This window comes from Amblyomma mixtum, chromosome 1 (genome assembly GCF_055824585.1).
Source record: "Amblyomma mixtum isolate Tamu chromosome 1, ASM5582458v1, whole genome shotgun sequence".
Classification (NCBI taxonomy): domain Eukaryota; kingdom Metazoa; phylum Arthropoda; class Arachnida; order Ixodida; family Ixodidae; genus Amblyomma; species Amblyomma mixtum.
Genome location: NC_143012.1, coordinates 162131849 through 162241225, shown reverse-complemented (window position 1 = coordinate 162241225; position 109377 = coordinate 162131849). Strand labels below are relative to the sequence as shown.

The following is a 109377-nucleotide window of genomic DNA, read 5'->3' as shown; positions in this document are numbered from 1 at the left end:
TTACTTTAGAGTTGGAATTTTAGATATCGCCAATAACTTCTTGAAAGAGCATGCCTTACGCATGTAGAGAAATGTTTCACGATGTAAAGCTGCTTCGGTAGTTATTCGGAGGTTTGAAAATTTATCTGCCGTCTGCCAGATTCACATTTCTGCTCCGAAATCTCGTGCGCGCTAACGAAGAGCAGGCTATGGAAATGAAAATGATGGGCGTAACGTTGAGAGACAGGAAGAGGACAGAGTGGGTCAGGAAACAAACATGATTTAATGACGTCCTGGTCGAAATCAAGAGGAAGAAATGGGCTTGGACAGGACGTGCAATGCGAAGGCAAGGTAACAGCGGAGTAGATTCCAAGAGAAGGCAAGCGTAGCAGGAGGCGGCAGAAAGGCAGGGATAGGCTGCTCGCAGCAGCTACAGGGCAGGGTTAATTGCACAGATATGAGAGAGGCACTTTCATTGCACTGGGCGTAGTCAGGCTCATGATGATGATGACGCTAACATGTCTGCCCTGCAATCCCATACGAACGCCGCACTTCATAGTGCGATGTGTGCAGAATGCCTGAAAAAACATAGCTAGTTCGGAAATACAACAGAGTTCGCCTGCTGCGCGAAAGCCAGATGAAGTGCATCTAGGCTAGCCGTCCGCTCCCCTGCTCCACCCGCTGACTCACCAGGCGGTAGTTTTCTGCTAGCTCTGGCTCACAAGGCCTAGCATGATTTGCATCAAAGCCTCAAGAGAACATGCATGGAAGCTAGCTGCCATATATATCGTAAATGGCTCCTAATCTCGTACCCAGTTTGCCAGCAACACGGTAACTTCCCGCGAAAATTATGCTACGGTTGATTTCCTCTACACTTACGGCAACGAAGCGAGCGGAAGAGCGGGCCAAGTGAGAGTCGCCTCGCACCGACGGCCACGGAATTAATTAATTAATTAATGGATGAATTAATGAATGAAAACTTCATTGGGTTTCTGGAATTGCGTGGGTGGTTGTCCTTAGTCAGGATCCCAGTGACTCGAGCTGCGTCTCTGACTCTGGTGAGCAGTTAAGCGTAGAGACAAATAGATAAACATGATCAAGAATCTAGACAGGCAAAGCAAAATCGTGGGTTTAAAAATTAGGTGAAGAGAACTAAAGTATTGGTCAGCAGTCTCGGAAGAGGACAGCAGTTACGATATGTAGCGAGGCGCTGAAAGTGAGAAAGGAATGCGTCTACCTGGGCAGGTAGTGACAGCAGATCAGGGTCACAAAAAGAGTGAAGTATCAAGAAGAATAAGAATGGGGTGGAATGCATTTGGCATGTAATATCAGATCATGAATGGCAGTTTACCAATGTCCCCCAAGAGAAAAATATACAACAGCTGTACATTACCGGTACTCACCTATGGGGCAGAAACGTGGAGGCTAACAAAGAGGGTTCAACTTAAGCTAAGATTGCTAAAGTTATGATTGCCTAGAAAGAGACATGAACAGAACTCTCAAGGACTTAAGTTTATGGAGCACGTTAAATTCATTACAACTAAACGGGAAAAAAAAGGCAGTAATTTCCACCCCAAGACAGTCTACATTTACAAAAAGTATCAATTTATCTATTGGTCACACAGCAATAGAACTTGTCGATACAGTTAAAACTCTTGGTGTATATTTTCATAAACATATGCTCTGGGATGTGCATGTAAATAACGTCGTTTCTCGAATTTCAAGGACCGTGGGTATACTAGCTAAATTCAAAAATTTCTTACCTCCTGCTGTTAAACTTCATTTGTTTAATGCGTTATTTATGTCTAATGTGAACTACTGTTTTCTTGTTTGGGGTAACACTATATTTACAAACTTAAATCAAATTCAAATTCTACAAAAGAAAGCCGTTCGACTAATCGCAGGTGCAGAGGCAAATACACACACCAGAAGCCTTTTCACGAAATTCCAAATACTTTCCATACATAGCCTTTATTATTTCACCTTGGCCAGAAGATATAAGCAAGATCTTCATAGCGAGGAGGCTCTTATTCCATCCATAGCAAACTTAAAATTAAGAGAAGGCAGGTTGACGTCTCGGTCTCCAGAAATTTGGAAGGTTCCTTTTTTGCGTACAAATTTTAGCCGTCAAATGTTAGAGTATTCCCTTCCATCGTTACTTAACTATCTTCACAGTCATAACATCCATTTAGAAAATATTAGCATGTCAATGTTGAAGACTTTTTTTTCGTCATAATAGAGATGGTACCTTCACTAAGAATTGTATAATGATGATGTTTTTTTTCCTGCTCTTTATATATGTATTGTGCCTATGCTATCTTCCCTCATGAAAATGCAATATTCTTATTTTGTTATTTTGCTTCAGTTCGTGCAGTGGCTTTGCACATTCATTTTTTTTGTGTGTAAAGTGTGTCCGGAAAATTAATCACTACGTTGCGCAACCGTTGTATGCCTTGTAAAGAGGGGCTTGAACCTCGTCAAGTGAACTATTTTTCACTTTTGTTCAAGCCCCTACCGCTTTGACGGAAATAAATCATATCATATCAAAAACACAGCGAACTATGGAAAGGAAAATGATAGGTGTAAAGTTAAGAGATCGGAAGCGGGCGGAGTGGGTGAGGAAACAAACGCGGGTTAATGATATCCTAGTTGAAATCAAGAGGAAGAAATGGGCTTGGGCAGGGCATGTAATGCGAAGGCAAGATAACCGGTGGTCCTTAAGGGTAGCGGAGTGGATTCCAGGAGAAGGCAAGCGTAGCAGGGGACGGCAGAAAGTTAATGTTGGCAGATGGGATAAAGAAGTTTGCGGGGATACGGTGGCCGCAGCTGGCAAAGGACAGGGTTAACTATGGATATGGGAGAGGCCTTTGCTCTGCAGAAGGTGTGGGCAGAGTGATGAGGATGATGCAAACGTGCACACCATAAACTTGTCGCAGTATGGCTACAAAACAGATAGAAACAAAGGCGCTCCCGCAGTCGCTGGCGGGGACAGTGCGTCATGGTGGCACTGGCTTTCAGGATTTGTGCACTTGGTATCGTCACATGGGAGGGTGCATTTCCTTAGTAATATATACTTTTAGAGTAGGGGGCCCATGTTGATTTGGGGCATACGGTCTGGGCGAGACTTCAAGGCTCGACCGACTGTTCATGACGTCATCGGGGTGGGGGACTCGGTGGTGGGGTGTCGCCCTAATCGGTTGCGAGCTTTTGCGAACAGCAATTTTGAATTTTTTTTTTCTAAATTACGGGGTGAATGCAGAGTTTTCAAATTTGTCTCGAATACGCACAAGGGCCACCTCTGGAGATCTATTGCACTACAGTATGACCATCGAAATAATTTCAGGGTCACTTTAAGCATCTCGTCACTAAGACCGCTTACTGGACAGAGGTTCTGAAGCGCGTAGAAGCTTCTGAGCGCAGCCTAGCGTTTAGGGGCAGTGAACAGTCTAGGTGTTTGGTTCTTCTAGAAATGGCAATTTCATGGGAATGCTCGAAGCCACTGCCCAGTGTTATAACTCGAGTAGCAGCATCCCACCGCTGGCATCAGTTATCATATCTCGAGTAGCAGCATCCCACCGCTGCCATCAGTTATCATATCTCGAGTAGCAGCATCCCACCGCTGCCACCAGTTGTTACGGCTCGTGTAGCAGCATCCCACCGCAGCCACCAGTTATCATAGCTAGGGTAGCGTGACCAGTTGTTGCGTCTCCCTGGGGCTCGTCCGGGATGAGGGAATGTCTGAAGCTTCGTTATTTACATACTGAAGAAAAGAGTAAACGGAAAAGAATAAAAAATTAATAGTTCATAACGACGAGCGACTGGATGAGCCTTTTCGACAAGGCCCAGAGCGTCCGCTCTCACTTATGGTGCTCGTTAAATACCCTAAGGCTCCGCCCCTTCACCAGGCGGTGACAAATTCGACACGACGCACAGATCGGCACAGCACAGCAATCGAAGGCACCTGTTGCAGAGTCCACGCGTGGGAACTGGCGAGGAGGAAACGCAAGTCCGCAACTCCTTCTCACTGCGGTGCAACATCACTGCAAGCAGCACGTGTCTATCGAACACAGGTGTGGCGTAGGCATGCTGGTGCCGCGGCCACATCTGCTCCGGCTTCCTCCGATTCGTTCCGGTTCCTCTCAGACGTGGTGAATCCCTTCTTCCCTGTCGTCTGTCCATCGACGGTCGCTTCTTGCGGGGTACCGAAGGGAAGGCCGTTCGCACCGAGCCGAGCGTGGGAAGAGCTCCATCGGCCACTTCCCAGCTAGTCATCCTTTTTTTGGTGGGGTCATCGTGGGGTCAAACGACCTTTCGAAATTTCCGCTGCTGTTGCCGCCACCGTAATCATCGCGGGTCTCAAGCTGAGTCGTAACACCAGTCTGATCCCTTCCCATAGGGGCACATCAAACGCTAAGGGGTCATTCCATGCCAAACGCGCCAGAGTTAGCACTCGACCCTCTCCGATAACATTGCTGCAACTTACATAACATTTTTATAACATCATTCTAATGTTCGATGCTACCTGGACTATGTGGGGAGATTCGGTCGGAAACTGAATATTGTCTCAAGAATCTTCTCGCTTCGAAATGCGAGTGGAGCCGAGCTATAGTACGTTGTGTTCGAGTAGTACTCCGATACACGAAGTGAGCGAGATTGCCCGGTGCATGAGTGCCGAGTAAAAGAGGTCTGCCAGGTTTGGGAATGAACGTAGTTTCAGCGTGCTTCCACTTTTGAAGGGCCCCGCCGCGGTGGCTCAGTGGTTACGGTGCTCGACTGCTGACCCGAAAGACGCGGGTTCGATCCCGGCCGTGGCGGCTGAATTTCGATCAAGGCGAAATTCTAGAGGCCCGTGTGCTGTGCGACGTCATTGCAGAACCCCAGGTGGTCCAAATTTCAGGAGCCCTTCACTACGGCGTCCCTCACAGCCTTGGTTGCTTCGGGACTTTAAACCCCAACAAACCAAACCAATCCACTTTTGAAGGAGCGGGGGCTCTCGTCTTCCAGGATTATTTTAGCATTCATTCAGGTTTCTTAGTACCTTGGATGCTATGTCCTTCCAGGAAGGTCGCAAAGAATATGGCACCAGGCCTGGCGCCACGTTCTTTGTGACCTTTTGCACAACTGAATTCGGCTTCTGTCATGTCGGCATCGAGTGGCTATACTCTCGCCCTCGTGGGGGTACCCCCTGTAATGGGGGCGCAGGCCGGAGCTTACGTAGCGTTGTTCCAATTGGACGAGAATAGCGGCGTCGTCCCCTCTTTGTGCATGGCGGATCACCTTAATCGTCTCGGTTGGCCTGTTTGGGGTTTCAATAAAATGCGGAGCAGTGAACACGTGTGAGCCATGCCGAGCGTGCATTCGGTCGCAGAAGCGGTGCCAGTTGGTATCTGCTAGTTGGGCATGCAGGTTTCTGCCTAGGCAGTGATTTGGATTGGTTTATTGGTTTATTAGAGTCGAACGTCCCGAAGCAACTCAGGCTATGAGGGACGCCGTAGTGAAGGGCTCCGGAAAATTTCGACCACCTGGGGTTCTTCAACGTGCACTGACATCGCACAGCACACACGGGCCTCTAGAATTTCGCCTTCATCGAAATTCGGGCGCCGCGGCCGAGATCGAACCCGCGTCTTTCGGGTCAGCAGCCGAGCGCCGTATCCACTGAGCCACCGCGGCGGGGCAGTGATCTGGATTATTATTTGCTTTATATAGCTTCCTGAATCATGCGGGGCAGTGATTACTTCTTGAATCATGTTTTTTGCCGTTTTTGCCTCATAACGAGCTCCCGGCGGGCAGAGGAGGTGGTTACATGTCTACGTGGGGTGAAGTCGCCGTGACTGCGGCCGCGGGCACGGCTCGGTGGTGGTCTTGATTTTTTGCTCGGGGAGCATCGCTGGGTGCATAGGGTGCGCGTGCTGGCGGCCATGCAGGTAGAGTGTACTTCTGCCTGTGCTTATGAACCTGAAGGATTCCCGCTGGATAAGGTGGTGCGTTAACGACTGTCAGAGACGGAGCTGTGTAGGTACAGGCAGCGGCCAAGAACGGAGGTTCGACGCACCCCAGACAACACCAAACGTCCTGAAGACGTCCTCAAATGATCAGAACGTCCTCATCCCGAAAATGACATTTTGAGTACCTTTTGATCCAGTGCATCGACGGTTAATATGTCTTTTGAGTTTCTTTATTTCTACCGCAGACAAAATTTTACATCATAAAAACATACGAGAAAAAACGCTGTACAGCAAACTGTGATAAGGAAGGCGAGAAAAAAGCCACGGTTTTGTGGCTTGACAGTCCCCCACCTCCCATACAACAAAACATCTACATCGGCAGCGGCAGCAGGGAAAAGAGTATCATCAACAGCAAAACATCACCAAACAGAAATCACCAACAGAATATCATGTAGAGTGGCAGAAAATAAATGAAAAAAAAAATTAAACTTGACATATGAGTAGAAAAATGATACAGTCAAAGAAACGTCATTCGCAGTTGCCTGATGTGATCACAGCGAACAACTTTTTTTTTTTTGTAATGTAAGCAGGTTTTCTGCAGTGAGGTGCGGTTTATTTAGTGCTTGTGGAAGACTGAAACAAATCATCTGCATGCCGTAATTTGTGCGAGGTGTCGGTACGAACCAAATTGCTGGATATCGAGTTGGGCGAGACGAAGTATTTTCTCTTAATTTTGCTATTTTATGCAGGGTTTTGCGCCTTTTATGCATTCCTGATTTGAGAGTTAACACAAGCTTGTACACATAGAGCACACTGACTTAAATTACTTGATATTTTGCGAAAATTGAATGAGTGTGGGCATGACTAGGCTGATTTGCTACTGGGCGTAGGGCATTCTTCTGCATAATGAACAGCTTTAGAAGAGCACTTTATGTGCTATTTTCCCAGACCAGATGTCAATAACGCAGCTGTGAGTCAAAAAGTGCATTGTATGTAAGCGCATGAGATGTGTTGGAAGCAAATGTCGACATTTTCTTAGCATATCCAAAAACCCGAGAAAGTTTAGTGCGCAGGCAATCAGTATGATGGTTCCACGGCGTGAATTCATAGAAAAAATCAAATGATTTAACAGTGGAAGAAAATTCCTCATAAGGATGTCCTCAGTTTGTTCTGTGCTGGATGACTCGAGGATGAAAATCCCTCAAATGGCTTACAGTCGTCCTATCGCAGAACAAATATAGTGGAATTGAGCTAAGATCGATCAAACCAGCTTCATCTCTCGCACTCGGCTCTCATTAATTAAAAATGCAGGTGTATTAAATGATATGTGTATAAGTGATGTAATGAAGGAAACCAGTGTGACCCCAACAATTATATGTCTTGAGCGAACAGCTTAAGATATTCTTGCGTTTATACCTGGTATTATGTATCTCATGCTTCTGATGGGGTTGGACTGTTTAGACTTTTCGGTCAGGGCAGCAGAATTCAACTCCATAGAGAGCTATAGCTCTCGCGTCCCTGGGCATGGCAAACCCGTGCTGTGCCTCGTCTTTTGTGCTTATTCTGGTTGGCTAACCTTACATTTCATTTCAACATGGCACTCCCATGAAAAAAAGAGCTCTTGATACAAATCCTGAAGTAGTACTGAAAACGTCCTCAAACATGATCCTCAAGACATCCTGAGTATGTGCACAATGGACGGACAAATGGATCCCAGTAGGACTGCTTGAGGCATAGGCGCCGACTGCGGGGAGCTGAAAAGCTCGAACCCCCCCCCCCTTCCCCCCACCCCCCCGGAGACTGGGCGATGGGACCGGGGACACCATAACTTCCCCATAGATACAAAGAGTCGCGCCCACAATATAAATTTCAGTGACATCGTGGACGACTTTTTTCGGAGGTCTACTGTGCGGAGAAACACAATCTGGATTGTGCGGTAGCCTTTGTATAATGTGAAGGACATTGAAGTTCATCACAGTAAAATACGCCAGTTTTCAAGCTGCTGCTGTTCATGAGATCAAATTAGTCCCTCCCATAAAATCGGCCCTCAATTCCCGCTGTTGCCGCTTCGCCATTACAACTTCTGCTCTTTGACTCCCGTTTGTCTCTTCATTTATATTTTTCAAAGATGCATGAAGAGTTCATATCCCTTCCCCAAAAAACACAAAACCTCCTCAAAATATCCCAAAAATAACCCATCGGGACATTTGGAATCTCCCCAGGAGGTGCTCAATTTTCCCGAACACATCCAAAAACGTCCTCACAACTAGCGATGTCCAAAAAGTTGTGCGTCCCATGGAAAGCCCCAAAAGGTTAATGCTCGATTTCTCGGCTCTGGTTCAATAAAATTATTCCTCCTTTTTCATGCAGCCTGCAGGCATCCAAGCGCACATATTTGCCAAATTTCAGGCGCATACTTACTTTACAGGTGATGTAATTCACCTGTCCACTTGTGTGAATGCGTGCTGGCTCGGCCGTTCAGCACTGTGAAATGTCCTAGCATTTTACGCACAAAGGAAATATTAATTCAAAAGTCACTCCATCTTGCCCATATAAGAACAAATAGCAGCACCGCACAGAAGTCATTTCAGTTTACTAGCCGTATTCTTAGCACGACTTGTCAAGGGCGTCCGCAGAACTTTTTCCAGGGGGGGGGGGGGGGGGGGGGTGCACCTGAAGTCCGGAGATGGGGGCGGCGGTAGGTTAGCACCAAAAAGAAACTAGTGCATAAATAATATCCGTAATTCCAGGGAGGGGGGGGGCGACCGCCCCCCCTTGCCCCCCCCCCCTTCCGGACGCCCATGCGACTTGTAGCCTATTGTTCATACCGGCGACAGCATTATACACCACCACAATCGAAATGCAAGTCAAAGAAAAACAATACAGACGAATTGAAAGTCCGTGCTGAACAAAACTTCCGGTCAACGGCGCGAATTTGAATGAATACAAACAGCAGACGCAAACGTAGGCACCTTTTAATACACAATTTGTACATAGCACTAAGGCGCCATGCATATAATGATGACCACTTTTTTCTCCAGCCCCGAGAAATCTGCAAAATGAAGAAAGTAAAACAGAACATGGGCTGGAAGTTGATGTACCTTAAACAAGTATTTTAAGGGCTACAAAAGCAGATATGCACACGCAAAAGCAAACGTACGTAAAGAGCAACTTGGATGACAAAACAAAAGGCGAGATGAGCGTACGCTGCAGACACGCAGTTTCAGGGCATGAATTTTCTTCAAGTTGAAACCCCCCTCTCTCGGAACAAGCTTCAGCGACATGTTATCAAAATAGAAAAAAAATAGTTCTACCAGGCGAAAATAAAAAAAAAGTGCGAAAGGGCCCTGCAGTATGTTTAAATAAATAAATAAAATAAACCAACATACCTTGACAACTTTGCCTACGGAAACCCAGGGATGAAATAGGCTGCAACAGTTGAAACCATGAATTAAACGCAGCCTTCCGTCCTGCGCCTTCTCACAGCACAGCGAACGCTCAAACATACGCGTTACACCCTCGTAACGATCCTGGGAGTTTTATTTTCTTGTGACTAAGTGTGGGGATAAGACTGCTTGAAGCTAGGCGGGAGGGGGGACGTCTTGAGCCAGGTGCGGTGACGCGCTGCATCCATGGTGCGGCAGACCGCGCATGCGGCACAGTCCGGCGTGGGAGTCGAGATCAAGGCACGATTAATCCTATGCGGGAGAGTCAATATAACCACGCGAACACTGCACAACTATACCGCTGCGGCAGGACGGCTGCGCGGTGGCGAAGTAGGTAGAGCAGGCTAATCCATGGGCACTCGCAGAAAGAGAGTGGTGGGTCTCCGAAGGTCCTTCCCGCCTATGACCGTAGTTGAGGGCCACGCTTCCACCACCGACGCGCTGCAGTCGTCGGAGGCGCTGAGGAATGCAGGTGCGTATGAGGAGTCGTAGGGCTGTGAAGCTGCGCAAAGGACTTGCGATGCGCCGCCGCTGCATCAGTTCCAAAAGGAATGGTATGGGCACGCCGAGATGCGCGGGAAAACTGCCGTGAATCCGTAGCTACGAAGTCCACGACAGCCCAGTTGGTGTAGTGATAAGAGCAAGAACTGCCGCGCGCTGGGGCTTGTGCTCGAACGGCTGAGGCAGCGCGAATAACAGCGTGCAAAATGGCTTCCGTCCAGCGAGGAAGCGGGGCGAGCGACGGGAGGCCATTACTGCACTTCTGCTAGACAGCGGCGCAACTAGGAGCGCCGATAGCCGGAGATATGCCTGGAGGGGCCACCACACAATGTTGCAGTTGGACGGCAGCAGGGGAAACGCTAGAAGACGGGAAAGTTGGTGACCGCGGCGGCGCGATGAAAATGGAGACCGCCGTCACCTGCCTGCAGCATGGAGCAGACGGCCCACGTGCAAGAAACGCATGCGCCGAGAGAGATGCGGGACTAACCGCTTCCTTCGGCTGTTCGAATGAAACTGCCGTTTCATCTCTCAAAACGACGCGTGCAAGAGCAAAACCTCCTCTCGCCGCAGCTTGTGGCGCGAGGGAGAGAGAAAAGAACGCGAGCAGTCGATTTTTGTTTCTTGTTGAAAATCATTGGTCCCGAAAACGTTATGCCCAGTTACCTTTCTGGGACCAAAATCCATTAACTCGCTTTTGTTGCTGCTTAAAACTCCAGAAAAAAACGTTTCTAGACCTTTAGTGGGAGCACTGCCTTTTTGCTTGTGTTTCTATGTCTTGCCTCTATGGTCTCGAAACGTTTGAGAAACGTCGTACTGGGACTGGGACATTCCATCCTTTCTGGGCACACATGGGGAGGTCTTGTGCTTGTTGGGTCTTTCAATTTTAAATTGTTAGCTTGTTTTGAGAATGTTTGTATGGTCCATTGTGTTTCTTAAACATGAAGAGTTTAATGTTTATATTGAAACTGTGATGTTGTCGTCCAATGCTGTGTCCTTGCAAAGAGCTTTTTGGGAATCCGGAATAAACCGGTGTTTTTAGAAGCCTGGATTTGTCACTCGTCGGGCGAGATCGACCATGGCTCGCGGACCCGTTCTTTAGGAAGCGGGGCCTATAGCCTTTCAGCCTATCTAATCTTATACTAACGTCATCAGATACCACGTCAAACGTATTACATATACCAGGCCTGAGCGATCACGATATCTTGCACTTGACGTTCTATTCATCGCATGCACCATAGCCAAACGCTCCAAGACCGTTAACGACTATAACAAAGCTTATTTTTCTGGGCTCCTTTTTAGATATTTTCTTACCAGCTTATATCGAGCGCTCAGTAGAAAACTGGTGCATGTACCGAAATAACGTGTCTTAACTGGTTCATCGCCTTATTCCTCTTCGGCGTGTGTACTCCAATAGCCATGCTCCATGGTACAGTTATTTAAAACGATTATTCATTAAAACCTGTCCATTGGACAGCATACAAGACAGCTGCTTCAGCATATTAATGAGCACTGAAGTCTACTAAATCCACGTTCTTTAAAGTAACCCTCCTGAATATTCTGAAGACTATCCAAAACGCTTCTGGAACATAACAAAACCTGGAAACACGCACAAAAAAAAAATGTAGTTATTGCACCCACCGGCGAACCGGCTCCCGACCACCTCTGTGCTACTGTACTGAATGATACTTGCATTAAGTCGTTTCCTTCTTCATCCAAAGTTATCCAGCCATGGGTGTCCGGAATGGGGGCAAGGGGGGGGGGGGGCGGTTGCCCCCCCCCCCCCTGGAATTACGGATATTATTTATGCACTAGTACAACTACACAGCTTGATTATCACGCTTAGGTGACATTAAGTTATCGGATTTTGCTAATTGAGTTCAATTCTTTGTTCATTAATAAATTCTAATGTTTGTTCTCCAAGCCTAGCACTAATTTGCTGCTTCTAATCTTTGTTTCATGTGCGCAGTTTAGACCACAAATAGTTCCTGTTTGGTGCTAACCTACCTCCTCCCCCATACCCGGACATCCGGTGCACCCCCCTGGAAAAAGTTCTGCGGACGCCCTTGTATCCAGCATCCCGATCTCCAACTTTGCGATCATTTCGTGTTGGATCCCACCATGATCAACTTGCAAGGCATCATACCCATTATCAATCTGAAACTAACATCTTCCAGCGGAATTGATGGTATAAAGGGCAAATTTATACGGAATGCTATAGTTCTATCATCATGAAATGCATATTCGAACAATCTTAGCATCATATGGTGTACTGGCTGGAAGACTGTTGTGGTCATACCAGTACATAAAGCCGGAGATAAACAGAATCCATCTAACCATATGATCAATATATTTGAGATCAATAGCATGCAAGATAATGGTACATATATTTTCACGTCTGTTAATTTTCTGGAAGATAACAATTTCTGCTAAAGTTTTTCTCTTGTGACGTTCAACTACTTTCCTTCACTTACGACTTGCACTTCTATCCGCTTTTTCATCTGACTGCATATTTCTTGACTTTGAAAAGCATTCGATAAAGTTAATGACTGACTTCTATTGCATAAACTAAGTGTGCTGAACATTGACACTGCAGTTCTTAACTGGATCCGCGGATTTCATCATCATCATCATCCTTCCTTTTTCTCGTGTTGAATTTTTCAGCAGTAATAACGCTCATTCCTCTACTGTACCACTTGGTTCTGAGGTTCCTCAATGATCAGTACGCTATGTATTGCCGTTCCCCTCTGTAATGTACTCTGTACCCTGAGAGTAAAATAAATAAATAAATGTCTCTTGCCAAGGAGCATGCCCGGAGGAGGGGGGAGGGCAAATGGAAAAAGAGGGAACTGGGCCCCAGTCCGCCCCGGCAGATTGAAAACTCGGCGCCTATGGCTTGGGGACCAGTTAGAGACAACCTGAGAAGGTCTAAACATCCCGACGCGGGCATTCTGAGATCGTACTCAGGACGCGTCCTCGCGCTGCAGCTCCTTTGGAGGCTCGTGAGAATGTGCCACGCACGAGGAAATGGAAAGCGCGAATCAGCGGCATAAACAGTGTATCTATTGTGTGTGGTGTGTAGACATGAGGCGGACTGTAGAAGACAACAGAACATGTAGCTGTCGCTCGTCGACTGCTTCGGCCATGTTACTAGGGTCCCTAGAAATACTTGCAAGTATTTCTAGGGACCCTAATGTTACCGTCACTGTAGCCATGTCGACCGAGTGGGATCACCCCGGGGCACAGGCACAAGCCCTTGGATTCGCACTAGGACAGCCGGCAGGGAGCGATGCGGCTGACAGTGAGGTAAAGCGCGAAGGAGATGAAATCACCAAAGTCAAGGAGGTTAAAAATACAAAACGGCGCCTTATAATTTTAAAATATAGCATATGCAGGAGGTTTTTTTTGCGGTTAACAAGGCAGCAAAGACTCAACTCAACCGCAGCCGGTTGCATCCATAAACGGATGGCTCAAATCCAATTCAATCCAACGGCATCTGTTCGCTTTTTTCCCGCGCCTTCGTCTGTTTCGTCTGTGCGTTCGTGACAGCAATTCTCTAAAGTAAGTCTTCAGCGAGCTTAAGTCCTGTCTCGCTGTTGCCCTGCTTTTGTGAACTACATTCAAGTACGGCTTCACCGTCTATTATTTGTAATTGTCGTTACAGTGAGCGGCCACGTTAGCTGCTGGCTTTAGAAACTGCCACTGTTCGTCCGCAGCTTGCATCAACCACAACCTCCAGATATAAAGGGTGTCGTATTCACGTGGTGTTTGCCAGCGTTCTTTTTCTCCTTGAAGGTGGCGAATAATTTCGAAGTTTCTTTTTCTTTCAGTAGCTTTGCTTGTTAAGCTAGTAGATAAACAAAAGGGGCTGATAGTGCACTGACAGCGGCGGCGGTAACAGCCGGTACACATTGAACACGTCGGCAACTGACGCGCCTGTGTCGCACAATCTAAACAAAATATAACTCCTGTCGTTGCCCCAGAAACGCGAGACATTTTGATGCAGTCTGAGGACATGGAATGTGCTGCGCGCTCGTGTTGTGTTCCGACGTGTGCAGTTTATGTTAGGTTCGGTTTTGGTTTCGCATTTAGTTTTCGGACAAGGAGGTGACTGTGACAGGGCCCTTGTCTCGATGTAGCGAAATTTAAGCCCCGCCATCCTGGGGAATGGCCTGGACACCCTACGTTGCATTGCGCACGCTGAATGTGTGTCCGATAGTATGGTCAAATGTCTGTCTCCTTTTGTGTGTGTGTGTGTGTGTGTGTGGGAGCTGGGAGGGAAACTGGTCAGAATAACAAAGGAATGAATTAAGGTGTGTCCTCCAGTGTACAGTGATAAGTGCAAAAGGATGGCGTAATGAATGTATGTTGTAATAAAATTAAAATACAAAGTTAAGTAGTGGTAACTACTACGAAAAGTGACAAATTATTTGTGACAGCTATTGTGAATATAAAGCTTCAGCCATTCTTTTATCCTCACGATGTTTCCTAGCTGGGGTCACTTCCCCACATTCACAATAGCTGTCACAAATAATTTGTCACAGCTGTCACAAATGTGTTTTTTTTTTACTGACCTTCTGGTATGTCTCACTGAGGCGGAGTCAAAACCTCTAAGCTGGTTCATGATGAAGTTAGCGCCAAAAACGAGGACCAAAGTTGGAGAGAAGACTCAACAAAAGCGTTTGTGTTGTGTCTTCTCTCCAACTTGGGTCCTCGTTTTTGGCGCTAACTTCATCACAAATACGATTCAACTCGCCCAACTTTCACCTTACTCTGAACTGGCCCTTGGGGCGTTTCTTTCTTGGGCAGGGTGCGGCAGTGAGGAAGCCATGGCCCGCAGCCGGAAAGTCACCAAGCAGGTGAACATTGGGCCGCTGCTCGTGCGCACGGCCAATGAGTCGGCCGACCCCCTGCAGGCTGCCATCACTGAGCCAGCCGTCTACAGCCGGGATGACCTCAGGGTGTGTCCCTTTCTCATTCCTGATGTCGTTCCCTGCAGAACATGGCTCACTCGGTCTCTCGGTGTGCGCACAAGAGAGAGATGTGCCTTTGTGGAATGACCCAGACCTGAACTGCAGTTTTTTGCACGGGGTCAGATCCATCAGTCGTAGATGTCATGCGTTTCTATAACTCATGGAGTCGTACTGCTGTATCCACTACATTGAACCACAGACTGCGACATATTACTAGTGTTAAAATAGATACAGAGGAGAGAGAGCAGAATCAAAAGCACCAACTAGCCGAACTTTATTCTTTAATCACTACACTGAAGAGCTGGGGGAGCATGATGGTTTATGGTACATGGGGGTTTAACATCCCAATTCAACTCAGGCTTTGAGGGACGCCGTAGTGGAGGGCTCTGGAAATTTCGACCATGTCAGTGCATGTCAGTGCATTAACATGCACTGACATCGCACAGCACACAGGCCTCTAGAATTTTGCCATCATCGAAATTCAGCCGCCGCGGCCGGGATCGAACCCGCATCTTTCGGGTCAGCAGCCGAGAGCCGTAACCACTGAGCCACCGCGGCGGCTTAGGGGTAGCGTGAGGAGGCAGAGTGAAGAACCAGCTTTCTTTGCTTGTTACTGCAGGGGACTGGTGCTTTTGAAAGGAGAGGTGCAGTACAGGATGGAGTGGCAAGCAGTGGAACACAAGAATTAAATACATTCAGGATACATAAACAAAAAAGAATGTCATGGAATGACTTGTACCACGTTCACTATCATGCTTTGTGCAATTGATGCTCGCAGGGGTTCTTTGGCTGCTTTACTAACTACAATAACAATGCACCTGAACTGGCTTTTGCTTCACACTCAGCCATTATTTTTTTCTGCCGATACTGTTTTGCTCTGAGCGTGAATAAGCAGTTCATTCTGTACGTATAGTTTTGCCATCCCTGGAGCCTGGTGAGGCTAATTGGAGATCAGGGGGGACAGGCCTATTCCTGCAGTGGGTACCCATTGCCTGCTGGTGATGAACATTGATAAGTGCTTGCCTCTCCAGAGTGATTAGTGCAGAGAGACCAAAATACAGTGCTTAGAGTATCATGTGCACAGGGAGTACAAATTTACGAGGCAGGGTACATGTGTTATGCTAGTGCCAAGTATCATTTTAGTCCTCTTAATGCTTTGACACTTTCTTGTAATTCTTTGTACTGGCCCTGCTAGCTGTTAAGTTTCCTTTGATACTAACTGTTGAGGTAGTCGCAAAGTAGCACATTAGCAATGCACAGCACCTCTAAGCTCTGCCTCTTGAGTTGCAGTGCAACACTTTGCATGATCAACTGGTGCCGTGGGACAAAAATGTGACACTTGTTGCATTTAAATAGTTCTTGCCACTCTTTATAATGATGTTAAAGGCATTGACTGAGTATGCATTGGAAATGGAGTTGAGAATCTGTTATGGTTACATACAACACACCACAACAAAAATTCAGGGGGCACTGACTGTCTAAAGTGCATAGAGGACCACTTTGACTGCCTCTGTGGCACTGGTGACGCCACCACTGGATGACATCACACATAAGTAAGTACTAATTAGCAAGTGATGGAAATTTAATAATTAATGGCTAATTAATGATTAATGACTTAATAGTGATTAACTGCTAATTAATTATGCTTGAGCTTCGCCTTTAGGAGTGGAACTTTAGGAGTGGAAAAAGTCAGAGTGAAAGAAGAAGGAAAGAGGGGCCCTAGCCAAGAAAATGAAAATTGTATTTGAGGAAAGGAAATTAAGGAAATGAAAATTGTATTTGAGGAAAGAAAATTACGAGGTAACTGTCTCACATATCTGTCAAAAGCATGACACCTCTGCTGACAAGCTTCTGCTGACAGCCTTCTGTCGACAAGGATGAGTCATTAAAGGCTTTCGCCTTAAAAGGTGCACACATGTAAATGTGGCTTTATTGTCAGCCCGGTGGAACCCACAGAGGGGCCTCTTCTTGATAGCCTCCAGTTGACAACTTCTGCATGTCAGGTTCACTGCGGATTCTCAAAATTACGTGGAGGAAAAATAGTGATTGCTTCATCATGAGTAGAAGCAGGAATGTTGGTAAGTGGACACTTCATATTTGGCTTAGCTCTTGATGGGGAGAAAACGAGTTGATTCGTAGCCACATTCTGACAGTACAACTTTTTCTCAATAGAAGCCATCAAAAAATACTTTCGTAGTTGCCACGCAGGCCAAGTACCAGGGGTTCCTAAACTAGGTTTCACGGAACTCTTCGAGTCCTCGGAAGTGTTTTTTGGGTACCCTAAGCAGCTCATGCCATCCATGCCTCAAACCCCAACCTTTCCTTCGCCCACTTTATTTTGGGAAACAGTACTGTAATTGCTAATAGCAGACTGTTTCACTTTAAAGCCAGTCATTAATTGAATTTAGGCATATTTTGTATATCTGCATGTAGTTTTTGGATGCATGTCAGGCAAGATGGAACAGAAGCCTTTGGGCTTGCTAGAGGCTAAAAACATTCAGCACTCATGCTAATACCAGACGTTCAGTTGTATTAAATCTAATAAAGACGTGAAAAGTGCGCTGTAAGAGCAGTTTAATCTGCACACAGTGGAGAGTATACACGTTTGAGCTCATGATACCAGGAAAGCTATATATGGCGTGTGGCACTCCCACAGTGGATGAAGTGCTCCTTAGGGTGCTCACATGGACAGCGGTGCCTGTTTTCTCTCTGAGTAATTTTAAAAGACTCTGCGGGCTTCTTCAGTAAGATGTTTTCAAATTAAAAGTCTCGCTCACAGATGGTGCCTTTCACACTCATGAAAAGGGGGGATGTGCCCTCTTAAAGGAGCATGGACACTAAATTTTGGTCATGTATTTTTCTTCTTTGTTAATGATGCGCAACATGTCAGCATACATGGATCACCTCGTGGTATTCCCCTGCAACCACTGTATAATTTATAATTTATAATTGATTTTCTTCTCTTGAGCTGTTTCGGTTTTGACAGCCGAGTGATGACTGTGATGCCAGTGTTCATAATAGGTCACATAAGGCATGAAAAAACTACAATACAATTGCTGCTTCTTCATTCACTGTCATTCTGGTTATTGATGCAGGCTGGATTTAGCATTGTAGTGAATTAAAACGACTAAGCAGTGATTAAACCACAGTTTTCTCATGCCTTCAGCTATATTGAATGTTAACATCGCACCCATCGTTCGGCTGTTAAAACTGAAACAGCACGAAAGAAGAAATTCAATTGTATAGTGGCCACAGGCGAATACCATGCGGTGATTCATGTATGCTAATGCCTTGCTCATCATTCAAAGAAGAAAACACGCACCCAGAAATTTAGCATCTGTACTCATTTAATCTGTGCGAACTTCAAATCTTCGCCATCTGCCGTCAGGATCAGGTATAAAAGTCAGGCGTCACAAAGAGCACAGTAGCTTTCCATCCCCTGATGCGACCACCACTTGTCTGTAGTTTGTTTCGAAAGAAAGTAAAGTTAGAGATTGTTCTCTGCATGAGCTTCAGAGAGACTGTGACGAGGGGCAGTGACACACTGCTTCTGTCCTCATTTGTGTGCAAAGCAGGAATGCAAACAGAGCCCATGGTCAAACCTTTTGGTTCTAAAAATCAGTGCGCTGCAACTAAGCGAGCAATTTCGTCTTCCTTATGCCTCTGTCAGAAAGCTTTCTAACACCATTGCTCCACCTGACTATATCCATGCTGCGATAAATGTTCTGCACATGCCCATTTTCTCTTCTTGATTTCACTTAGGATATCAATAGCTTTGTTTTGTTCTTCTGATCAACCCTGCTCCTGTCCCTTGATGTTACCGTTATCATTTTTCTTCTTTCCATAGCTCGCTGTGTTGTCCTCAGTTTTGTTTGAAGCCTTTTCGTTTGCCTCCAGGTTTCGGCCCCATAGGTGAGCACTGTCAAGATACAGCTGCTTTGTACTGTCCTCTTTAGGGATAGTACTGGTAGACTGCCATTCCTGAGTCCCCCTTGCGGTCCAGATCTGCAGTTTCTGCCTGACCTAGATTCACGTACTCCTTTTCAAATTCCAATACTTCACTCTTCCCAGACTCTTGAATGTTGGCCTGAATTATCTTCTTGTTAATTTCGATGCTAGCCATTGTACGTGTCATGCTGAGGTCATCCCCAATGGTGCACTGCAGTAATTCCCCTGCGTTAGTTAGCAGGTCTGTTTCATAAGGCTTTAGGAGGTTACTGAAGCATCCTCTGTTAAATCTTATGCCTAGCTGCTCCCTACCTAGTCTGCTGACCACCATCTCTTATACACACACCCAGAATAGCAGCAGAGAAATTGTCACCTTGGCTGATGCCCGGCCCAATTGGCATTCCGTAGCTTTTCATGTGGTCGACTGTAGCCATCATGTGTCTCCTGTAGATAGTGTATTTTGTAGCATGTGTACGTATCCTTCCTCTGTGACCTCATTATGCAATGCCTGCATGAGTGCAGCTTCAAGTTTATCAAGTGCTTCCTCTTACTGTGTTCTCATGACAGTGAAGCTGTTTTTGTTGAAAACAGCATTTTTTTTTTTTTTCAGGGACGCTGCTGTTATGGAAAGCAGCTTTCTTTTTCTTTTTTAGCTTGAAAAGGTCAGAAAATGCATTACAGTTGTTGCCACCACACTGCCGTTCCTTTTCAGTGGTGATCACGAAGGACTTTTCGATCTTGACATCATGAATTTGAATCGAGGGTGGGAAAAAAGTTTTCTATTGTTAAATTCCTCTTTTGCTGCCAAGCAAATGAGGGAACCTATGAGGTGTATACTTAGGGGCTTTTTGTATTCTACATATTTCTCCATAATCTGACTGATGGCATGAATGTGCTCTATTGCTGAGTACCCTCTTTGAAACCCACCTTTTTCTTTGTTATTGACGTCCAGCATTGCTATGATTCTTTTCTGGTAAAGATGGCTATTTAAAATATACAAAGATCATAAGTGTACAGACGAGGGTCCCAAAGTCAAAGACTGTACCGGGACCCTCGATAGATCAACAATACAAGAAATAATTACAGCATAGTTAACGGGTAACTATAAAATATAGAAAATAACAGATCAATACTTCACCACGAAAACAGTCAAAAAGCACAATAACGCAGGTAATATGTATAAAGAGAGAATAACACATCAGCACTCCAACAAAAATGCCTTGAGCTTATTTTTGAATCCAGGCAAGGAAATTGGTGTTTTTAGAGTGGGTGTCAATGTATTCCAAAATGAAATTGCTTGAAAAGACGACGTCGATTTACCATAATTGGTATGGATTTTGGGGAGCAGAAAATTGTTTCTTGCTGCAAATCTGGTAGGGTTGTGATTGATCAGCACGATGGGGTCTACAAACTGAAAATGTAGGGTGCCATGTAATAACCTAAAGAACATGATTCCAAGTTGATACTGGAAAAGCTGGTGGACTGGTAAAATATTGTGCTGGTGCAATAATAAAGAACGAGCATTAGTAGAGAAAGGGCTGCGGGTAATAATGCGGATGGCCTGTTTTTGTAAGTGCTGCAGAGATGATAAATGGCAATAATAGGCATTTCCCCATGCTGTAATCCCATATGTGATGTGACTATGTATGTAGGCATAATAGTACAAAGATAGGAGTAGGTTGCATGGAAAATATGGACGCGCCTTAATTAGCGCTCTGATGCCAAACATTTTACCAATTAACTTGTTCAAAACTTGCCATCCGATTCGCCCCCAAACAAGTTGCCTGCTGTAGCATGTACTCCCCGCTAAGCAGGCCCATTGCAGATAACATGATCGACAAGGGATGAAAGCAACTGTATCACGCCTGCAGTGTTCCCCAAATGGCCACTCCAAGAAACACTGAATGGGGACAGGAAGTATGCCGCATCATTTTGATGTTAATAGCTCACCAAAGTAATCTAGGTGCAGTTAGTGACTTAGAAATTCTTTTTTATTGGATTGCGATAAGACTGGGCTTTGTGAAGAGATTGAGCATGGCTTCCAAGGTGTACACCTTTTCCTTCCTTATGAGGGTTGAAAGGGCAGACACTCCTTGAAAATTTTTGCTTTCAAAACTGTCAACAATGAACCTTGAGGAGGAGCCCTTGAATAGCAATGTGCTTTAATGTATTGTTGGCAGTGGGCAGTAACTGCTAATCAGTTGGTATAGTTTTCCAGGTCTTCGAAATTGTCTTCCTTGTGGATTAGTGGTATGCCGAGCATTGTTTGTGTCTCCGTGGGAGCATACGTGATGCAAGGACTCGGAAGACAGTCCTCGAAATGCTTTGATTATGTGTCCACTGATACCACAGGTGTGTTTTTAATTACATGTTTATGTTTACCCATCACATTTCATGTGCAGGAGCACTGGACAATCTGGTGCTCTCTCATTTTGTCTCATGGTGCCACTGTTTTCTTTGCATTTTCATTGCCTTGTGACCGTCCCACAAAATTATTTTTGCCACCCTCCATGGTGTTTGGTGTGCTTGTTTGGCTCTCAGACACCACTGGATGGAGGCATGATCTGCTTCTGCTGTACCCAGTGCACCTCTGTTCTGGTGCAACCACTGTTAACGACTGTTAACCACTGTTAACGCGAAGTGTGTACGGTGCAGGTGCGGGTGAGTTGTGTGCGTGCGGCAGCAGCCCCCGACGACCTGCGCGAGTGGGCATTCAACCTGGTGTCGCGCAACATGCGCACGCTCTACGAGGACAGTCAGTGGGGCTGGAGCGAGAACGCCAAGCGCAAGGAGCTGGGCCACCGCGACGCCTGGTACCTGGTTGCGCGCATGGAGGACGACAACGACGGCAACAGCTCGCCCGTCGGGTTCGTCCACTTTCGGTGAGTGGCTCTGCAGCTGGAATCGCATTGTGTGATGGAGACTAGTGGGATTTGCTGCTGACTTCCTGTGAGGTTTTGGTCATTTTGGCCACCAGATTACCATTTGTTTCTCAGGATCTCCCTTTATACCCCTGTCAAGCGCTCAAGTGAAGTGCACTTATGGGGAGTGCGCTTCGGCATCACGAGTGACACTTTGGGCTAGGCGGTGCTAAATGGGAAAGCAAAGTGCATTCGAAGTTGAAAAAAATGGCGACACGAAATGGAAGAAATTTTTGAAGAGGTCAACAAAAACGAAAAAAGAAAGCTTAAAATTTGACTGTTTGATGTGACAGCCAAATGAAACAAACTTGAACAGTTTCTAACAATGAAAAAAAATAATAGAAATACAAGAAAAGCCAAGACTAACCAAGACTATCGAGAATTTTGACAACAAACAAGATAGTGGCATGCAGCGAAGTTGTATCTGATCGCGTTTCTTTGTTGTGCTTTGCCTGTAGCTATAACAGAGAAATATTTTTAAAAGCAGTGTTATAGCAGCTACATAAACTTGTGAGTACTTTTCACGCACTGTACATATTGTGCCTTTGAAGTCGCTGCTGTCGAGGTTACGCACTCGGCCCTCAAAGTGTGTTCCGTGAACGCACTCCAACTTGAGTGCACTCTTCTGCAAGTGACACTCCACTTGCGACGTTTAGATTGTACAAAGTGTACTTATAGCGAGTGACACTCTCTGTAAGTGCACTTAACTTACTCCTTTTGGCAGGGGTATTATTACCTTGGCTCTGCTGGCAAGTTGTGGAGCATGGGTAGGCTGGCAAGGTATGTGCAGTGGGTGCAGTAATAATTGGCCCACTGCGCATCAGTGTGTTTGGTTGTTCATCTTTCTTTTTTTCTTTTTGCTGGCCCGCCACGATGACGTACTAGCTTTGGCTACTGAGCCAAAGGTCACGGGTTGAAATCCAGGCCACCAGCAAGGTGCGTTTTGATGCAGATGAAATGCAGAAATGCCCGTGTGCACAGTGTGGTGTCAGTGCTTGGCAAAGAATTGCAGGTTGTCGAAATTAATCCGGAGTCCTCCTCTGTGACGCTCCTCACAGCCTGCATGCAGTGATGTTAAGCTCTGCATAGCATATCTTTCCGGCCGCGGCAGTTGAATTTCTTTGGAGGAGAAATTCGAGGCACGTGTACTGTGCGATGTCGGTGCACGTTAAAGAACCCCAGGTGGTCGAAATTATCCGGAGCCCTCCACTACGGCGTCTCTCATAGCCTCAGTCGCTTTGGGACGTTAAACCCCATAAACCAAACCAAACCTTTTTTGGTGATGTGCTCGTATCTATGCCTCCTTCGCCAGCTAACGAGAGAAGAAATTTTTGTTTGTTTGTGCAACAGCAGAGACACAAAACATGGCAGGAAGCTGGAAGGAGCACATGAATTTACGTGGAAGAGTGTTTAAAGGTTCTGTTGAATATGAGTATGACTACGTGTGGGCAGAGTACTGATGCCGTTGTTTGAATGCATTGAAAATTGCTGCAAAACCTGCTTGCACCTACCTGACGGGTCTCAGTCGAGAGTTGGTGGAACTCATTCTTGCAGCCGTCATGTGGCAACAATCTGATGTGATTCACCATGGTTTGGTAGGCCAAGCTCTGAAGTAGTACTGTATTTGCTTGCGTAATTTGCGCACTTCTTTTTTTTCCTAAAATTAGGCTTCAAAAAGGGGGTGCGGAGGCTTCGTGAACACATCCTAAAAAATTTTACAGCGATCATAATGCGGAATTTTTGCAGTATATTGCTGTGTATATGTCAAGCCCCCAACTCTCGCTTTTGCTGGCAAAAAAAAAAAAAAGTTGATGCATACCCCCCCCCCCCCCCCCCCCCCCCCCCCTCAGTCAGAGGCATGATTCTGGTGCGACACGCTTCCGAGGTTACCACAAGTTTGCTCTCGCAGCCATTTGTACGGGAACGTGACCGCTGGTGCAAGAGGGCTTTTCCTTACCAGAACCAATTTAAAACGAATTACCGACTTTTTTTTTTTTTTAGAGGCCCGTGTACTGTGCGATGTCAGTGCACGTTAAAGAACCCCAGGTGGTCGAAATTTCCGGAGCCCTCCACTACGGCGTCTCTCATAGCCTTAGTCGCTTTGGGACGTTAAACCCCATAAAACCAAACCAAACCAAACCTTTTTTTTTTTTTACACCACACACTCACCTTTTGCAGCCGTGCATGACGACACGGCTGCTCCGATCTTCTAAAGCCTGCCCTGCATGTACCCTCCTGCATGTTGGTGTGCTTGGTAGCAGGGAGCGCAAAATGTGCGAGTAAAAGTATCTTTTAAAATTTTTTTTGCAAAATCCGGCTGCAAAGTTGGGGTGCGCAAATTATGCGAGTAAATACAATATTCAGTGCCTTCTCTGTGTAATTTAGCGCATCAGCTAGCCTGTTTGAAGTTGAACCTGGAGTGGAAGTGTAGCGATTTGATGCCCCACTAAGTTGCCCACTGGAAACACTTTGTGGCCTACAGCTGCTTTCATTGTCAGAATAGAGAGGCACTTTGTTGTCTGGCTGTGCTTTTATTATGCTCGTGATTTAAAGCTGCCTTGCTATATCTTTGCCGCGTCAATGCTCTTGGCGTGTTTGTTGAGGATCAGGTGTAGCTTATTGCCACAAGGCACCATTCTTGGACAGTCAGGTCAGGTGTACAAGTGTGCAGCAAATTTCTGTGGTTCCCCTGCTGGAAGCACTAATTGGCAACAATATGTAGGAAGGTTCGTTAGCCTTTCATTGCTTGATCACAACGTTATGTGAGATTTAGAGACAGAGGTGACATCCCAAGCTAGAGCCATGTGTATGCATCTATTGTGCTTGCAGTGTACCACCATCGTTGTGTCTTGTCTGGTGATTACTGCTAAGCAGTTCAGTTCTGACCAGCCTGACGGACTCCTCTCCCTCTGTTGCAGCTTCGACATGGACGGGGGCGTGTCGGTGCTCTACTGCTACGAGCTGCAGCTGGAGTCTCGTGTGCAGCGGCGGGGCCTGGGCTCGCACCTCATGCGGCAGCTGGATGTGCTGGCTGCCCACTTCCGCATGTGCAAGACCGTGCTCACCGTCTTCAAGAGCAACACTGGCGCACTGGCCTTCTACCAGAAGGCACTCGGCTACCGCATCGACGAGACCAGCCCGGCGGGTGACGCGGCCGACTACGTCATCCTCAGCCGACGCACGGGGGTGCCTTCCAAGCGCTGACCGTGCGCATCTTCCTGTGCACCCATTGTTTTGTTTGTTTCGTATCATCAGCATCATCACCCTGTCCGTGGGAGACAGGAGCCATTTCTCTCCTGCCTGCGTCGACATCTGTTAATGGATGCAACTGATTGTGTTCGTGAGGTTCTGCCTGTGCTTCTTCTTGCCTGTGCGCATGATAGCCTTAGTCGCTTATGCACCATTAAACCCAACACAATCTTCTTAGGGCGCCGTCTCCTACCAATAATCACTGGACAATCTGCATCAAAGCTTCGCAATGTAGACACGCTTCCCGGTTGAGTGAAGAACGATGTGTGTATGCATTTCCATTTCTGTGCCTGTAACAGCACGCCCAAAAAAAGTTCGGTGGCAGCTCCTGTTTTCCCATAAAGCCCTTGGATTCAGTGCTGGTCTAGCTGAACTGCTTGGTGATACGCGCATTCACCTCTCCAGTCCTCGCCAAACATTTTCTGCATGTCAGGTCTCCAATACGGGTGTATTTTATTCCATTTGCATGACATCTGTGGCCACGGTCATTGTGTGGCCAAAAATGTGTCTGCCTTCCAACATTGTGCACAAGACTGAGAAGTCCGTTGTGAATCTATAGACTCTTATTTTGCTACTCTCTGTCATTCTTTTGTTTAGCTGCTGCACCTAGTGGTTTGAGAGGCATGGGGCCATTGCCTCTGGGTACCCATTGGTTTTCCATTAGCTGTCAGCTTTTCCCTGGCTTGGTGCTTGTCTTCTGTGGGATGAATTGCTTGCAAATGGGTCAAATTCTTTTGAAGTTCAATAACACGTTAGCTGTGGCCCCTTTTTTTGGCCAACTGCCCTTGCACCACTTTAAGGGACCGACCACTGGTCAAAACATGTCACGAGATTATGGCGGAAATTGTGCCTCATATTTTAAGAATTCAGCACTGCAATATTGAAGAAACAAGGATTTATAATTTTAATTTTGGCATTGGAAATTGCATAAATACCATCTTGCGTGAAACCCGCCGTTAGCGGTGTATCCCACAGCGTGACCACATTTCGGTAAAGTATTCCTGATTTGTTTTCTGTGCACAGTGCTTTTTCGTTCAGGAGTGTTTGTCGTGTTTTATTATAGATTACGCTCTGAAGTGCGCCCTTCGATTCTCGGTACACAGGAAGCCAACCCACACAGGACGGTACCTACATTTCGATTCGAACCATCCCATCCCGCACAAAGCATCTGCCGTTACATCATTACTGAAGAGAGCAGACTCCATATGTTCCTCACGTGAAGAAAAAAGGAAGGAGAAGAACCGAGTCATTTATGACCTCCAAAAGAACGGCTACCCAAGCTCATTCATCCGGCGCATTATCAGGAAACAAGAAAGGCAAAACAAAATCCGATCTATTATTTCCTCAGGCGCATGCCAGAAGCGAAAACGTGTTTGCATCCCCTACGTGAGAGGCGTGAGCGAGACGCTGGCTCGCATTCTCGGAAAAGGAGGGGTGCTGGCAACGCACAAACCGACCAGCACTATCGGTCGCCTTCTCCCCCGCCCAAAAAACCGGCAACCCAGAGAAAAGGCCCAGGGCGTCGTGTACAAAATTCCGTGTTCCGTCTGCCCGGCGTCGTACATAGGGGAAACGAAGAACTTCGCGGAAAGGATGAGCCAACACAAAGCAGACGTCCGTCACATGAATCGTCAACGCAGCGCCGTGGCCGAGCACTGTGAAGGGTGTGACCACCCAATTGACTTCGACAGCACCATTGTATTGGAAATGGAAGCTAACCCACGGAGGAGGCTTCTACTCGAGTCGTGGCACATTCAGCAAACACGAGAGAATGTTAATCGTTCCCTGGGGACGCTCCCCTCATCTTACGTCCATGGGCTGCGGCCATTGACCTGGAGGTCCTCCACGCAGAGGCTTAAGAAGCCAAGCTGCGCTCGCCCGTAGTCACACCGTGAAGAAGGGGCCGAGCCGGTCCCGAAACGTCGTTTTTCCTGTATTTTACTTGGTTGGCGTCACTTACCTTCTCCTAACATTATATTTCCCAACCAGACAGACTTCTATCGAATGTTTTCTTTTGAACATTCCCTTTGCATCATCGATCATGTGCTTTTAGCGTTTCTCACTAGATGGCGCCACAGCCCACTAAAACTTTCATCGAGGAGGAGTTACATCACTTTGTCGCAACAGCTTTGGGTGTGAAAACTTAAATGGGCGTTACTTTGTTCTAAAAATTTCTGCTAGGTGAGATTTACTCATACCAGTTTTTGGTAAAGCACTTTCTCCGACGTACAAACATCATCGCATTTGCTGATCATGATTTCCAGCATTGGGATACATAGAAATGGTCACATGCACTGATTGAAAAATTCTCTGTAAAAATCTTCTACAGCGTTTCCAACAAAACCAATGCAGAACCACGCACCTTAGACAGCAAGCTTTTGGTTGTGGTGAAAAAAATTGGGTGCTTAAAATTCAATGTTCGGTACCTTTAAAATGTAATTTTTTTTTCTGTATGCGCATTCTTCATAGACCTGCCTCCCTTTCCATTGCATTTGTATCGAATGACACAAAGCAGTTGCCACATTGGGGTGACATACTGCGCGTACACCATGATGTGTTTTTAAGTGATGTTTTCCTTACAATTTATGATTGCAGGTGTCTCTGTTGAACATTGGCATGAAATAAAACTATTTCTTTAATGCTGTTGCACATGTAATGTACATACACTCAGAGTATATGTGTTTGTTTTTCACAGTCAGACAGCACTCAGCTAGTCACACATGTTCTCTTTTTGTGGTGTGGTGTGGCTACTTACCTTGACAAGTACTCACTGCTGGGTGTTGCGAAAAGTGACGTACATACCTGCATTGTTTTTTTCCTCTCAGGAGAGATGTTGCTTTAGTGTCTGCCCTTTTTGCAGATACAAATGAAAGACTAAAAATTGGAAATTGGTTCTTTTGGGAACGGAAATGGCACACTATCTGTTTCACATTTTCAGTGGACACCTGAACCACGCCGTAAGGAAAGGGATAAAGGAGGGAGGGAGAGAACGAAGGAAGAAAGAAGTGCCATGGTGGAGGTCTCCAGAATAATTTCGACCACCAGGAGATCTTTCACGTGCATGCACTGACATCGCACAGCACATGGGCACCTTGTGTGTTCCGCCTCCATCGAAACGCGGCCGCTGCGATTGGGTTCGAACCCGGGCACTCCGGCTCAGTAGCTGCGTGCTCTAACTATTGAGCCACTGCGGCGGGTATCTGAAAAACTTATAGGTGGAATTTTGCAAGTGGGACCACTTAAAGTGGGTCATTGGACAGGGACGACTTGGTAAAGTGGGACCACTTGACAAATTCCTGAATTTAGTGACAGAGAGAATTGGATAAACAATGCTGAATGCTCAGCAGTTTGCTCGAATGTGCCAAGGCCTTCACAGAGAGCTAAAACGAATGACGCCAATGCAAGAGCGGGGGCTAGTTGGTGCTTCATTCTGATCAATTCGCGCTACAAGGAACATACACACGGAAACACACACGAAGCGCATTATGCGCTTCGTCCGTGTGTGTTTCCGTGTGTATGTTCCTTGTAGCGCGAATTGATCAGAATGACGCCAAGCACCGAGCTTATCAATAGAGTGCCAACTTGGGGCTGTTGGTGCTTGATATACTAAGCAGTCAGTGATGGGATGCGTGCCACTTTTCATTTATTCTTCCTGTCATCTTGCTGTTTCACTGTTGGTGTTGCAGGCATAGGGTGCACAAGCAAGCACTGTGGTGTCATGAATAGCATTGGCACTGGTAATAGGTTGAAGTTGTTTTGTAAAACTGGAACCTGGAGTGCAAGCTGAGGGATGCAATCGTTGGTTCACACTATGTCCGCTGCTTATGCTCATTCTGTAAGCTGTATAACAAGCAAACACAGCTGAGCAACAGATTCCTTGGGGGTGTCAGTTGACATGCCACACTCAACAGTTGCATGAAGGCAAAAGGATCATTGAGCTGCTTTGAATTAGGCTATCAATAATGAAGTGAACAATACTTTCACTAATGTCTTGTAACTCTCAAAACAAGGCTCTGGCTTCTGTAGGGGCCCTGCCAGCATATGGCATACGGCCAAACAAGTTCACACGCCAGCACATCGTGTTCTCAACAGTGTTGTACCACCGAGTCGGCTCATCACACTCATCTGGGTTCCTGCGCATTGCGGACACCCGGGGAATACGGCTGCACACAATCACGCCCGAGGACTCGTCAACCGGGCGGTGGACGGCCTCCCCTCGTTCGGCAGTGCTAAGGAGCGCATGATGACGTACCATGAAGGCACGCTTCACTACCGGGGTTCCCGACTAGTTTACTCCCCTCCCCATAAATCGCTAAATAAGGCCGAGCAAGTCGTTTGACGACGGATTCAGACGGACACTTTTCCGAACCCTTACCTGTATTCCCTCATGCACCCAGGGGACTATCATCCGTCCTGCAAATTATGCCAACACCCTAAGGCGGATGTTCATCACATACTTAGGGCTTGCCCCAATACTCCAACTCCCCCTTTTCTGAGACTCGACGACCAGGAGAGATGGGAGGCCGTGCTGCACAGCTCACAGCCGGAGCTTCAGCTCCGGATGGTGACCTGGGCCACAGAGGTCGCCAGGGCTCCTGGCCACCTAGCGCGACCGCGAGGGCCCACCTGTTCCTGCAACCCCCTTATCCTTATCCCCACCCTCACTGGCTTCCTTTCAAGGGTTGCTTAATAAAAGTTTTTTCCTCCTCCTCCTCCTCCTGCCCTCATGCGGCACTGACATGCTAGCCAAATCTTACATACAGGGAGCCCATTTGCCCTGTTTTCATAACACTATTACATGATAACATGTGCGCCGCACTTACTTTATTAGTTAACGTCTTCCAGGATTACCTTGCAACCAACTTGCCTGCTACTGAGCTCACTCTGGACAGGAAGTGTGGGTGTAGTAGGATACTACTTAAAAAGACTGTTAGCACTGGGCCATGGTTCAAGTCGCCTGTATTACTCCATTGGCAAATTGCAACAATAAATGAAATAAGCTTTTTAATGTTTCACTAAACATGCCAGGTGTCAAAATTCTAGATTTTATAATTTTTTCTTGTGGTTAGCTTCTTGTTTACATATGAAAATTTACCAACAGTCTACTTTTTTTTTTGTCGTGGAGGAATTCTGTGCGGCACTCCTGAATGTAGGCAAAGTGTCAGTGCTGACTTAGGATGTACATACCCAACTATAGTGCAGTGGTAGCAGGCTTCTTGTAGATGTAGTTTCAGGTTTTGTAGCAGGTGTTTCTGCTTTTGCAGCAGGAAAGGGTTGCATTTTGTTGCAAAATTTCATATCTTGCTAACTGTAAAACATGGTAGGTGGCAGAATTCTTGCTTTTGGAGCAGATAACTGTTCCAATGTTCATTATAGTCTTGCTAAAACCCAAAGGCCTCAAATCAAATGCTGGGTTTATGGTGCTATTGTTTGCTTTAATAAGACCCAAAATGAAGAACTGGGAAGCTATATGTTGCTGACCAAAATGTATTTTTTATTTTTGATGAAAAAATATGAAGTGATGTGACGAAACTACACAAGCTGCAAAAATTGATCTATACTCAAGACTCAAACCTGTAGACTTCCTTCTTTCTTTAAAATGATCATAGCTCAGACAATGCAACTGCAAACAGTGCCACTGCTCGAATGGAGCAGCACACAGATGGCAAACTAGCAAAACTTGTCAAGAAAGCGGCAAAGGGCAGCACTTGGGCCACAGCGCGAGTGGGACCATGCCTATTAGTCACCTGGATACAAGTGCTGGCATGGAATTCCGCCCTGAATGTGGCATCTTGGGCAGATATTACAGCCAGTGAGTTGGCTCTGCTGCACGGGCCTTTAATGCTGCTGCATTTCAATGAAAATCAGATGTAGTGTCATGACCTTGGCAGCCAATTCACCTTCTCAGCGCACCAAGAACGTTTGACAGGTTTGAGTATCTAGCTTTGGCGTTTGGTTAAAATTTTGAATACAAATTTTTGTGCCTCCCTATATGGTTCACAAGATGTTCACAAGAGGCGGCCATATATGAAGGCACTCTAGCGCAATTTCAGAAAAGCACCGGCCAGCTTCATTTCCAGAAACGTTCTAAGTGCATAACCATTGCATGACGTTCCGTGGGCTTGCGGGCAGCGTGAATTTTGCTGCGGCTGATGATAAAGACACAAAAACTAAACTACGTCGCGGGGCAGGCATGGCTACCGCGATCCGCTTATTCTTGTCCCATATGACTTGAGAGCGGCAGATTCTAGGTTCCAATGGACAAATACCGCGTAGGGCGAAAACAGTCGCCGCGCGCTGCAGAGCACGCAGAGCTCAGCTTAATTTGCACAAGCGTCAAACGAGCGCATGCACCATCAGCATGGACTGCAAATAGTTCTATGATGTTCATGCTGAAATTCCACGCCACGACTGTGTTGAAAACGGCAGTAAACTTTTTGTTGGTGAAGATTTCTATCACATGTCAAGTAGGAGAGTGCTCAGAGCGATGTCATTTTCTGAAGAAAAAAAAAAGAGAGAGATAAGAAAATAACTAGTTCTCCATGGCATGCAAGAAACATGGTTTTCTGTCACTCGGCTGCGGGCAGTATAGACGCTGCATATAAATTGGTCTCATAGAGAGGAAACTTCAAATCAGTTGTGTCTTGTCAAAAAGGCCCTTAGAAAATAATGCCCTTGTCTTGGCAGCAGTGTGTGTTGGTGTGCTAACTGTGCTATCTTCTTGCAGGATGTTCTGTATTGTTGCATTTAGCAGTGGGGACGGAGTCGCTGCCGTTCCCAAACTCTGGGTGCAGAATGGCGAAACTTTTTGGCCACCATACAGAAATCCATCTCGTTGCCGGAATGCAATAAAAAACTCTGAGCAGCCTGGGGACGACTGGACGACACATAAATGCCGAATCTTGGGCGAGGCCAGTAAGTCTTTTTTTTTAATTTTTGTGTCACAAAGTGTTGTGATTATAGCGCACTGTTGGAGGTTCGGGTTGTGGCCAGAGTAGAAAACCTTTGACCGAAAATGGCAAAATATTCAGATACCTCCTTGATACATTGACTCTCATCAGTAATCATATGTTGGCTATTATCTGGCTTGAGATTCATGTTATGGTGATACTATTGTTATGCTCGTATTTCAAATTATTACTGTTGCTAGGTGGTTGTAAACATTGGTTTCAAAAGTTTACTTGCTATTTTCATACAGTTCTCCTTTGGCTGCGTCATTAAATTTTTCTATATCGAATTCTTTGCTTGCAGCAACATATGCTGAGGCAAAACGAAGGGAAAAAAAAGCAGAAGAGGTCTCAGATTTGACCACCGATGAAGAACGACGAATGAAGAGGCCGAGAAAGCCTACAAAGAAGGCACTTTACGGAAGTATGATTCCAGTTTTCCTGTTGAAATGGTCACACATTTTGTATTAATCATGCATATTCCAAAAACTTAGCTGCTAATTTGTAAATATTTCTTCACCAAGCCACTTTAATGCTGAAGTCATTGCATTGAAACAATTTTTAACTATGCAGCGTCGGATGAAGACAGCTTTGAAGCACCAAAGAAAAAAAGAAAAGAAAGGGCTGTTTCCGGGGGAAGTGAGGACAGCGAGGAAAGCTGCGAAGATTGTCGCCCACCATCTGCAGTTCCTGCAAAGCCACTCCAGCAGCTACCATTTGTTGGCCGTCCTGCGCCGAGGCCAGCGCAAGTACGTGCGAGCCCACTGCTACAAGCAGAAAGCGGAATCCAAGGTAAAAACTTCGTGCCTCTACCGGGCTAGTTGTAAGCAGCATTTTATTGTGCTGTGTGGACTTAGCTTTATATAGATGTGCTCATTTTGGCACAAATAAAAGTTTGGCTAGTTTTGAAATTCTGGCCAGCAGTCTATTTGTGCTGTGGTATGTTTTTTTTTCTTCTAATTCCTTGCTTTTGCTCATTCTAGAGCTTCTAAAGAACCTTGCACAAACGGTGGCAAAGGTAGATGAAAAAATTGATGTTCTGACAGAAAAGGTCAACAGAATAGCACATGCTCGGGAAAGTGCAGTGGATCCTCCAGCAAAAGTAGATGAGGTCCTTCAGTATTTGCCTCTTAAAAATGCAGAAGGAGTGGCCAGTATGGAACGCATACTGGATGATGAAGAGAACAAAAGAACCTTGGCAAGTGCATTTTTATCTCATGCCAGTTCTGCTAGTTGGCTTTTTTTTTCCACATTGCAGAGCTATACTATTATTTTCAATTGCTGTCACTTGTGAGAAAAGCAATTTACTCATTGTGGTGATCTAATAGTTGTATGGCTTAGCTGCAAAGCCCAAATGCAGAATAAAATCCCTAGCTGCCATAGCCTCATTCGGAGGAGCAAAAAAATGCTGTGCAATGTTAGCGTGCAGTGAAGTATCCAAGATCTTTTAAATAATCAAGATCTGTACTACGATTCTTTCAGCCTGTGCTCTGCTTTGGGCCATTAAAACAGCTCATAAAAATGCGTAATGCTAGCATTTTGGAGTATATACTTGTGAGTCAAGGACTTATTATTAGCTATTGATGCATTATTCACTAGGGACCCAATTTTAGTTGCGTTTAGCTCAATATCTAAAAGTTTCTTGCATTTTTTTCTGTTTAGATTTCGCACCTTGCCCTAATTGGAGGTTCATGCCAGAAGGACATAGTGCGCCAAATAATGAAGCGCTGCATCAACGACGGGTTGGCCAAGGAATATTGCCTGACTGGCCGAAAGGGCAAGAAGCAATTTGCAAACCTAAACATCATGAGCGTAATCATGGGTGTGTACCAATTTTCTTTTCACTGCAGAGAAAATTCATTTTTTCAGGAATCTTTATTTGTCATTTTAATTCACCACGGAAAAAAAGACTGTCAGTTTGCATGTCACAATATCGATCAAGTCAAGGGCAAGCAGCCTTGTATATATTATTTTGGAGTGATGGATCCATACTCAAGTAGGTTACTTTAGATACCAATTTGAAAGTGGATTTTCTGAGTCATATAGTAGAATGAGGTGCACAGTTCAACGTATGCATGTTCAGAGTTCATAGAAGGTGTAAGGGGGGGGGGGGGGTTGATATATTTGTAGCAAATATCCGTTTCTAGGTTTACTGCTGTAAGTCAGTGATATTGGTTTGTTTTTGCAGTGGCCCTGCGGCGGTCTTGCCCGTTGGGCAAAGAAGTCGACTTCAGGCGTGATATTGGCGACCATTTTCGTCATGCGCCAGCACGCTGCAAGAAACGGCAAGTCTATTATACTTGTGTAGGGAATCTGGACTACCATATAGTCAGCTCGTGTGTCGAGCTGTGCAAAAACTGTTCACTTGTCACAGCCACTTAGCTTTTCCAGCGTGAAGCACGTCATATGGGACAGCAGAGGCAAAACCTATGCGAAATGCAAGTAAAAATTAAGGTTACAGTGTAAAGCTGTCAGTGTTGCATGAGTGGCAATTTTGATGGTTTTAAAAGCAGAAATTCAGAAGGGGTTAGTCTTCTTGGTTTCCGCATTATCTCTCTAATAAATATTGGCGCATTTCATACACAATTCTGACCCTGCAAATTATTTAGATATCTGATTACTTTGTAAGTACTCTCTTGAACTTTGGCTGAATAACGGTAATTTTTGTGTTTTTGTTCTTTTAATCCAGTGACTCCAGCGGAGTGGATGACCCAGCGATGTCCAATCTCATTCACAGAATGGATGACGATGTATGATGCAAAATAAATGATATAAAGGGCTCTCACATGTGCACCTGGTGTAAATTTTGCACTGTAGTGCCTGTCATTCAATGTGACAGGTGAGCAGTGCTGGAGTAATTTTATTGTAGACCACAATTACTGTGTAACCACCTTTTTGTGTGTGTCTCGACTACGTATAAGCTCATATACATTAGCCACTTCTGGAAGGCAGCAGGGACACGTACAATTTATCAGCACTTGCCGCACCTTCCCTAGTATGAATGGATGGTGCTGGTTATATAGTTTTTACCCATATGTTCCTCAAGGAGCTAGTGCATGCATTGCATCGGATTACATTCTACTAACGTTCAGGCAACGTAACTTTTAGCATGATTTGTCAGTATAACGTCATAATAACATCACGTCAACGTCCCCTGAATGCAGCATAAACGTTATTCTGCGACGTTATCTGGTGATCAAAAATAGTGACATTAGCAACAATCGGGCAACGTTACTCTCCGACATTTGTGACCATTCAGATAACGTTCAAGCAACATTTTGCGTTACCTGGGCAGGCACCCGTTTGCCTTCTTCGCGCTTTCAAGGCCAGTAGTCGAGCGTGTCGTGACATAGCGAGGTGACATGCCGTGTGGTGCGCTGCACTTCGATTTCCGATCCGTGAGAGCGGGTCGACCACGCCAGCAGTCAACGTCCATATACCACGTACGACGCGTCAACGCTTTTATTGATGCGAGAGCATTAACTGGCTCCTTGAAAATCCCGCCGTCATCAGAAACCCGTGGCCCAACCACGGCACCCAAATGACGTCATCACCGCTCCCCACCGACACATACTTCTAGACCCAGCTAGGGAGCCAGTTATATATACACGGTGTCCCAGCTCCCTGTGTCCCTCCCTTCCATTGTCTGCGCCATTTCCTCTCCTGAAAAACCAATTTTATTTTAGTGTAAACCTTCCCGCTAGTTTCGAGAAGAGGAAAGGCGCATGACTGTCTCAATTATTAGTAGGTGGACGCCACCGCCTACTCACAGCGCGGTTGAGGTGTCTGACCCAGTGATCGAATTGTGCCCGCGGTCGACTTTCGATGGAGGCGAAATTCTAGAGGCCCGTGTACTGTGCGATGACGGTGCACGTTAGAGAACCCCAGGTGGCCGAAATTTCCGGAGCCCTCCACTTCGGCGTCCCTCATAGCCTCAGTCGCTTTAGGACGTTAAACTCCCATAAACCATGCAAACCAAACGATGTATATATATATTTTTTTTTTTGCGAGGCCTGGTTGTATCACGTGCAATCTTTTGCACGTACTGGCGTTTCTGGCCATACCGACGACTCCGACTCGATGGCTAAAAGGATGTCCGATGGCTCAAGGGTGAACTTTCCTCTAATGTCTAACAGTCATCTTATCGCAGAATAGTATTAAGGTGGAAGCATTTAATGCCTCATCGTTGTAAGCAGGAAATTTCAGTAGAAATGTCACGCTTTTCAATTGGTCGAAATGATCGTGGCGTCACAGTGCGCGAAATTCAAATGGGGCCAATTGTACTTGGGCTAGTAACCAGAACCACATAAATCTCTGCGTAAAACACAACAAGTCAGTGGCGGCAGCTCCAAACAGACACTTTCTTTAATCCGTACATGTACTCCATACGGTTCCCGGAGCAGTACAGCCCCGTCTGTTCTCTCTGTGGGCACCAAAAGGCAGACACACCGCACATCCTATACTCATGTACTCAAGACAAGCCATCGCACAGTCTGCAGCTCTCTACCCAATCTCAGTGGGAGGCCGCGCTGATCAGCTCGGACCCGGAGGTTCAACTTCGAGTCACAGAGCGAGCCGAAGAGGTCGCCGAACGACATCGTCGGTCGGCCACCTGGCGTCCGGCCTAGAAGAGGAGCCCACCGCGGGGAGGGGAACATCACCCCAATCCGCGCCTAAGACCTCTTCTTTAATAAAGTTTACCTCCTCCTCCTCCTATAGTAGGATACAACTTAAAAAAAAACAGCAGTTGCTAACACTGGGCCGCAGTCCGCGGCGTCCTGTATTACTCCGCTGGCCATTCGCAACTGTAAACGAAATCAGCTTTTTAATGCTTTACTATATCAAACAATCCACGTGCCAAAATCGTAGAGCTTATCATCTTTTTCTTGTGGTAAGCTTCTTGTTTACGTAACAAGAAACATTTCAGCAGCGGACTACTTTTTCGTCGTGGAGGAATTCTAGTCACACCAGATAAATAAGTCAATTGCTTAATTTACCTATTAATTAACTTTTCTAGTAACACGAGATAAATAAATAAAACCGAGCAGTAAATTAGTCGAGTTGGGGAATCGAACCCCGGTCTCCGGTGTGCGAAACAAGCACGCTGACCACTCCGTCATGCTAGCTCGATGGTATGGAATGAACAAAGGCGCGTCTAGTGAATAAGGTGTCTCCTTCTCTCGCTCTCTATCTCCTTCGTTCACTCTCATCTTCCTCCCTTCCGTGACGGGAAATAAAAAAGAAGTAAAAAGAAAAAAGTAATAATAAATGGAAATAAAATGAAAGGAACAAAAATTTAAAAAAAAACTGAAAAATAAAAAAAAACAAAATCAAAGCAAACCACTGCGCAAGAAAAGGCTTTCACCTTGCAGCACTTTAGAGAGTCAAATGTGCCCCCTGAATTTTTGTGGAAAGCTGAGGTTTAGGCATTCATGGTATGTGAACAGCACGTAGCAAAGGTGGGACAAAGAACTGAGTTCAAGCCAGCTTTATCTCTCGCACTCGGCTCTCATTAAATAAAAACTGCAGTTTTAATGAAGCGAAAGCTTCACTACGGGACCTCGGGCTTTCTTCGTGGTGCTTGCAGTTTTCACCTTCATTTGAACTTTAGATAAAGGAAAGTGCATAACTGGGACAATGCTGTCCCCCTGGGACAGCGGACACCTTAGTCGGGCTTTAATCTACATAACTGATGAAGAGCAGGAGCTTTGAAAGCAAAGGAAATTTGTGACTGGCCGCCTGGGACAGTGGACACCTTAGTCGTGCTTTAAGCTGCGAAACCAATGGAGCAATGGAGTGGGAGCTTCGAAAGCAAAGGAAAGGCGCATAACTGGCCCCCTGGCAAACGGCAATTAGGCAAACTAATGAAGCATGTCATCCTCAAGGCTCCAAAACTATGCGGAGGACATGAACCTCCTACCTAAAACAATGTTAGGATTCAGGGCCCAACTATCTACCCAGCACATACTCTTGCAGCTTAACAAGGTCATAATTGAAGCTGGCGAGGGAACAGGAACAAAAGCAATATTGGGTTTTGGAATTCCGCCCTAAATGTGGGCACCTTAGTTGCGCTTTAAGCTACGAAAACGATGGAGAATTTACCAATTTACGGCAGCTTCGAAATCAAAGGCGCATAATTGGCCCCCCTGGGACAGCGGGCACCTCAGTCGTGCTTTAAGCTACGTGGCGGTAGTGACAGATGAGCGCTGCCTGCATTGGCATTGAGAACATTGTGGCATAATCGCGGCACTGAAGCCATAGGCCATCGGCGTTCATTCTGTTCATTGGCGTTAACGTTTAGACTCCAGTCATTTTAAGGAAAGGAAGTGTGCATAACTGGCTTACTGGGTCAGTGGACGCCTGAATCTCGCTTTGAGGTCGTGGGGTGGCAAGAGAGAGATGTGGGCTGCATGTGTTAGCGCTGACAATGTTGTGGCATGCGGCACAGCAGAATAGGCCGCAGCGTTCATTGGAAGAGCAAACACCCACCTGCCAGGGTGGCCGTGCTGCCTATCCAGGGTCCAAAACACACTCCAAGTCGCGTACAGTTGCCCGATATGCAATATAGATTTCGTTCTCTGCCAGGTTCAGCAGTAGTTAAACTGCAGCTAATGTTTAAATGATGTGTGTACAATAATGATCTAACGTAGGAAACCATTGTGACCCCAGAAATTATATGCCTTGAGGTGTTCTTATTCAACTGCAGCTAATGTTTAAATGATATGTGTACAATAATGATCTAATGTAGGAAACCATTGTGACCCCAGAAATTATATGCCTTGAGGTGTTCTTATTCATCGCATGCTTCTGATGGGGTTGTGTCTATATTTTTGGGCCACTCTTCTTTTCTTTTTTCCTTTCAGGCAGCAGAATTCAACTCCAGATACCCTCTGCGGCCCTTGGCAAACCCATTCTTTTTGCTTATTCTGGTTACCTTCGCTTATACATTGGATTTGAATATGGCACTCCCATGAAAAAGAAAAGCTATACTAATCTTGTAGTACTGAAAACGTCCCCAAACATTATCCTCAAGACATCCTGAGTTTGTGCAACGGATGGACAAATGGGTACCAGTTGGACTGCTTGAAGACCAGTTAGAGACAATTAACCTGAGGACGTCAGAACATAGTGACGGGGATACCCTGAGGTCGTACTCAGGACGTCTTTGCGTTGTCTGGGGAAGCACTCAAAAGGAAGGTACTTGAATGATCTGTTCGGGATGAGGACGTCCTCGGGATGTTTGGTGTCATCTGGGAATGAAGAGAAGACTATACATGCAAGGGCGGCCGCCGCACGAAATTGCTTAGCTCCGTACATGGGTATTGCAGCTGGCGCTATCCATGGGCACTCCTTGTTAAAAGGCTTTCCTTTCTAAATTTCTTGTGGCGTTGAAAAACACGCCCCGAGTAAGGGGATTAATTAGGACCTCTCCTTACTATCACTCACGACTCTGGAACATTGAAAATGTGCAGCTGTGCTAGAAACGTGCCCTAAATAGTACGTCGTGCCCCGTTAATACTGAAAAATTGGGTTTTTGAGGAAAGGAAATGGTGCAGTAAATGTCTCACGACCCCCCCCCCCCCCCCCCCCCGAACTGTGCCATAAGGGAAGGGATAAAGGGGGAGTGAAAGAAAGGAGGAAAGAGGTGCCATGTAGTGGAGGGCTCCAGAATAATTTCGACCACCTGGGGATCTTTAACGTGCATTGACATCGCAGCACACGAGCACCTTTACATCTCGCTTCCATTGAAATGCGACAGTTTGAAACCGGAAGCTCCAGCTCAGTACCATGGGTGCTCCAACCAATGAGGACGACTCGAATTACGAGTTTTTCAGGGAACCAATCTTTTTCAGTGCATTTACATCTCATTAATTGGAAACACGCTGACCGGACAACGAACAGGGGGAAAATGCACGGAGCCGGTCGGGATCAATCCCCGAGTGCCTCTGCCAGATATGTCTCACCTCTTGTATTCAGAGTGCAAAACACTGGTGAAAGACAGTGCGAAAACACAAATGCCGTAGTAATGGCCTTTGCCGCAATGCATGAATGGCTGCTAACAAAATTATTTGTGCGCTCCGTTGAAAACCACATTCATTAGCTGTCGGCCGAGTGAACGCAGAGTTCTTGGGATGTGAACAGTCGCAGTAGAAGTCATATTGCACTAAGAGGCACCATCACGTCTCATGGACCACCAGGCGCTCCAAACCTGCTCTGCATGATTTTAAAGGTAATGGTGACCTGCACAATGCACCAGAAACTAAAGATTGCCCGACTTCCACTTCACTGCCTCTCACTATGCATATTTTTCTTCCAGAAATTTTTCTTGATAATTCATTATAAAGTGTCCATATTAACGAGACACCAGTTTTCACCAATATACTGTTTTAGGGCGAAACTACAAAATGCAATCAGAGACCATGTTTCCAGCCATTTGCAAACCTTCTCGAAATATAAAAGTTAGGGTTCATTGCATTGTTCGGGGGGGTCAAATTCTGGAGTGCAGCTACCTGCAAATACATTCTTGCCATTACAAAGCAGTTTTTTTTGCCACAGTTATGTGGTCAGACCAGGCAATCACAGATTGGTCTTGCGTTACCAGGTCTTCTCATGCCACAAGTCTTGTATTTGCAGCATTAAGTTCCTGTACGTGCTCACTGGCAGGCATAATTCTTAAAGGGTTTAACGGTACAGAAGCCCTGAACTACTGCTGCTGCCAGCCAATTATGTGGCCATCCAGCCTAGAAACCGGACACAGGCCCAGGTATCTGTGATGCTGGCTGCTTCTGCACTGCAGGAATTACACATCTCACCTGTTGGAGTGCGACGCATCCCACATAAAATTAATTAAATCTGCTGCTTTCAACTGGGACTCGCAAGCAGCTAGGATTCAATTTCTACACTTCGCGATGCCTTGATTCCATTATATGCTGCACGATTTGTTGACATGGATACCTAAATGCACCTTTTGTGAAAGAAACTGAGTGAACAAGGGCCGGTAGCCAAGTCTGGGCAGTTTATTTCCAATCATCCTGATCGAGGTGGCATCCAAGATGAGATGAATGGGGGTTGCACACGATGAAGGGTTCGGGCAGCCAACGACCCCCGGCTTGGCCCGGCCATGATGCTCCCCTTACAGCTTGAGCTTGGTGCGGCGCCAGTGACGCCTCTTGGCATTGTAGCTGCGAGAAGGCAAGGCACCACATCAGAGGACAGCACAGGGCAACTTGGAACTCGCACATACTGGGTATTTGGCTTTTCACCTGATACGACAAGTCCCAAGGGCAGAGGATGCCACAACATGACCTCCAAGCAATTTAAAAAGAATGACCAAATCAAGACCCTGTCCAGCACCAGACACCCCATTCACACAGACTTCCTGACGTCATCAGCTCACTTGCTTCTATTGCATTCTCTTGTAATCCAATCACTCACCCTAAGGGATATCATCACCAGCCTGACTACGCCCACTGCAGGGCAAGGGCCTCTCCCATGTCTCTCCAATTAACCCTGTCCTGTGCCAGTTGCAGCCACTGTATCCCTGCAAACTTCGTAATCACATCCGCCCACCTAACTTTCTGCTGCCCCCTGCTACTCTTGCCTTTTCCTCTTGGAATCCACTCCGTTACCCTTAGGGAGAGCAAACCCCCCTACTCACACCGAAGTGTTTGTACTGGCTTTACTAAACGTAAAATGTCCAGCTAATAAGAGAGCCTTTCTGAAGGCACAAAATAACGACGTAATGTCAAAAGCGTGTTCCATGATAGTGAGCAGCAGTGAACAGCAAAAATCTGCATCTCACGTGCCTTGTAAAAAAAAACAGTGCTAATCTCCACGGGGACACTATTCACACAACCAACATCACATGGCACACTGCATATAAAGCATGTTGAAGGCTGGAATACCGAGAACCCTTTGTGCCATTGGCTGGAAAAGCAAATGAACGACGAGAGTGGCGTTAAAGGGCTATAGACACCTAATATCGGTTGCATGCTTTCTTTGCTATGATGCGTAACATGGCTCACAACGTGGTATTCACCTACAGCGACTAAATAATTTATCATAGAATTTCTCATGTTATTTCAGTTTGAACAGAATTATGACATCAAAAGTCAGTATAGGCCACATGAGGCACGGAGGGGAAAAAAAAACAATTCAATCGCTACTTTTTCATTCATCGCTGTTCTTGGTCTTGAAGGCTGGTTTTAGGAATGTGAAATTAAATGATAAAGCAGCGATTATATAGCCGTTGTTTCATGCCTTAACAAAATCCAAAGCTGACCTTTGACTTCACAGCCACCGGTCGGCTGTTCAGACCGAAACAGCACACGAGGAATTCAACTAAAAAACCAGTGCTTCTTTCTGGAGCAGAGAGTGAAGCGTCTCCTAACAGCTGTGTCTCCCTTTTCTAAGAAAATAATGCGAGCCAAAAAGCATAAACAATACAATCAAATAATAAATATCGGACACATGGAATGACAACAAAACTTTTACCAGGTGCAGCTGTCAAAAACGCATGCCTTAAAAGGAGACAGACACCTAGTACTGATGGGAAGTGCAGTAAGCTTCATGCTAGCTGCTTCCTGTGTAGCAGCATGAATGGCAGTGACCAGTGGTCTCAGTCTGTCATCGGGGGAGACTCACAAGGCACAGTGCTTCGGAAGCTACGTTCTCGTACACTACATGCACTTCCTTTTTTTATTTGACAAGTGTGTCACTAGGCATAGATTTAAAGGGGGTGATCATAGAAGATATGATTGCCAAGTGGCTTGTTGAGTCTGACTATGGCATTCCGAAAAAGGAAAAGAAAGGTCCTTCTTGTGCTTGACAACCGTGCGGCACACCACACGCTACCTTTCCTCACTGCGGTGACCACTCTCTTCTACCACTGAATGCGATGAGCAAGTGTAACCACTTGACTTAGGCAATTCACGTCTTTTAGGCCACCAGTACCAACTGACAGCAATTGACCAACCAGGTGACACGATGTCCCAATGTCTCTTGCTCCTAGCCATAGAATGATAAGATCTCATGGATGGAACAGACTGCCGAGTGCATGAACTGCTTCCGCAAGGCAGCATTTCAGGACGAAGGAACGATGGAGGACACTGCTGAACGCCACATCACTGGACGCACGTGGATTTACGGCGATGCATCGCCAATGCACAGCCGGCCCAACCTGATGTCGCACGGTGTTAGTTCATTTGTGCGGATAACACAGGCACTGGAATGCCATACACCGACGAAAAGTATGCGAAGTACTAGACTTTCCATTGCCAGCAATCTTGATTAGGACAATGAAGAGGCCAACCTACTCCCCTGCTACTGTGAGCACTTCTACCGTGATTAGTTACACTGCGCCCATAAACCAGCTTGGCAGCAAGGATACCGGTGAGGAGCACGTGACTGCGTTTGGGAGCTTGGAAAGCGCCTTAACAGGGACTCCCCTGAATAAGCAGATGTGCACAGAGGACTTACACTGTCACAGTATTTTTGGCTGCAACATAGCAAGTCCACTTACTGTGAACCTCGGATACAACGAACTCATTCTGCGTGACCGGCAGGTTTGTAACAAGTGGGCTTGACTGGAATTGCATAAGCGATGCTAAGTTCTGTTCTTAAAAGCAAAGCTTAAGCACCCTCTAATTTTCTTAGTCCCCTGTGGCTTAAGAGGTGAAGTTTCTGGATTCTAATAGATAAGAATTGGGTAGAAATAGAGTGGTCACAGTGAAAACAGCGCTCTGTCTCGTCTTTCTTTCTTCTCCTGTGTGTGTGTGTGTGTGTGTATGGTTTGGAGCCTTTGATTTTAATGATGAATAACTACCAACTAGCCCAACAACAAGTTCTTCTAAAACAGTGCAGCTTTGTCCGCTCAAGCGGTCTGGCACAAGCAAAGCCATCACAACACCTTCAACGCGCGCAGAACGACTGAGTGCCGACTGCCAGTGATGATTACAAAAGCCACAAATGCTTGAGAGTAATTATGCTAGCAGGGAATATAAAAAAAAAAACAATGGCACACAGCTTCTTCACGCAGTGAGATTTGAACAACTTCCACCGAGTCTATAATCGTGATTAGTGTAGCAGTTCTTTCCTTCCTGTGCAGTCTTTCTGCGCTAAAAAAACGAATTCCAAGGGCTGCTATTTTTTTGCACTGTTTTACCAGTATGAATTTTTGCCGACTCGACCAACTCAATGTTTTGCTTGACCAAGCCGATTCACAATTTGTGAAACCCTATGAGCAACTCCACACTCCAGCAATCCCTTACCATTGCTTAACATGCCAAAAAGGCAACTAAGAATGGAGACACAAAAATTTATTCTCTTTTAACGCCCGTGATTTAAGAAGGGTTTAGGGAGCGAAAAGCAAGAGTTCCAAATAGACAGCACCACAGGCAGAGCTCGAGGTAAGGCTCAGGTGTACGCAAGACAAAATGTCACAATTGAAAGGCTAAGCGGCTTCCCACGGAGTTGGACGGTTTCTACGCGTGAGGTACAAGCACATGGTGTTCGGCGATATAAGTCAGGGGGGCTTAAGGCGGCGGTACCACGCTAGCGGCGGTCAGCAGCCGTTTTTCGTCATGTTTGTGTGAGCGGTGTGGCTCATCCGTTTGCGCTAGAGAAATGATATTGAGCGCATTGTAAAGATAATTGTATCTTCTTTGCGATGGTATGTGTCGCTAAAAGCTATTCACGTTAGTATGATAGCAGTGAGCAAAAGAGCGAGGGGCATAAAACGATATTTTTGCTCGACTTGCCTGCGTTGGATTTGCTGTTGACGAAAACTACTGCTCCGAAAAGAAAACTGCTTCTGCAGCTTTTAGATTAAGTGTGACTCGAGGACCTTACAGGCAATTTATTGAGTTATATTGGGTGGTTATTTAGAACTGGCGCCATAAAAAAGTGTGAAATTTAAAAGAATGGCGCATTAATAACTCCTAGTCCAGTTCATAAATCACAAACATATTTAGCAGGATTGTAGATAGTACCCATGTTGTTAATTCTTGAAAATTTCATTGAGCTACATGTCATAATTTTTTAGTTTTCATTGTTCAAAGTTGGTCGTAACCTAGAAACTGCGCTTTTTTGATCTGAGTTTTAGAAGCAAGTAAACGTCGTATAGGGAACAAATTTTGCACGCGAAATATTTAGGAAATATTCAAGAATCTGCTCAAGGCCGAATTTCGCTATGACAAACAGAACGGTATTACTGCGCCATTCAATTGCGCTATTTTTTGGTGCGCCGTAACCTCCGCAAAATACATCCAGCGCGAAAGATCACTGTTATATTCCAGGCTTTTTTGACAGGAACTGAAGTCGCTGGTCTTAAACTACCAGTGATGTAAATTTGGGTATGATAAACGACTCATGTTAGCTCGCACTCGCCCCGTTTGTTGGTCGACGGGGCTGCTGCATTTGAATCTCGCGGGCGTTTTGACTCAACAATGGAGTTCCGCCGGTCAACGACAGTGGCGCTGTCAAACATTTTGAAGCAAGACGTACGAGACAGTAACTATTGGGGTTTACTGAAACGTGTGCGCAGCGCCTCCCCTGTGTGTGTGACGCCCGCAACTCTCGCCGCGGTACTCTGTACCGGTACGGACGACTGACTACGCTGAAGCCTGTCCTGCCTTTCGGTCGCTTCTTCGGCTGCTCCGCAGGCTGTCATCGGCGTATCGTGCTGTTTTGCTTGTTGGTGTTTTTTTTTACTGTGCTTTTGTATTTATGTGCAGCGCCGTTTTTTATCACGTTATCTTGCCAGTTTTTTTTGTGTGTAAAAGTGTCAAATGGGGAATCGGCGGCGATACCTTCAGCGCAAAAGGTCGACGATGACAAAGCTTCGTACGCGCATGGCTGATGTCAGGGCCAAACGCAGGTGAGCCATTCGGACCGCAATTTTGTTATTAGAATCTGCATTGAAGTCCCAACTGTACCTGTGTCGCGTGCGTGAGCTACCTCGTAGTGTGTGTTATCGAGTGCGGTTTTTCATGAACGCGTGTGCAAGATTACCAGTGTCACGGCACTGTGACATTTCGTAAGGCGCCTAGTCGTTTGCTCTTTTGCAACAATATAGTTTTTCTTTCCGCCCTCCTGTTATGGCCTCGTAGGTGAGTATATGTGAGGTAAAATCATTATAGAGGGTATTTTTGCTATAGACTTATCACTTGTTTCATACAAATGCTTGAAAGCTACACAGCCCTCCTTGAGTTGGGTGTTTTCCTTAGCTGAAAAGGCGCTGAAGCACATTTGTGGATGAATGCACTCTAAATATGCTTGTAATTGATTTTCAAATGTAACCGTTGAGATCCCTGCTATATGAAACATGAAACAGTGTGTTTTCATTTCTTTCCGCTTTATATTTTCAAAAATGTGGGGCTTTTATATGTCCGTTGCAACAGCACTGTTGAGTTGTTTCTTTTTCCCAAGTATAGCTTAGTTGGACATGCTGTACTTCTTATGCCTGCTCCTTTCTTCTGTTCTATAGCTGCGTCTTTTCTTTTGCTACTAGCCCGCTTGTGGCGTTCACTTTCCTTGGAAGCACAGTATCAATATACACTTTCAAGGGATATTCAACCTCACAGCTCACATTTTTCTGCTTGTGTGTAATGGATACAGCCTTCTGCTGGTAAGCTTTTTCTTCGTGAACTGCTGGTGACATCAAAACAAGCAGTGTATCATTGTTCCAGCAGCTTTGTATCACCCTGTATGGCGTAAGCAGAATATGTTTCTATCGTGCTCAGCAGGCTTTTATCCTAACATATCTGCTCTCATTGTTACAGTGGCAGCAAATTACTTAGATGTATGTAAGGACTTTTCAGTCCACTTGCTATGTTTATGCACATATTTTCTTTCCTTTTCCGTTACTGCCCTCACATTTTTGTATGACGGGAGGTAAGCATATGTGTTTGTGTGTTACTGAAACACTAAGTCAATGGAAAGTAACTGCAGTAAAGAACAAGCTAATACCCACTTTTGAGCACTGACATTTCCTGTCACTTCCTGAAAATAGACTCACATATGACATTGGTATGGTCTTGTTTGCTTGCAGGCTGCCACCATGATGTGTGGGGGAGTTGTGCAAGGCATCTGAACGTGCTTAGCAGATGGTGCAATAAAATGGTCCTGTTTTTATAAGGAACATGCGTTTGTCTTTTGAAAATGCACATCAATGGAAGTGAATGAAGCCTTCTGCTTCTGCCTCTACCAGTGGCGAAGTGCATGTGTGGACAGTGCGATTTCACTAGCATTGTAGTGGCAAAGCATGCCCCCAAAATTATATGTCAATCACACACTGCAAGAAAAAAAGAATGCACGGATAACATTCTTGAAAGGTATATGGGAGCGTAGCTGGTGATATGCATGCGCGCAATGCAGCAAAAACAATGCCAGCATCTCTTGCCATTGTTTGCACTGCATGAAATACCAGTATTTTCCCTCAGCGGTGTGCAAACCACGGATACCGAAATCGTTAGGAATGCAATCAGTTGTCAGTCTCGGCTACAGGGTATTATGATTCAAAACTAGCTCTTGTAAATGGCGGTTTCCGGAAGAGCTGCTCCACAATAGTACAGCGACATTTGCTGCGCATGGCGCTGCACGATTGCGCGTGTAGTGTCTAGATAGGAGTAGGTGAGTTGCATAAATATGGAAGTCTGCTATGGTGGGCTTGCTGCTCGCACCGCTGGCACTTGCCACGTGCCAGCGCAAGTGCCAATCTGCTCGCGGGTGCTCAAAAGCGGTGGTGTCCCTCATTGTTAGTCGTGGCTGGAATTCCGCTCCGGTCAAGAATGGAGAAAATTGTGCTGCGGGCGTGCGGGGCAGCTTGGTGTATGCGAGTGAGAGGGGAGCTTGCGGAGCGGGCGAGCGTAGTGTATGTGAGAGAGAGAGAGCGCGGTCGCCCTCTCCCGAAGTGCGCGCCTCACGTGTCAGGTCGCCGGCAACTTTCGCGGTCCTTCCCACTGGCTGTATCGCCTCGCGTAATGGAAATACAAGCAGGAGGGAAGGTTTTCCCTCTCTCTCTACCTTTTGTTTTCCCCTTCACTGTCATCTCGCTTTCCATTTCCATCCCCCAGCCCCAGCTCAGGTGCTTCTAGACATGATAGCAGATGCCGGCGCTGGCAAGAATCCTTTTACCTTCTTTTTCATTTACAATAAAAGCCACTTACTACTACTACTCAGGATAGTTCCGTGAACACGAGGGGCCGAGAGCTTCTGGTGAAATTTATTGGAAACCGGTATGAAGTCCTTTGGCTGGGTGGTCTGTGGATGACATTGGTGAAAACATTTTGTCTAAGAGCTATTTTTCAGCAGATTTCGAAGCCCTCTCAGCAAAACCATCAAGGACTTCAGGATAATTCAGCAAGGTTATGTGGGAAGCAGGTTTTACATCGCGAATTGTTTTTTGACCTGGTTTACAAAGCGGGGAACATAATATGACGTTAGTGTCGATCCGTATTCACAAATTAGAAGAAAGACCATAAATATTTTCAAAATGGTGCTCGTCTACCTGATAAACATTTACGACCAGATTTTCATTAGCGTGGTTATGAAAAAACCCTAATTGGAAGGGTCCGGAACTATACATTTTACCAGATCTGACGAACGCTTCAGCCTCTTGCTCAGGACGGTTCCTCATGCTTGTTTACAAAAAAGCATACAGCAGCAGCATGCTTGCATTGTCTTCGCATTCCGGCCTTGAAATAGCATTTGCCACAGCGGTTGCTTTTGTGTGCATGGTCATGAAACGTGAAAAAAATCTGCCATCATTTACACACACATCTATTTTCCTCAATATTTCATGACATTCTAAGATATTACGGGAGTAGGCATTGCTCTGGCTGAATGTAACTTCTAAGTCAAAATGTTTGCTTGCACATGAATGAGCACATATAGCGATGGCTCTGCAAATAAAGTGTTCCCGCATGCGCGGTAATCTCTTCAGCTTCGCATATCTGTTTAGAGGCACTTTATGTTCGCATAAAGATTGTGTTTATTATTATTAGCGCAAAACGTAACAAAACCCCATTGTATTGGCCTCGAATTTCAAGTTGATTCACTTAGGACACACACTTTCTTTCACTTCCCCATGGAGGTAGTTTTCATTGACAATCTGCTCCACTGAGTGCACGTGATCAATTAGCAATTTTCGCTCCTTCAAGTTGACAGAAAAAAAAATGTTTTCACTATTTTCTGGGACACACATCTTAGGCTCTACATTTTTCTCACCTGAAAAAGAAAAAAAACGCGACTGCGCATACAGATTTGCAGGCAGGCCAACACGTGCAAAGAAAACTAGCTTCCTTCAAGACACACGTCATCAACGCACGTGCTTCTGGTCCGAAGGGCAAAACATGCGCCGTACCGAGAAGGCTCACACTGGGAGAAGAAGGCTGCCAGGCGTTTCGAATCAGGGAACAAAGCTGGTGGGGGAGTGCTCGGCACCTGAAAAACCGGTTCAGAACCGAAATTCGACGATTTTGCCCATCGGGGCACACCTTTTTGACGTCACACTGTTTACATCAGGGAGAGGTCTATTATGAGGCACCGGCCGGATTCACTGGCGCCCGGAGCGCGCTCCTGCCACCCGGCCTAAGTCATTCAGCGCAAGCGTTTCCCCTCTTCTATCCTGTGAGGGCCGGCGAGGCGTCTCGAATCGGGGTAAAAAGGCGGCGAAGGAGCCCTCGGGACCAACAACACCGGCTCAGAACCAAAAGTTGTCAGTTCTGCCAACCGGGCCACAACTTTTTGACGTCACGCTGTTTACAATAGGGAGGGGGTTTCACAGTTCTGCGAAGCTGATGTTTTGCGAAGGCGATTGACATGCGGCCGTTCCAATCCAAGGTTCTTCTGCAGCCAAGGCCAGGCTAGAAAGAGGAGACAGACCTGTGTGCCTCTGCTGCGGGGAGTGGGTACAACTTGTCAGGGCGCACCCGCCCTGGGCGCAGTGGGGTTTATAATAAAAATCTTTAGCGCGGCACCCAACCCTTGCTCTCACCGTCGTGGTGAAGCGGTGCGTTGCGCGTTTCTTTCCAGGAACGACGCTTGCTCCGTCAACAACTGCGGGGGGTGGGGGGAACGTACATTGCCAGTAGCCTTTATGCGCTCGCAGTTACATGCGTGGTCCTGACAGTCAACAGACTCGAGCGACAAGACGCGGTCAGGTTCGCCAGCGTAGCCTTGTAAAGTGCACCGGGGAAGGCGTGTCCACAGATGACTCACCCCTTTCATTTCTGCCTATTGAAGCCAGCACTGCCCGTTACTGCTCTGGAGACCACCTGCACCCACAATTATAAATGCATTTTCGCAGAAAACATTCAAGGGCGTTCAGGCAACCCTGCAAACGCGTTTCTGAAGAACGGCAGATTGGGCTACTTGGAGTTGATACATAGGGATTGAGTGGACAACAGCCCTGCCAGACACTGACACAGAATAAGATGAGACACACAGGAGCCTCCTTGTACGTCGTCTTTTTCTCTGTGAGTGTCTGGTATCGCTGTTGGACCACTAACATAAAACGTGCTCCGCCTGGCGGCCGCTAGGAGGGTACGCTAATCGAAAACTTGGCATAATGCAATACAGTAAGCCGTTAGTACTGGCTCGAGTATCCGAACTGCTGACATGATAGTACCAACACAGCAGCTTTTTTTTTTCTCTGCCTGCTCATGGATACAGCTGCGGACATATAACAAGACGAAAATAGCTACACACACACAAATACGCGAGGCCTTGCGCGAGTGCGTTTGTTGAGTCCATGTGGAGAAAGAAAACAAAGCAGTGTGCAGGGGCGTTATTGTTCATTTCCCCTATCCCCCTAGCTGACAGAGTCCCATTATCTAAAAGCGACCGTCCACCCGGAAAGACGTGTAGTCGATTTTTTTTTTTTTTCGGCAGCAGTGAAGAGAAATCAGGGCTGAGAGCCTACACGTTGCGCCGCCGGGGTGGGGGGTCTGTATGCGCTGCAGGAAATCCAGAAATCTGAGTTTACCGTAGGAACTTCGTCCAGCGTACTTGTATACACGTGACGATAAAAAGTTATAATTTCTGAAAATGAAGTGGCATCATGTTTGAGTTGTAACTGCTACATTTTGATAGTTTTCAAACGCAATTTAGTGACTTTTCAAAAATGGTTTACCGTGTATGATCGTACACGGCAAAGATATTTTTGAAACCGTACCATTTTCCGTGTTTGAATGTGTTTGTGCGCGTGCGTGGGGGGATTTATACCCCTGTCACACGGCAACTTTAGTGATACTTTCACGAAGCGCACTCCCCATGAACGAATGGCACTTTCATTGCGTTGTCACATGGCAAAAAGAGGTGCTATTTGGAAATGATGATAGTGACGATGGGTGTTGCAGGTAGTGACGATCGGTGCTGCAGCACATTGTGAAAATTAGTTTGTTTTCGCAAATACTTGCAAAATATGTCATAGCAGATGTAATTGCTTTTCGCGTCTGATCGCATGCTGTTATCTAAGAAAGCATCACGAGCCTGAGATTAGCAATATCTCTGCTACACGGGCGTTTCAAATACCTTCCAACCGAGTGTCATTCGAGTCGGATGTCGCCTTGTGCAGCTGCACGAACTATTCAATGGCATTTGGCTGACATACTATCAAGTCAATGGAGCTCCGCGAAGGCATTCGAGATTTTGGAATGCCTTCGAGTCACGAACACGGCCCGCACTGACGTCGCCATCCCTTCGCTCCGCCAATAACACAGGGCGACTGCACACCAGTACTCCTTTTTACAGCGCTGTATGCAAACAGCTATGTTTGTTCGCGTGAGGTAAAACGAGAGCTACGCTTTTGTTTTATTAATCCTATTTGTGTACCTGTTGTTCCTTTGCTTGTTTATGCAGCGCGACAACTTTGTAGAAACCACCGATGTGATCGCGCGCCTCGGAAACATTCGGTGGCCGGATTGCTGACATCGCGTAGGACCGACGCTTCTAATTGTCCCTGCTTTCTCCGACGTGATATTCAATTTTGAATCGCTTTATCCTGAAGTACGTTCGATGGCGAAATAAAACGTCCTTATTCCTAATCCACAAGCGACGCCGGTGACTGCTGCTGGCTGCCCAAGAGCGCGGCAGTCTGGGTCCGACCAGAGCTTTCCTTTCATTGTATGTGCATCCTGCACTGTGAAAATAGTCGATATTAGGTCACCGTTGTGAAAACTTCATTTGTTGGCCAATTGCATTCCCCAAAACGTGAATTCGCGTTCGACGGTTGCGGAAATTGCACACACGAAACCTGCGGAATCGTTAGACCTATCGCGGAAAGGGGTCGTCGTCACTGGCAGAGCGAGAGTAGCTCTATTCAGGTATGTACATTATATTTAGTTGCTCATTACCAAAAAAAAGTTCGCACTAAGAACCAGAATAAAAATAAAACTTTATTTACAGCGGAGCACGGCTGCTGAGACTACAAACTCGCCGATATCACAAAACGATATCACAAAAGCAGGAACGTTGCCTCGTGTGGCAACAAAATGCAGTTCCAATGAATGGATGGAAATGCTATGCTAAGGCCACAGTAGGGAGAAACCCGACGCGATTGTAATGAGTACTTATTAGCTCTTGCCAGCTATGTCCCGCAGTCTCCAGTGGAAGTTTCGCAGCCAGTGTTTCCTTTTCGTTTTTCGAACCTTGGTGGTGGTAGTAGTTTATTTGACAATAAAAAGTGAACGAAAAGAATGTTGCCGGCTGCGGCCCTAAGCGCTTTCGGGATTTTTGTTATCATACACGGATGCGCGGGCGGAAAAAAAGAAAATCAGCATTACTTGCAACGTATCTCAACGTCACAGACTACCTCTCCGCAGCTACTGACCCAACGACTTGAACGCAATATGTTTGTACCATTCTGATATGCCTTATTCTGCCCATTTTCTCTTATTTACTGTTACCATATCAGCTGTCTCTTAGAATTCTACATAGCACTGGCAGTGTGTGAGTAAAAAATAAAAACACTCGCCATGCTTCGAAATCTCGGGTTGATGTTTCACTGCTGGTGTTTTTCCTGGAATTGCGAAATAAACGTTTGTATGGTGAACGGGAATCAATAGCACACAAGCTACGCGCCACGTGCCTTTTACCGCAGAAAAGGCTGTGACAACACGCATGGCAACAACCCTTTGAAACCAAGAGGTCATCAACTATTCCGCTGCATCCATTTCGACATCATCCATAGTTTTACGAAGGCCATAGCCCATAGATGTCTTGTGGCCCTTTGTTATGGATGCTAGTGGAACCTACGAAGCTTTATTTTGTAATATTGCTTGCCGTGGCTGCCGCTGCTGGTCATCAAAATATTTGTCAGGGTCGTGAGAAAAGAATAACTATAAAACAACGTGTACAACTCTGGAAAAAATGGAAACAAAATATAATTTCTGTAAATGTCACAGATATAGAGACTTCGTGTTCAGGAAAGTAAAAACAGCGCTAAATTCTACACAAAACACACAGAAAGACGGACAGGACGGGCGCTGACTCCAACTGAACACAATGTCACATCAACTAGCCCCGCAAAAGGTCACATACGAAATAGTGCCTCCTAAAAAAGAATCGCCAGGCACCATGGCAGGGCCGCCAAGGGGTGGGTAGGGACGATAGAAGCAGTACCGGTGTGCCAAACACGTTCGAGCGCGGTCGTCATTGTCATGGCGTTTATCCCCCTCCGTGACTAACCGCCTCCTTCTGCCACAACGCGAGGGAGAGGAGGTCAAGGTAACGCAGAGAGGAGGACCAGACAGTCTCGGAGGAGCGCTTTTTCGCTTCCACGGACAAGTGGAGCCGCCCTGGTGGTTCAACTAACGTCTTGTCCAAGATGGCCGCCGTGGTACCCCCGCCTTAAGGTATGTCACCACCTTTGAAAAGGCGTTTTTTTGTAAAAATGACATTTTTTCTTTTTTGTATTTCAGGAATCTCCAAACATTCAAAAATGTTTTGCAGCAAGAATAATGTTTGTATCTTATTTTGTTCAAAAGTTATAGCTAACTTTCGAACAGGTGGTGAACAGTTCTGAAACCGAAACTAATGTGTTTTGGTAACAGAAAATGATACCTCAGCGATAATCAACGGCGTATATTGAAAATTTTCTGTTTTTTTTAGTAGTTTCATATATAAAAGATTATTCGAAGGCAATTTGTAAATCTTCCTTTTTTTTAAACATTGCTTTAAATTTCTGCAAGGGGGATGCATGACGCTACAAGCATCTACGTTGTTTACTTTGCGCGCGCTTGGCGCTATCGCTTTGAATGCTACCAGATTCGTCCTTGAATGATGGCAACAGAAGTACAGGAGATATTTTGAGGGAAGTAGGCATCGAATCTGGCCACCACACTCTCGTAGCATGTTTCACCAGTGACCATTACCGTGTGAAGAAGGCCCAAAGTCAATCAATGGGTGAGGCAAAACATCTCCGCAAGAAAAGACGGGCAGCAACAAATGCCAAAAGAGAGCTCGTGTCAGCTAAGGAGGGCCCTAGCTATGAACCTGGAGGATTTTAACTTCCTAGGGCATGAGATCGTGTTTCTACAAGGATTGAAAAACTTTAATCTTGTTTTTCTCAAAACTTCATTTCTTGCACTTTTGTGTTGCGCAAACAATGATAACATAGAAATTAATAAATATTTTTCAATGAAACTTTGCATGCTCGTTCCTTTGTTACTAGCCTGTGCAATGAACTAGGATAAATGAAATCGAATGGTGAGTTTTGATATAATCATGTTTTACGTGAAGGAAGGCAGGCAAAAATGACACATTTTTTTGTTTTCTTTGGCATTTTTGCTATAACTTTTTTCCCAATTATTGGATGGCAAAGATCCTAGTTCGTTGCACAGTATGGTTAGTTGGCTAACTCTGTGCCAAAAAGTTTACAATTCCTGCTCTCCATTCGCTAGTTATGAATGTTTGCGTAACAGCCAATTTTGGGCAATTTTTTGTGAATAATAAATGCTAGCATAACTTTTTTCACTCTTTTTTGCTTTTGAATATCATTTAAAACAGTGCTTTATAAGGTAAACGTGAAATAAAAATTTAATGCTCAAAATTTAAAAAAATTTTGAAAAAGGTGGTGACATACCTTAAAGGCTCAGGCCCTATCATCGACTTGAAACCCTACTTTCAAGCACACGAAGTACCAAGCATGCAAGGCAGTTTAATCGGCTGGCAGCGGGGAGAATTCGCGAGCTAAATTCTCGCCGCGCTCGCCTCTGATCAGTCGCCGAAAACCGCAGGTCGTTGCGCCATGTCGAGACGTACTTTTCGTACTCTTACGGGCATCTTTCCAATCAGCAGCCAATCAGAGGTGAGCACCGGGTGAATGTGCGCCTAGTGCAGCAGAAAAGACGCTACTAATACATAAAAGCAGGAGCTAGGAAAACGCGACTTGTTACAGCATGTCGGTGCCAGACATGCCACTCTGGTGCTTGAAACCGGATCAACGTGTAGCTACCACGCATTCAGAAACACCAAGGAAGTTAAAGTGAGAGACGCTGAACGAAGCATGAGCTGGAGCACGTTTCACGAGCCCAGTCGGCACTGCACCGTCGCGAGAAGCATGCACCAAACAACCAATGAACAGAGTACCAAACACAAGACAAGCGCCAGTGTGTGACATTCCACACAAATTAATGCGTAATGAAACGCGTCACTGCACTTACCGGATGGAATTCCCTGTCCTCATCCTAATCCACTGGGGAATTGGCCGGTTCTGCTTGAGCTTCTTGGCAAGCTTCTGTTTTATCCGGAACGTCTTGTGGGCAGCCTGCAGAAATCAAGCGGAATTTCAGCCATCAGTGTTCAAAACAAGGAGCACAGCGACATAGAACAACTCAGTAACTTAAATCCACGTCTATTTCCCGAGTATGGCCCGCAAATTTCGTCTCAAAACGAAAATTTCAACGCAACTTACCATGTTGCGGCACACGCAATGGCTGATGAAGAGATAAGAGGAAGCGGAAGCACGCTAAGAGAGTCACAGCTCAAAGTTTTAGCCGTAGCTGCGAACTAATCAAAGATTTTATCCTGTCATATGTGTGTTAGTCAATTATACTAATATAAAATGCAAAAACTCATATATTAATGATTTAAGGGGTATGAGCGTTGTTTATTAATTGGCAGAAAAAAAGCAGACAAACTAGGCACTAACATAAGCTATCCAAGCCCATCCGAGCTACCTGCATTTTGGCGCGTTATTTCATGTAAAATGTGATTGTGCTGACTTGTGGACCAGGAAATATGACATGACAGCGCCAGCAACGATGGACTTTTTGGACATCTCGTCTTCGGGCCGCGGTGGGGAACAGGAATGCAGCCTACCGTCCATCAAAGATTTGCTGCGTCAAGTGTACAGCGCGCACGTCAGCATCACCCAAGGTACGCAAAACGTTGCCGGTCTCCTGCGCCCGAACACGTCCTGCGCTCTCGGGTCAGCGTTGAGGTTTCGCAAAAATGCGTTTCAGTAAATAAAACGTGTTTCAATGATTTATGCAGTTCGTTAGATGGTAGTAGCGGCGCTCAGCCGTTGTCATTCGCGCAGCCAACGGAAACGTGTGCAGCAGTGACTTCGTGGGAGCCTTTGGTAAGTCTAGAGTTACATTAGCGCTTGCGTTTTCTGGTCCTCATTTTGTGAGTACTACGGGTACTGAAAACGTTAGCGAGGTTAGGCTATAGCTTCTCTGTTGTTTTTTACTCAATGCACCATCTAGCTGTTAAGTCACCGATAGTGGCCACGAAATAAGTAGGTTTCTACATAAGCTTCAACATTGCGGGGCCTCATAATTTAACACCGAAATGTGCCTTTATGGAACAATAAACCACTATTTAGCCGAAGACAAATGCCATGGTTTGGGTAGAACAACCACTGATCTGTGCCAGAGTCCTTCAAAGCTTTTGAAGGACTCTACTAGGGCTAAGCGCATTGATAACCCTGGCACTCGCATAAGGTTTCTCGGGATGAGCACGCAACCTTGTGTAACATGGTACAGGCAAGTAGTCGGACTTCTTTTTCTGAGAGCTGAAGTACGAGGGGGTACCCAAAAGAAACCGGACTTATTTTTGTTTGAACTTATTTCTTCACATTTTAAGCACAGACCTTCAATCTCCTTCAAAGTATTCCCCACTTGCAATGATACGCTTGTCGAATCTTTCATTCTATTTTTCACAACATTGTTTAAATTCATTTTTTGTGATGCTTCACAGTGCCTCCGTCGTTTTTTTCTTCACCTCAGCAACATCAGCGAAACGCTTTCCATTCACCTATTTTTTCATTCTAGGAAACAAAGGAAGTAGCACGGGGCAAGGTCGGGAGAGTATGAGGGTTGAGGAATAGGGGTCATGCCATTTTTGGTCCAAAATTGTCGTAGAGACAGGGCGGTGTGAGCAGGGGCATTGCCATGATGGAAAAACCAGTCACCCGACCGCCACAAATCTGGCCGCTTCCACCGCACACCGTTGCCCAATCTTTTCAAAACATCGAAGTAGAAAGCCTGGCTAACTGTCTGACCCTGCGGAACAAATTCTCAATGGACGACTCCTCTCACGTCGAAAAAACAAATCAGCATTGTTTTGAGGTTTGGTTTAACCTGACGAGCTTTCTTGAGGCGAGGTGAATTTGAAGTTTTCCATTGCAATGATTGTTGCTTTGATTCAGGATTCGATTCAGGAACACTTGAGTTGTCCCCATAGCATCGTCCTTGTACGTCTTTCTTAATATTTCAAGAGTTTCCATTCAACTTTTTCCGAGCAAAAATCGTAATTTCACCGGCGCACGCTGTTCACGAAAATCAGCCATTGCAAAAACGACGTTCACACAAAACAGTCGTCACTCTAAAACTCTGCCTAAACTAGTCTGACCTCCTTCAACGACGGCACTCGGCTTACTGACTCTGGAATGTTCGTTCTATGCGCTCCTAGTGGCAAAACGCGATACCACAGAAGCTTTGCCGAGCAAAAAATTTAGTCCGGTTTCTTTTGGGTACCCCCTCGTATGTATTCTAGTGCACTGCAGCTGGAAGCACACCCGGCTTGCGTGCACGGGTGTTTAGCTACGCTGGCTGCTCTCAAAGCGGCACGCGAGAGCGTTGTCCAGTCTCTTGATTGCGCGTAGCTTCAACAGCATTGCACTGATCGCAACGCTTGCTGCGTTTTAAGCTACCTGCCGAGGCTCTGATGTTATTGCAACAGCGATATGTTGAGCACCACTGCAACCACGGGACTGCTGGACGTCCATAGTGACCTAGGGTTCACTTGTGTGTGTAAGAACACGTTTACAATTAACAGCAGAACGAGGGTTTAGAGCAATCACCAATGACTTTGATTTTGTCTGCTCAGGCTGTGTATTTGAATTGCTCGGCCGCTTCGAATATGAACGCAGTGACCCCACTCTTGCGCCAAACTGCGCCATCCTGATAAAAGTCACGAGCATTGCGCCAAACTGCTCCAAACTCGCTGCTTTGAAATTGGACAGCGCCGCGCGCCGACTATCCAGGCAGACATAGCCTTAGATTTCGCCGCCATTTCAAAAGTTTAAGCTGCATTCAAGCCGACTTATAATTAGCATGACTATCACGCGGCGTCATTTCCTATACCACAAAATTTGTAGTAAATGGACGAAAACAATTGCCGCAACAAGGACTTTCATGGCGAACTTTTTTATGTCGTATGCATGCGCGAGCAGTCTTCGGACTGGCTTTAGCATGCGTTTTCGAGCCACTGCATGTTTCTGTCTCGCTTACAAAACACGAGCAGCACACTAATCGAGATGGAGGCCGATCGATGTCCTCTTAGTTTTGTCGGGATCATTCGATAATTCGAACTTTGGGTAACTCTTACGTTTTTTTTCTGGTTCCTCAAAGTTCAAATTAAGGAACTTTACTGTAGTGTTAATCCACTCCGCATCCATCCTGCGAGATAACTCGGGTAGCCTTGCAGTGAGCTCGAAGTTCGAGATGGAGAAGTGCAGAGCTCGCACGGAGGACTTTTTTTAACTTTTTTTCTGTCGCATACATGTTACGCCCATCGTTCTCGCATTGTGCACTGAATATTTCTGACGCTCATGTTCGCGATGAAGACTGTGGTCGCACAGCGCACTCGCACATGCGGGCTTCTGGGGCCTGTCTTCATTACAACCTAGCACCACGTCCGGGGACTTCCGTTCTATGCAAAGGGCCAGACAAAGGAACAAACTGCAAAGGGCCAAACAAGTAGGGAATGGCTTTTCGGGGGAGTGGAAACCCTTGTGCTAGTGCAATAATTAAAGAAAAGAGGTTGGGACTGCACTCCACTGCATCCCTTCCCGCCCATGTCAATCAGGCATGCCCAAATGGAAAGGCTTGCTCAGGTTTCCCATTTACGTTGTCAGTGCAGGACCAGCTAAGAACATGCAGTGAGTCGTCGCCCTATTCGGTTGCGAGCAGCAATTTTGTAAATTGTACGGTTCATGCAGAGCTTTTAAATTTCACTCGAATGCCCGCAGAGACCACCTGTATAGATCTGTTGCATTAGAATATGACCATCAGAATCATTTAAGGATCCATTTAAGGCAAGTTGACTCCATCTTTTCTTCCAAGATGTGGCACCCTTTGGAAAGTGTGAAAATTCGGCTGCTGCCCTAAGAAGTGGTTGAAAACAAACTCGCATGGGAATGAAGGCACAGTTCGCTTTGCGCCACTAACTGTGCATGTGAAGTCGCAAGTGCATGCTAGACAGCTGCTGTCATCTGTTACTAGCACCTGTCACAAGCACAATCTGCATATGCACGCTAGAACCTGACGGTTTACAGTCACCGTGGTGGTTCAGTGGTTATGGTTAAAGGGACACTGAGGAGAGCACTATTAATATTTTTTTTATAGTAAAATCCGATAGTTCGGCATGTCATGGCTTTGTTGCCACTTGGCCGGCAGCGAAAGATGCATTTATTTCTAAGAAATTTCGATTCGAAGTTGAAAAAGTTTTTCCCGCCGCTCTGATTCAAACTTGGGATTCTCCTATGACGACACAGGACTAAGTGACGTGAAACATGACGTGCGCATAACGTACCGCAGACTCCGTGATTTCTGATGGCCAGCAGTGCGGCCTAGCAGCAGCCGAAAAGAAAGCTACCGCCGGCCGCACGTTGAAGGCATCTATCGGCTATTGCGGCCGTCGCTACAGTCGCTTCGATTACGTTTGCACTGGCGTTTTGCCAGCGTTACGATGGATCTTGTTCTCGAAGTCGTCAACGAAGTTCTCGCAAATAGACACCTTTAGCATACCGTGTACCTTGTTACCGCTAGCGGAATACCGGGAGCCCGCCTACCGCCGGAAAACAGGCTCTGATTGGTCCCGATGCTTCAGGAGCACGCATAGTTGCCGGGCACGTGGCGCCATCTGGCGACGTCGAGGACATTTGCGCATGCATTGGCATGGCCGGGCTAGAGGGGCGACGCGCGCGTGCGCGTCACCCCTCTAGCCCGGCCATGGCATTGGCTGCGCCTCAGGGATTTGTGGCATATCGGGTCCTAGAGTTGCTAGAACCATTGGTTCTAGCAACGCTGCTTTGTCCTATGATGTCATCACGCTTGTACTTGCGAGTTTGGCCTGTGGCGGCGATACCTGTATTTTGGTTCTTGCTCTTTTCTACGTTACAAGAGCTTTGTTGTCAGTATGAGTGGCGTTTTTGTAATCAGGAGCTGGTATTCTATCGATACAAGCCAACTTCAATTTCTCCTCAGTGTCCCTTTAAGGTGCTTGGCCGCTGACCCAAAAGTCGCGGATTCGATCATGGCTGCGGTGGTTGCATTTTCGATGGAGACGAAATGCTAGAGGCAGATGTACTGTGCGATGTCAGTGCACATTAAAGGCCAGGTGGTCGAAATTATCCGGAGCCCTCCCCTATGGCGTCCCTCATAGCCTGAGTTGCCCTGGGGCTTTAAACCCCATAAACCATAAGCCAGAACTTGGTGGTTTGTTTTCAATGAGTGAAACTAGGGATAGGGTAGGGGAGGAGAGGTGTGCATGCACGGAGCAACTATGTGAAATAGACGGCACATGTCATGTCTCTCGTCTTTAGGCACGCATGCTCTGTCGAGACTCGTGGGTGCCTGTCAGTGCTGTATTCTCAGCCATAAGGCATTGTTTCAAGATTTGTTTAATTGGTATTAACTATTTTATCAATGTTATAAGATTACGGCCCTAATATGCAATATGTATATTCTCTACAGTACGGAAACTTCTTTGTGACGTTGGAATCTCCTTTGCAACCAACCGGTTCAGTTTTCCTGTGTAACTTGGAGTGCCTCCAGGTAATGAAATGCTTCCTTAGAGAGTATTTCAGTTACTGCTGTGGTTGAGAGAAAGGTTATGGGAAGAAGAGGTCATATTGTCACGGGTCGTTCAAACGACGCGGGTCGTGGGGACACTGGAGACCACAGGAGAGCAGGCGCCAGGTACAGTCCAAGCGGTCGCGGCCGGGCTCACGAGCGTTTTTCCACCGAGCCTCTTCCTCTTTGCCGGCGATCGGCTCCCCGCTCGTTGAAGATGACGTTAAGTGGAAAATAACACACATGATATTGCTCTCCTCCCGAAAGGCGCATCGTCCCGATGCGCAGAGAAGCAAAATTAGCGCTGAAAAACGCGTAAGGCGCGAAGAGTTAGGCCACGTGCTCCGAGCGGTCACAGTACGGTTTGAGGCGAGCGACGTGAACAACCTCCGAGGCAGGCGGGCGGCGGGACGCACGCGTTACTATCGGCAACACTTCGTAATTTAACTCGCCTATACGGCGAACCACTTCGTACGGGCCAAAGTATCTTTTGAGCAGCTTTTCGCTAAGGCCACGGCGTCGAATTGGAGTCCACACCCACACGCGATCACCAGGATTGAATTGAAGATCCCGATGGCCTTGGTTGTATTGCCGAGCATCGACTTGCTGGCGGGCTTGGATGCGGAGGCGGGCCAGCTGTCGGGCTTCTTCCGCATGTTGGGCGACGAGTTGAGCATCGGCGTGAGTGTAGACATCAGGCTGGTGGGGCAGCATAGCGTCGAGCATGGTAGTGACTTCCCTGCCGTGCACCAGGCGAAATGGTGAAAATCCGGTAGTTTCTTGAACTGCGGTGTTATACGCAAAAGTGACGTAAGGTAACACTTCGTCCCAGGTTCGGTGCTCGATGTCTACATACATTGAGAGCATGTCAGCCAAGGTCTTGTTAAGGCGCTCGGTCAGCCCGTTTGTTTGCGGGTGGTATGCGGTAGTTTTGCGGTGAGCGGTATGGCTTAAGCTCAGTATCTGGGAAAGAAGTTCGGACACAAACGCGGCACCACGATCAGTGATAAGGACCTCTGGGGCACCGTGCCGAAGAACAACGGACTCGACGAAAAACTTTGCCACATCCGAAGCCGTTGATGACGGCAGAGCACGTGATTCGGCATACCTCGTAAGGTAGTCCGTCGCAACTGCGATCCAGCGGTTCCCCGATCGCGACTGAGGAAAAGGTCCGAGTAGGTCCATACCAATTTGCTGGAACGGACTGAGCGGTGGCGTGATGGGGTGAAGGAGTCCCGCAGGCTTCATGGGTGGGGTCTTGCGCCGTTGACACTCGCGGCAGGTTCTTGTGTAATGGCGAACTGTCTTGTCAAGTTGTGGCCAATAATACTTCGACCGTATTCGCGCGAGCGTTCGACTGAACCCCAAATGTCCTGAGGAGGGGTCATCATGAGACGCTTCCATAATTTCGTCGCGTAGATCAGTGGGCACAACCAATAGCCATGACCTCGGGCTCTCGGCAAAGTTCTTCTTATAAAGAATGTTGTCTCGGAGGCATAAATGAGGCAGTACGCGCACAAAAGGACGTGGAACTACGCCTCCTTGACCCTCCAAATGTGAGATCACGGCGCGAAGGTCGGGGTCGAGTCGCTGCCGCGCAGCCATATCTACAGGACCTAGAGTACCTAGGAAGATGTCAAAGTCGTCCGTATCAGTAGGCGCAGATTCGACGGGAGCGCGGGACAGGCAGTCAGCATCAGTGTGTCGGCGACCAGATTTGTAGACGATCGTAACGTCGAATTCTTGCAGTCTGAGAGCCCACCGCGCAAGTCGGCCTGCAGGGTCCCTTAGATTGGTCAACCAACACAGGGAGTGATGGTCTGTGACCACCTGGAATGGGCGTCCGTACAGATAGGGTCGGAACTTTGTGATCGCCCAAATTACTGCGAGGCATTCTTTTTCGGTTGTCGAGTAATTGATTTCTGCCTTCGATAAAACACGACTGGCGTATGCGATGACACGCTCGGCGCCATTCTGATGTTGGATCAAGACGGCCCCGAGACCCGTGTTACTAGCGTCAGTGTGGACCTCAGTCACGGCGTCCTGATCAAAATGGCCTAGTACAGGGGAAGCCTGCAGGCGCCGTTTCAGATGGTCAAATGCAATCTGCTCTTCATCAGACCACTGGAAGTGGACGGACTCTTTCGTGAGGCGAGTAAGCGGCGCGGCGATATCTGAAAAGTTGGGAACAAAGCGTCTGTAGTAAGCGCAGAGGCCCAGGAATCTCCGCACGGCGTTCTTGTCTGTCGGCGTCGGGAAGGAAGCGACGGCCACAGTTTTATCTGGATCAGGACGGACGCCCTCGTGACTGACGACGTGACCGAGAAACTTCAGTTCGTCATAGCCAAACTGGCACTTCGTAGGCTTCAGGGTGAGGCCGGCGTTTCTGATAGCTTGAAGGACGGCTTTTAGGCGAACCAGATGTTCATGAAACGTGCTTGAAAAAATTACGACGTCATCAAGGTAGACAAGGCATGTTTGCCATTTGAGGCCGGTGAGCACGGTGTCCATAACGCGCTGGAAGGTCGCTGGAGCTGTACAGAGTCCGAAGGGCATCACCTTGAACTCATAAAGTCCATCTGGAGTGACGAAAGCAGTTTTCTCTCTGTCGCGCTCATCCACTTCTATTTGCCAATACCCGCTTTTAAGGTCGATGGACGAAAAGTAACGGGCATGGCGCAGGCGATCAAGAGCGTCATCGATGCGTGGAAGTGGATATACGTCCTTCTTCGTGACTCTGTTGAGGCGCCGGTAGTCAACACAGAAGCGAAGGGTGCCGTCTTTTTTCTTCACTAGCACCACCGGAGCAGCCCACGGGCTGTGAGATGGTTGGATAATGTCATCAGCCAACATTTCGCGCACTTGATGTTGTATGGTTTCACGTTCTTTCAACGAAACTCGGTAAGGTGACTGACGAACAGGATGGACAGCGTCGTCGGTAATTATTCTGTGCTTGGCTATCGGCGTCTGGCGAACCCCAGGTGACGTAGAAAAGCAGTCGTGGAACTCACCCAGCAGAGCGACGAGCTCGTCTCTCTCCTGAGCAGAGAGCTGCGGTGCAATGCTGACACCTAAAGGCGGCACCGAGTGTTGGGGAGAGGGCGGACAGGAAGGAGCCGCAGACAGGGTCGCAGCGTCGACAGGGGCGCTGAGGCGCTCGATAAGGCCGATTACTGTGCCCTTGGTGAGGTGCTGCGGAGCGCTGCGAAAGTTCGTGACGAGGACTTGGGTGCAACCAGAGTGAAGACGCGTGACACCTCTAGCAACACCAACACCCCTGTCAAGAAGCAGCTGCACACTACCCTCAAGAAGAACTTCGCCAGAGGCAACCGGTGCGGACTCGACCAGCAGAAACACGCTCGAGTCAGGCGGCAAAGTCACGTGGTCCGCTAAGATGCGCGCCTCGGAGAACGTCGGCTCGGAGCTCGGCGGGTCAAGGCAAGGTCGTTGAAGGGTGAGGCGGCAGTCAGCGAGGTCGATAACAGCGCCGAACTCGGTCAGAAAATCCATACCGAGAATAATATCTCTCGAGCAGCGCTGCAAGACGACGAAGGTAACGGGGCACGTGAGACCGTTAATCTCAACGCGAGAAGTGCAGCGGCCTACCGGGGTGACGAGGTGGCCTCCGGCGGTTCGGATTTGTGGGCCATCCCACTGCGTTAGTACCTTGCGAAGGCGGCGGGTCAGCTCCCCACTCACAACGGAGTAGTCGGCGCCGGTGTCGACGAGGGCGGTCGTGGCGTGGCCGTCGATAAGGACGTCAAGATTATTGTACACTGGGCGATCAGAGGCGGCTATAGGATCGGCGGAAAGGTCGTCGGTCGGTGAGGGGGAGCGGGACGTCGTACGTGGAGGCTCTTTTACAGATTCTCGGTCGGCAACGCCACCTCCAGGCGTCGCCGGGCTTAGTTTTCCCGACGAGGAGAAAGGCTTCCGCGACGGTCGCGCAGAGGGGAATCGAAGCGGCGCGGCGGCGGCGAGCGAAACGCACGACGAGAAGGCCGCTCAGGTGGCGGGGAATGGCGCAGAAATTCCTCAATTTCCCGAGGCTGTTCGCCGTACCGGGGCCGGGGCGCATCTCGTCGGAATCCGCGAAGACCGAGCTCACGATAAGGGCAGCGGCGATAGACGTGACCGGCTTCCCCGCAGTGGAAGCATAGCGGACGGTCATTGGGGGTCCTCCACGCGTCGGCCTTGCTTGGTCCACGCTGTGGGAGACGAGTGGATGACACAGGCGCAGGAGGTGACAATGGCTGCAGAGGGGGGGACGGGTGGTCGAGCGGTGGCGGCGACGAGCGACGGACGACGGAGGCGTACGTCACGGCGGGCTGTGCCGGAGGAGAGGTGACGGTGCAGCGAGGAGAAAGTGCGCGTTGCACTTCTTCTCGGACGACCTCCGTGAAGGGGGACGAAGAGGAAGAAGCGGTGGGTGGCAGACACTTCTGGAGTTCCTCCCTAACAACTGCACGGATGACCTCGCGTAGGTTCATGGCGTCGACGGGTAAGCCACTCGGGTGGTCAGCGCAAAGACTGGAAGCGGTAGAAACTCCAGCAAGCCGACGATAATGATCTGCTCTGGCTGCCAGGGCGCGCTCGATGTTAGTCGCCTCGGATATAAAGCCGGCCACGGTTGTGGGAGGGTCCCGAATGAGACCGCCGAAAATGTCTGACTTCACTCCTCGCATAAGAATGCGCACCTTCTTATCCTCCGTGGCGCGGGGATCGGCTCGGGCACTAAGGCGCAACACGTCTTCGACGAAACTTGTGACGGTTTCATCGGGTCCCTGGAACCTGGTTTGCAGGAGGTCCTCTGCGCGTTGGCGGCGATGCTGGTTAGCAAAAGTGAGTCGCAGTTGTGCCTTGCAAGTATCCCACGACGTAAGGGTGTGCTCGTGGTTCTCAAACCAGTGACGGGCAGTGCCCTCAAGGCAAAAATACAAGTTTTGCAGGCAATGTTCCGCAGACCAGCCGTTGTAGCGAGCCACGCGTTCATAGTGCTGAAGCCAATCGTCGATGTCTTCGGAGGCTTCACCACGGAACGGGAGAGCTGAACGAGGAGCGACAGGGACGTAAACCACGGCAGGCACGGGCGAAGAATCCGTCTGCTGGCCTTGGCTCACGGTAGACCGAGCCATGTGCACTGCCGGAACGGACCTTGTTGTAAGGTGCGGCAAGAGGCCGAATTCGGGGCCGAGTCCTTGAATTCGCCTGCTGGCACGTATCTCGGCCTCCTCAGCGGAGGGGCGGCGGCCCGGGCTGGGAATGGGACTCTGCGAAGCGGGAGGTAGGGGATGGCGTCGCATAAGACAGCGCCTCCACCAGAATGTCACGGGTCGTTCAAACGACGCGGGTCGTGGGGACACTGGAGACCACAGGAGAGCAGGCGCCAGGTACAGTCCAAGCGGTCGCGGCCGGGCTCACGAGCGTTTTTCCACCGAGCCTCTTCCTCTTTGCCGGCGATCGGCTCCCCGCTCGTTGAAGATGACGTTAAGTGGAAAATAACACACATGATAATATGAGCTTTGTCACAAAACCCTCAGCCTGTTCTTTCTTGGAGGTTAGCAGGCTTTTAAAGCAATCATCAGAGGCATAGTTGTTTTAAAGTTATGTGCCTGATGCTAAATCCCAAGAGTGTAGGTTGTACAGGTGTTATTGTGAAATTCAGATAAAGCTTTGGTGTTGAGCATTGTTTTGGGCAGCCAACTTCTGCGGGGGATTAGATTTTTTTTTTTAGTTGTTATCCTGTTCGTGTGAAGCACTTTAGCGACAGCCACAGCTGTAGGACGCAATGCATTAGAAAGAGCCAGAAATGCGTCCAATTTTGTAAAAGCCATGACTCCTTCATGTGGGTGAGTAGTGTTATGCACAGCGTAAGGGGAGTTATCTTCCAGTAGTTGAGTTATGTGTTCTTGTGTTTGCTGTCATGAACCTTGCGAGAGTAGCCATGAAACTCCAACCTGGCTGTTCTTGTCTTAGCTTCACATTGTGGTTGCATGCAGTCTCGCAAATGGAGCTCTTAGCAGTTTCATAGGAACAGGGACAAGATATAGTATACCTGTTATACCATAATGTATTGGCCTTTTGAACTACAAAATCTTTGTGCTCATATCATAATGTCATTGGCAGCCAGTTATAAGCACCAAGTGCAATTCTTGGGCTGAGGTACCGTACTTGGAGTGTTGTTGCATGTTCTGTCTACTCTATTCCTCAAGTGCCAAAGGAGCGTGGGGTGTTAAGATAGGTTCATATGCAGTCAGACAAATTTCTTATTTTGTGCACACATTTTGCATTAATACGGTTGATTTAAGCGTATCCTCCTTAAAAAACTACTCTCCCAATATTATGCTCATGTTTACTTACAGCTCTGACGAAGTTAAAAGGGCCTAGGTCCACTGAAGCTCTGGACAGTGAGAGAGAGCATCATCATGCACATGCACATAGGGTATATTGGCAGCAAGGGTGAGAACGCAATGGCATGTACAGAGGGCAAAACGCATGTCTAGAACGACGGAACTCTGTGTTCCGCAGCTGCCAAAGCAGCTGCAACCAGGGAGGCAAAAAATGATGATTAAAACCTATGAGTTTAACTGCATATGCTCACATCCAGACCGTTTAAAACCAAATTTTTTCAGTAGATATCATGGTGTTCAGCCCGAAACATGCCGAAACGTGTTCTAGACAAGCGTTTTGCCCTCTGCACACAGCTAACACACAAGCTATGCTCTAGTCACTGCAAGTACAGCTCTTATCAAAAGTATAGAGCCCAAGGGGTTTGCTTCTGGGCGATGCAGTGTGGCTTGTTACGCATCTTTAGTATATTCCAAATCACTTGGAAGGTCAGAGGAGCCCTCATCCTTACCCCACCGAAAGTTTGGTTTCTGCGGCTGCTATGAGGCTTGCAAGCCTATCCTTTGGGTTCTTTACTTTCGACAAAGGCTTTAGATCTTGTGCCCATAGCAAAGTGAACATAGAAAGCGAACGTCCTACATTCTGTCTGGCTGAGATGGCAGGTGTTGGTTGCAGCGTCATCTGAAGCCAGGGATGGTGCTGTACTAGTGTAACATGACCTGGTTGTCTGGCGGCACGTGTCTGTTGGTAGACAGGTGGATACTAGCAGAATAAGGAGGTGTGGGGCTGCGCAGCAAGCCGGACCATGGATCTTGCTGCACAGCCAGTGCTGACTAGCTGGTCTTGAACCACACCCCAGGAAGAAAATCGACGCGATCACAGCGTCTGCATGACATTGTGCTCTCTTTGCTAGTGCATTCTGTTTACCACTTCCTTGGTCTCTTCTTCCTTGCACGCACAATCCTCACAATCCATATCTTCACAATAGCATTGCTTTTAGTGTCGTTACATGAAGCTTTGTATCCTCTGCAATTCATATTTCATTCATTTGTGTAACCGCCCTCTGTGCAGATGCATTTTCTCCTGGAATGCGCATATTCAAGTAGCACTTTCAGGTTTTTACATTTTCCTCCTTAATTTGTCTTGAAATGTTGAAGCAGTTCCACCCAGTGTTCATCAACTGGTTTCTTTTCATATTTGATTTGGCCGTGGCTGGTTAGCCAGTGCATTGAGAGTTCCATTCTCTCGATTGTTAGTGACTCATAGATAAGCAAACTGTGGCCATCACGTTCTGAAACACAGGGTTGGAGAGAAAACATTTTAGTTTGTGGCGCCTAGAATTCTATCTTTTGGAACAAAAGATGGCCTTACAAGTGCATTCTCTTCTGAAGGCAGGCTTAGGTGAAAAGGGATGTTTTCTGCATGCATATAAGGTGGGGTTTACGGAAGTTGTACCCTGACGAAGTTAACATTTGATCTTTTCATTTTTCTCTGGAATTAGGTGGAAGGATAACTGAGTGGTCATGCATTCCTGTCAGGCAAGCTGATGTGGCTCCACATCTGGTGTCGGTTGTCTTGTGAGACAGTAGGACCACCACTAGAAAAGCAGTCATCTTGGCAGTTGAGACTTTAGCGAATTCACCTTGCTTGCTTTAATCCTCGGAAGCCTGGTGATCCTTAAAAAATGAATGGCAGACTGAGAATGCAAACATTTTTTTTTCCCTTGGTCCACACAAATAGGTTGCTCTTCTGTTTAGGAGCAGATAAAGCAAACATTATTTGATGCTTGCTGTGTCAGTGTCTGATAGCTGACACACACTCTATTGTTCTGTAGGCATAATGGTACAAGTTCTTTGATACCGTGTCGTGTGAAATCTGTTTTGCAAAATTAACTTTACATTGCTATGCGGTCGCATTGTACAAAGAGTGTCAGAACCAGGGACTGCCTGCGTGGCATTAAATGCTTTGCTCTCAGGAGCTGACCATACACAACTTTATTGTCATTCAGCTTTAAATTTTGTTTACAGGTGGCTTTTTGCAGTTGTTTTCTGTCAAGCCAGTGCAAAAGGCAGCAGAGTTAGAGTGCATGTTCTATTTGTCTCTGCTGCAGCAGTACCTTGAAAAGTGTGAAAGAGCCTTTTTCCTGGCTCTTTCCTGGCTCTGTAAAACTGCCTGCCATTGAGCAGGCAGTTTTGTCAACTGTTCCTGCTTTACTGGCTGCACTTTTTTCTGATGTCAATATAGCATCGGTTGCTTGCTCGAGGTCAGAAGCCAATTCTTCTCCACTGCAGTAAAATTTTGAGCACATGGGAGCATATTTGATCCTGCATGCATGTGAAAGGTGGCATTTACACCACATGCCCACTTTTGTACGGATAAGTTTGCGAAGGTTTGCGCAGTGACACACAAGTCATTAATTGATATGGGAAAGACTTTTGCAGCATGCTGTATTGCCTTGTGATTCATTGCCATTTGAACTAATCAGTTACCATGGAGATTATTATTATTGCTAGCAGTAAAGTGCGAGGCTTTCAGTCCTGTGATCTATTTGACTTCATGTATCTTACGTGCAGTGGATATGATGAGTGTGAGTGAACAGCGCTGTACATGCAACAAAATGCGAGCTTACGTGGTACGTAGCCCTGAGTTAAGGCAGAGGAAAGACTATCGAAAGAGCAGAAGTTGTTCGGTTAGTTGAAATTTTTGTGATCACTCCACCTTCTAAGTTGACCGACAAGGAGCTGTCATTTTTGGTGAACTAGGATATTCTAAAGGTTTTTTTTTTAACCCCTTCACCTGACTTTAGTTTGAACGTGTTGTTTTGCACCTTTTCTAAGAAATGTTATTCGTCAATTGCAATTGTTTATTTATTGGGGTTTTAACGTCCCAAAGCAACTCAGGCTATGAGGGATGCCGTAGTGAAGGGCTCCGGAAATTTCAACCACCTGGGGTTCTTTAACGTGCACTGACATCGCACAGCACATGGGCCTCTGGAATTTCGCCTCCATCGAAATTCAGCCGCCGCGGCCGGGATCGAACCTGTGTCTTTCGGGTCAGCAGCCGAGTGCCATTTTTTTTTAAAGCTGACTTGGCTGAGGAAAAAAGAGTGCTCTTACCTGTCCTTGGTGCTTGTTTGTTGTGCTGCTCTGTATTTTCTACTTCTGTCTGCTATGTATCATATGTAGTGGTCTCATTGTGGCTCACTGGCACTTTGTGTCCACTTTCAGGACTGCAGAAGCAGGTTTCGCAGCTGTCTGAGCTCGTCTCTCAAAAGGAACACCAGTGAGTTGGCATTGCTGCATGCCATGCTTATTACTTCCCACCCCATTTCCTTTCACCTATTGTACTGGCTTGGCCACACAGTGAGAAAAGTCAAGGTCGCCATAGTATAACAAGCATGTGGACTGAAAATTGAGTACCATCTGTTTAAATGAAACTAATGCCATTAGATACAAGGTAGTGGTTAGCAGGCATGCAAATATTTAATTATAGGGATGCCGAGGAGAATGCTATCCAATCTGCACTCAATATGTGGTTCATTGTGGGTGCATTGCTGATTATCTTCCGGCAAAGACTCATTTATTGCAAGAAAATGGAGAAGGACTTTGTGATCACTGTCTAGAACTGAATAGTGATGTGGCCAAGCCTCAGGGTGGTGGGGACACCTGTATCTTTTTTTTTGTATTTTCTAGCTTTTAAAAGCTCTGATTGCAGTAAAAGTAGCATCTTTATCATTAGAATGCAGCAATCTATAGACCCGGCAAACTTCTCTTTGTTCTTGGTGTCGGTTTAATGGTGATATGAATGCATTAACATGCAAGTATAACACTGTTGCCTTTCCCCAGTTTGAAAATGTGACTGTGTTGCTACTTTGGAGCCTCGGCAAGCTTGGAAATGGCTCTAGGAGCACTTGCATAGTTAGAGTGCACTTCCAGCATACTGTCAGAATTTTTCTCATGTCTTGCTTCTTGTGCTGATAGTTGTCTTTGTTGCTTATGGTTGTGATACTGAAGGCTGATTTTTAGGCCATTGTTAGACAGCAGCAAACTCGTCGCTGAAACCAAGCTTCCAAGACGTCGGATCTATGGATCTACACATGTAGACTATGTCAAAAGTTCTCAAGGAGCAGTGTTCACTGCTTGGCCGTGTAGTGGGAAACGAGCCATCGTCATCATCAGTCCGACAATGTCCACTGCATTACAACGACCTCTTGCACTAATCTCCGGTTAGCCTTATCCTGTGCTGGCTGCAACCATCATTACCCAAGCAGATAATTTAATCTCGTCTCCCACCTGACTTTCTCTTGTCCCTGGATACGTTTCCTTTTGTCTGCAATCCACTCTGTTTCCCTAACAAATGGTTGCTTATCTCTTGCTTACATCGCATGCTCTGCCCGCTTCTTCCTTGATTCGGGGTTGCAGCTTAGTGTGTATCATTAGAAGGAGTGACACTTGCCCAAAATGTGTCATGAGTTATGGTGGAAATGAAAGGAACGTGTCTCGCATTGTAAGAATTGAGCAGTGTAATATCAAAGAAATGATGTTTCCTCGTTTTAAGTTGGCACTGAAAACTGCATAAAACAAACTGATACAGTACCTTGGGGTGAAACTGTGCTGTTAACGGTGCATTCTTTCACATGACCACATCTCGGTAAAATATTATATGTTGTTAAATGTGTTGTGTTATAGTTTACACTCTCTCGAGTGCACCCTGCAATGAGTAGCAATGCTCCCTTCGCATCACTGATGAAGTGCTGTGAGCTTTCGTCACTAGATGGTGCCATAGTGTTACGCATTTCTTGGTTGTAACGCTGGCCATGTTTCACTAAAACTATTTGTCCACTAAGCATGCGTCGCTGTGCTGTAACAGCTTTGGGAGTGGAAACTCAAATGGATGCTACGCAATTGTCTGGTGGCTGTGACTATATTGGTTTTTCATTCATCACCTTTGCCAACGTGCAGTCCCTATTTCAAATGGTTTGCATCCTCGGGATACCCACCATGGTACTAAGTATTCTTCGGGCACCATGGACATTAAGAAATTGGGTGCCATGTACATTAACCTTTCTGTTGTCCTGAAAAAACTTGTTAAAATTTAGTCGTTGGTTCCGAGTCCATGCTGCTATTTCTGTGTTCTTCTTGTTAGCACCTCCTGTAGCTTCTCTTTCCATAGTCTTCTCTCTGCTGGTTCCGCAAAGCTTGGAAATGCCCTGCTCACTCGCCAGTGGTTCGGAGTGCTGGCCTTGCAATCCAAGGTCTCCAGCAAACTCCATGCGCTGACCCTGTGGCCCAAGAACCTTTGACATAAGCTGTGCATGCAAACATGCCATTATATTTTACTTGGCTCACATTGTGTGGGAATACCTGGAATGTATTGATGCACAGGTTTGCTCCTTGGTCAGATGTTTAGGGGAATCCCCCAAGGTGGAGTAGATTCGTAATAAGAGAGCAATTAATCACTGACATCCATCCAAGTGCAGCCATACAGCTGCAAAGGAAAGCTGCACAGCTTTTCTTTGTAGCCATACAGCTTTCTCAGAAACTTCGCAGTTAAAGAAAAATTCGTCCTGGTCCGGGGTTCGAACCCAGGACCACCGCTTCACCAGAGCAGACGCTCTACCAACTGCGCTAACCGGGACGGCAAGCTTATGGTAGGGCAACAGCGAATTGATCAATAACTCGAAGTGGGAACAGTGTTGGTCAAATGTTTAGGGGAATCCCCCAAGGTGGAGTAGATTTGTAATAAGGGAGTAATTACTCATTGGCATCCACCCGAGCGCAGCCATACGGCTACAAACGAAAGGTATACAGCTTTGTTAGAAACTTCGCACTTAATGAAAAATTTGTCGTGGCCCGGGGTTCAAACTTGGGACCATCATCTTTTGAGCTTTCCTTTGTAGCTGTATGGTTGTGCTTGGGTGGATGTCAGTGAGTAATTACTCCCCTATTAGCTTTGCTTCTTAATCGACATACATTTCGTACAGCAAAGGTGCCAAGAGGACTTTGAAATGCTTCCGGAAGCGGTGTTCCATGTAGCAGGTGCTACTAGAAATGTAGTGAATTGTTGCTACATTTTCCGAAATTGTTTTTCCCTCGAATGGTAATTTCTTAACTTTGTTAAATATGTTATTTTGCTGCTTTGTGGCTTTAATTTTGATTTCTTGCGGTCTTGCTTTCATGCGAGCAGGCTGCGTGATGCCTCCTGCCAACGTTGCACCTCTGTCAAGGACGCCTTCGAACGCTACAAGGCTAGCCACCAGCAGATTATTGAGAAGCAGGAGGTCAAGATCGGTCTGCTTGGTATGTTGTCGTGCATCTCCGTGCTTATCTGCGAAGTTGGCTGATAAGTGGCAGACACACACGGCCTACAAAATTATCTACAGACGAGTTCCAGTGGTGCTCTGGTGTCAAAAAAGCAAATTAACTACTCGAGTACCTACTGCTGTTTTGCTCAGAGAGAAGCGAAGGATGCTTCTTTCAGCTATGCTTTTGGCTTGTTCATGCTCTAATTTCGGGGAGGTGTGGCATTTGGCGACCAGTTCTGTTTTATGCTAAGTCTGGATGGAGTACTTGCCTCAATCGATCAAAATTAAACGGAATTCACAGAGATGGTACTACAACAGTACTACTCGCGCTGAGAACAAGTGCCTCCCCATGGCACCTGTGGAAAGGCCGTAGTGAAAGAGATTGCGCTACCTGCAACATCTCTGCAGAAGCTTGTTTTTGCGGTTCAGGGTTGCTGCAGGTGATGTGGTCTTTTGACTAAACCTCACTGATGTAGTATGGAACAAAGTGGAATGTTACCTCTTCAAAATTTGAGCATGAACAAGCCAGCAGTTTAGCTGAGAGGTGAATTCTTGGCTTTTCTCTGAGCAGCATTCACCATTCAGTACTATTGCTTCACTGCCACAACACTATTCAGTATAGTGTCCTCCACACTATACTCCACAACACTATTCAGTATACTGAAATTTTGGGCCACTCGACAGTGCTGTAGAATTTTTGTAGGCACAAGGGCTCGTCGGAGTCTACGGCAGCCTGCCATTTTGTGTGGCAGCAATAATAACCGGAGTGATACATCAAGCTTTGTTGTCCTCTTCGTAGCCTCTTGTTTTTCAATGGCAGCTGCTGAGAATTAGCTGGTCAGTGGTAAGTACTAGCACAGGTTCAGGGTTATAAGTGAATTTCCTTGTGATGCCACAGTATTTGATTTGGTGCTCACTGGGCTTCTCAATTCTGTCGTTGTGAGCTAAGTTGTTTGAAAAACCAGGCGTGCTCTTAGCACTGCTCACTGTATCAGTGCTGCCGATTATAGGAATGGTATGTGACATGAAAATAGTGGATGTGAAGCGTAATTTTCATTCTGAGGCATTACTGCAGTAGAACCCGTTTATAGGGAAGTCACTTGGATCAGCAAAAATGTTGACTATAATATCAGTGTCTTGACTATATCAGTTGTTGGGGGCGGCATGGCTCTGAGGATGCTGTCTGGTAACAAACTGGCTATTTACTAAACATGTACGCTGGAAAAGAAACACCAAGAAATACCTTACAACCTGCTCTTATCGTCTCTTTATGTGATAATTATTTATTTTCGGTTATCACATTTTGTGTTATCACATTTTTAGTTCCAATTTCATCTCATGAATGTAATATTTCAATGTAATGTAATATAGCGCCCAAGCGCAGGCGCTGCGATCGGCATTACCAGCGCGCGCTAGAGGAAAATAAAGATGGACAGCGCGTGCTCGGAGCGCACGCCCGACACGGGCTGTTCGGAACTAGAAGCCTGCCACTCTGGTCATCTTGCTCTGGTGCTCCGCTGCGACCCCGCAAATGTTCAACAGTAATATTTCAGCAAATATTTTGAATACTTCTGGCACACAAAAAAGGTTGATTGGTTCAACAGGCATTTCCAAGATCATGTATTTTTAACACACAAGCCTTTACATGAAGAAATGAGAGATTGCATTGAAGCGTTGTCACACTCATTGAAGCTTTGTTGACGTCCTGTAAATGTAGCAGTCGGAAATTGGGGGAGCTGACCTACATGTGGAGCTGACGTAATTTGCGAATTTAATGCGCAAGAAGAGGGGCAGCTGCGGTCCGCATGGACTCACAGTCAGCACAGCGCGATCTGTTTCTATGGGAAGCCACTGTACATGTGCTGATTGCCCTGAGGACGGCACAAGGCGCCAGGCGCCGGCCAGCTATTTGCACGCCTGCTCTGTTGGAACCAATCTGTTTGTGTGCACTGACGGCGCGCAATTGGTGATCCGCACTATGCTACATCTCTCTATGGATGCACGCCGCTGTGCTGGTCACGGTGCGTGGGCGGGCAGCGTAGCTGCAGATACCTGGTGTCTGTTGCCGCGAGCATGCGCAGACCTGCTCCGACATATGGATGAGAGTGCAGGCACATGGCTCAGAGTTGAAGCTTTGGTGCCGCATGTGCCGTGGTGCCCTCCCAATGGAGTTATATCATACCGCAACGACAACTGCAACCACAATATATGAAATCGTCGAATATTCGCACATGCCAAGTCAGTATCCATTCTTCTCCAGCCGCTAGTGGTGGTCTCTGAATCTCAATACGTGGTGGTGGTTCGGTTGCTCGGTTGGCTCGGTCTGTTCTGTGTTGCATTGCTCGACTGTTAGGTTGCTGACTTTGCTGGTGTTCCAAGCGTAAATTATAGCATTTTAGGATGTTGTTTTCCTGTGTATGGCGGAAATTTTATTTCCCCGCAAAGTTTATAATAATTTGGCTTTCGGACTTGTGAAATGTTTGGATGCAGGTGAACAGTGGACCAGTAAACTAACTTCGGTGCCGTCAGTTGTGACTGATATGTGATGTGGAGCATGTTGTGTAAAAAGATAAGAAGTTAACTTGGCACCTTTTTCTAAATTGCACTATGACGCATGTCTTTGCATTATCGCCAGAACAAACGAGGTACTAATCACGGATTCAAAAGCCTGATCGGGGCGATTAGCTGAGCTTGCTTGCCATTTGACTGCAAGGCCGTGGCGCTGCTGTTAATGAGGTGCTTGAAAATGTCACATTTGTCACACACTACCCTAAATCTCACAACTTGAGCAGAAAACAATTTTCCTACACCTTGGGCTTGGTGCACGATAGCCTTAGATGCTTATGCGCCATTAAACACAACACAACAACACCAACAACTTCATGCAGCAGAGTAGAGGCTGCAAGGGCGCGGTGCCAACTTACTGACGGGATTGGCTGGTTCGTGAGCATGTGAGGAAAGCAAAAAAAGTACAGTTGTGGAAACTGTCGCATCTGCCACTGCAGAAGAAGAGCACAATGCGATGGCTTCAGCAAGTGTGCGGTTCCCACGCACTTCTAAGTGGAGGCTACCTCGTTTCAGACGGCCATTATAGTTGTTTTGGTGCCACGCGCATTCTTTCCGCCTTAAGCTTTCACCTTTAGCTTTCACCTTTTCTTCAAATTTCATTCTATCTGCCCATGGCAACGATATTGGCTCTGCTGGGGCCAGTCAGCAGGCCCAGAAACTTTTCTATTTCTTGGAAGTTGACGTTTTGTGGTATTGCTTCTGGCAAAAGGGAGTGCAAGAAAGCGAATAAGAGGCATTTATTTGTCACACAGTGGTCACTGCAGGTGCGCAAGTTGATTGTCGGGTGCCACGGAGGTTCATCAACATCTGCGGGATGCTCTGCCTGCCCCTACTTGGCCCTGCAGCGATGCCGTAGAAAACCTGAAGAACCTTGTATTTCCTGGCTTGTTGCTTGAACAAAAGCACCTCATGCCGGTGCATCCCTGCTGCATCTCGCCAGCGATCTGAATGCACACGGCAAATGCACAGTGTTGCCTACTACTAAGGGGGAAACAAGCGATAGAACTGTCCAAGCCATGAAAAAACATAGTGGCAGCGCATTTCTACCAATGCGTTGCGTGTTCTTGTGCAGAGTACTCCTGTAAAAAAGATCCATTATGCCTTTACATGTGTTTGCGGCTCTGAGATGTTCTAGACTGTGCACATGCCGCGTTATCATTCTGTGGGAAGTACGTCGCCATGGCCAGATGCTGTTTACTACAACCATTCCTTTATTAAAGATGTATTTACTATAAACAAATAAATATGCACAGTCATCTATGGAAGGCAAAATGGGAGCACTGTTTCACTTTACTATATCTGAGTTTTAACTATATCCATGCTTAATGTATTGAGGTTCTATGTACTGTATTATGCTTACTCCTAGTCAAGTAAACCCAATTTCAGTGGGGTGCTCCAAAAGTCTTGAAGGATTTGCTGATGTTTAGTGGTTAATAACCTTCTGCAGGAAAGTCCTCCGTTCAGGGAAGCAGCTTTTACACTGATGTATCTGCACTGCGATTGAAAGTTGTTCATGCAATAATTGTTATGTGCCGTTCTCTTCTTTTGTTTGTGCAGAGCACCGAATTACGCAGTATGAGAAAGAGCAGCGTGAAAGGTGAGGATACCAGCTGGTTCCTTATTTGCAAAGCGTTTTTTTTAAAACGATGGCAAGATTTTATCCTATGTGTTTCTGAGAGAAATGAAAAACCTGCACTTGGTTCCAGTATGGTCTTTGGAGGTGCAATATCAGACAGGACGTGGACAGCTTGTGCATGGTTCTGCTGTCAAAGTAGAGGCATGGGAGCACCCGATTGTGCGGCCAAACCTAATTGCTGCCTCTGTGTAAGGGTCATTCAAGCACCTCAGATATTCATCTTTGATTCGTCTTTGAAAAAACAAACTAACGAACATGGTTAGGCTCGTAAACTTGCCCTGTACTCCAGGGGCTGCTCGGAATGCATGTCACATCAACCATCAAAATCCAAACCCGTATGGAGTTTCTCCCATATTTGACTGTATCAAACAAGCCAGAGGAATCAAAGTTTTCGAGCTTATATGTTTTTTCTTTGTGATTAACTTCTTATTTAGGTAACAAGACACATTTTCACAACGAACTACTTTTTGTCCTGGAGGAATTCTGTGTGGTGGTCCTGAATGTGGGCGGAGCTTCACTGCAGACTTAAGTTGTATACGACTATAGTTCTACTACTTCAGCTGGAAATATAGTTGCTAAAGCACTTCTCCATTTTCGTGTGGGTGCTCTTGGTCTTAGTCCAGATATTTCAGAGAAAAACATTCTTTTGATACATGCTTTAACCCATTTATGTTCTGAAAAAGGTGCCAAGCTAGATATTGTGAAGAAAATACTACTAGGGAGAAGAGGGGTGCTTTGAATGCATTGTGACCCAGTGATTGTTTACTTCTTTATACATAGGCATTTTACTTTTGTGTACAAATTAAAAACTATGAAGACAAAAGACAGAAGTATGTATAATTTTGGCAGCGTCTCATTTGTTTGACGAGATGTGAATAATAGGTATACTGCCAGAACAGCAGCTGGGTGGTACACAACATTTTTCTCATTTCGATGTGTCGAGTTCTGGCTCACAAAGAAAATCGGAGTCTCGGAAATATGTTTTGCTGTGCCTCGTCATAGCATTGCTATCAGACGTAAGCAAACCTTTCATACCATCGTGTGCCAGATATTGGACCCTGAACTCGACTTGACGCTGTTTATCAATGTGGACAAGTACAAAATAATAGACGATGTTTACTATTGTTTTCATATTGAAAGTGTATTACGATCAGATTGTTCTCATGCAAGGATTTTTTCTGCTTGTTTGGACAAAACTCTTGATGTGAATACTTCATGTTGAAATTTGTTTTTGTTTATTCCTTGTACTTTTTATTTACAAACTTTACAAGTGGCTTACAAGCGGCTTCATTGGTTCTAGCTTTTTACGGTCTGTGTTTGTCTTCTCACTTCCGCTTTATGCCCAGGAATGCAAGCTCTGCCTCCAGTGTCGCACCAGAACAAGGGGCTACGACCTCCCACGATTCACCGGGCAGGCAGCGGCGGGAGCCGTCAAGTTGCGCTGTCGGCTCGCCCAAGGACTTTATTCTTCAGGAGGACTCGCTTGGGGAGGAGGTGAGCTACCTGGTGCCTCCATCTCCTGTTGGCGGTGAAGAGCCTCTCAGGTGCAGAGAGATTCCAGAGACGGTTGAATGCGGAGGGTCGACAAGTTCCAGAGTCAAGGAGCCACCTCCGCCGGCTGCTCCGCAGACTGTGCCTGAGACGCTGGAAATCAATCTCTACTGTGACGGCACCGATGACGAAATTCCACCTTACCAGCAACCTCTTACGGCAATCGCCGAAGAGGATAACGCACAGGGTTCCGTTCAACCAAGCCAAGATTCGGTGTTTTCAGAAATGGCTGGAAACGAAAAGTCTCATTTTGGAGAGGAAGAGACCATGGCAGAATCGCATGGGCTCAAACACGACGGAGCAGTCGTCACCGGTGAGCACGTTGACGATGAGGCTATTGACCTTGTGTCACAGGAGTCTCCGAGCCTCCTTCAACGTCACATTCTTGCTCATCCTGTGCAGCGTGAATCACGAGTTGGTGACAAAGCTCCAGCAGCAAACGTTGCATCAAATGTGACCCCCCAGCGATCCACAAATGCAGAACCACATCGCCAGCTGTTTCCTGTCGATGATGAGAAGTCGCCCAGTCTACTTGATTCGTTCGCTGTGCCAAATTGTGTGCCAGCACCTAAAGGTGACATTGCACCACTGTGTTTCAAAAAACCAGCTGTGAATGATATGGCTCTGTGTGATGAAGAGTCCGGAACAAAGTTGCAAGCACAGCCGAGCACTGGCAAACTGTCGCTGTTGAGGAAACGGCCTGTGCCAGCAGCCGAGCATGCCAGCACGTCCACTGCTCATGCCCAGTCGACAGCAAAGCGAAAAAAGCAGACCAGGCTATCTGACAGGTGAGGTTTGCTAACTGCTTGCAAGATTTCTGTCAGTAGTGCGTGAAGCTTGCAGCCAAAGAAAATTCTTTGATTTCAACGTTTTCATTGCTTGGGTTTAGGTTTGCATATTTACTAACTGTGTAATTGCAGCAACTGGTGCCACAACTCAATTCTTGCATGCTTGCGGAACCCCGCTATAGTAATCTCGGATATAGTAATGTGAAACTGTGGTCCTATTTCGCCTTCTATAGACGACTGTATTTTTTTTTTTTCGGTTATAGTAAAGATTTTCTTCAAAAAAAAAAAACGGTGTTTGTAGAGAGCGTCTGGCCGTGGCTACGTCCTTCCCGCGGAATGATGGCAGCGCGGCACTCGCGAGGCCAACATTCGGAAACAAATGGATATCGAAGACGATAAAACGGTGTTCTTTGAGATAGCTTCACCACCAAGGTCGGAAGCATGAGGAGAAGCCAACTTTTGGTGGAAGTCCTTGGGGGTCGTGAGGCAAAGCGCACGGCACGCATGAAAAAAAAAAAAGTAAAGCTGTCTATGAACGCAGAAAGAAAGCGGCGCGGGTCGCTGAGGAAGGAAAGACAATAAAAGTGCAGTGAAGTGTATGGGAGGGAAGAAAAGGGCGAACATTTGCAGCACGGCAGCGCGAAGCACAGGGAAGCGGCGGCAAGAAACGGAGGCGTCGGCTGCATCGCGCGCGATTGTTAACTGTTGATCTTGCCTTTTAAATGATGCTGAGGCTGCGGAAAATGGTGGGTGTTCAAACATTGGTTTTAACATGAAATCAAGCTCTCTTTATATTCCTATCCGCATTGTATTTGTGCAGTGCAGTACTTCCTCAAGGCATAAACATAATCGATAACGTGGTAACATGAAATGTGATAAACGAAACTAAATTATTATCATATAAAGGGACAGTGAGAGCAGGATGGAAGATATTTGTGAGTGTTTGTTTTATTAACCAGCTCTGTGTTTAGTAAGCAGTCAGTCATTTACCAGAGAGCATCCTCAGAGCCATGCCATCATCAAAAACTGATATAGTAACGGCCCTGATATAGTAATAGTAAAGATTTTTGCTGGTCCGAATCACTTTACTATAGAGGGGTTGTACAGTATTTGTAGGAATGGATAAGAAAAGAAAGCTGTCGTTGTACCCGAAGAAATTGACATGTATATGAAGTACGTTCATATGCACACACAGACACACATACACATGCACACACAGATACGTATTGAGAGAAAGAAGTACTTGCGTGCTCATTTTCCTCATGTAAACCCTTACAGAAAAAGTTTTAGACAGTGTCTAGATTGTCTATAGGCGTCTGTCTATAAAGTCTGTAGACTGTCTATATACAAATCCTAAAGAGCAGTCTATAGGCAATACAAATGCCATAGACAGTCTATAGACAACCTATAGATTTATGGCCATACACTTTTAGTAGAATTTTGTCTATAGAGAGTCTATAGACTATGAAAAGACAAAAAACAATATCTATAGGAAGTCAATAGAGTCAATAAGAAGTCTATACACTGTCTATAGACCATTTTTATAAGGGGACCCTTTCCTTTTTGCACAACCAGTTTGTCTAGATTTTTTACAGCTCGGTGTCGGTGGTTTGAAGCAGTGCACATGTTGCTTTCCAGTCAGTCATCACAGTCACCCAAAATCTTTTGTCCAAAGCACGGGGAGTACGAATTTTTCACCTAGTTGGTGTGATGTGCTTCAACTAAGATAGGATCATTGTGAAACAATAGAGACATAAGGAGGACACACAGAGACCATGAAAAAAAATGCCCATGAAACTGAAATGCAGTGCTTCCAACGGAGCTACATTGGTGCCTGATGAAACCAAGTAGGTGCATACAGAGATGTGCAACGCAAGAGTAAAAGAAATAGTGAGGCCAAATGAAAAGGTGATGTTGACAATGAACTGTGTACGCTTTCTGTTTAAGATTTTTTTGTGCTAGAAATGCACTGCTTGAAGCCATTCCTGGGGAGACGAGTGAGGGTGAAGTGTCTCCACGTGCATCGTCACAGAAACTTGTATCCACTGAGTGTGCCTTTTCTTGTGTGTCGATCTCTGGTATAGTGTTTGATGGCACGAGTTATCAGGCATTTTGTTGTTTAAGGACATGTCATGCACTGTTGAGAGCATTCTTCCAGATTTATGACATTTGCTTGAGAATTTCATACCAGGCAGGTAACAAACGTTTCCGCTCTGTTGCTGGCCTCATAATTTGAAGGGATACTGAAAAAAAAATCTGAAAATATTGAGAGAGCATCACATTTTTCATTTGCAAGATATGATTACGCAAGTATACCGTCTTGAAGAACAGAAAATTCGTAGTGTTTTAGCAGCGCAAAAAATCAATGACAAGAGCCAAGATGTCGGTGCCTGTGTTGTGTTAAGTCATTGCTGTTGCCTTCGTTTTTTTGTGCTGTTAAAATATACAGTTGGAGCTTGTTGCAACAGACTCTCATTATCCAGAAAAAGAAGTCCGTTGTTTCCGGAGTACACTTTATTCGGAAGAAGAGGAAAGGCATACAAATAAAAGTCCTTTTGTGACCCAATTTCACAAGCTTTATTTCCTGGCTTGAAAAAGACTCTCTTAGTCTTTAAAGGGACAATGAGGACAACGGTACCAAATTCTTTTTGTGAGTAAAATCTGATTGTTCGGTATTTCATGGCTTTGTTGCCACTTGTTCGGCAGCAAAAGGTGCATTTATTGCCAAGAGATTTGAATTCGAAGTTGAAAAACTTTTTCCCGCCACTCTAATTCAAACTCGGGACTCTCTGATGATGAAATAGGTGAAAAGTGACTCAGTGACTTAAAGTGGCAGAAACGGAGCCACCGTCACGACTAATGCGTAGTGACTGGTAGTGTGGGCATATTTAAATTCTGTCATAATAAATAGTCCTCGTAGGGCTGGTTATGCAGCCCAGCATCTTCGTACTCTGACGATGCAAACACGTCAAGTGGTGAGTTTGCTAACGGGGTGGCGCGTGGAGCATTAGCTATATCCACAGCTCTTTTTCCTTGGTGCAGGTGTGTGCCACTGTACGAACTTCTTCCAGGGAGCACTTAGAGAGGCACTTGGAGATCCTCTGCTGCTCCGCCCTTGTAATATGAGGCGCGTCAAAAACGAAACCACGTTGGCGTGCAAAGCGCATAGCCGACCAGAAGTGGGCAGAGTGGGTGAGGGAACAAACGTGGGTTGGCACAATGACCTTTAAGGTTGATTTTCTCCCTGCTTTCAGTTTTTCTGCGATTGCTCTCACTTACCCTTTCGACATTTCATCACAAATGACAGCAGAATGATTCTGTTTGTTGCGCATGAATGCTGAGACATTGAGTTGTGTGATGAAGTTTTCCATTTGCCTGTGTACGCATGTGCTAGTTTTTAAAAGTTAATTTCATAAGAAACTTTTTCTGTTAATATGCATGCTGGTTTTGTTTCCGTGAGTACTAGCCTTCTAAAAACATAAATGATAGCTGTATTGCACAGAAGAGAGCTGTGTGAACATGCTGATGTAAAAAACTCGTGCTCTTTCTCCTTAGTTGTTTCATAACCTGAGTATGACCTTAAAAGGGTGTTAATTGTATTTACTCAGCAACCCTACAAACTAGCTTTAAAAAAAAATGTAGTTTTGAAACCAGCGTAATAAGTTCTATATCTGTGCGAAATTTGGTTGCACATAATGCGTAAATAGTTTTAATTGCTCCCCTTCCCTTCTGCAGGTACTTCCTGTCAGTGAACCGTACAACAGTGCCTGCCACCCGGTCTTCCCGGTCCCGCTTAAAGAAGGAGCTGTCGCAGACGCACGTGGATACTCATTTTAACGATGACTCACTCTTCTCACTGCCGACGAAGCGTGTCGACCCCGACGAGACGTTTGTGGCCCCTGAGCTTCTGCAAGGCGCCAAGATGCAAGTTTCTGACTCGCCGCCTTCCCCCAAGAAGGCTAGCCCAACTGCAACTACTGAGGGCCAAGGTTAGTTTGTCCTCAGCCTGTAGGTGATGTTGATCCCGGCACTTGTTCATTTTTCACTGTGTGAACTCTTAGTCTATAGTCTAGTCTATGTGGGGTTTAACGTCCCGAAGCAACTCAGACTATGAGGGACGCCGTAGTGAAGGGTTCCAGAAATTTCGACTGCCTGGGGCTCTTTAATGTGCACTGACATCGCACAGCACACGGGCCTCTAGAATTTCGCCTCCATCGAAATTCAGCCGCCGCAGCCGAGATCGAACTTGCGTCTTTCGGGTCAGCAGTTGAGCGCCATAACCACTGATAAAGCAAGCTGCCGGGCGAGTTGGTGACGATCTTTCATAGATACAGCGCGAAAGACAGGACAAGAGAGGATGACGCAACACAGTGCTGTGTTGTGTCGTCCTCTCTTGCCCTGTCTCTCGCGCTATAACTATGGAAGATGGTCACCAGCTCGCCCGACAGCTTGCTTTATCGAACTTCATTTCTCGTACAAAGGGCCCTTTTGCATGTGATATAGATTCTCTTTGTTTTGTGCCATGACCACTAAGCTACCGCTGCGGCCATGTATGTGAACTCTTGGCATGTAGGACTCGAAGGGACAAAATTTTTTGAAATGTGCAGATTTCAAATTAAAGAGAGTTTTTGTAATGTTATTGGTGTTGATGAGACCAAAGCGTTACTTCGAGTAAACTGGCATTCCAGAATAAATGAGTTCAGAATAATGAGATTCTACTGTAGCTGCTTTGACGACAGAGAACATATGCAGGCATGTTTGTATCAGTCCACTACATTGTGCTGTCATTCTTTGACTTCTCTCTTTATCATATTGAGGAAACTTTTTAATTGGTGCCTTTTAGCTAAGTCTGACATCTGTGTGTGTTACCTGCAGAAGTTGCTATAGCTTTGGCAGACCTAAGCCACTGCCAGTTTTTTTAATTACTGTACATTTTAAGACTCTGTAGTAACTAGCCTTGTAAGTGAAACTAAATACTAGTGGTGAAGCATGTTTACACAGGCGCTAATTCTTTTTCAGTGAGAAGGAAATTTTCATGTTTTCAGGTTTCTGAAAACGTGAAAATTTCCTTCTCAGTTTCAGGTTCTCAGGTTTTTAGGTTTCTGGGGCTGCCATGGTGGCTCAGTGGTTATGGTGCTCGGCTGCTGACCCGAAAGACGCGGGTTCGATCCCGGCCGCGGCGGTTGAATTTCTTTGGAGGCAAAATTCTAGAGGCCCGTGTACTGTGTGATGTCAGTGCACGTTAAAGAACCCCAGGTGGTCGAAATTTCCGGAGCCCTCCACTACGGCGTCTCTCATAGCCTCAGTCGCTTTGGGACATTAAACCCCATAAACCAACCAACCGTTTTCAGGTTTCTGTGAGGAGTATGCCCATATTCTACAGAATAGTTTCCATATTCTCAAATGGTTAATTTATGCAGTTTCTGTTGAATCCTCATGTGCCCCATGTCGTGACTCAACACTGCTTTCAAGGTCGCAATTATAGCGTCGCTGATGTTGCGTGTTAATAACGGTAGTTTGCTCATTTTTAATGTATGTCTGCAATGTCAGGCAGATCAGCTCAGAGATTGGGGAGGCCTATTACATCACCGAGACATGTGACCCACGTGTTGCCAAGCCATTTGTTACTGGGCAGGAAAAGAAGATGGGTTTTCAGGATTGAAGCCCTGGACGAGAGTGTAGACAAGTGTGACAGCCTAACTTTCTTTACCGTAGGGAAAATGATCATTTTCTAAAGGTTTCAGTACATTTTTTTTTCTGTAAAAACTGTTGCATTCAATGTTTATTGCAACACCCAAAAACAGAGCTGAATAAAGGTGCTTTCTATTCATATAAGTTTAAGCAACAAATTGCGTGTTGCAGTAAAAAATTTTATTTTCTAAAAACGAGATTTTAGGAAAAAAGTGAGCAAAACTTGCAAAGACACGTTTGTATTTGAAAAGAAAAAAATGCTAAAAATTCTCTGAAATATGCAAAATGTTTGTTACTCTATTGGCCACTATCTGCAAAAAAAAAATCCAACTTCTAGCTTTACAAAACAGTAACTGGAAACCCTATAGTTTTCCATCGGAGCGCAGCCGCCTGTGTTTCAGGCTGGTTTCCATCATCACCGATATGAAAACTGAATCATCTTCAGTGCCTTGCAACATCTTCAGGCTCGTTGTTGCACAGGTCATTGATTAAATCACTTGCGTACGAAACGGAGTCCTGAGATTTGCTATGTTTCAGAGTGTGTGGTGCGCATGTGGAGGCTGCCAAGTGACTTTGATGGTACCGCATCTTCGGAGCATGTTCAGAACATGATGTTTTGCAGGAAAAAAAAAACTATATCGGAAACAAAACTTCAGTTCTCGGGCTACAAGCCAGATGCGCACCGTGCCTGTAAGCAACGTGGAAGGCTCCCAAGTGTAGCGGTGAAGGCGTCATTTATGGGCAACATGGCGGGCAATGAGCGCAGTTCCGTGTCTTCATTTCTTTGCAGCGCGTTAGAAAGTGCCCCCTCGCGGGGCACAAGAAAACTACTTTGGAAACAAAACTTTGGTTCCTGGCCTACAAACTACATCTGCAGCATGGTCATTAGCAACACAGAAGGTTCTGAAAACGGGGCATGAAATGATCGTTAGTGGGCTAACGATGCTCAATGGGCGCGGTAGGGAAAGAGTTAATCCCTGGCATTGTTGACATGTCGTACTTCCTGCATCTCACAACAGTTGCTCAATTCCTCCACATTATACTGATGCACTCTGTGTATGCGGTCACATCTGCAGTCAGTCTCTTCTTTCTCACTGCACGTGCTATTATGAGTGGTGTTGACCCATAAGAATTCATGCAAAACCTGCAGTTCAATTTTTCACTCTTTTGTTTTTGTTTTGTGGCATTTTGGTGAGAAAATTTATTTAATTCGTGCAAAGTTTCGTTATTTGCCACCAGTGTTTTATGTGGCGGTTCAAGAACCTCCAAGACTCTCTTCTGGGCCATTAACAATCATGTCGCATTGTGTTTGTTCCAGCACCAGCCAAGGCTGAAGACACCCATGCTGACGAGGCCAGCAGCATCTCTGAGTGAGTGCTTTTTACCCTGATTATTCTGTGCTAATAGAGCAGCTGAGATTCGAGCACAGCATTGTTTGTTGTTGCTTTTTTTCAGTTCGTGTGTCACCATTTTGCTTTTTTTTTGCTGGGCAAAATAGGCATCTCACTACATTAGTGAGATAAACAAGAGGGCCCCATACATAGAAATAATGACATTCAACAAAAGAGGTACTCCCATGGTAACTAAAGAAAGCTTTACAAACTGTGGAGAGAGGAAAAATGGTAGTCAAAGAGGCCGGCTGAAAGTGGGCAGATATGTAATGCTAAGAAAACTTGAATTCTTGCATGCACAGCTTCTTGTGATCCCAAAGGTACCAGAGACATGGAAACCGCTAACATTATGCTGATTCATGACACATTATGGAGCATGTGAAAAAAATATACGAGTTAACTGTAATCATGGCATACAAGACATTTAGCAAGGTAATCACTAATAGAACCAGGGCTACACTGCACTTCAACCAGCCCAGGAAACTAGCAACTTTCTACGATAGGGTACACTTGACAACAGATGACAATCACATCATCAATCAGATTATGGGGAAATCAACAGAATACAATGTGCTTCGCATGCAGCCTTCGCAGAGTACTTTGCAGTATTTCACTCAACGTAAACAGCAGTAGTCACACAGGCATTGTGCAGTCAGGGTGTTGAGAAACCATATGTTAATTTGCTAGGAAATAATTTTACCTTAAGGGCACGACACATTAGCGTTGGTGGGTTAATGCCGACATATGCAGAATTGGTCATTCTCTACAGTCATAGATCATTGGGAGTCCTTGTACCACTCCTGGCGCAGTGGTTAAGCGGTGCACCACTGCACTGGGATGGCAGGTGCTGCCACCGATGACAGGTGCCACAAACCTGGGGCTTGTGGCACCCAGATTGCTCTTCTCGAGCAACCTCTCGCGACCAATCATTAATTTAACTGCCACCTGCCACAGTGCTCAGTTTGCTCGCAATCCCATGGAAAGGTTGTGATGATGCCACAACGTCACGTGACCAAGGCGGCCCACCTAGTTCGCTCACAACACCGTCGAGGCCGGATTTTCTGCAGAGTGGGAGCCTTAACGCTATCTCGTTATTACCTACTGTGACTGCGTGGAGACCCTAGGGCTGCCGGGGAAGAGAGGCAGGACACCAATCCAGAGGGGTGCCAGCCAGGGGGGCGCAATCTCCTCATAGTTACTATCTGTTCTTTGCGCAAGGAGGATTCAGACTGTTAAAAAACACAGAAGACAACTCTGTGCATTTATGTTGTCGGTAAAAATTGATTCTCTGGCTGCTTGTTCTGGCTGTGCTGATGTTTGCCCAGCAGCAAACGATGCATTTATTACTTTGAGAATCGGATTTATATATTTTCCCACCGCTTGATTCAAACTTGTGACGTCCAGACCGAAAAGAAACTCCGTGATTGTCGTTGAGAAGTGAATGACTGTGTAGCTTCGCGTCAGAGATTACGAAAAAAAAAAGAACCGTCTTGACACACCTCAGTTTGCTAGTGAAATTGGCCACTGTTGGCAAAAGCTTTCCTTTCTCGGTTAGAAATGCACCATTTTCAGTTAAGAGTAGCATCTTTGTTGTTAGACCGTGGTGATCAGCTGACACAGATCAACTTTAGTTTTTCCTCAGCGTGTGTTTAAAGTAGGAAGGATTATATGTAGAGATTGGCAGCGAATAGCTTAGCAATGCCCACTTTCCCGATGACATGATCCTAGTGAGCAACCCAGGCGATGAACTGCACTGAAATATTTGGGACCTAGACATGCAAAGTGTAAATGGCAGGCAGGAAGTATATAGTCAGTTAAGCAAAAGAAATTCACAACAGTTTGACAATGGAGGAGCACTTTGCATTGAGTGCTGAGGTGATGGAAATGAGAAGCACAGCTGCCGTCTTGGCCAAGTAATCGTGACAGATACAGTTCATGTCGGAGAAATGAGCAGGTGAATGAGAATGGGCTGGAGTACTTCTGGTTGTCACTTCCAAGCCTTTAGCAGTCGACCCATATCTCTGAAAACAGAAGTATTTAACCTGTGTACATCTTGCCAGTAACCACTGACAGGTCAAACTTGGAAGCAAACAAAAAGGCCAGAAATGAGGGTAAGAATAGTTACGTTCGCTATTTCTCTCGATTTGGCGAAAAATCGCGGATTTAAGCATTTTTCTTGCAACTGTGTGTTAGCAGTCATAATCGTGCGGGCATTAGTAGGAATGACTGAGCGATGGGAAATTAACTGATTTACCTTATTTGCATGAATATAACGCGAGCGGGGAGTTTGAGACCTCGGCAGAATTTTAAAAGAAGCATTGCTACGACTATAACACAGTGTCTCAAACTGTTGAAGCCAACCGTCGCGGAATTTAAAATTTTCTGCTGCAGAGAGTTATGGGCCTTAGGTATATTGCAGTGAACAATGGAAAGGAAAACGATTAGTTTAACAATATATAAAATAAATAAGTGATTGGGTTGGGAGCAGATGTGAGTTGAGGACATTCTGGTTGTAATTAAAGTCATTATGGGTACTGCAACATCTATGGGTTGGCAGTGAAGCAGGGCCGGGCGGTGCTACCCTCACAGTACATTTTCTTTGGGTGAAATGTGCTCTCTAACATTTGTGCCGTGACGTGCAAACAAGGTGGGCAGCAATGGCTGCTATGGCCATTGTTTCCAAGACAATGCCTAGGAAACCAGTGGACCTTGAGCATGCCAAGCCAGCTTTGAAGATTGGCCGAGTAAACTACAGCGTTTTCCGAACTCTACCAAGCACCACCAGCATGTCAAAAGCACTGGATCTTCGAATCTGCACCAAACGCCCACATGGCCTCATGTTCTGGTGCAGACGCTATTCTGCGTGGAAGTGCAATCACACCTTCCCTTTTGGAAATGGAAAAACATGGTTTACATGATAAAGCGCATCAATATCTACTAAAGTTGGATACAACCCAAGTCCGCAGTGAAGGTCCGCCCACATTCAGGACCGTCGAATGGTATTCCTCTATGACAAAAAGTAGACCATTGTAAAGCTTTTCTTGTTGTCGAAACAAGTGGCGAATCTTGAGCCAAAATTTTAACCCCTTGCTCGTTTGATACTGTCAAACATTAAAAAGCTGATTTTGTTCGCTTTTGACTGTGACCAGTGTTACCAACCAAAAACTGAAGTTTTTATAGTCCATCTCACAAGTTGTTTGCAGTGCTCTGAAGGCTGCGGCAATCTGAGCCAGTCAGAACGCCATGCACTGCAGAATTTGTTTCTCCGCACCTCTCTCCCCGTGAATGGTGGCTCCATCCCTGGGAAGGAAAGAGCACCAGTGTCCAGCTGCTTCGCGCATGAAACTTGGCCGACTCGGCGGATGTCGTGTTTACAAATAGTGGCGCACCGCTTTGTAGCAGGCGTCAGCTCTACTGTGTTTGTGCAGACTTTCTCTGCTCATTAAACCAGTGAATGAAATGCTCGCAGTACTTTTTAAACACCATCTCCATCTACCTTTTCACTTACTGCAATAATTGTTTGAAAAGTAGTCACGCCACTGCTCAAAGTACGTAGGACTATTTGTTGTTTTCCTTGGCCTTGATTGGACGAGAGAGCTCTACCTTTCGCACTGCTGCAAAGCACTTGTGAGATGAAGTGTAGGTTGTATCTTAATTCCTAATATACGAGGGGGTACCCAAAAGAAACCGGACTTATTTTTTGTTTGAACTTATTTGTTCACATTTTAAGCACAGACCTTCAATATCCTTCAAAGTATTCCCCACTTGCAATGATACGCTTGTCGAATCTTTCATTCCATTTTTCAAAACATTGTTTAAATTCATCTTTTGTGATGCTTGACAGTGCCTCCGTCGTTTTTTTTCTTCACCTCAGCAACATCAGCAAAACGCTTTCCATTCACCTATTTTTTCATTCTAGGAAACAAATAAAGTAGTGCGGGGCTAGGTCGGAAGAGTATGAGGGTTGAGGAATAGGGGTCATGCCATTTTTGGTCCAAAATTGTCGTAGAGAAAGGGCTGTGTGAGCAGGGGCATTGCCATGATGGAAAAACCAGTCACCCGACCGCCACAAATCTGGCCGCTTCCACCGCACACTGTTGCCCAATCTTTTCAAAACATCCAAGTAGAAAGCCTGGCTAACTGTCTGACCCTGCGGAACAAATTCTCAATGGACGACTCCTCTCACGTCGAAAAAACAAATCAGCATTGTTTTGAGGTTTGGTTTCACCTGACGAGCTTTCTTGAGGCAAGGCGAATTTGAAGTTTTCCATTGGCATGATTGTTGCTTTGATTCAGGATTCGATTCAGGAACACTTGAGTTGTCCCCATAGCATCGTCCTTGTACGTCTTTCTTAATATTTCAAGAGTTTCCATTCAACTTTTTCCGAGCAAAAATCAGAATTTCACCGGCGCACGCTGTTCACGAAAATCAGCCATTGCAAAAACGACATTCACACAAAACAGTCGTCACTCTAAAACTCTGCCTAAACTAGTCTGACCTCCTTCAACGACGGCACTCGGCTTACTGACTCTGGAATGTTCGTTCTATGCGCTCCTAGTGGCAAAACGTGGTACAACAGAAGCTTTGCCGAACAAAAAATTTAGTCTGGTTTCTTTTGGGTACCCCCTCGTACTACCAGCATTCACATACGTATCATTGCGGGAAATTTCAATTGGGGATAAAAATTGGAGGGGACATTTAAAGGTGCACTGAAGAGGAATCTGGACTTGTCTTTTTGCCGCGGGAACTCGATCTACACGTTCAGAGCTTCCTTAGAAACCCCGATTTATTGCCCTGTGTGACCGATTTCCCTAATTAAATCGAATTAACGTCCAGCTCCCGCCTTTATTTTTTTTTAATTCTCCCTCGTACGGTGGGCGGACTCGACCAACGCATGAAGCGCCTTTCACCCAGTCCCGTGGCGGCTTGCCGCTCTGCCATCGGCGGAGTAATACGTAGTAGTCCGTAGTAGCAAATAGTTCGCGCATATTTTTATTTCTTCGGGCTTATTTTGCGGCTATATTATATGCGGATGAAACTATTTATTCATGGAAACCTAAAAAACAAAATAAAGCGAAAGCAAAGCCTCCACGGGACTGGGTGAAAGGCGCTCCACGCGTTGGTCGACTCCGCCCACCGTACGAGGGAAAATTAAAAAAAAAAAAAAGGCGCGAGCCAGACGTTAATTCGATTTAATTGGGGAAATCGGCCACATAGGGCAACAAGTCACTGTTTCTAAGAATGCTAGGAACGTGTAGATCGAGTTCCAGCGGCAAAAAGACAAGTTCAGAATCCTCTGCAGTGCACCTTTAAGCTCTGCCTTAATTAGGGGTATGGTGCGATCACTTATTGGGTTAATTCCGGCCTATGCAGAAGGTCTACTTTACATTCATGGATTCCTGGGAGCCGTCAGCACTCCTGGCACTATGGTGCAGCGGTTAAGCGCTGTGTCAGTGCCCTACGATGGCAGGTGCCTCCAGTGGTGGGCCTTGTGTGGGCCAGGTTGCTTTTCCCGAATGACCAATTATTAAATTATTAATTTAACTGCCACCTGCCACGGTGGGCAGGTTGGGATCACGCCACATTTCACATGACTTATGTGGCCGACCTGCCTCCTAGGTTGCTCTCTGGGGACCACCTGCCAGAGCCATGCCCGTGATTTTAGTCGTTGCCGCCGCCTTTCTCTCACTCCGTTGTCCGACAGTTACCTTTGATGTGCACGGCTCATAGCTTAGCGGCACTCTTGGAATAGACGGGGCTAAAGTGCTATTCCATGCTCCATCAGCGGCACTCGGTTTTTCTCGCCATTTACCTAGCGGTAGGTGAGGGATAGTTTTTTTTTCCTGCCAGACTGCGAGAGCATAGCTGTGAACTCAGTGTTCAAGAAACGTACGTACTGTGCATGCTCATTAGGCCGTCCTCATGCGAGGAAGTCGTCTTGGGATGTTTCATTGTCTTCTTCTGCCTTTAATTTGAGCTGTGGTTTTCCCATTACCAAAATAGGAACCAACTCAGCTGGTCCTCTTTGTCAATTGGGATGCGAGATTGTTTGCGGGACTATAGGTGCACCGTGCCACCACGTATTTGGTAGTAGGGGCATTCATTTACCTGGAGTTTGCGATATGCAGTCAATGCCCTCTTGCGTCCGTCGTCGACGCCATGGTTCCAAAGGCATCGTCCGCCGTCACGGCCAGCAACCTGTGTTACAGTGGCAGCATCCAGTCTTTCACCTTCATGTGCTGCGCCATATATCTGGGATCCATCAGAGTGGCTAAGTACTCGGCCGTCACGCTCAGCGACAACGGCTTCGAGTTCAGCGTGTCTGCAATGAACGGTGCGTGGGCGATAGAAAGCTAAATTCTAAGAATATGCCAGAAAAAGCTGTTTCTTGCTCTAGACGAGCAACGCTTAGGCGAGGCAGTGGCTAAGCAAATCAAGTATCCTGGCTTTGAGTGGCTGCAGCTTAAGTGCTGCCATCATTACCTTCTGATTTTCTTTTCTTTAGGGCAACTCCTCTTTTTTAGTAAGATATGTTTGCACAAGGGAGTTCCACTTGTTAAACGTTGTCCCTTCTACTCTGAGGTCGACATGGTGTGCATATGTATCAGTGCTTTCACGAGCTTCGCTGTTACCATTCCATAGCGAAGGCAGAGAGAAGCTTTGTCAGCAAGCGTTGTCTAAACTGGGAAAGCCTTGTCGGGCCTTGCCTCGTCTAAGTGCTACCATCTGGGTCGCTGTTCAGCACTGCGGTCCGTTTCCTGCGCTTCTCACTTTCTCGTTGTGCCGACTGTGCCCTAGATCTGAAGATGGAGGAGGATGGTGGCGACACCGCGGGCGCGCTGTTGGTCAGGCTGTCTCCCTCGGACATTTGTCGAGTCATGGCCCACCTGCCGCTGCTCAACGGGGCGTTCATATTTGTGGCCTTGACGAGGAAGGCCTTCGACGCTCTTAGTCGGTGCCTCGCAGTCTTGGAGGAGGCCCTGTCCCGGAATTGCACCACTGGCGGGAGTGACGACGATGATAACCTCTCTGACCGGATCTTGTCCCTCTTCACCTTCACCCCGTTTGGACGGCCGCAGAAGTTGTTGCTGAGGAATACCCTGCTGCCGGGCACCTTCTGCGAGATCGGCGCAGCCGCGGCCAGGAGAATTGCCCTTGCCAAAGGGATATTGCCTATGCATTGTGCCCAGGACAACACTAGCACTGGTGCACAGCCTTGTGGAAGAGAGGGGAATCGCAGCGGTACCGTTGAGGAAGAGCTGGTCGTCGATGTCCGCAAGGAATGCAGCAGGGCTTTAGTGTCCGTCAATTCGGTGGCGGATACATTGCAGTGTGGGAGAGACGATTCCAGGGACCTGAGAGAAAACGGCGCCGAGACGACACTGTCAGTCGTGCCGGTTAGTACAAGTCACGATGGCTCGGAAAAACCCTCTGCAATTAGCACCGTGGTGCCAGAGCCTTGTGAAAGTTGTACAGTGCCCCAAGTTGCGCAACTTCCCGTTGCTGTCCAGGCGGAGGACTTGCATTTTCTGTCCTGTACCCGATAGTCACTGCCGAAGGCTGCATTGGAACGTCTCAAACTCTCGCCAATGTCAGAGTTTCTAACAGAGCATGGGGCGAATTTTCGATCTGCCGAAGACAAATGTGCAATTTGGGTACACACGCATAATGACATAGACTCGCCTTTAACCACCGCCGCCACTGAGGGCCCTGTGTAATTTGGGGACAAATGCATAATAAACAGACTGGAGTGTAACCCCCGCCACCGCCGAAGGACTGACTGAGAGTCATATGTTTCGGTGTTGGGCTCATTTGCAAGATGGGAAGTGAGGAGTTCAATGCTGTGTCTGCATCGCAAGTTGAGAAAAAGTGCTCCTGCACATAGTTGCAAGAGAGCGAGTTAGCACTGGTGTACGTCACGGGCTCAAGCTTTGCCAGACCTCGAACATCTTGCTGTAGAACCCTACAGCCGGCGCCGATAAAGTGGCAGCAAATCTATGAAACGAATGATGCGTATTCGAAGAAAACGGTGCGTGCTCGACTCAGTATTGATCACGTGTGTATTTTCAAGTCTATAATGCTGCGAAACTTAACGTTGTCGCTGATTAATCTGCACTACGTGTATTGTCTTGACTGCATGGTTTGTGGACTTATATATGACTATTCGTTGCATATTTTGCTGACGCCAATTTTTTGGTAAAAGTGTTTGGCTGATCATCTGCAGTCTATTCATGGCAATGTGTTTATTCACGACTCGCGAGCATAGTGTTGCTGCTTTTTGCTCGATTAATGTTTACTTATGTGTGCAGCTGTATTCAGAAATGCAGTTTGGCCGCCTAATAATTATGTGTGGATGACTGCGGAAGCCTTACTACGATGTTTGCTGACAGGTCAATGCATGCAGTGTTGTAGAACTTTGAAAAAGTCAACTCGAGTGTTCTGCTCTGCGGTTTCTAGGAACAAGGTATTCTGCTTTGTCTTTAGCCCGAGGTTTAGTCAAAACCTTTGCATGTTCTGCCACTGTACAGCAATTCTGTCAGCCGTTATTTGTTCCGGTCCTCTCTCATGTCTTCCCTTCGAGTGTGCTGTGGTCGCTGGAGGTCTGTGATAGTTTGGTTGCAAGATGCGCCGCTATTGTACAATAACCAGTGGCGAAACGTTCTTGTCTAGTCATTGCGCAGTGAGTCCAGGGCAGACATGGAAAGGGCAGAAAACCTGTAGATTCTTTTCGAGACTGTCCTATTCGAGGTGGCTTGGGCTACGATTAGTGCGCGTGTTTTTTTGGGCTCATTTCAGGACTGCTTTCCGATTCCATATTCGCTGATGGCTTCTATAAAAGTAAGACTTTTGGCTACCATAGAATGGATACTAGTTGGGCGAGTTGGTACTTATTCATTTTTAGGTAGAAACAGCACGAACGGACAAAGGATTGAGAACGAGGAAATGCACAGACAAGCGCTTGGGTAACAGTTGATGTTTATAAATGCTTTTTTTTTTCATTGCTGAGATGGACAGAGCTTGTCACGTACAGTAATGTTAGGCATGTCTGTGCAAGTTCAAACCTGTCACGAACAATCCCAACATTTCTGCGTTGTCGCTAAAAACACAGCATTGTGTAGTATCTCTTGCAAAATGTTTGTTGCCCTATTGCTGTGATTTCCCATATCTAATGAAGAATATCTGCACAATGAGCAGTTTTTCTGCTTTCTTTTGATCAATGAAAGTGCTTCTAGTTTGTTCTGTGTGTGTCAGCGAATTTGTATGTCCATGCGGGCAACTGCCCCGAAGCGTTCCGAGGAAATAAATCTCACTTTGAATCGCTCCTTGAACCTGTTGGCCTCAGCCTTTAGCGCACACACTTGCAATGCGTCTGTTTACGAAACTGTGCACATGGGGTTTGGATTTTATATTGCTGTTCGTGAGAAAGCAGTATCTGCCTACAGTTATCTGCCTGCAGTTTCGGTTTAGTAGCTCTGTCAGCTCCTTGGCTGTAGACAAATGTCGTTCGAAGGTGTCTAATGCTGTGAAAGGTGTTAGAGCCTAACTCCTCCAGGTTTTGCATAATCATCGGTGTCCCTTCAGTATCAGTTCATGGTGTCTAAATAGTCATTAGAGAGTTTTAGTATAAAGGAGACTTACTAGCGTAGCTGTATATAGGATTACCAGGCACCTGCGCACGCGCAGTGACAGGGACGGGGCCATGTAGGCCACTGCGCATGCGTGGCAGCCGTTCGGTAACCCAGTATACATCTAAGCTAGTAAGTCTCCGCTTGAACTTTCTAATATGTGACAGTGCGAGGCACATTCTCGCGCGTCGTCGCCGGAGATCTTCATTTTGTCGTCCTTGAGCAGTCAGTGTGCGATAGTGTGTGGCGAATGACGACCAACGTGGGACAGGGCCACGTTCGCTCGTACCCGGGGGCACGGTATGCATGACGCATATCTGGCATCGCCATTCATGGAGCAGCGCGCGCGCCTGCCAACTCGTGCCAGTTCTGCGCCTCTCCATAAAAAAAAAAAAATTTGGTTTAATCTGCTGTGCCTTGATTACAGTCAGCTATGCCAGTGCAGTCACTGATGATGGGATCTCCAACTGCATAAATTTGTCCGCCATATATTTTCTTTCCTATTCCAATAAACTGATTCCGATTCTGCAGGAATGCATGCGTGCTGTTCTATGTTTTGTTATCAGGTGTACACGGGGAGTGTTGTTATACTAAACAGTCTTGTGCACTCGAGTTGTGGTTTCGGCTTGTTGGTTTTGTTGCATGGCTAGAGGGAGCAGCGTGAAAACACAAGGACAAACACAGAAGCTAACAGAACAGGCATCGAAGTACCAACAATTTACTGAGAGCGATGAGTAAAGTTTTTAAATGCTAGTCAGGACCGATGTGACTCGAGAAAACCATTTACAGCGCACAAAACAAAGAAATAATATCAAAGCACCATCCATCAATTGCCTATCAAACGTTTGGCACGTGTACAGCAAGAATTCAAACTCAGCAGACACAGTGAGCCGCAACCAAGACCAGTTGAAGAAAAGCAGCGACGAGTGGCAAAATTAAAGGTGCAAGCCAGAGCAGTGTCAAAAATGAAATGTAAAGTCAAAAGGAAAACTTAACAGGGACAAAAACATGTCTCATAAATTCACAGGTAAAAGATAACAAATAAAACATTGCTAACAAAGATAACAGAACAGAGCGTAAGCTAAGTCATAACAGCGAACATGAGAAAAATTGAACCAAAACGAACAAAAAAAAGGAATAATGAAAAGGCAAATTCAATACATAAACACAAAAGCTGTGCTAAAATTAACAACGTTCTAGGGAACCACATTCCTTGTCAGTCAGCAAAATAGAAGGGGGGCACACACACACTCCCCGACTTTGGCAATCAGCAGAGCCTGTACCTGCTGTACAGGCTGTGTGTGCAGATAAGTGCTTCTAGTTTGTGCAGCTGCCGCCGCATGGTACTGGGCACCAAAAACATAAAATCTTTCCAACCGATTACGATAACATCTGTTACACACAGGCTGGCAATGTAGGCGGTGAACTTAAAAATGCAGTCATGGGTAGAAAGTATTAAGATACTCGGAGAACTTCAGAATGGTTTTTCAGAAGGGGTAGATGCTTAGATGATAGCCTGTTCATGCTTACCCAATGCATAGAAGTAGCCAAAGCAGAAAACAGACCTTCCTATCCCGGCCATAAGCGGTGCATATGACAATGTGAAAAGGGAACTTCTATGTAACATACTAAACGATGAAGCTATCGGTCATGAGATATTTATTTCCTACAGGAAATATACAGAGCAATAAAGTTGAAATTACCGTATTTTCCGGTGTATAAGACGCGCCTTTTCTTCAAAAATCTTGCTGGTGCGTCCTATACAAGGGTGCGTCTTATATGCGAATTTTTCGGCTTTTGTTTTACAGTTCAGAAATTACTCAGGTTCAAATTCAAGCTTTTTTCACCGGAAAAATATCGCTACTAATAACGCGGTTGTAACGCGGCTATAATACGGGGACCGCCATGCGCAACTTTTTTAGGTGCACTTTATCATGAAACGGCGGGGATGATGACTTCCGGGATCATAAACACGCGGCCGTATCGGAGGTCCCAAGCAAAAGTAATGTGAGATGCCAAAAGATGGTGACAATCGCGCTTTTCGCCATTGTCAAGACAAGCCAAGACCAGCCGGCATTTTTTTTTAGTCTCCCTTTGCAACTTTGTTTGCACAACGCACGTACTACGTACACTGAGCAAAGAGAATGTTTCAGCTGCATTGCCTCCACAAACGGGCAAACTTTTTGATAGCGCATCCGAAGATGAAGACTTCGAAGGTTTTAAGTAAAAATAAAATGTTGTTGTGGACATAAGGAGAGTTCTTCCGGTTTTTTTTTTTTTGCTAAAACGTGGGCGGGTATGGCAAGAGTGTTGCCTTATTGATCACTTAGCGTTGCTTAAGAACTCACAGGTACGGTGCATTTCACGATGGTCACACAAGCATGTTTAATTAAGCCTCACTAGCCTAACTGGGTAAACTGGGGTGCGTCTTATACACGGGTGCGTCTTATATACCAACTTTTTCAATGACAGCCTGCATATGTGGCAGGTGCGTCTTATACAAGGGTGTGTCTTATACACCGGAAAATACGGTACATGGGAAGGGATAGAACTACAACTGTTGAGGCACGCATAGGATTAAGACAAGGTTGTCCTTTATTAGCACTCGTGTTCATGCTTTATATAAATGTGGTAAGGAGGAAGTATAGAAGGAAGGATAGAAGGAAGTAATCGAGATTATAATCTGTTGTTGAGATTAGGCAGCAAGGTCATGAAGCAGCGACTCCCCGGTTTAAAGTATGCAGACGATATTGTACTGTTAGCAGATAGTCAGGATTATTTGCAAACTCTGTGAATTATGAAGACGAAGAAGACGCTCTAGGTTTCAATTTTAGCGCAACGAAGTCAGGCGTGATGATTTTCAATGATACAGCTGATCAGGTGCTTACAATACAAGGCCACGAAATACCCAAAGTGGCCGAATACAAATACCTTGGGATATGGCTAAACGAAGGGTAGATATACACGAAAAAGCATGGACAGTCTCTTAGGGCAAAAGGGCGAAGAGATGCCGGGATAATGAAACATAGAGCATTATGGGGGTACAACAAATATGAAGTACTAAGAGGTATTTGGAAAAAAAAATAATGGTGCCGGGGCTTACTTTTGGGAATTCGGTTATGTGCTTAGGGGCAGAAGTTCAGTCGAGATTAGAAGTAAATCAGAGAGCTGTTAGAAGATTAGCACTAGGTGCCCACAGCAAAACCACAAACGAGGCAGTACAGGGGGATATGGGCTGGTCATCGTTTGAAGCACGGGAAGCTAAGAGTAAAATACTATATGAAGAACGCCTGAGGAAATTGGACGATAACAGGTGGGCAGCTAAAATACAGAAAGAGCGTTGACTCAATGGCAGAAAAGAACTAGGAAACTAACCTGTAAGTATGCCAACACGAGGACGAAGAAAGAAAGCATTAAATGATAGGATAAAAACACGGAAGTTAAAAATTGGATTAAATCAGTAATATGCTTCAATAATTAATTATCTAAGCATAGTGTAGAACTGTATCAATACTGGAAAAGGCAGATCAGGATGGAATTGTTCTATGATAACTCAAGAAGCAGTGCCCTACTCTTTGAAGCTAGGTCAGGGCGTCTTGAAACACGCAGCTACAAAAAAAAATTTAACGAAGATGATGACACATGTGCTGTGTGTGGTAGATCTGTGGAAACAATTGAACACCTCATACTCAAATGTGATGGTATCCATCCGGATGTCGATGCAGGCGCAGTCACTCTTCCTGAGGCCCTAGGGTTTAAAGATAACAATGGTCATGTAAATAAATCTGCAGTGGAAGTCAGCAAAATGCGATTGTAAGGTTGGTGGCTGAAAAGCAGAGATGTGGCATAAGGTTAGAAGTGTAGGAAACCGTAGGTAAAGAAGATGGCGAATCTTAATGAGAATTGATGACACAGTTGAACAAAAATAAAGAAATAAAAGCTGAGCATGGTGGCAATTGCTGTCACCCCGTTTCGAAGGGGGCGCTCCTATCTTCCATCCGTCCATCTGTCCGTCCGTCCCTAACGGTCCCTAACGCGTCATTGAGCAAGATTCGCCGGTCAACTACCTCGTTGAGCCGCTCGCCCCCTCATCGGATCGGCATCGTCGTGGGCGTGAAATTGTCCACGCCAACCGCCTGAAGCCTTACTACGACCCCCAGGTTGTGTGCTCGCCTTGAGTCGCCAGGATGGCTCCTTCCGTGCTGGAGGTTGATTATAATATAGCAGGCCAGTGAGGGCCTGTGCAGGCAACCGCCCAAGAGGAAAAGGACGGTTGTGGCCAATGCGTGAGACCTTCTGCTGAACTGCCTTTTTGATCTAACTCGACGTCACATTGACTCTGCCTTGATCGCTGCCTTGACGCTTCCTTCGGGTCTTCACCGAGAACTCCCCTGGCACCCTTACAATATATATATGTATATATGCTTTAATAAGGCTCTGTATTTTCCAGAGAGGGCAAATGAACGATTGGCAGCAAATGACTATAGCTCCCTGAGGAACTGAACTCTCCAGTTTGTTGTACCGTGCTATTTCATTTTGGCGCTTGGAAATGAGGACAGATGGCGTAGCGACAAAATTCACTTGTCACTCCCTTGTAATGGCCTTTTCCCTGCCTCTCTTTTACACCTTTAATCGTTTTGCCTTTCAGAGCTAGTAAAATACACCATTTGATGGCCTGCTTGGACCCACAAATATTCGGACGTGTAGCCCAGTTTGGGGAAATCCTCGTTCTTAAACGGGGAGGCAGCAGGTTCTCTATGGTTCTTGTTTGCTTTTTTTTTTGTCCATGGCACATGGTCAAAACGTGGGTTGATAACACCTTTGAGCGCCGCAATAGCAAAAAAAAAAAGATTCCTTACTGTGGCATCCACCGCCAAGTCTGCGTCAGCAACTGCCGCAGTCACTGACGCTGCTGCTCCATGAAAGGGAGTCTTAGCGCAGGTAGTATCTGCTGATGGAGCACAAAGACATGTGCGAGCCTCCAGAGTGCTATGCTGTCCGGTCCCCGAAGGGATACGTATATTGGCTTGCAGCCTACGTATATTGGCTTGCAGTGCTAGCCGTCATTGTCACTGTCTCTGCGTTCCCATGTGCCCGAAGTGCCTCATCGGAAGCCTCGAAGGGAATGGCCCCCGTGTTCACTGTGTTGCCCTGTGCGTGTCCTTCTCTGCAGAGAGCCCCCCGTCAGGTACCACAACAGCCCCGTGCGCAAGAAGGCCGCCCGCCAGCAGCTGCCGGCCCACGAGTGCAAGGAATGCCAGGAGGTGAGTGCAGGTGCTCTTGCGGTCATCACACTTGGCGCTTGCCTTTCTTTTCGCTGCTTCTCTCGCGCGCCATTGATTCCTTACAAGAATGGTGTTTAGAGTTTCTGTAAACTCCTTATAGACTGTACTGCCTTGGTATAGATATTTCCTTTTGTCTGTGCATAGTTTATTGACCGAATATAGACAGAAGGCTACTAAACGTATATGTGGCCACAAATCTATAAAGTTTATAGGATTTGTACTGTGTATTGAGAGTCTGTATATCGACCGTTCAAAAATATTTTTGTGAGGGGTGGCAATGCTGATTTGAAGCACGTCCGCATAGCCTCGCCCCGCGACTGACATTTTAGTAGATGCGAGCTTATTCGTCCAGCTCAGCGCTGTCCTTGACGTGTTTTTATGTGACGCGGTCGGCTGTCCGGATTCTATAAATTCCTTGACTAAACCGTGAAAGAAACTGGTCTCTCTACGACTCTGTCGCACCATGTAAATGCTGCTCATGGCTTGAACCTTTGGGCCTTGTGGGGTTGAGTGTATGAAGGTTGTTGTATTTGCAAGAGTGCAGCTGCTTTGGTAAGCAGCTTTGGTGAGCAGCTTTGGTGACAAATTGCTCGCATTCGCAGTTCTACGACCGGCTAGCGCTGCCGGAGGCCCAGAGGAAAGATCTGCTGCGCAAGTGTTCTCGCCACCGGGCGCTGTACGCACCGCCGCCGACGCCCGACCATTTCTGGGAGCTGGACTTTCCCGACACGCAGGAGTGCCGAGAGAGGGGTGAGCGCCCTTTCCGGTTTGGGTCTCCTTCCCATTGTTGCACCCACTATGGCTGGAGTGTCCCGGGTGCCCAGGGATGTCCACAGCAAAAGTGGTCATCGAACTCTTACCTGGGCACTGTGGTTTGGGAGACACACGTGTGACAGTGTGTGTGCAACTCTGTTAAATTCTGCTGGCCGCCATGGAATTAGCCTCAAGCCTATGTCCTGGCATTCAAAGAGCCCAGCGAGCATAACAGTTTTGCTCTGTGGTGCTTTGGAGCTCAGCCCATGCGACAGGAAGTGCTTAGTTCCGTTCGCGCGTTGTGCGAAAAAAAATATAAATGATTTCTTTGGCAAAGCATGTACATAGCTGGGTGTTATGACATTGGCAGTGCATAGCCTCAACGTTCGTGGCTATTTGCTTTCTTCTTGAGGACGCTATCATAGCCCGTATTTGGTTGGCCTGTATACCGCATGCGTTGATTCCGGGGTGAACATGAAATAACTGAAGAAGTAGTGCATCCTGAGGTGTCCTTTCATTCTTTGCTCGTTTATAATTTAAATGTACTCTAGCACACATGCTGTGACAGCTTACTGTAACAGCCTAGTGGCCCCGTTCGCCGTTGTGTCTTGTTGGGACTGGGTTAGCGACATTGGCTATTCCAGCTTGGTTGTCGTGCTCGACAAAACGGAGATGTGAAGTTGCAGGAAGACGAAGAGCTTTATGTACAAAAGGCTACATGTTGCAGGTTGTGGACAAGAGAGCTCAAACATGTTGGCGGTGCTTTGTAAGAGTAGAGCCGAAGTTCCCCAGGACCCCCACATAGTGCATATGTTAGAACGTCACGTGAGGTAGCCATGGGGAATACCTAGTCAGGGGGACCACCCACGATCGAAGAGCAGCCTGGCGCAGGTTTGTTTACGAGTCGCGCAAGCGGTACCTCCTGGGTGGGATCCCAGCTTTCTGGGAACGAGCACTGCGCCAGTCACATTCTTTCCGTCGCTGGGAAGGTGGTCCTGGAGTCAGGTCTTGGCCGTGGCGTGAACAGAGCAGTCTGAATGCACGTCGTAAACAAAGTTCTTGTGCGGCTGGCGCCCATTGTCCGGTTTTTCTTTCTAGTCGAGATCGCATTGACAGCCATTAACCCACGAAGCGTAGGCTGGAGTGGATCCACTGTGCAAGAGGCTGTTTTACGGTAGGTCTGTCACTTTGGGCCATGCGTCATGATAAAATTGCAGCACGGGCACAGCAGTATTCAGATTTCTCTGGTCTGCTTGGCCTTTTAACGCCCCACAGAAAAAGAAGGCTAAAGAAAAACATTGAAAAATGATCATCGAAAGTATGCTTTGAATGACGACTGCATATGGGTGTGCTTGGCCAGAACTGGGATCTCGGCGCACCGGCGGAGCCTCTGTTTAGGGTGAAGAAAAACTTTGCCAATTTCCTTCACTATGATTGCGCAAACATCTGCTGCGGACATGGAGACTCATGTGCTTGGCAGCTGTGGCTTACATGGCCGAAAATCCTGAAAAATACTGCACCGCCACAGAGTCATTCGCTGACTCAGGATTGCATAGTCATCACCACCTTATAGACCTTATGCAAAAATGCTGCCATCTACAGGAAGAAAACCGAAACGAGCAAGCGACGCTATGTTGGGGCCTTGTGGTCACGGAGTCAACGTAGCCGCTAGGTGTGGACCATGTGCGATCGCTTTATTTTAAGTTTTAGAGAGAAATAATGAGCGACGAGTGGTCCGTGGATCATTCTGGGTTGCCGACATTTCCAAGCGACTTCGCAGAAACCTATTATGTGTCTAAGACGCAGCCGGAAAGGCACCGGCAGCGAAGTTACAGATTCACGACGGCGTCGTATGTCAGCCTGCCGATGTTGGCTCCTGGGAGGCAGCGGTTGGGAAATTGGACAAGGGCAAGCTTTTGGTGGCTTTTGTGTTTTGTTTGGCTTGGAGAATGCAAACAGTGATGGTACAGCCGTGTCAGTTAGCATCCTGCGCCCACTAGCTATGTTCCTCAGGAAGTCATTTTCTGTGAAATGCTTTGAGCAGATGCGGGAAGTCGCAATGTTGAAGGGGGATCCCTCTTTATGGCGATTAGCCATGCTTTGCGCATCTTCGGCTCATCTGGGATGCAGTGGAAAGACATCTGCAAAAGAAAGACGCACAGTAAAATATGCTGTATATCTGGAAATAATTTTTTCTGCATTTGGCTCAATGCATGCTTTGCTCAACATCTTGTTTACATTGGAACTAAGAAGAGATTTTGTAGTTATGGTCTTCTGAAAACTGCTGCTTAATGCACAATTGCAAGATAACTTCGTGTACCATGCTACAGTCAGGTTAGTTATCTGAAATAAGTCAGAATAACAATTAATCGAGCATTAGGGTTGTTATGAGCTGTTTTCAAATTTGCATAAAGCCTAAAATGCCTGGTGATAGCATAGCCACCTGATCAACCCATTGTGGTGGCTCAGTGGCTAAGGTGTTGTGCTGCTGAGCCGAAGGACGTGGGTTCGATCTCGGCTGCAGCGGCCGTTTTTCTGATGGAAGCGAAAAATGAAAACGCCAGTGTATTGGGGTTTTGGTGCACGTTACAGATCCCCAGGTAGTCAACATTAATCCGATGCCCTCCACTACTGCACGCCTCATAGCCCAGGTGTGGCTTCGGCGAGTTAAAAAAAAAAAAAAAGACCTGAACATCTGTGTTGCTCGCATTTCTGCGGCCTATGATATTAGGTATTCGGCAGAGTGATGGCCTGACCATGACTGCCGACGCTGCACTGTGGGTCACACCATCGGTTGGAAAATACGATCTTCACAAAATACGCGTCGATCGAACAGCCGACCACGAACGGTAAATGGTCTATTTACGCTGCCTATTGTGTACGCTAGTTACTGACATGGGCTACGGAAAGGTCCATTGCGGATTCGTTCGCCTGTGACACTTCGCAGATTTAAAATTGCATAAGACTTGCATAAAAGCAAACCGAAGGTTCAGGATAAAAAAAAAACGGGTACATGAAGCCGAGCGGCAGACGCAAAACTAATCTCGTGTGAGAAACTACTAGCTGACCGACGCAGTGCGCCGTAACTGCTAGCAGGCAGGAGGGCTCCTCGGCGAATACAAGATAAGCAAACAGCCCACTTATTAGCCTTTTTAGTTCTGTAAATGTTATTTGTGTTGTGACTTCATCTACAATCTAATTATTAACTCTTTAAAAGCACCCAACACCCGCAAGAGGCTTCCCGCTGCCTCGCATCGTGCTCCAGGCGAGAGATAAAAAAAAAAGTGAATGAAGCTAATGCCCTTACCTTGTTTCCTTGGTTATCCTTGAGTCCTCCATGTGTATAGCAATGTACAGAGCAATATTTGGGCATCTTGGACGACGATAAATGCCAACATACGTGTCGCTGTTCCCGTACTGCCATATACTACGGTATCCGGAAGCCCCCAACATGGCAGAAACGCGCGCGGTCAACGCAAGGGGGCGCCAGTTTTTGCATAAGGTCTATTGCCGAAGCTGAACATTGAGAGAAACTAGATGTGCGGTGTGTGCCACCTCTTCAATGGGCAGACGCGGCTGCGTCAGTTAAGGTGATTCACACGGTGAATGATGTCGTGGCTGAATCCATGATTTTATGACAAGTCAAGGGACCGTCTGCGTGCTGAAAGTATACACACGACGGATGAAATGGCAGATCCTGAAATGAAAAGTGGCCTTCATTTTCAGTTACATCGTCCGAGGGCACGAGTTGGTCAACTTGAATCCGTGACATCATGTCACCTGTGCAGCTCATCCTCGAGACCAGTGATTCGGTCCATCGTGTGTATCCACCTTCAGGGAATGGGAGTGAGCGCGCGTCTCCCCTTTCTTCGTCACTTCCTCGCCGCAGAGGAGGAAGTTCCGCTGTCCAAAAATGGCCGACGCCACTTTTTCTGGAACATCGCTTTGTGACCGCTGTTCAAGGAAACAGCGTCCGCTGGTCTGCATTTGGGGCTTATGTTATGTTGAATGCACATTATGCACTAGCTATCTGAGCTATGGTGACATCTGGCATGCTTATTTAATGTGTGCACTGTGTGTGATGTTGTTATGTGCATGAACAAGTAATCTGAAGTTGCGACTACATGTGGTAGTTAGTGTTACTCAGTAGTGGTGAAGGCTGAACGGTCAGTGCCAGGTTGCAAGTGCCAACATAAATGTTGTGATCTGGTGTGGTGCATAGTCAAAAATATCCTGTGCCGTAATCGAATGTTTTGTGGTCTCTGGGGCACTGTTTTGCCTTAGCACGGTAGGATAAATATTATGGACACGGTATAGTGACATATATGTAAGAAGAAAATCTGCCTTCCCTCTGTGGGGTGTGGGAAGATGACAGCCACAACTGCACTTCTTGTGCTGCCTATCAGTCGGACGTATTATCCTGGGAGTGGGTAGATGACTTTCTAGAACTGTGCCCGTTTTGCAGGTTACCTGAACGCGACTCAGAGGTACGTCTTCGGCTCCAAGGGTCTGCGCAAGGACGGCGGAGACAAGTGAATGTGGAGGACGCTGTCCGCCACCGCAGCTACCGTTGTTTGGAAACGCGGAATTTGTCTTCCAAGATGATGCGGACATCGCAGACAGGGCGGTGACGCATCTCCTTTCTGCAGAGGCATCCTTTACTGCTTGCACCTACCTCAACGCGGGAAAAAAAGAAATGGATGGGTGGATGAAGCCTTGTAGCTGTTTGGAGGAAGTGTGAACGGTTTTGCTTCCTCAGCTGGTGAAACTTGTTCGTTTAGTGTAGGTACTGTGATTTTTAATTTGACTGCCTTCCCGGAGCAGGCGTTTTCATACTTTCTGACAACACCTGGAAGTGGTGCTGTGTGTAAGATGACGCTCTACGAACTTCCCTTGTGACATATAGTAGTTGAATTCATAGTGTCGTTAGTGTATAAAATCTTCACTTCCAATAGCCAGTCGCAGACATGGCATGCAAAGGCAACAACCAGTCTTGCATTATCCTCCTGGCTGTCACTTAATGCTCTTACGTTCAACTAGTCTCATCTAGAGGCGCCTAACTGAATACTGGCAGGCCTGATTAGAAGGTGCACATTTTTGTTATTGATATTCACAATTTTAGAACTGGCATTTTAGCTAGCAGTGGGAATAGCAGGCTGGTTTGCATGGCAGTAAAACGACATAGTATTTATACAGTACGATTACTGTGAGGTGCCCTTGTGTCAGGCGTAACGGTTTCTTTATTTGAACAATTGTGAATGTGGCCAAAAAATTAAATAAAAAAGAATCAGGTGTGCAGAGCTGTCGGGCTTCTGTGAGTTGCATGTCCAGGCAGGAATATCTCCGCTCAATGTATATTTAATAATCTCCGCTCAGTGTATATATAATATCAATAAAAGTGAATTGAACGGGGCACCAACTTTGACATTTTCTTCAATTTTGTCTCACCGTGCTCGCACCTTGCTTGCTGGGAGCTGATGGCTCTGAGGCTGTTGCGTACATTTTAATGCGCAAGCATTACTAGTCCGATTACCAGAAAAGCTGATGACGTGTGTGTGTCTGTGTAGTCACGGATGGTACAGAAAATCCCAGCGGTGGCAAGAAAAGAAGGGTGATGTCATCAAGTGGCTGCATGCTGCACACAGCAAGCCGAGCATTGCCACTTGGGACAATCCTATACATGTTGTTCATCTATATATACTTGCCTCTGGCCAATCCATGTGGCACAAGTTCTCCCGACAAAATTATTACTAAAATTGTGATGCAACTGTTTGTAGCACAGGGTTTTGGGTGGTGTCATACGATTTCTTGTTGCATGTAAGCTTGGTGAAGTCGGATGTAGTTTACGATAGGGATTCGAACCGACGACATATGCACCTTCAATTGTAAGTCTTTCCAGACTCTTTACTCCTTCCCTTAAGGCATGGTTGAGGTATCCATCGAGGTGTGAGGCAGCTACTGTGCTATTTCCTTCCCACAAAAACAAATGTTTGTATCAAAATTGTGATGCAACCGCTCGTCGTAAAGTGTTTTGGGTGGTGTCATATGTGCGCGTATGTGTGTGGGTGGTTGTGAATGCACCCTAGGGCTTTTGCATTTCTACACGTAAGCAGGCTTAAATGCTTGTGCCGAATTTTTGCACTGTGTGTTGTTACCTAACCGCTTCATCTGTTCGGCTTGCAGGTGCTTTTCTGACAATCCTTTGACAGGCTTCCACGAAAGCGTC

The 109377-nt window shown here is 46.4% G+C and overlaps 5 protein-coding genes and 1 long non-coding RNA gene across 8 annotated transcripts; 4 read left to right on the top strand and 2 right to left on the bottom strand.

Moving 5' to 3' along the window:
* Positions 1-13155: 13155 nt before the first annotated feature.
* Positions 13156-27605, top strand: Naa40 (N-alpha-acetyltransferase 40). Of its 2 annotated transcripts, none has more exons than XM_089558950.1 (4): positions 13156-13174; positions 14678-14829; positions 21445-21671; positions 24629-27605. In XM_089558950.1, exons 2-4 carry the CDS (start codon positions 14698-14700, stop codon positions 24912-24914), a joined length of 645 nt encoding a protein of 214 aa, XP_089415076.1. In that variant the 5' UTR covers positions 13156-13174; positions 14678-14697; the 3' UTR covers positions 24915-27605. The 2 variants fall into 2 exon arrangements, with proteins under 2 accessions (XP_089415076.1, XP_089415071.1); XM_089558945.1 differs by lacking the exon at positions 13156-13174 and adding an exon at positions 13365-13429.
* Positions 27606-29790: 2185 nt separating this feature from the next.
* Positions 29791-34691, top strand: LOC149369573 (uncharacterized). Of its 2 annotated transcripts, XM_089558937.1 has the most exons (7): positions 29791-31874; positions 32211-32330; positions 32480-32698; positions 32890-33104; positions 33569-33728; positions 34095-34191; positions 34596-34691. In XM_089558937.1, the coding sequence occupies exons 1-7, from the start codon at positions 31688-31690 to the stop codon at positions 34660-34662; spliced, it is 1065 nt and encodes a 354-aa protein (XP_089415063.1). In that variant the 5' UTR covers positions 29791-31687; the 3' UTR covers positions 34663-34691. The 2 variants fall into 2 exon arrangements, with proteins under 2 accessions (XP_089415063.1, XP_089415055.1); XM_089558929.1 differs by lacking the exons at positions 34095-34191; positions 34596-34691 and having other exon boundaries at positions 33569-33999.
* A 6211-nt stretch (positions 34692-40902) lies between these two features.
* RpL39 (ribosomal protein L39) lies at positions 40903-55889 on the bottom strand. Its single transcript, XM_089558916.1, has 3 exons — positions 55821-55889; positions 55570-55673; positions 40903-41088 (listed from the first exon to the last, which is right to left on the bottom strand). Exons 1-3 carry the CDS (start codon positions 55821-55823, stop codon positions 41040-41042), a joined length of 156 nt encoding a protein of 51 aa, XP_089415042.1. The 5' UTR covers positions 55824-55889; the 3' UTR covers positions 40903-41039.
* On the top strand, positions 45082-47045 carry LOC149369572 (uncharacterized). The gene is made up of 2 exons (XR_016285407.1): positions 45082-45782; positions 46956-47045. It is a non-coding gene; the product is annotated as an uncharacterized LOC149369572 (long non-coding RNA).
* A 231-nt stretch (positions 55890-56120) lies between the features above and the next one.
* On the top strand, positions 56121-108429 carry LOC149369569 (uncharacterized). Its single transcript, XM_089575142.1, has 10 exons — positions 56121-56284; positions 70785-70839; positions 73744-73856; positions 77987-78026; positions 79412-80404; positions 84140-84393; positions 87414-87465; positions 102287-102377; positions 103001-103148; positions 107617-108429. Exons 1-10 carry the CDS (start codon positions 56152-56154, stop codon positions 107685-107687), a joined length of 1950 nt encoding a protein of 649 aa, XP_089431268.1. The 5' UTR covers positions 56121-56151; the 3' UTR covers positions 107688-108429.
* LOC149369570 (uncharacterized) lies at positions 64184-66581 on the bottom strand. Its single transcript, XM_089558909.1, has 2 exons — positions 64816-66581; positions 64184-64746 (listed from the first exon to the last, which is right to left on the bottom strand). Exon 1 carries the CDS (start codon positions 66510-66512, stop codon positions 65115-65117), a length of 1398 nt encoding a protein of 465 aa, XP_089415035.1. The 5' UTR covers positions 66513-66581; the 3' UTR covers positions 64184-64746; positions 64816-65114.
* Positions 108430-109377: the final 948 nt, after the last annotated feature.

Bases quoted from the DNA above. Each gene is read 5' to 3' on its own strand.
- Naa40 (XM_089558950.1), top strand. From the start codon at position 14,698: ATGGCCCGCAGCCGGAAAGTCACCAAGCAGGTGAACATTGGGCCGCTG. The intron at 14,830-21,444 runs GTGTGTCCCTTT...TGTACGGTGCAG, and splicing joins ACAGCCGGGATGACCTCAGG to GTGCGGGTGAGTTGTGTGCG. The intron at 21,672-24,628 runs GTGAGTGGCTCT...CCTCTGTTGCAG, and splicing joins GTCGGGTTCGTCCACTTTCG to CTTCGACATGGACGGGGGCG.
- LOC149369573 (XM_089558929.1), top strand. From the start codon at position 31,688: ATGTTCTGTATTGTTGCATTTAGCAGTGGGGACGGAGTCGCTGCCGTT. The intron at 31,875-32,210 runs GTAAGTCTTTTT...CTTTGCTTGCAG, and splicing joins CCGAATCTTGGGCGAGGCCA to CAACATATGCTGAGGCAAAA. The intron at 33,105-33,568 runs GCAAGTGCATTT...TTTTCTGTTTAG, and splicing joins AAGAGAACAAAAGAACCTTG to ATTTCGCACCTTGCCCTAAT.
- RpL39 (XM_089558916.1), bottom strand. The intron at 41,089-55,569 runs GTAAGTGCAGTG...GCCTTCTCGCAG, and splicing joins AGGACAGGGAATTCCATCCG to CTACAATGCCAAGAGGCGTC.
- LOC149369569 (XM_089575142.1), top strand. From the start codon at position 56,152: ATGACAGCGCCAGCAACGATGGACTTTTTGGACATCTCGTCTTCGGGC. The intron at 73,857-77,986 runs GTATGTTGTCGT...TTGTTTGTGCAG, and splicing joins GGTCAAGATCGGTCTGCTTG to AGCACCGAATTACGCAGTAT. The intron at 103,149-107,616 runs GTGAGCGCCCTT...CCCGTTTTGCAG, and splicing joins GCAGGAGTGCCGAGAGAGGG to GTTACCTGAACGCGACTCAG.
- LOC149369570 (XM_089558909.1), bottom strand. From the start codon at position 66,512: ATGCGACGCCATCCCCTACCTCCCGCTTCGCAGAGTCCCATTCCCAGC.